This window comes from Diuraphis noxia, unplaced genomic scaffold, assembly GCF_037042655.1.
Source record: "Diuraphis noxia isolate RWA-SAM2 unplaced genomic scaffold, SU_Dnox_SAM2 contig0001, whole genome shotgun sequence".
Classification (NCBI taxonomy): Eukaryota; Metazoa; Arthropoda; class Insecta; order Hemiptera; family Aphididae; genus Diuraphis; species Diuraphis noxia.
The window spans coordinates 1,725,732-1,865,079 of record NW_028301711.1 but is presented as its reverse complement, the minus strand read 5'-3'; the positions used below and the strand labels follow the sequence as shown (position 1 = coordinate 1,865,079).

General features: G+C 30.4%; 9 protein-coding genes and 2 pseudogenes across 9 annotated transcripts; 4 read left to right on the top strand and 7 right to left on the bottom strand.

Annotated features, from left to right (window-relative positions):
• Positions 1 to 9,345: 9,345 nt before the first annotated feature.
• Positions 9,346 to 10,260, top strand: LOC149059242 (uncharacterized). The gene has a single exon (XM_089223205.1). It carries the CDS (start codon positions 9,346 to 9,348, stop codon positions 10,258 to 10,260), a length of 915 nt encoding a protein of 304 aa, XP_089079331.1.
• Positions 10,261 to 14,964: 4,704 nt separating this feature from the next.
• LOC149059241 (uncharacterized) lies at positions 14,965 to 16,797 on the bottom strand (annotated as a pseudogene).
• A 20,767-nt stretch (positions 16,798 to 37,564) lies between these two features.
• On the bottom strand, positions 37,565 to 40,408 carry LOC107170991 (zinc finger protein 862-like). The gene is made up of 3 exons (XM_089217599.1): positions 39,557 to 40,408; positions 38,293 to 39,483; positions 37,565 to 38,221 (listed from the first exon to the last, which is right to left on the bottom strand). Exons 1-3 carry the CDS (start codon positions 39,964 to 39,966, stop codon positions 37,870 to 37,872), a joined length of 1,953 nt encoding a protein of 650 aa, XP_089073725.1. The 5' UTR covers positions 39,967 to 40,408; the 3' UTR covers positions 37,565 to 37,869.
• Positions 40,409 to 44,301: 3,893 nt separating this feature from the next.
• Positions 44,302 to 46,551, bottom strand: LOC149059240 (uncharacterized). Its single transcript, XM_089223197.1, has one exon. It carries the CDS (start codon positions 46,549 to 46,551, stop codon positions 44,302 to 44,304), a length of 2,250 nt encoding a protein of 749 aa, XP_089079323.1.
• A 7-nt stretch (positions 46,552 to 46,558) lies between these two features.
• LOC149059239 (uncharacterized) lies at positions 46,559 to 49,542 on the bottom strand. Its single transcript, XM_089223192.1, has 2 exons — positions 49,206 to 49,542; positions 46,559 to 49,026 (listed from the first exon to the last, which is right to left on the bottom strand). The coding sequence occupies exons 1-2, from the start codon at positions 49,540 to 49,542 to the stop codon at positions 46,559 to 46,561; spliced, it is 2,805 nt and encodes a 934-aa protein (XP_089079318.1).
• A 3,510-nt stretch (positions 49,543 to 53,052) lies between these two features.
• LOC149059236 (uncharacterized) lies at positions 53,053 to 79,473 on the top strand (annotated as a pseudogene).
• On the top strand, positions 71,503 to 73,728 carry LOC149059238 (uncharacterized). The gene is made up of 8 exons (XM_089218065.1): positions 71,503 to 71,683; positions 71,804 to 71,983; positions 72,075 to 72,146; positions 72,250 to 72,396; positions 72,480 to 72,605; positions 72,719 to 72,954; positions 73,160 to 73,316; positions 73,586 to 73,728. The coding sequence occupies exons 1-8, from the start codon at positions 71,503 to 71,505 to the stop codon at positions 73,726 to 73,728; spliced, it is 1,242 nt and encodes a 413-aa protein (XP_089074191.1).
• Positions 76,045 to 77,141, bottom strand: LOC149059237 (uncharacterized). Its single transcript, XM_089218060.1, has 3 exons — positions 76,945 to 77,141; positions 76,706 to 76,883; positions 76,045 to 76,248 (listed from the first exon to the last, which is right to left on the bottom strand). Exons 2-3 carry the CDS (start codon positions 76,842 to 76,844, stop codon positions 76,139 to 76,141), a joined length of 249 nt encoding a protein of 82 aa, XP_089074186.1. The 5' UTR covers positions 76,845 to 76,883; positions 76,945 to 77,141; the 3' UTR covers positions 76,045 to 76,138.
• A 6,081-nt stretch (positions 79,474 to 85,554) lies between the features above and the next one.
• Positions 85,555 to 88,337, bottom strand: LOC107170844 (52 kDa repressor of the inhibitor of the protein kinase-like). The gene is made up of 4 exons (XM_089222337.1): positions 88,213 to 88,337; positions 85,995 to 88,042; positions 85,773 to 85,917; positions 85,555 to 85,699 (listed from the first exon to the last, which is right to left on the bottom strand). The coding sequence occupies exons 1-4, from the start codon at positions 88,335 to 88,337 to the stop codon at positions 85,555 to 85,557; spliced, it is 2,463 nt and encodes an 820-aa protein (XP_089078463.1).
• A 4,379-nt stretch (positions 88,338 to 92,716) lies between these two features.
• Positions 92,717 to 100,963, top strand: LOC149059235 (uncharacterized). The gene is made up of 4 exons (XM_089217381.1): positions 92,717 to 92,833; positions 97,410 to 97,482; positions 100,047 to 100,218; positions 100,375 to 100,963. The coding sequence occupies exons 1-4, from the start codon at positions 92,717 to 92,719 to the stop codon at positions 100,961 to 100,963; spliced, it is 951 nt and encodes a 316-aa protein (XP_089073507.1).
• A 7,848-nt stretch (positions 100,964 to 108,811) lies between these two features.
• LOC149059234 (uncharacterized) lies at positions 108,812 to 112,044 on the bottom strand. Its single transcript, XM_089217439.1, has 3 exons — positions 111,111 to 112,044; positions 109,346 to 111,012; positions 108,812 to 109,272 (listed from the first exon to the last, which is right to left on the bottom strand). Exons 1-3 carry the CDS (start codon positions 111,646 to 111,648, stop codon positions 109,201 to 109,203), a joined length of 2,277 nt encoding a protein of 758 aa, XP_089073565.1. The 5' UTR covers positions 111,649 to 112,044; the 3' UTR covers positions 108,812 to 109,200.
• Between the last annotated feature and the right edge of the window lie 27,304 nt (positions 112,045 to 139,348).

Here is a 139,348-nt window from a genome sequence, read left to right as displayed (position 1 = left end):
TTTCATCTATAAGTAAACAACTTTATGAATCACATGTTTTTCTTAATAATGTAACCATGACAGCTGTAAACTGTTTAAAATTTATTCTCTCAGAAAAAAATGTATATCTATACCAAACACATATTTATGTGAATATACAAAAATACTTATTAACACAATATATGGGTTCTTTCTTAGAGTTATAATAGTATTTACAATATATAATTTCAGTAAGAATCAAATCATTAAAGTTTAAATTACATAATACATTCAAATATAAAATTTATAAAATGTATAGCATTTTTTAATGTTATGATTTTTATTAATCTTATTTATTCTTGTATACATACTGATTTGTATTGTGGAATAATTATAAAAAAAATTACACAATATGTATAATGTAAATATTATTATAGCTAGTAAACTGTAAATGGTTAGAATATATATTTTTTTAAAGTTGACAAATTCCAAGTAATTGATCCAATTGTCAATCTATTTACATGTGAAATATAAACTATGATAAGCTATTTATTGAAAATATGGAATATTTATTAGGTATGTATTGTAAAAATATATATAATAGTTATCTAATAATACGGAAAATTATAAATACTTTCATTGTTTTAGTTATTTTATAACTAATAACATAAACCAATTATCAAATAGTATTAATCAGTCTATATCTAAAACATTTAGTACAGTTTTAATTATGAGATTATATTGATTGCATTACACAAACCACATTATAATTATTATATTGTGATTTATTACATATTAAATTCATAAAAAAAAAGTAAACTTACTATCGGTTTCTTTGAGATGTGTATAATTATCATTAACGACACTGTTTCCTGAGCCAAATTTTAGTTTCATCAAGTTGCTTGTAGAATCTAACAATTTAAAAGTTGTTTTAAATAGTGAAATAATTAAAAATTTATTTTTAAATCTATACCTGATTTCTCATTGTCATTGTCTTCATTATTTGCAAATAATACTCTTTTTATATGCATACTATTACCATCAATACTTTTTTGAAAGACCACTGTTGTCTCATCGTCTTTTTCTACACTCCATTTGCCACTTGGAGAATCGATGAATTGAATTTCATGATCACTTGTGTTTACTTTATTTACATCAGATACAATTTTACTATTGCCATTTGAAGGAGAATTTAATTTTGAATTACTACTATAATGTTTATAACTGATATTTTTCCCTGCAGACAAGTACTTTTTTCCAGCAGAATCATTGTCACTATCATCGCTATCAGAGACTAAAAATAACATAATATGTATTTAATAATTAATAATATTCTATGTATTTAAAATGTATCAATGTTTAAATTTAATAAATTATTCAAATTACTTTTATCAAATACAGAATTGATTTTAGGTTTCCAAATTGGATCTTTATCAGAATCATCTCCACAATTATTATCTTCATAATCTTTAACTTCAAGTTCAGATTTTTCTGGTGTATGTTGCTCTATAAAAAAATATATACACATAATTTTAACGCAATAATATTAAAGTTATGACCACCTGACTATACATAAAAGGTATGGAATATCAGAACAAAAAAGTTAATTAAAATTAATATAAAAAATGGCGTGAAGTACATGTAAAACCAATTAAATGATTATAAATAGGATTAATATTTAAATTTTAGTAGAAGGCACTTAATAGAAACACAGATAATTGATATAATCCAGTTATTCAAACAAAATGTATAGGGAAGGACTTATATATATGTGTAAAAAATAAAACCAATCGGTTGATTGACAAATTTTACCTTGGTCCATAAAGTGTTCCTAATAAGTTGGCTTCTACTCACTACTGTATATAATTAAATATAAAAATAGAATTATCAAGGTACCTTTCATCAGTCTATATCTTGGTGGAAAGGTATCTGTTATGCTGTGTGATGACTTTGAAATTTTTCTTTTCAAGTTTGGAGATACACTTAAACATTTTTGTCTTTTGAATCGTTTATGTTTGACTCTATCATCTTCTGTGGTAGATAAATCAGAGGTATGTACTGCTATAATTGACTTTGCTCTAGCTTCTGATAAACTGGCTAAAATGTTATAAGAATTAATGACAACAATCAAAATAAATTAAACATTAAAAATAATATAATAAAATTATACCATAACTTTTGTCTTTAAATTTTCTGGCTGGATAAAATACAAATTCATTCTGATTTGGTATTTTACGCTTTTCTATGAATTTTTTTTATCTGTTTTGGATCTTTAGGCCAAGCACATTTCTTGTTTTTAAACCATGTATGTGGTACTGCCTCAACACTGTTGTCGTTCAAAAAATTTACAACATCCCAGAAAGCCATCATGCAGCTGAAATAAATATAAAAACAAATATAGTATTATGTAGTCGTTACCTCTTGATTTAGTAGGTTGTGGTGAACACCTAATGTTAGATCTGAACAAAAACATTTATCTTTTCATATGAAGTATATTATATTAAAGTTTAATTAATGAATATCTAACCTGAATGGGCAATTGTTGAGACAAAATTATCTGATATATTTAATTGGACGTATGAATAATGGGCATAGCTACAAGCTGCCCATTATTATGGTTTAATATCATCATTTTTTTCTTTATACTTGTGATTGGCCAATAATTTATTTTATTTGCAATATTTTTTACTATAAATATATCAAGTATAGTTGAATCAATCGGATCATCAAAAAATGCTGATTTAAATTTAAAATGCTTTCCAACAATAAAAATATTGCCATTTTTTTGTTTTATAATATTCAAACATTTCACTATTTGTTGATCTTTGGTTAGAATATAACTATCTTTATCAGATTTAATTTTAATTTTAATATTATTAAAGCATACAACATAATATTGAAGTCCTGCAATCATTTCCATAGTAGGACCATTTGTGTGCTCTTGTTTCAATAATGGTTTATCATAATTTTGATTAAGATTAATAGATAAGTTTTTCATTTCTTCATCAAATCCAGTTGTATCATTATTATGTTTCTCTGTATTTCGATTTATTATTTGATGTAGAGGTTTTTCGTGTTTTCTTAGTAATGACTTTAACTCCTTCATGTAGTTTTCAAAATTAAATGTACTACAGTTATCCAGTGGCCCATATAATTCATAATCATCACTTATATGTAAAAGCCCATGAATGTTATGTGACACATAATGTTTACCATATAATACTTCAAATTGTTTAACAAAATAATCAAGAAGCTGTCTTGCATAATCTAACAAATGACCACGATCTGGACTTAGCAGTATTAACATTGAAATATTTAATGACATAAAATGTACATAACAATCAAGTCTTAAAATATTTTTCAGTACAATTGATCCTAAATAAATTAAAAATAATCGAAATTCTGTTGCCTTCCAGCGGCTTAAGTCTTGAATTCCTCTTACATTTCTAACAAAATCAGATGAAATAAATGGTTTCAAGCTTAATAAACTAATGGATAACTCACAAACTTTTTTATAACGAAGGCGAACATTTAATGGTCCTCTAACCCAAAGAAATAGTAATTTTTCATGACACCAAGACATACAAGGTGCATATAGTCAAGAGAAAACAATTTAACACTATCAAATCCTGGTAATTCAATAAGACGTGTAAGTGATTGATTAGAAGTATGGTAATCTTCATCTATTTTTGATAAATATGCTTGATGATTTCTTTCTGTTGGTTTTAAACGGGAATATGGAAAGCAAACTCTGTTATTTAAATGTTCCCCTTCAATAGTGCACCGAGTGCAAGAAGAAAATCCAGAATGTCCTTTTATTTTGAGAATGAATGATTTAGCTGGGGCATCACAACAGAAAACTTGAATTGAAACAGATATTTTTAATTGATTTACAACCATTCCATTCATAATAAGTTCATTTGTTTCATTTATAAAGTCAAAAAGAAAATCGTTACTATCCTTTGGTTTTTCAGACCCATAAAAAATTCCAACTGGAAAAACTTTTTTGGGCAAATAAGAATCAACAATCATAGACGCTAAAATTGGCCAAAACTGGCCATTACTGCTCTTCGATAATGGTAATCCATCAATGCCTATTGATACTTTAACATCTGTTACATTTTTTGGAATGAATCTACGAATACCTGCAGCCAAACCAAAATGATAATATATACCAGGTTCTACATTACGAATATTATTGCAAATATTTTTCGGAGTACCTAGTAAGGTTCTGCTATCAACAGGAAGATTATTAAAACAATCATGATTTTTCAAACCTTTTAATAATCCATTAAGAGCTACATGCGTGATATTATATTTAGTAGCCCAGTGAACTAAAAAGTTTTTGATTGGAAATCCTGCAGATGTAGAATTTACATATGTTTTAATTTCATTTGAAAATATTTCAGCATTATCCGAGGCATTTTTTGAAGAATTATTTTCATTATTCATAGGCGTGAAAGAAGTATTTAAAGTTGTTATTATTGTTGAAGTTTTTTCTGATAGCTCAATAACTGTATCTTTAGATGTAGTTGGATGAGACAGACTTCCATTGCCAATAGATACATTGCAAGGAACTGAATTTAAATTCTCTTTTGACTTAGATACATTATTTGAAAAAAGAGATTGACTTGTATAATTTAATTCATGTTTTATTTTTCTTCTTTTAGACCGTTGACTTTTAATCATTTTAAATTTATCTAAGAAAAAACAATATTAAACTATAGAGAACAAAAAAGTGTCAAGACATCTATAATACAATATTTGACACCAGTACTACTTATAAAGTAATGAGTGGTACCTAAATTCATGTGAAAAGATTTGTTTAGTTAGGTGTCTAAATGGGGATTGTATAATAAAATATAATAATTAAGAGGATGTCAGCGCACTATTTGTTTTCTCTCTCTGGCCCACGCGCAACATAGACAAAACGCATTTACGCAAAATCATTTTTTCTATGATTTTAAGTAATCTTAGAATAAAAACACCTATTACAAAAAAGATAGATAATATTTTTTTTGAGGGAATGACATATCGATTTTATATTTTATTGTTATTTGACTTTGTATTCGACTTTCAAAATAAACAAAATAATGTTGTAAATTTAAACAATGTTTAAATTGTTTTGAGACCAAATTTTGACAAATCGATATTTCCTCAAAAATATTATTTTCCATCTTTTTTGTAATAGGTGTTTTTACTCTAAGTTTACTTAAAATCATAGAAAAAATGATTTTGCGTAAATGCTTTTTGTCTATGTTGCGCGTGGACCAGAGAGAGAAAACAAATGGTGCGCTGACATCCTCTTAATATCAGGCACTTTATTATAATAAAGTAGGTATATAACAATATATTACGGATACTTACGTTGAAATTTCACTTCAGCCAGAAATCAAAAACTGCGCACAAGACGTCAAGACGGTGAAAACGAAAATGGTCAATTCAATTCAATACGTGACGCACTCACACAGTTACACAGTACACTTAAACAGGCGTTTGCGGCATAATATTATAATAATCGTTATACGTTTACCGTTACGTCATTAAAAGTTAACACATACGACAATAACGAATTAAACATGAAAACATTGAAAACGACGAAAACAGCGGCGGCGGTCGGCTACAATGATCGAAATCATTGGATTGGATGGTTTTGATATGGAAGGGGTGTAAGGGTCATGTCTTGTTTTTCTTATCTATGTCTATTTTAAGGACTGAAATACTGGAATAACCATAATATTGTACTCTATTGACAAGAGACAACTCAACACCCCCGTCCACCCTCCGCCCGACCGACACCACACCGATACCATAGAACCAATACAGGCTACGCCATACGCCAGTACGACCGTTGTAAAACCACACGCTGTTAACATAGTGAGTAGTATGATGTTAGTATTATCAGAACATTATTAAACAATTATTATGTTTCTGCAATCCTCTGTATACATGGGAACGGCCTTCGACAACTACGGTCAACGAGTAACGTTTTTGCCGGCTATCAGCGAAGAAGTTTGAACGTTCCGGCGACTCAGTCTGTACTCTGTATGACTGTATCGACTGTAATACTGTATGCAGTATGCCTGTATGCACTACATAGGTATTATATCATTATGTGTATCAGTGTCTGCTTGTTAATGCCCGAAAGCAGTCGGACTTAAATATAATATAGACTATAGATTTATTAATTTGGTACAAATGGTACAATAAGTACAAGTCTACAATAGATATAATTGCGTATTTGGTAATATTTGGACTTGGTAGGTATATTATTAAAGCGAAAAATAGCCAATAATATGTAGAATAACATAGTGGCAATAGTGGCATAGACGCATAGTGGAATACCTACGGTAATATAAATACTCTAAATATGCGTGCGTCGTGCGTGTGTGTAAACAGTAAATTAAAGATACACCATGGCATTTTTTTACAAAATATAATAATATTCTTATTATTAACATTAGCATCACATGCATTTTTATGCATTATACATTTTACATTATTTTAATTTTAATAGCTTCTATAGTATCTAGTATTGAACTATTGAATTGAATTATGATATAGCTCAACAATTACAATACAATGAAACCTTTAACATTAATTATTATAGTTTATACTTATTAATAATTATTACTATGAATACTACTATGTATTAAGTTATAATTACTATTTTCTTTTTTTATGATATAATAATATGTTCCTCAGACACGTATCTTATAAAGGCTTTGTTTTATTTTAATTAAAAATACTAAACATTTTAATTTTAATAGAATTCAAAAGTCAAAACAAAAATACGACGTAGTATGTTGTATGTTCAATCGTCAATCGTACGAATCTATAATAATACACATTACAATAAAGCAGCCAAATCTAAAATAACTTTATGCCTACATAGTCTACATAAAGTTATAATAATACTATGAAGAACCAACAATTAACTAACTAAAAAGTACAAAATACAAATAATACAATATTACTGCAGTGGTCAGCGACGGAACTACATGATTGTAGTGATTTTACCAAAATGGCAATATTGCTTACAAGACGTATATATATATATATATATATATATATATATATATATATATATATTAATTATATATAATAATTAAATCCATAACATATCATATTCATATCTAATTGAATTACCTATATTATTTATTTATTATTTATTATATTATGCCGACACACTCCGCTCTTGCACTGGCGCACTGCCATTCTCCATACAACCACACCCCTCCGTACCTATGAACGAAGCGGTTAGGTACATAGGTACATGCAGGCATTTTATTATATTGATGAATGAAGATAAAATTAACGACAATTAGGTATTGAGCGTTGGTCGGGAATCTAAGAGAAATATTTTAAAATAAAACCTACTCATTCTACGTATATAATATTATGTTTTCAGTGTTTTCACTGAGCACTGACCACTACTGTACATTTTATATATTATATAATATATATACTTGGGTAACCCACTCGGCCACTCCGCTCTTGTCTTCAACATATATAGTACGCAAGTCGTTACAGATCCTGCGATTATTATAATCGTAGGATCGGTGACGGCGCAAACAACAATCATAATTATTTTTAAATTGTCATTTTTTTACGGTCAATGATTAGTGCGCGGGATAAGCTAATATATTATTATATTATTATATAATAAAAAGTTATTACCCAAATAACATTTCAAAAATGTTCATACATAATTAATTCTTTAATGTTGGAAAATTATTGAAGAATAATATGAAAAAAATGTTATGCAAATAATATTATTTAAAGGTACTTTTTTAATAATGATACAATATTTTAAGATCATTATCAGCATAATGTTGTAAACTTAACAAAGCTGTAATATTAAGAAAATATTCTGTGTATAATATTCGTAATACAACTTTTTAATAATAATATAATAACATAATATTATAAATGTTGTAAATGTAATACAGTTATAATGTTATTATAATATCAATGTTACTTAATTGCTGTCTGGGACCCAATACTTCTTCTGAGGTTCTTTTAACCGCTTTTTCTATTCTTCCCCATAATTCTTCTATATTTGCTTCATGTTCAGCCTTTGAAAGGTATTTGTTCAATTTTCCCTGATATTCCTTTGCTTGGTTTCCATTTAGTAGTTCTCTGTTAATTTTTTTGATACTCTGTTTCTTCTGCCATCTCACTGAAATTTTTAGTTTGTACTTTGCTTTTACCAGGAAGTGATCCGATATCGCACTACAACCCCTCAAACTTCTTACATCTTCTACGCTTGATCTTATTCTCCTGTCAACAACTATGTGATCTATTTGGTTTCTTATCCTTCCACAGGGTGATATCCAGGTCTGTTTATGAATGTTTTTGTGCGGAAACACTGTACTGCTTATGACCATGTTTCTTGCTGCTGCAAATGAAATCAATTTGTTTCCATTTTCATTGGATTCACTATGCAAACTGTTCATTCCAATAGTTGGTCTGTATACCCTTTCTCTTCCGACTTTCGCATTGAAGTCACCAATAATAATTTTTGGCTTCCCCGAAGATAGCTCATCACATACTCTGTCTAGCTCATCATAGAAAGCATTCTTTACTTCCTCGCTTTTATCCTCTGTTGGCGCATAACAATTTACAATTACTATGTTATAAACCATTTGCATTTAAATTCCATATAGCATATTCTATCACTTATTGGTTCAAACTTGACAACATTCGGCAAAACTTTGTCCTTAATAATAAAGCTTACTCCTCTTTCATGTTTTTCTCCACCGCTATATAAAATTGTATTTCCTTGTGACTTTATACTACCAGATCCGTCCCACCTTATTTCTTGAACAGCTGTTATATCCAGTCTGTATCGCTCAAGACACGATACGACTGTCGTCAATGTTCCAGTCCTATACATTGATCGCACATTCCAAGTTCCAATACATAAATCCGTAATCTCCACGTTTCGAGGCAATATTAGTCGTTGATTCGTAATCATATTGTTTTGCGTGTAAGGTGATTGGCCTTACGACAACCCCCTATTGGAGGATCTGATTACTCCAACCAATTAAGGTCAGAGTAAGGACGGAATGAACCAACTAACTAAAGTAAGTTCAATCCACAGCTCGGGGCCCCGGGTTCGCCACACCCGTAGTGCTAATTGCTTAACACCCCCCTGAGGGTAAAAGTGAGTATAAAAAGTGAGTATATAAAAATTCCGAGTTTATAAAAAACATGTTTTTTCAAAACAAAAAAAATGTTTTTAATCGATTAAAACATGTTTTTTAATTGAAAGGTCTTTCAAGACATCATTTTTATTAAGACTTATTTTTTTAAATATTTTTATTTCAGGCTATAAGTGAAGATTCAAGAATCCGTGTTGTGAATATGTACAAGAGTATAATAATGGACGAACCTAACATTTCCATGCGGCAAATTCGCAAACAAATATCAGAATTATTGTCTATTGGTGAACGTTCAATCCACACAATCATTAAGGCTTACAATGAGACAAAGACGGTGCCAGTTGCAAAAACAACACGTAAGAAAAAATCTTTTCGCGATCTTTTTGACGAATTTTCAAAAAACGCAGTACGCAGACATGTGCATACCATTTGGTTTCGTCGTGAAATTCCGACAGTCGATAAAATCCACCAAGCCGTATCCGCCGACGACAGTTTGCCTTCAATATCGCGTACCAATTTATTTCATCTTTTGAAAGATTTAGATTTCCTGTACAGTAAACGCAGTAGGAACAGTGCTATGACTGAAAAAAATGAGATTGTTGTGTGGCGTAGAATGTATTTAGAGAACATTAAAAAATATCGGGAAGAAGGTCGACATATTTATTTCCTCGACGAAACGTGGGTAAATGCTGGCGATTGTACATCGAAAACGTGGGTTGACACAACAGTACGATCTCACCGGGACGCATTCCTAAAAGGTCTATCGACAGGTGCTGTTAATCCCTCGGGTAAGGGCAAACGGCTCATTGTACTCCATATAGGCTCAGAAGATGGCTTTCTACCCGGTGGTTTATTGTGTTTCGAGTCGAAAAAAAACACAAATGATTACCACGATGAAATGAATGGGGACACATTTCGTGAGTGGATGGAGGGCATTCTACCGTTACTACGACCGAACTCCGTAATTGTAATGGACAATGCGTCCTACCATTCCGTCAAAATTGACCGAGCCCCAACATCCAATACCCGAAAGGCGGATATTATCAAGTGGTTGGAAGATAAAGGAGAAGTAATTAATCACTCAATGGTCATCCCTCAACTTCTACATATTGTCAATGAAGCCAATACACAATAAGTATGTTATTGACGAACTTATGAAAGCGAAAAATCATACAGTTTTACGACTCCCGCCATACCACTGTGAGCTAAACCCCATCGAACTGGCTTGGTCATCAGTGAAAAACCACGTTCGGATGAATAACACCACTTATAAGCTTCCAGACGTAAAAAATTTATTGATAGAGGGCATAAAACGAGTCGACGCAGAAATGTGGAAAAATTTTATAAGCCACACCAAAAAGGAAGAAACAACATTTTATGAAGTTGACAATATTATTGACGAGGTCTTGTCCGCGGAGATATCAGATGATTTGATGATGACTATCACGGGAGACACTTCATCTGAAACGGATTCAGATAGTGAATAAATTGTTTGTAAATATTAATTTAATTTTTGTAAATATGACTAATTTTTTGTAAATAACTGTTTAAATTTGTGTAAATATGACTAATTTTTGTAAATAACTGTTTATGTGTGTGTAATTTTTGTAAATATGACTTAAATTACTGAAAATAACTGTTGAAATATGATTTTTTTTAGAAATATGAGGAATTTTCGTAAATATGAAATTGTATTTATTTTTAGTTTTAATTTCTTACTAAATTACATATATTGATTCCTTTTTGGTTTTAATAATAAGTGTATACAACGTAGGTATTGTGTTTAGTGCAGAACAATGAGGTAAAAGTAAAAAAAAACAGTAAAAAACGATAAAGAATAAATTGTTTATAAATCTAGTATAAAAACATTATTGGTAATAATTATTTCAATCGTGTTATTATGATTTCCTGTATGCACGGCGGCGGCTATCGATAACGACGCGTAACGATAGCAGTCGACAACTAACGACCAATCACAGTGCGCCTGACTCTTGCCGGGGGGGTCTGACGATTGCCGACGGCACAGTTGCGTGCGCAAAAGTGGGCAAGGTTATTCTGAATAGAGTATAGCGTCCCGCATTGCTTAGTTCACGGTCAACTAGGTAATAATTATGTAGACGCCACCTGAGAGGGTAACAATTCCAAGGGAGTGGCCATGGATTATTAAAATAATAAGAGACTACTAAGGGTAAAAGTTGGGCGTGGACACCAAATAACATTATATAACAATGGGGGATTAACTGAACATTTAGGGAAACAGATCGATAGGCGTTCTATGTCCTCAGGACGTTAGACACGACTATGGGATAAGAATTCCAAGAAACGATACCCAAATTAAGAATATACTGTCATAATAATAGATACAGTATTATCAAGCATGCAGCTGCACGGGATGTGTACTGATCTCATATGTGGGCGGGTGGCGTTTCCGTCAGTTTAGATGATTATACCACATCCGTGAGAACAGCGACAAGAGCAAGTAGACTATGGGGAGTAGAGGGTAGCACTATATAAGAGACCCCGAAACGGCCTGTATTCAGACGCGACTTGACCAGACTAGCCAGAGCACCTTCACGCCAGTCTGTTGTTTAATTTAATTCATTGGACTTAGAAAATTTCTTATAAACCGAATTTATTCTATCATTCAGAATACTTAACTTACATTCAGCTTTCATGTTATAAATAAATATATGTTTTACCACAATAAATAAACAATTAATCTAATTAAGAATAATTCTACGTTGTGTAATTAACTCAAGAGTCACCTTCCAAACATCATCCTTGACTACTGATACCTGTAGGCGACTTGATCACTACACTAGTATGCTCTTCGATCACAGTAGAATACACGGTATGTCCCATCCATGTATATATTATCTATGGTTTACACGCATTGTATTTGCTCGACCGAGTGTTTACTCCCACTACCAAGATTTTACTGTACTCGGCGTGTCTAAACCGCTAACCGAGTGCAACGTAGTAGTAGTTGTGTTATCAACACATTGTTGTCAACACTTGTTATCAATACAATTACCTATCCGCCTAATTTGTTAAATTGTTTTACTGTTTAATGTTTATTAGTTTATTACTTATTTTTTAACGCATTTAACAAAATGTCAACAAAGTGGGATTGTAAAACCACTATCAAATTTATTGAAGAGTACAAATCGTATGATTGTTTGTGGAATTTTAAATCTCCATCTTACAAAAATAAACATATGCATGAATCAGCTTATAGAAGTATCGTTACAGCAATGGCAATAGAAGGATTTGGTGTTCCAGAAGTAAAAACAAAAATAAAAAATATTCTTTCCACATATGCTCAGGAAATTAAAAAAATAAAGGAATCTAAGATATCCGGGAGTGGAGTTGATACTTGTAATGTGTCAAATATACAGTGGCTAAAAGAACTTGAACCAATCTACAAGGATTCAGATTCAAGAACAAGTTTTGACAATGTGAGTAGTATATTTATTTTTAAATCAATTTTTACAAAATTAAATTGAGATGTAGACAAAATTTTTATTAATTATTGTACTTAAAGTACACAATATCAAACAACTATACACCTTAGTAGATCATTCTATCTTGCCATGGAACTGCACCTTCATGAGTGAAGTAATGTTTGTATCTTTCTCGCAATTCTCTAGCTTGTCTAGCTGAATGATTCGATCCGGTATTAACGATACTTGGCATGGAAAAATCTCTTCTCCATGTACCTTCAAAAATTTCACCTGTGTTTTCATCTTCTACATCTACAGTGCCGCTACCCAAATATGTAATACCACTTGTCATTCTTAACCAGTTGTGCAAAGCGCACGCAGTACGAATAATTTTATCGGTTACTTCTAGACGGGTTGAAATAGGCTTATGGAATATTCGAAATCGACTAGCTAGTATACCAAAAGCATTTTCTACTATTCGGCGTGCTCTAGATAGTCTATAATTAAATATCTTTTCGTCATAAGCCAGAGATTTGTGTGAGTACGGTTTCAATAGGTAGGTTTTTAGTGGGAAAGCGTCATCTCCGACAAAAAATCCACCATCAGGTAATATATTATTATTTTCAAGTTTTTGATAAATTGAACAATTTCTAAATATTCCTCCATCCGAGTTCCTTCCGTTTGCCCCTACGTTTATGTATCGGAAACAATAATCATGATCGACAATTGCCATCAAAACTATACTGTTACTTCCCTTGTAGTTCCAAAACTCACTTCCACATTGGTTAGGAGCTTGAATTGAAATATGCTTGCCATCGATGGCACCGTAACATCCGGGAAAATTCCATCTTGTACGGAAGCCATTCTCTAATACTCCCCATTCTTCATAAGTTTCTGGAACCTTAAACAAAATATACTTTTGGAGTCGGCATAATTTAATCATTTACGAACATTAATATACATTTTTTATTGTCTTATTATATTCGATTTTATCTTGTTGTTATTGATTAATGAGTATAGTTTATATTCTGTGTGAGGGACAGCATTTATTTATTTATTTTATTTTTCAACGATATATAAAATTAGTGATAAATGTGTTCTTACAATTTTTATTTTATTAGATAGAATATAACACAGAGGTACAAAATGTGAACACTGAACAACTGAAGAAGCACTAACCAATGAATCACCGGAAAGCCAAAGTTTTACTACACAGTTACCTAGTCAAACTAAAAAAAAAAGAACTGCCTCTGTACTAAGTGCTGTGGCTGACTTGAAGTCAATACATGATGCGATCAATAAATCTGAGCCCGAAGAAGATTCATATGATATATTTGGGAAGAGTGTTGCAATGCAGCTGAAGAAATTTCTTTCGCTAGAAACATCTTTAAGAGCGCAAAGTAAAATTCAAAACATTTTGACTGAAATGGGAATTGAAGAACTGAATAGACAAAAACGTTCATCAACACCATTATCAACATTATCATACATCAATCCCTCATCAGTTTCGTCGGGATTTGAGACATATTCCAACATGTCTGAAAGATCAAGAAGTGCATTTCCTACTGTTGAAAATGATAGTCAAAATCAAAATCAAAATGATTTGTTAACCAAAGCTATTTTCCAAACTTTCAGCTCCCCATTAGAATATGACTAAAAAGTAAAATTGGATTTGTTTTATTTATTTTTAAGTTTTTATAAAATGATTTATATAATTTAATTGTTTTACTTACTTACTAATATTTTATAAAATGGTTTATATAATTTAATTGTTTTACTTACTTACTAATTTTTTATAAAATGTTTTAAATAATTTAATTGTTTTACTTACTTACTAATTTTTTATAAAATGGTTTATATAATTTAATTGTTTTACTTACTTACTAATTTTTATAAAATGATTTATATAATTTAATTTTGAGCTAAATAAATATCACAAGTTGCATTATTCTGACATTTAAATATAAATTATTATTTCCTTACCTTAATATAATCCTTTAAGAAGTCGTAAATAGCATCTAAAACTTCAGGAAGAAATGCGGATATCGATGGTTTAGGCACTCGAAAAATATGTTGGAGAGTTCTGAAACTATTTCCTGTTGCCAAAAAAGACAAAGTTACTTGTAACTTGTTATGATTTTACACAACAAAATAAAATAACGTACGCAAAATAATTAAATAAAAATTATATTTTATTAGTTACTACGGCTAATAACAATGTATCGGTTCAGACGTAATTATAAGACTGACTGGCCTCCCGTATAGTGTATTATGCGACGACGCTCCGTGTCACAATCAAAATCCTATGTCAGCGGATTCCACGGTCTCGCCGTCGTACAACACACTATTCCTGATGGTCTTAAAAATATCATGTAGAATAATATTATATTGTAATATTATTCATATTTATAATAATCTGATTCATTCTGATTAATTCTTAATTTATAAATTATTATGCTAATTGTTATGGTGAAAAATATAGAAAATACATAAATAATTATTACATAAAATTCAATTCTTAATATTAATAGTGGTTCTGAGGAAACGTGTGGAAGCTTACTAATATCAGATGCTATGTTTGCTAAATGGTTAAGATCTTTAATAGGGATGTTGCTCGTAATGTTCTGGGGCAAAACATTCTTAACAGATTCTTCCAATTTTTTCATTAAGTTATTTTTATTATTATCTGGTATAATATCATACTGGGTATTCTTAATGGGTCGATTAGTTGTGAAAAGTATAGAATTTCCTATGTGGATTTTACATAAGGGAGATAAAGTCAGCCTTCCTACCCCTGAAATCTCAATTTTAGATGTTTGTGGTGAATTTTGGCAAGTTATAGTTCCTATCTCGGTTTGACTATAATATATCCAGGAGTTAGTTTGAGATAATTTATGCCAAATTGGTGAATGTAGGGATAAAAACTTGACTTTGCAATTATTCGAGCTTGATTGATGATTTGTGAGTAGTGAGATAGCACATAACCCGGATGTTGCACTGTGGTGGATTTGTTGAATGTCCTTACAGATCTTGTAGGGTGTTGCTTGTATACATTTTTCCCATTGTTCTAATCTTAGCGTTAGGAAATGTTCATTTTCTCTGCTAAATCCTATATAGTCTAATTCTGGATCGATTAGTATTATTGTATTCCCATTGTATTGTATCGGTAATGTTGTCGGTTGATACATAGTATACTCATCGCTGGAAATTAAAGGAATTTCCATAACATATATTAAATAATTGTTTTTGTGAATTATGGTGATTTCGGATATTCTGTAAAATTCGATTAGAGTTTCAGTGTTAACTTCCAATGGAAGAGTATTTCCGACAGGTATTTCCATTTTTATTTCTAACAATCCTCTGTATAGCTTTTGTGGTGTGAACATACTAGTGTGTAATTTTCCGTCTACTGCTGCATTTAATACAGCTACGAGGTTCTGAGTCTCATATGCATACTCGTTCAATATTACTTCAAATGTAAAAACTTGTTCTAGTATTCTGGTTTTAAATTCTAGTTTATTAATGTTTTGAATACTATTATTTGTTTGTTGTTTTAAGAATTGAAGGTTTTCCTCCAGCTTTTGTTGTTGTTTTTCACTTTGCTGTGTAGTGTGATTTGCTTCTGTTTGTACTATTCTTATCTTCTCTGGTATCAAGTTTAGGCTGTTAGCTTTGGCTCTATATAACTCCATTATTTTGCTTATTATGAATTCAATATCGATTTTTGAGGATATTCCATGTAGAACGTTGGCCACACGCCTAAAGGCAGATCCCAATCCTCGGCGAATCCTAGTGTCTTCTGTCTGTTTATAACCAATGGCTAACATCAAACTACGATGATTTGCGTCAATTTAATTTAAGTAGGGTAATGTTGCTCGAGAAAACTGTTGTATGAATAGTTCACAAGTGTTAGATATTTCCACGCTTCCAAAATTTTCTGTCATTTTCTTACAAATATCTTTAGTTGCTTCGTAGTATTTCATTATCATGGCGTATTTCGAAATGCATGTATCGAGATCGAAGTAAGTTACCAAATTCCAACTGAGATGTGATAATCTAATATCTCCATATGACTCATAGTACAGTCCTAGATTGTTTCCAAAGGATGTTACATTAAACATTGGTGTGAATGGTCTGTTAAAATCACTCATTTCGAGATTCTTGATTGAAGATTGTATAGGTTGTAGAGTGATCATGCTAATTCTGAAACATAGTTTAATTCCTTTCATGAAACTTTTTAAATAAATTTTTATGCAGAGTGACTAGTTTATTCCTTTTTTGTATTGTTAGATTTGGAGAGTCTGGGTGAGATTCTATAACAATATAGGGTCCTAGCCATTTCGGCGCTAGTTTCCCTTTGCTTTGCTTTTCTTGCATCATTACTTTGTCACCAGGGTTTATGTTTAGAGATTTTAGCGTTTGGTCGTAACGATTCTTCGATTCAATCTTGCTAGTTTGTAGTTGTGCCTCAGCTAATTGATGAGCTTCTTGCATATTTTTCTTTAATTCATGACAATAATCATTATAATTATACTGGGGTGGAGGCTCCGAGTAAATGAGTTTGGAACTGTGAGTTTGTTTCCATAGACTAGTTCGTAGGGTTGGAATTTCGTAGCAGAGTGTTCTGTTGAATTGTGGCAGAACATAGCAAATGGAACATGTGCGTCCCAATTCTGAGGATCTTTATTTGCAAAACTACTCAAGTACTCGCCTAAGGTTCTGTGACTCCTTTCCAATGATCCATTGCTCTGTGGGTGATAAGGGCTTGTCGAAGTCTGTTTGATCTTTAGCTGATTACATACTTCTTTAAAGACTTTACTCAGAAATTCAGTTCCGCAATCTGTGACTAGAGTCTGTGGAAGTCCATGCAGACATACGAATTGAGTAACAAAATGATGTGCCACAGTATTGGCTTCGTGATTGTACATGGGGACTGCCCATGCAAATTTTGATAAGTCATCCTGTAATGTTAGGATAAATGTGTTTCCACTGGCTGACTTAGGTAATGGACCAACAATGTCCATGCATATTTTTTCAAAAGGACGACATGCAGTGGTCGTGACCACCATAGGCTCTTTGATTGTTCAGCTAGTTGTCTTGCTAAATTAACAAACTGTACATGATAAGACGTAGTCTTTGATCATCCGTCTCATACCTTTCCATTGATATTGTTGAGATATTCGTCGATAAGTACGAGTAATTCCTTGGTGTCCACCCATAGGATTTTCGTGGAACTCTTTCAGTATTTGTAGCTGTTCTTCTTGTGTCGGCTGCTCTTTTACCATCACTTTTATAGTAGTAGAAGAATTCCGGAATATATAGCATAACATGGAGCGAATGGTTTCCCATTTCAATCTTTGCGGACCGCACTCTAAACGCGGCATTGCCAGATGTAGAATTTGTCGTTCCGTGCATATTTTCTTGAGATTCATGAGACTTTGAAACACGTTTTGGTATGTAGACTTTGCCAATAGTGTTCTCTTGTGATTAGATAAAATATTGATGTATTTTCTGTGTCTAATGAGGCAATTTCCGTGACGGATTTGTTTAGATTACGTAGTTGAGTGATGTTCCCGAATTTTCTTCGCACAGCTAACGCTAATCCTAGTGTCATTTTAAAATCTGCCGATACACCTATTACTAGAGATTTATTCAGCTTTTCGTCAAAAATATTCCCTTGGATTTCGAGAACATTTGGCGTAGATTTTTTTTTACTTGAGTCAGCTGTTAAGAAACTATTGTACTCATCTGTTCCTTGTGACTGTGAAGACTCTGAATGTTCTGGATGTTCTGATTGAGTTTCTGAGAATGAATTAGAGATTTCTGAAGGTATTACTTGATTTTCGATGTTTTGAATAGAGTCAGTGGTGTTAGTGTTTTGTTTTGCTCTAGTGACAACTCTGTGAATTCTACTAAGAGCGTCGGCATTAGTATTACTTGCTCCCGGCTTGTATTGAATCGTATATTGATATTCTTCTAGTTTCAGTCGCCAACGAGCAAGCCTAGATCCAGGATCCTTTAGATTGAAGAGCCATACTAGTGCGCGATGATCCGTTATGACATTAAATTTTTGTCCAAAGAGATATGGTCGAAATACCTTTATACCCCATACTTTACTGGAAAGTTCCTTTTTAGTGGTGTTATAGTTAATTTCTGCCTTGTTTAGGGTTCTCGAAGCGTATGCTATTGGTAAATCCTTACCTATTGGTCCTTGAGAAAGAACACAGCCTATAGCATAGTTACTGGCGTCACACGTAAGATTAAAAGGCTTTGTGAAATCTGGGTACTGAAGTATCGGAAATTGGGTTAAACAATTTTTTAATGTTTCAAACGATTGTTGGCACAAGTCACTCCACCTAAACGGAACATCCTTCTTGAGTAATATTGTTAGAGGTTTTGCGATTTGGCCGTAGTTTTGGATGAATCGTCGGTAGTATCCGGATAACCCAAGAAATGATTTGATCTCTTTGACGTTCTTTGGTACTGGAAATTTCTGAACACATTCCACTTTTTGAGGGTCTGGTTTTACACCTTCGTTTGTGATTCGATGTCCTAGGTACGTTACTTCCTTTCTGAGGAATTCGCAGTTTATGGGTTGAAGTGTTAAATTGTATTGTCTAAGCCTATTAAAAATATCGATGAGTTTCTGTGTATGGTCGGAGAGATCTTTAGCATATACTATAATGTCTTCAAGGTACACAAAGGCTTTTAATCCATTTAATCCTAGGAGTACCTTGTTCATTAGTCGTTGAAAAGTTCCGGGGGCACCTTTCAGTTCAAACGGCATGCGTGAGAACTCGTAGTGACCCTTGTCTGTCGAAAAGGCTGTCTTTTCACGATCTGTAGGGTTCATAGGGACCTGATGGTAACCCTGAGCTAAATCGAGAGTTGTATAATACTTTGATTTCCCCAACTGATCCAAAATGTCCGTAATGTTTGGTAGTGGGAAGGCATCTCCCACTGTTACTTGATTTAATTTTCTGAAATCTACGCAGACTCGGTACTTGACTTTTCCATTGATGTCGGGTTAATTTGGTACCACTAGTAGAGGGGCATTCCAAGGTGAATCACTGTGAGTGATTACTCCGTCCCTTTCTAGTGCTTCCATCTGGTCAGTTATCTCCTGTAGATGTCGTTGTGGCAAACGATACGGTTTCTCATTTATTGGTTGCACTGCTTCTGAGGTTCTGATTTCGTGTGCAATCGCCGTAGTTGCCTTAATTTTGTCACCATCTAAAAAGAATATGTCTGAGTAGTCGTTGCAGATAGACAACAAAGAAGATTTCTCTTCTTCATTAAGATGATCTGTTCGAAGAGCTTCGTGTAAAAGGGCTATTCTGTTACGTTTTATCGGAGTTTCTGATTGTTCTTGAATTTGTGTTGTATGCACGTAAGCTTCGTTATATTCTTCATGAATTAATTGTTCTAGATTAGGGATTCGAATTTGAATAGGATTCTCTGTTGGATTTATTAGTGATATAAAGACGCCTTTATTTTTTACTGTGGTAATGCAATTTCCACATGTAATGGTCTCTGCTAATTTTTGATTATCGACCAGGATTTGAATATCGTCTGCTGTGTCTGGTGCCGGAACTGCTACAATAGTTTCTGTTCGTGGTTTTAGTGTAATGCTGGAATGATCCGTGAGTGTTAACTCGTTGGTCTGATAATTTACAATTGCTCCTTGTCCGAAGATGAAAGGTTTTCCTAATATTCCTTCGTGTGGCACTGGAAATGAAGGATGTACAACGTGGAATTCAACAGTTCGTTTGTCACCTCCAACTTGAATGTCAAGATTTGTAGATCCTAACGTATGAATACAATGTTCTGTGATCCCTTTTAGTTGGTAAATGGTATTATCGTACACCATTACGTCACCTTTAAGAGCTGAAAGTTTAATTAAGTTTAGATCACTGCCCGAATCGAGCAGAAATCGGATAGATTCTGTATTGGTCTGGAGACTTTGACAGGTAATGTGATTGTCGTTGTCGAGTTTCTGTTTAATGGAAGTCATTAAGACGAATTTTGGAAAGAGACTGCGGCTGTTTTTATACTGCTTGCCGGACGTCCGCCGTTGATGTCCGACTGCGATTGGTTTCCCTGATTTTTCGATACGTTTTCTGAGGTTTCTATTCCCTTTTTAGAGTTAACGTATTTTAATTTCCGACACACTTCCTTAGTGTGACCGGGTTTCTTGCAGTATCTGCAGGTGATAGTGTTAACTGTAACCTTTGGTGGGTGATTTGTTGAGTTTCCGCTGTTTGATGTACTTTGCTGTGATCGGCAATCCCGTGCCCAATGCCCCATTTTTCCACAATGGAAACATGGTGTACTTGGTTTTTTGTTCGTGGTTTTACCGTTGTGTTGCTTGTTAGGTACTTCATAAAATCGTTTGGATTCTTCGAGAGATTTTCTCACTCTCTCTTCTTCACGTGCTGCCTGTATGGCCTTATCCAAGGTAGGAGGGTTTCTTGCCGTTATGAAATCTTTAAGATTTCCAAGTCCCTCGATGAACACTTGGATGGTTTGTGCTTTTAAACTATTCTCCAAAGCTGTAGCTGCTTCTAAAGTTTTCCCACTGGTTTCCTGCTCCAGGATGAGTGTCTGTAATGATTCAATGCGTGAAGAGTACGAAGCTACATCTTCATTTGGCCTTTGTTTGCTTGAGTACAGCTCTAGGTATAAATGTGTAGTAGTGCGTTTAGGCTCTAGTGAGTTTTTTAACGTCTCCTTGAGCTCGTTCCAAGTATTAATGGTTCGAAATTTGATTGCTGCTCGAGCTTTATTTGTTAACCATATCATAATTCCTTGTAACAATCTTGGTTTTGCACGATCGTTTGCGCACATTATCGCAAACTCGCATTGTTCGAGAAAGACTTCAAGGTCTTCTTGATTGATTCCACTGAAAGTTGAGGGTAAAAGTTTTAGTGCTGCTTCTAGACCTATAGTGTCCACCGCTCTGTCTGATGTGGATAAAGATTCTGTTATCTGTGTCAATTTTTGGACGTTTTCACTCGACGAATTACCTGCGATTTTACTAGGTTCTAATAATGTTTGACTTCCCCCCTCGTTAGGCTCTATGGTTTGATTCAAAATATCGTTATTCATTATGCTATCAGTTAAACTTAATGTCCTATCTACTTCAATTAAGGTTTGGCTAATATTTGTTAAGAGAGATTCGTTGTTATCAACTAATTGTTTTGTTTGACCTATTAAAGTTTCTGACGAAAGAAGGGCTATAGGACGCTCTGACTTTGGATTTTCTGGGTTAGCAAATCTTACAGTTAAACTAACACGAGATGTGGGTACCGGGGAATGGATACTGGACTCAGTAGTATCCTCCTCGTTATCGCTCATTTACTACTTAATGTAATACAATAAAAAAGTAAATAAAAATAAATATTGATTTCGAATTTGAAATATACACGAGTATAGAGAGAAAGAGCGAAAAGAAAAAAAATATATAAATATTACATTAATTGTCAATTACTCACAATACCAAATAAACAGTTGAACTGGCCATAATGTTCTGCAGTGAATGTTTGAAATGATCTGGTTGGCTTGGACTGCTGTTGTTGGTATCGGTAGTCTGCAACGCTGTATCAACGACGTATATCCGCTTCGACTGCTCTTGTGGTAACGACGATCGCTTGCCTCGAAACTGCTGGCGCGAGGACCACTACGTATAGTGGGTTTCGTCCCGATGTCTTTGGTTAATCCGATGTAGTGTATGTATAATGTGTGTTGATAGATTGTTGATATTGATAAGATTGTTGATATGTTATCAACTGATATCGATGTCCACTATTGATTTTCACAATCGATTATTTTTCATCAGTCAACGATTCGGGCTGCGCTCTGAAGGCTTCCCCCGAACGTGTGTTGAATAAGAAAAATAATAATATACCTGATTTTTCAGGAATTTGAGATGAATGAGATTCTAGTAGATTGTCTATGATTTTCTTGAATGTTTGTGGATGGTCTGAAGTATCTGTTGAGTCTTGACGAGAACAAATTACGTCTGTTCACTACTTATACACGGTATATAAAATACGATTATTAATTTGCCGATTTAAGTAATTATTATTCTTGAGCGTAGAACTGGAATACTATCGGATCGCACCGCTGCGGCGCTGCCACCAAAAAATGTTATGATTTTACACAACAAAATAAAATAACGTACGCAAAATAATTAAATAAAAATTATATTTTATTAGTTACTACGGCTAATAACAATGTATCGGTTCAGACGTAATTATAAGACTGACTGGCCTCCCGTATAGTGTATTATGCGACGACGCTCCGTGTCACAATCAAAATCCTATGTCAGCGGATTCCACGGTCTCGCCGTCGTACAACACACTATTCCTGATGGTCTTAAAAATATCATGTAGAATAATATTATATTGTAATATTATTCATATTTATAATAATCTGATTCAGGGGTTCGTAACAAACTTATCTTTTGCTGATATGGATTCTCTCATTGCTGTGTCTGATCGTTGAATTTTATCCGAGATATTTTGTAAAATCAGTTGAAATTGTTCAACATTCATCCTCATAAATGATCTATATTCGTTAACATCTTCCCCTGCTAGCTCTCTAAGAAGTCCAACAGAAGCACCGTGTGTGCCTCAACGTAAGATCCATTTTAAGGTCCAAATCCGCTTCCTATTTTCTGTACTTTCCTGTAACTCATCTTCCAATAATTCTATCATCATCGGAGATATTTGATTTACGTAATCCTTGAAAAATCGTTTTATTTTACGATGACGATTCATACTAAATAAATATTTTTGATGAAAAAAATACAATTACAGGTTAAGACGCCACAACTATTATATATATATATATATATATATAATATTATGTATATTATGTATATTCACAACTACTAAGTACTGAACTACTCGTTAAGGTCCCCACACACTGCCGCGGTGGTGGTGGCGGTGTCGGTGGCGGTGGCGGTGACACACACTGCCGCGGTGGCGGTGACCTGATTTTTTTATAAGCTTTAAATGTTTAAATTTGTTTAAATGTTTAAAAGTTATTTCTGATAATCTTCACACAATATTGTAACCAAAATTATAAATAATATAATTAATTGTTATTTATTCATTACCATATAATTATACGAGTATACGACATATAATGACCGTATGGGCTATAGGAAAATAATAATATTGTATAGATTTTATAGATTGGGTAATAGATATTATCTAAGCTCATTAGGAAGTCATTAGTATAGTTAGTATAGCTAGTATAGTAAAATAATAATAACTGCATTGACTGACCCAAAATAAAAAGGGAAAGAGGAGAATGCCTAAGCATTCCTGTAAGCTATAGGTAATTTTATCTTATGATAAGAACAGTAATTGCTGAAATGCGAACCCATACCATAATTTCATACCACGTTCAACTGTCGAAGGCGCGTGTATACAATGGACGTATATTTATCATCAGAATCAGAAGATGACGAAATTTTACTTTTGGCAGCAATAGTGGCAGATGATGAAGAACGTAAAAGGTATTTTTACTTTATATAATAATTGTAATTTAAAACAATTAAAAAAATATACTTTGTTATAGAAAGAAAATAAGAAAATGTTGGGTTCATAGTATTAATAAGGAACGAGAGATATCTGGAGAGTATTGTACTCTAATGCCTGAATTAAGAAAGGACCCAGAAAGGTTTCACATATATTTTAGAATGACTCTCGAGTGTTTCGATCAAATTTTGGGATGGATTATCGATGACATTCAAAAAATGCCAACAAACTTTCGTAATCCAATACCACCATCGGAACGGCTAGCGATTTCACTAAGGTATGATTTTGTAATATTATAACTGTATTTTACGAAACCAAAATATTATATTTAATTTTACATATAATAATACAATTAAAAAGTAGCTAGGGGTATTACATTTGATAAGTTTAGTTTAATGAATTTGAATTTTACAATTTTAGTTTTTATGGCACTTTAATCATAAATTATAATTGATGTATATTATAATTGCTAGCATGGTCTGCAGTTGACAAATTAATTACATCACTTGTAGGCTGGTATGTCTGCACATCATCTATAGGCTGGTATGTTAGTGGAGATGATTGATAATATTGACGGTGTTCATTTTCTTCAATCTGTTCCAATTCCAAATTTGTAACAATTTCTGTAATATTTTTTTTTGCTATGGCTTGTCGTCTCGGAGAAAAAGTTTTAATTATTTTAGCATGGCTTAACATAAGCATTTCAACTGCATCAAGTGGGATCTTTTGTTTTTTATTCAAATGTTCTAACACTTTATCGACATTAGATTCGATTGGTACATCAACTTTTTCTCGTTTCAGTGATCTTTTTTTTCCTTTTTCTGGAATTTTTTCATTGCTTTTATCGTTTTCATAAATATTGTCCTGTATGTCTAGCCTTTCTTCGGGATCTACTACTGGAACATTAGACATTGTGCTAAAAACAAAATTATATTATCTAAATATTATTATTTAAATTATAAACTATTTTTAAAAATAATTTACATAATATATTAGATTTTTGTTTTATCATTATTACGTCTTATTAGTAATATTTTATTTACTATCTGCATGCGGAACAGAACATTTTAAAGTGCAGTTAGGTGGTCCGCAATATTGTAATCAAATTAATTAATAAAAAGTTTGTTTTTAAGTTTTAACACATTTTTATTAATTTTTTACATAATCTATAATAATTTTTAATTTTTAACACAATATTTTCATATTACATATTTTGGTCGTATAAATATATATTATATTAAATTTTTGTATTTTAAACTCATAAACACATATAAATCATAGTCCTATTTATCACAAACAACGTACTAATTAATTTAATACCAAATTAAAGTTTTTCTTTTTAAAAATATTCATTTATTTATAGAAATACATACTTAGCGAAACTCAAATGTGGTTTTAAAAACTCCAAATGATTTGCCCAGGCCCAATATTTGTATGTATCCAAGTGCTTTCCTTTTGTAGCACCTGCAGCTTGACCAGTAGTTGTCTTATTTGCTCTTAAATGTTTTTGGTAATTATCTCTTAAGCTTTTCCACTTTGTTTTTAAAGTTTCTCCTAACACAACCGTATAAATTAAAAAAAAATTAATATTCTTAAATAAAATAAATATTTTACTTTTATTATTTATCTACCTATCTAATATTTAACTTTAAAATATATCTTATACAATTTTTAATTTTTTTTTAGATATTTTGCCACTGGTGACTCATTTCGACAATAGGCCATAGTTTCCGTGTTGGGTTTTCTAATGTTAGTAACATTGTCACAGAGGTCAGTGAGTCTATTATTAAAGTTATGGGACCAATGTTTATGCCTGAACCTACCACGAACATTTGGGAAGAATCTGCACGAGGTTTTTACGAAAAATGGCAATTCCCCAATTGTATAGGTAGCATTGATGGGAAACATGTCACTATAAAATCTCCCAATAACAGTGGATCCCGAAATTTTTGCTATCTCAAAAAATTTTCAATTGTTTTGATGGCTATAGTCGATCCAAGCTATAAATTTATTTGTTTTGACGTTGGTGGATATGGTCGAAATTCAGATGGTGGTATTCTAGAGGAGTCAACTATGGGCAAACGACTAGAAGCTGGTACATTAAATGTACCACAAAATGCACCATTGCCTGTCCAAAGGGAAGATACGCCTATGGTTTTAATTGGAGATGAGGCATTTGCTCTAAAATCATATTTAATGAAGCCCTTTCCACGGAGACTATCAAGAAGTGATCCAAGGCTAGATAATTATAATTACAGACTATGCCGTGCAAGGCGTGTGGTTGAAAATGCTTTCGGCATTCTTACAAAAAAATGGAGGGTTTACAAAGGACCGATTGAGGTAAAGGAAGAAACTACTAAAAAAATTGTCTTAGCTACATGTATATTGCACAACTATCTTCGCGTGAACAATAGTGATGTAGATATAACCTCCGACGAAGATGAGTCAAGCGCAGGCTTTAGTCAGATTGAAGACAATAATCGAAGAGGAACCAATGAATCTTTACGCATACGGGAAAAATTTGTAAATTTTTTTAACTCTTAAAATATAAAATCTTCATTCTCAAGAAAAAAATTATTTAAAATTATTACTATTTTGAAAGGTATGATAAAAAAAAATATAAATTTAACTAAATGTTAAAATCATGTTTAATGTTTCAAAAAATTATACACGTACTGCACCTATAAAATGTATAACAATTTAAAAACTATATATATTTATATATATAGGTGAGTTTTATTATCATACTCTATTACATATTTACATATAGCTAAGTAGTGAGTAAATATTATAAAGTTAAATTAAAATAAAATGAAATTCAAAATAGTAAAATAATATTACCTTTTTCTCCATTCATTTCATGACTTATCACAGTGTCCCACACGTGATCTTTTTTTCTGGTGTCTCTAAATTCTGGCAATGTCATATCATACAGTATCGGATGTTTTTGGACAACCAATATTAACTTTTCTGTGTGGTGTTTTTTTGAATCAGACGTCATGATTGTGAAATACAATTATGTTTGACTTTTAACTACGCGTTTATGCAACTGTCGGCCAAAACCAAACAAGAGCAACTAAACTTTGTCCACTACTTGTTTGAAAATGATAATAATAATAAATATATTAAATACAATTATTTCACAGAAAAATGGTTTCAAGTTCCAGAAATTTCCAAGTTTGGAATTAATGGCAGGTAGGCATACGATAACTATAAATACTATATTCAATACTATACTTAATACTATCTAATACTAAGATAATATAGAACAACTAAATAGTATATTTTGAATTCAAAGAATAGATATCGCATTTTTAATGCTTATTTATTAATTTGAATTTAATGTCAATGATATTAATATTATATATTATATTATATGATGCAAATTGATATGCATCGTGATTGCTATATAATCGGTATAATTACTTCCAACAACGTACAAAATTTTCATAATAATTTTAAGTTCAAATAATAGACAATTATCATTACTCCCACCCCAGTATCCCAGCTCTGGTCTGGGCCACTAAAAAAACGGCTCGTGTGCCTTTGTTGCCCTGTACTTGTATTTTTTGTACAGCCACGACGTGCAACGCGGCGGTGAAATCGGTCATGCAGCAATTTACCGTCGCGTTATTTTACCGCCAGATCCACCGCAGGTTTCACCGCGGCGGTGTGTGGACCTAGTACTAAATATATGTGTACAATTTTACCGCCACCGCCACCACCACCGCGGCAGTGTGTGGGGACCTTTACACGACACTCGGCTAGACTGCTTATTTTACTCGTCCGATTACTAGGCCGAGTACTGGTTCCTTGAGTTCACACGGGACAGTGCTCGGCCGAGTACTCGTCACGTGTAAACAAGGCATAATATTCTAATAAGAAGCTTCAAATTCTGTGATGTTACAATATGTATACTGCGATTTTATATTGTATTTTAATATCAGAAAAATATTAAAATATTTTGCGATAATATATTGCATTTCAATATTAGAAAATATTGAAATATTTTTTTGGGAAATATTGCAATTAAAATTTTTAATTATTAATAATTTAAGTATTATGAAAAATATTTTAATTATAATTGCATTTTAATTGTCTGATCATTCACTGAAAATATTCTGAACTTATAGTAATTATTTCATTTCTGATGTTATTCTGAACTTATATTAGTTATTTCATTTCTGATGTTATTTCCCATTGTTAACAGATTATGTGAGATTGATCAGGCAATTTGGATCTATCAGGAGTTTTAGACAACTGTGCCAGGAATGGTACATTTTATTTATTTATTTATACTACTTATGTGTATAGGTACTTTTATTTTTAAACCGATTAACTGAATTTTACACAGGGGATATTGGCTTAAAACACTATATAAATATATATATTTATAAACAAATAACTGATCGTAACCTTACATATTAATATTATGTATTAAATGAAAATAACAATGTTAAGAATTAATTTAGGAAACATTTTGTTGAATTGCTATAAATATAAATATTAAGTAAGTTTTAAATTATCATACCAATTTTATTTTATACTATTAAATTAATTTGTATAAATGGTGAAAATCAATATCAAATCCAAAAATAATAAAACCAAGAAATCCAATAAAGTTATTAAAACTATTGACACAGTCATACCGGTTTCAACTCCCGTAGGTTCAGTTCATTTTGATGAATTTCTAAAAATATGCAAAGAGCCAAAATTAATTCTAAATACAATCGAAACCGCTTCAAAAACAAAAATAATAAATCAAACGATAAGTAAGAAAATAAAGAAAGATAAGAAAAATAAAAAAACTGAGAAATCTAAGAAAATAAGAATTTCTAAAGAGAAGGAAGTCGTTAAACCAGATAATATTCTTCTGACACCTCAACCAACATTATTTCCATTGATCAAGGCTTTGTTATTACCATCCGAAGACGATGCTTTTGATGAAAATACATTATTTTCAGTAAGTTATATTATAAAATGAATGAATTTGTCAAATAGAAGTGTTGCTTTATAGGAATTTGTTGTTGGTAAACCTGAAAAAATCATTTTAAAACAATCTTCAATTCGAGAATTAACAATGATTGAACAACAGGCCAATGACACTGTTGACGAAATAAATAAATTAGAAGAAAAAATCAAAAAACTGATGGAGGTGAAAACTTAACACTGGAAAATATACATTGATATATTGCTGATAATATATTTAGAGATAATTGTTTTTATTTCACAGAAACCTAAATTAAGTGAATCTGAAATTATTGAATTGGAAAAACAACAATTGCTTGTTATGAAGTTACTAAACGATTTTGAAAACAACTTGGCAAAAATTCGAGATATTTTTAAGAATGACAATTTAGACAACACTAATAAAATTGACGTAAATGGAGAACTTATTAAATGTCATATCGTCGATAAGACTGAACCACATAATATGGTACAAATTAACCAATTTAATTTGATTAAAAAAAAAAAAAAAATGTTTTATATTTTAGTATATTTCAATACTATTTCATTTATCACAGAATGTAGAGAAATGGTATGAGATCAATGATTTAGCATACCTCCTGTCACCAAATTCATCATTTGACAAAGGCATTACCGTATCAGAAGGCCTATTAGAAATGCTTGATGAATTAAAAGACCAAAAAATATCACCGAAAAACAACGCAAAACGCATTGATGTCTTTAAAAGACTTAAAAATAAATTCAGTATATTATTGCCTCCACCAAATGTGGACGTAAGATTCAATCTGTAGGTTATTTTAAGTTTTTACAAATCTTTTATTTTCTTGTAGGGAAACAAAGAATATTTGACGTGGGTAGATAAAAAACTTCACAGAGATCATCAGGATATGTTAAATGGTACCAAAAGTCTGAAGATATTCCAGTGTTGGAATCAGTTAGAACTTAAATATAATATAATCAATGCACTTATGATTTCATTGAAGGACGCTATTAAATCAACATCACCGGTTCGTTTTAACAATCAATTAAATGCTTATTATTTATTAATATATATGGTTCATAGTCATCGAGTCTTAGTGAATTATAAATTGTATTAATGTAATAGTGTAAGTACGTCATATTAATAAATTATCATTACTGAGCAGTTAAATTTTAATTTAAAATATCAAAAAGTCAGTATGTAGCATAGTTAATTTGAAATTAACTTTGTAATTTTCATAGGCTACTGCTATGGATGACATGTTAATTTGTGTTTAATGATAAACTATTGCATATGAAAACAATTTTAAGTGGATACGTGTGATGGTCCGCTAGTTTTTTTTTATAATTCTTTAATACTAGGTACTAGAAATTCAGTAGATTGAAATGATACTTCCAAAAATATTACATATTTCTGAGGACCAATCTGATCCTGTTATTTGTAAATCTATTGTTACACTATTCTCAAGTGCATTATCTTGTATTCTTTAATCAGTGGTAATACACTGTGAATATAAAATAACGGACACGTTTTGTAACGACAACACACTTTATTTGTTACTTAATTATACTTAATTTATTCAGACGTGTGCGGCGTTGACGACGGTCAGGCAAAAGCTGAAGCCGTCGTCCAACGTTGGTCGGACCGGCAGCTCGCGCCGTTGGCGGCGGCCAAACCGGTTGTCGGTTGTGATCTCGTGGGCGTCGATAAAGACACCGCGGACGTTGTGATAACGACCGTGACTAATCCCCCCCCCCCCCGAGTTCACGAGACGAGCCATAGCAACCGGGTTAATCTACTGGGAGACTGGCCGGGTCCACGGGTGTCACCTCCATGGCTTGGATTCACCACTCTACCACAGCCAGCTGTTGCTCCTGGGTGCCAACTGCCAACCACTGGATGCTGGGCCGGCTGCTACTCCGCTGGCTGCTGGGCTTGCGGATGCTCCGCTGGCTGTGTGGCTGGTGGCTGCAAGGCTAGCTAATGGAACCTCTGAAAGCTGTTGGTACAGTGAGCTTGCTGTAGCCATCGGAGGTCCGCATTATCCGTAAATAACATAAATTAACCGGACTCAAGATACGACCTGAACCTGTCTACCGCCCAAACTATGGCTAGACATTCACGTTCGACTTTTGAGTATCTTCCCTGAGCTGGATTGAGTTTTTTGCTGGCGTAGGATATGACTTTCCTGTCGCCACTTTCCTCCAGCTGAAAGAGCACAGCACCAACCCCGACTTCGCTTGCGTTGGTTTGCAGACTGAATGGCTTACCCGGAAGAGGCGGGCAGAGTCGTGGCGTGGACACCAGAGACTCCTTCAACTTCAAAAAAGCCTTTTGCTCAATTTCTGACTAACGTCATTTGGTCCCTTTGGCCAACAGACTCGTGAGTGGTACGATCTCGGGGCAGTGTGGCACGAATTGACTGTACCAACCACAAACGCTCAACACCCGTAACACGTCTTTTGTCTTTTTCGAAAGGTTAGGTTAGGCAAATCCTGAATCACCGTCAGTTTTTCCGGTTCTTGGTCTATTCTTTCACTGTCCACGTCGTGACCTAAGAATTTAATTTGTGCAACCACGAACGTACATTTTTTTCGGTCGGCATGTCAGACTGTAATACTGGAGTCGCTCCAAGACTCTCTGCAAGTGGTTTAGATGTTGATTGTACTCTCAGAGTATACCAAAATATCATCCAAATAAACCAACACAAATTTACCAACTAACCCACGTAAGACTTCGCTTACCAAGCAACAGAAAGTGGCGGGGGCGTTTTTAAGTCCGAAAGTAGTACTCTAAACTGGAATAACCCTCTTTGGGTTCTAAACGCCATCAGTTGACGTGTCTCTGCAAAGAGATCCACCTGCCAATATTCTAATTTCAAATCCATGGAGCTATAAATGTTCGCTCAACCCATTCCTCGGACCATGTCATGAAGGTCCGGCATCGGGTGAGCGTTCGACTCCGTCTGCACGTTCAGACGGCGATAGTCAATGCAAAATCTACGTGAGCCATCCTTTATTTTCACGAGTACCATCGGTGCAGCCCATAGAGATATGCTAGGTTCAACAAAACCCTGTTCCTCCATGTCTCACACCATTTCAGCAATCACCTCGTTTTTTTCTCTGGAGTAACCGTAACTTACGTTGAACTCCGTTGCATACCGCTTTTCTGACAACTCGTGATTTTCCCGCCGGTTCCGGCCGGCCGATCGTTTTGACGTTTCCCGACTCCGACTTTCTTTTTGGACACGCAGCTTGCCAGTGGTCATGACTACCACATACCCTACATCCTGCTCCCGATGACGGTCGTGTCTCGGATTCGGCACTTGGGATTTGCTAGCAAATTAACTGAAAATGGTGTACTTCAAGGTAGTGTTCTTAGATCCTTTCTATTTATAATATATATTAACGAAATTTGTAATATTCATTTTTATGGGTCGATAGTTACTTTTACTGATGACACTTGTTTTATATTCTCACACAAATAATGGGATGTGGTATATGAGAAAGTCTGCAGAGGTTTCAATCAGATAATAAACATTTTAAACACTAGAAATCTACTTCTAAATGTTGATAAAACTGTGTTTATGCCATTTTCAATTAATAAAACAGATTGCAACTTCTATACTATAGAAGTACATGGCTGCGTCAATAATAAATAAAACATGTTATCAGGAAAACTGCAAAATACTTAAGATAGTTAGAAAAATTCGATATTTGGGTATTATACTTGTTAACAACTTAAAATAGAATTTTTATATTAACAATTTATTAGTATACCTACGTTTAATTACATTTAAATTGATCAAACTCAAAAACATGGTACCTAAACAAACAATGAAAATAGTATATTTTGCAATATATCAATCAAATTTCCAATATGGTCTATTGGTTTGGGGTGGCCTTCGGGGTAATATTTCAAAAAATGCAATTGTGGTTAATCGAAATAATATAGTCAGAATTTGCCCAAATAAATTCACTCTAGAAGGATCTACGAAAGCCAACTATAAAGAACTTGGTGATTAGCCAATAAGGTTTTTGTATAAAAAAAAAAATTGCTATTATGTACTTGGTTAAGAAAACTTAGATAAATATCATAAGAGTTAAGTAATAAAAGAGAATTGAGGAGATTTGGTTTGACTGTTAATTTTACAAATAAATGTTTTGGTCAATGTTTTTTAGATTATCTTGGATCAACGTTTTTCAATTCTATGCCTTTGGAATTAAAAAAAAATACTTGGGGATAAAAGAATTAATAATAAAGGCTTGGTATATAAATATTTATTTCTTGAGTTAAATAATGAGTTGCTATAATTTTATTTTATATCTAAGCTTTATAAATAGTAATCTATGAGGTTTTATTTGTGTATCTTAGACTAATATGTTTATTTTATATTTCTTTCTTTATCATGTACATTTTCTTGATAATATTTCTAAACTATATTTGTATAATTAGCTTTATATGTACTTAGAACTTATATTCTATATCTTGTAAATTCTATAATTTTAATAATTGTATCAAATATTATATAATAATTATCTTTCTCCAAGACAAGCTTTGCTTAAAGGAGAAAGATAATCGATAATGTTACTCAATAATAATGTATGTATTTTTGTCTTTTTAGAAAAAGGCGAATAATCTCATTTTATTAACTATACATTATTATTTTGGTAACAGCTCATATTTTATCGTTTCTGAAGCTGTTAGATTATAGAAATATAAAATTATAAATACACGTATAAATTTACAACATCAACCAAATTTAATGAATCAACTAGGTACCTAATTATTATTCATTATTTTAATTTTTTTTATTTTAGAATACTAACGGGGGCCCATTCAAAAAATAACAAGGCATATACATGTTTATAAATATATATGTATATACATGTATATACATAAACAAATTTATATAAGCTAGTAATAAAGTTAAAAGATTATAGATCGAGAAATATATACAAAGAAAAAGAAGGGTCATTATCAGCTATTCACATTAGATGTACAATAAAATAGTTATCGAGGTAATTAGAGGATGATTGGGGAATATGGAAAGGGACAGAGCAGCGAGTAGTGCGGGACGAGACTCGGAAAATAATAAGGGATAAAAAAAAACCAGAATCAATTTTATATTAAATTAAATTGGAATCGAACAAAACCGAAAAATTACCTTCCAATAAATGTCAGTTTTAGTTTGGGTCCCTAATATAAAAATAAAAAAGGGTTTCGGTAAGGTTCCGATTCAAACGTTTTAAAATTGTTTCTGTTAAAATACCGGTATTTTTAATTTCGATTTCAAGCCCTTTTCTAAATGCTAACGAATTGGGAGTGTTCAGTGTTGCACTGAGCAAGTTTCACAGTTTCACTGAGTTAAAACTGAATATCGTCCATCCGTCTAGTGACAATGTTCCATTGCTCCAAAATGTAAATCTCCTAACTATGGCTGATCGCTATATTGCTAATAATTTAGCATTCCTTCATATTATCATATGTGGTAAAATTGATGACTTCTCTGTTCTTCAACACGTTAGATTTAGAATTCCTACGTGCCCTACCCGTAATTATTGCTCCATTAACTGTACTACCTATTATATGGTATTGATTACTTATGTTATTAATCGTTCACTCGCTGAATAATACAAGTCAATCTATATATTTCTTTCGTCTACAGTAATTGATTATGTTAACATCACTAAATTACTTTTTATTTTATTGCTAAATTTTAAAATCAATTACTGTATTATATATTAAATGTGCTTTAACCAGCTTAGATGAAATATATAAATATTTAAAATGTATTATATCAACAGTTTTACTATGCAAGTAACAACATAAAATCGCAGTTTGTGGTTGATCAAAGTATTCTTATGCAAGCATTAGACGAATTCAAACGAAAGACGAGGAATACATTTTTACATGCGGGTCTAGAGGATTATTGGAAAATAAATCCTGAATCAATAAGGCTTGGATCCAGACCATGTTTTGACGTTACGATCCGCCAAAGAAACACAATCATAGATAATATCGTTTCAATAGATAAATGTACATTTTCATTTGTACAACGTAATCTGATCGAAAAAAACGACAGAAACTGTAAAGGTAATTTAGTTAATTATGAATACACAAATAAATATCACTTATACATATTTATTTGACAAGATAATTCACTATGCATAATCATCTATATTTTTTTTCAAAAATAATGTAGTTATTATTAAAATCTGTTTTTGGAATTACTAATATATTTTTAAATTATTGAATTTTTTAAACTACTCAAGGAGTTTCCTGTATGTATAAGAGATTTTGAATTAAAAATAAGATAAACCCCTCTCCATCCTTCTATTATACAATATTTAGAGAACTATTTTTCTGAAAACAATAACGTACGTATGGTTAGATTAACCTAACTAATTAATGAGTACTTTTGAATTGTTTAAATTTGTGTACTGAGGATAGTATATCAAAATAGATAGAAAAATTAGGTTGTTAAAATATAATAAATACTAGATCTAATATTACATCTACTACATATTTTTGTGAAACTGTTTTCAAGGATTAATATACTAAGTATAAACATTTTATTAACTGAGAAATAACTTATTAACATTCTTAATTTTCTTAATTTGGTTCCTATATTAAAATGTAAAAAAAAAACATAATCACTAAATAATTTACGTTAAAAATAGGGGTTTTTTAATAATTATAAACAGAAGTTTTTACAACAACGAAAAATAAGAAATTAGTGTAATAGATAAATTTTAGTATAATACGAAACATTAATCAATTCGTTGGGTAAATATTACAACTAACCAGTAGATGTTGAATATATTTACGACAATCACCAATTTATTATGTAATAGTCATATTTTTGTTATTTACCATAACATAATATGGATATTGTGATGTAATTTATAGTGTATAGTGTATACCATATGATAAAAATATTCATAGCTCTCTACAATAATGTTATAGACTAGATATATGTATAGTGTTTGAATATAATTGAATGTTTGCAAGTAATGGACACATAAATTGATTTAATTTTAGCTATCTAATTGAAATGTATTAATGCGTTATTCTAATTAGTAAATACCTACAAATCCGGGATGTAGCTTCACTTTAGAATTTTTAGTATTTGTATATTATAATATATTGAAATATTTTTATTATTTATACAGATGCAATAAAGTTGTCAAGTTCAAAAAACAGTGAAATTGAAGTCGGTAATATAAATTATAATTAATCAACAAACATATTGATGTCTACTTATAGTATTGTAGTGTCTTTATTATTAAAAAAAATCAATTTATTTACACTCTTCTAATTTTTTCAAAGATAGACATTAACGCTTTAAAGTTAGAATAATTAGCTGACATTCTGAGTTATATTTTAAAGTGATATTATATATTTTATTCAATCCCTTTTATCCGTTTACCTAATGGAATACAATTGTTTAGCCACTATATGGTCATGTTTTGTTGGTGAATCGTGACGTTATTACGTCCAACACGGCCTTAGTCGGATTATTTATTTTTCAATAATCATCTGACCAGTATGTAATGTGTTAATATGATGATGTATTTCAGTGGCGGCTCGTGGTAGTTTCATATGGTAGTGCGATAAATTTTTTTTTGAAGTGGTAGTAGCCCCATCCACACCTATCTCAGATGAATACTAAATCTATGATTGACCCACATAGCCATTTACATTTTTGGAATAGTTCCGTATTAAAACGACGTTGATAATTTTTATTTCCTTTTTTTAATTCCTGGGTTAAATTAAATGAAGTAGGTAATGGTCTTCCCAGCGATTTTATTTCAATTTTTTTTTCGAACGACAAGGACGTAAATTTTAATTTAATCAATTCTTGAATGGAATTCATGATTGTAGACAAGTGGAACCAAAATTAGAAATAAATATAAATTACCTGTAACAGCTGTAATACGTCACGTACCAACAAGCAACAACAACACACTTTGAAAGCCAAATTGTAAATAAAATAAAGATCTCAATTAATAATAATCAATATTATGTGAATAATATCCCTAATATCACTGATATGGATAACAAGTACCTACTTCACAATCATTGCTATTGGTCGGTGTCTCTTTAGCTATAATTAGACGTAAATATCGAACTCTACGCGCTGTAAATACAAAATCGCAGGTCGCCGCCGTAAATGTACGACGAGAATTATCGCACAGTAATATAGTATAGTCTCTCCGCGCTCCGCGCTGTCGCGACCCGCGGACCGCAGTCCCCGTCGCTTATGCCCATAGATACAATAGCGTACGCCGTACAGGCCACCCAGTGTTGCCAGATACCTATTGCCAAAATCTCGTATCAAGCTTCCCAAAATTCTCGTATTTGAACTTTGATCCTCGTACAATAAAAAAAAAACACAATCACAAAAATCACAATTGACTTCATATTATCATAGTTATCTAAAATGGTTTTAAACACTTCAAATTGAAAAGGTTTATTAAAAGAACATGAACAAAATAAAAGTATCAACATCACTGCTTTATTTAATAAACATAATATTATAACATAGTCATTTAACAAATATACAATAAAATTAAAAAAATTAACTGGTTTTAAGTATTTTAACTAGGTAGTTGTAAAATAGTTGTATTATCTTATACATAAAAACAAATAAGGAACATAATATTTCTTCTTTAATCAATAACAATTCAAACAAATAATACTTATTTATTCTGTTTGGTAGGTATAGTTAACAAATTGCACATGCCTAATACTTTCAACTTAAAAATAAATATCTATAGTTGCCAGGAATTAAAACAATTTTATTCGTCAGCTGAATAAAATATATCAGTAGAAATATTATCTGATGAAATTTCTGTTTTAGGATATAATGTGTTACTGGTCATTCTATTAATCATTAACTTACTAGGAATAAAGTTTACACAATTTTTTGTTTGAGATCTTCCACCCTTTATACACTCTTTTGTCAGTATAGTACCATTTATAGTTTCGGTAATTAACTTGTTTCGATACTTTGTTTTTATAGCATTAACGCTGGAAAAAATTCTCTCACAGTCTGCATTGGAATGTGGTAGACAAAGAACTGATAATGCAAAATCTGGAAGTTCTGCTCCTATTGCTTCAGTTTTTAAATCATAATCCTTGATGCTAGACCTGAAATAACCATTTTAAAATTATTAAATATACCAACTTTACTTTTCAAAATTAAATAATTTATTTATTACCAAAATATATCAGGTGATCCATTGGCATATTGTAAATCAGTAATGGAGTCAGGCATGTGCATCATTTTTAATGGAAGACTACGCCACTGGTCATCTATTTTTTGAATTAATTCTACATTGTTTTCTGGCACTATTCTTGTCATCAATGATATTAATGGAACAAGAGTTGGGTGCAAATCATGGTACTCAATGGATAGGGCATTTTTTGCACTCAATGATGACAGCTTACTCAACACTGGATCGTCCATGTTATAACGTTTCTTTAGCTCTAAAGCAGCGGTTTGCAAAAAATGTCTACAACTCTTGAAAAAGTGTTTTTTCTCTTCATTCTTGTTTGCTAATTCAGGTACATTTATGCATTTGAGAACCTGAGCACCTAAATATAACTGATTATCAGGAAGATGGTGTTCACCATTGTCAGGTCTCACACTACTGAGATCATTTTGCACTACATAGTTTCTTTTTAAAAACGATAGTAAGATTTCTTGATATAAAATTCGAATTTTATCATGCAGATCATTAATGACAACTTTTTGAGATTGGAAATATTTATTAAACTCATTGAATTTGGGTAGTATCCATGATAAAAATAAGAAATACAATTTTATGAATCTATCATTTAAAGAATTATAAATCTGTTCTGTCGAAAGGAGTTTTTGGTCTAAATATGTATCATTGAAATACAGCCTCAAGGCTTCCCATTGTTCCAAAATTCTATTCACTACAGCTTCTAAGGAAAGCCATCTTGTCTGTGAAGGGTGTAGAATTTTTTTTGGTTTAAGATCCATGAACAATTGGAACTGTTTCAAACTACTTTGCCGTTTAGCACTGCTGTGTAAAAAGTTAAAGATATTCCGAGCCATATCCTCACATGATCTTGGTATTTTTTTACATGCTTCTAATGCACATAAATGTGCACTATGGCATATACATTTTAGTACAAAAATACCTGGACACATCTGACGAAATCTAGTTGCCACTGAATTCTTAGAGCCCATCATTACATTGCAACCATCGGAGCCGAAGCCGATTATATTGTGTAGTGGAATCCTATAACGATTCAATGTTTCTATCAGGCAATTAAATAAATGTTCAGCTGTCGCTGCTGGTTGTTTGTCAATTGGGATATCAAACACATCATGCAATTCCCAAAATTTTGACTCCACGTGTTTTGTTGCTTCGTCATAAAATCTGAAATTAGTACATTTAAAGTTATTTAAATACTAAATTATTTGTCTATTATTTTGAATTGTTTATATTTTACCTCACTACCACACAAGATGTTTTCACTGTACCGATGTCTGTGGATTCATCAGTTAGAATGCTAAATTTACTTTTCATCAATTGTTTAGCTAGATCATCTTTATGTGAAGCTCCAATTACGTTCTTTATAATTGCTGTGGTTTTTGTTCTTTTAAGATTTATTTCTTTTGCAATTTTAGAATCTGGAAATATATCTTTAAGAAGATCAGACAAATGATCCATTGCCATAAATGAAACATTATGTTCTGCTATGAAAGCGGACAGTTTAATTTCTGCTTTAGAAACATCAGAATTCAAATTGGTTGGTGCTGTTTTGAAGAACGTTGAAATAGGTCTCTTCGATTGTTTGCAATTTTGCAAATGCTTTATACCTTTACCGTGCATTTTTATGTTTGTCAATTCACCAACCATTATAATATTACATACTTTACATTTGGCTTTAAAAGGATCATTTTCAACTGGAAGCAACCATGTTTTTAATTCTGAGATATTTAACCACTCATCTCTAAATTTTTGAGCTCAATGGGTTTGCTTCTTTTTTTTTGTCTTTGAAGTACCTGCATAATGTGTATCGTCTTCACTTTCACTAGTCTCGTGCATATTTAAATATTAACAAAAACAATAACAAAATATATAACAATTAACGAATAATAAATATCTATAAGTTTATAATATAAACATAAACATATTACATACTACATTACTACGTACGTCGTACTACGAAAGTACGAAAACTACGAAACGAATTTCTGATTTTCATTTTATTATCACTGTAAATTATTATCATAGACCTTAGTTCATGCATTTGAATTTCTAACCGTGTAGTTTTTATTAAGGTTTATCAATTAGTGCATATCTCTAACCATGTTATCAACAAAATAACCTAGTATCAGTGTATCATAGATCATTCTACATATTATGTTTACACTGAGATAGATAAGAATATTTTTATTAAAATGTTTTTTTTTTTTTTTTTAATTTTAAATAAACCAAAATTAAAATAATATATTGATAATTGATTTGTAACAGTTATATTAATAGATTAATACATATTAATATTTTATTATTTAAATGATTGAATTCTCGTATTTTTGGCGTACGAGAGTGGAGTGTCCTCGTACCTCGTACGTCTGCCTTCAATTCTCGTACGAATACGAGAATTCTCGTACGTCTGGCAACACTGAGGCCACCGCCGGAAATGTGCTACGAGAATTACCGCACCAAAATAATATTATAGTCCCGCCGCTGCCGTGTGCCGCCGCCGTTGCGACACATCTCAATATATTCATAATTTGATAAGCCCGTATAACACACATATATTGTGTGCGCCTCGGGCCGCCGCACCATGCAGTATTTATACAGTATACACTAGAAAGTACTAGTCTCATATTACACTGTTACAGACGTTGGTCGCTCGGCTTTCGTTTAATTCTTATTGCAATGGAATAATTGCCGGGTTAAGATGATATTTTTCTTCAAATATTGTAACGAGCCCTTCTAGGATTGTCAAGAAGTTGAATGGAATAATCAACACTTGATGTTTTTTGAATAATATTTTATTTATTACAAGTCCAATAATTAATAATATTAAAAAAATGACTAAGTTCAATTAATTTATTTAATGGTAATAACGAGATGTGACTTCTAGTGTGTTCAGCTTCCAGTCGCTAGTTGTTGGTAAGTTCGTCTGACTATCGTACGGTCTACGAGCTCCTCTCGTAGAGAAATCCCTAGTCCCTACTCCAGTGGTCATATCTATGTTACGTAACTCTCATGGCCATATATGGTGCGTGTGACTTGTGGTTACAGTTAACCGGATGTTCCTTATATAAAACATTGTAACACGATCTCCATAAAACACACAATTCCTGCGTGGCCTATTTATATATAATATATTATAGAATATTTATATGAGTAGTGAGATATATAGTGTCAGATGTATTATGACTATTATTAGCACTACGCCGCTGCTCTCCAGCATTATTATTATGATATTACTACCAGGGACTCATAAGTAAATATAGATAAAGTCACAGCTCGTTACAATATTATTATTTTACAATACAATTTGGGATCATTTAAATTATTTCGTGAGAAATATAGACCATCATGATTCCTATTTAATTACTAAGAGAAGTATAATAATTGCGAATATAATTTTATTTTAAAATGTACATAGGGAGTGCGGTCGCACCATCGCACCTTAGCACGAGCCGCCACTGATGTATTTGTAGTAAATGTAGAATTACACACGTAGTATAATTTATAATGAGGTAATGACTAATGAGACATAAAGTCATAAAATATGCAAAATGCTTAAAAGCCTACATAGCAGGAAATAAGATCAAAGGTGAAAACAAGTAGTTTTTCCCTTTACACATAATAATGCAATCCAGCAATATTAGGGAGTAAAATTAGAACATTATAATATCACGTCATATACGCCACCCGGGTAGAAATATTTTATTGAAAATTGGTGTTGGGACCGTGTCCTATCCCGGTGCAGGACCAGTGGTGTCAAGTTGGTGTTTTTGGTGTCATGAGTGTTTAAATAGTGACATGTACTGAGTTCGACCAATTCTGGACCACCACAATAGAATCCTATTGAATGGTGTCCTTATGGTGTCTACGAGAATAGGATATATTTTTGGTTTAATCTGGCTAGACTGTTAACTAGCCAATATTTACGTATGTATTTATATAACACGGACAAACGGTTATGGATTCGGTGTTTGATAAATGTACGCTAGACTGATAAGTTTATGGGTAATATCTGTAATTTAGTAATGTCCGACATCCGCACGTCCTTACAGAAAAGAAAATTTTATTTAATTATCGTAAACTGTAGTAGTGTAGTCTAATAGTGTACAACAGGCAACGACCGTTCAACTATACACCAAATTCGAGACAAGTAAGTTTAGTATTTACTTTATATTACATAGGTAGGTACTATTGTAATCTGTATTGCATTATATTGTGGTCAACGTGTACGCGTACACAGTAAAGTTGTAGTTGTTTCATTATACTTAGTACCTATTAATTATTATGCTCTGAACTCTAAAGTATTCGCGTAGTTGGTAGACCCAGGTATATACAAACTGGTACCTTATATCTGCGTGTCAAAAAAAAAAAAATTGATTCATCTTAGTTTTCTAGTTAGTATTACATAAATAATTTAAAAATACACCCATTAAAGAATACAATAAGCTTCTTATTAATTACAAAAACATTTACACTATTACACTTATTGACGTTTATGACATTATAAGCTGTTATAACATTATTTAATATTATTAGTAATTACTTATAAATATAATATTTGTATTTAATTAGATTTGTTAATATAATTTGGATATAATTATGAATTGTAATGTTGGTTCTATATTCCTATACAACAAAATTGAGAAAATCAGTTGTTGTAGTTTACTATATTAATTTCAAGTATCATTAAAGTACCTATGAAGAATTTAAATCACTGATTTTTGAAATTGAGAAAATATTTAAATCCCCAGTGTGCAAATGCGCGCCGCTAACTTCGCTGACACGTAGATTTTAAGTTCAAAATTTAACTTCTCACTGTAACGGATATGTTACGTATTGGTGAAGTTATAGTAAAGCAATCTAAAAGTTAATTCTGTGGATACTTTACTAAATTCATGTGCATACAATGTTTAATGTTGACATGTGTTTCGGCTGGCACGCCCAACAAATAACTTATCAGGAGATTGCCAACAGCAGGAATTAAAATATGGAAAGTAAACAAGCGAATACCAATATGACAAATAATTGAATAATATTTGAAATACAGATAATAATACAAATGAAGTCTTAACCTATGTTAGTGATAATATGGTCACAAACGACCACCGTAAGTACAAAATACTATACTAATAATGTAATAGTATAATAATAATATAATAAATTTCGGATCACATGCGATCGTTATAATAATAATTTAAATAATAATATAATTCAACAATAATACGAATACAGAACGATAACAATTAATATCATATAAACATCCCGAAGTGATAATAAATATACACAATGATAGTACGACCTGATACCGTGGATTGCAATGTGTGAGTCGTGGTGGAACCGCTGGACCAGTTGCGTAATAACTTGTCGACGTAGCAATAATGACGGGCAGCCGGTGATAATACTAATGGCCAACACTCACGTACTATAATAGTATTTTCGAATATGTCGAGTCGCGTTGCGCACTTTGCGGACGAGCGATGATCATCGACTTAATACATAATAATAATGTAAACTTTCGCACTGCGACGAGGGACGGGCGAATAAGTACGTTTACATACGGCGATATATTTGCACGGCAATAATACCAAAAAACAAAGCGGCAACGGACGACACGCACACGTCGTCGCGGCTACGTCACCTGTACTGGTCGAGTCGAGAGAATACGCGGAGTCGCCGCCGCCGTGACCAGTCGGTCGACAGATAAGCTTATCGGGCTTTTGGTGGTGGACATGGTGTGCAGGTGCATGCATTGATTGTGGCGTCAACATACTCCCCCCTTGGAAGACTAAGGATCTTCCAAAATGTGAGCGAGGCGTAACGAAGATGAATATTTGAACAAAAACATAATACATAATAAAGTATACAAAATTATACAAAATACAAAAATTACACGAGGTATCAGTTTACAGGATAGGAAAGACCCTTGCTGCGTAGGAATAAACAAGGATTTTTATTATTTTTTTTTTATTTATTTTTTTTTTTTAATTAATTGATTGGAAGACGAGCTAATTTGACCACGGGCCGCTTGAGGGTGCCATCACTGGTGCGGACAGTTGCTACCCTCACAACTCCATCTTCGCCGGGATGAACTGATTCGACACGTCCCATTTTCCAGAATGTGGGTGGCAAATTTGGAGACTGAACTAGTACAAGATCACCAACTGTGACGTTAGGTTGCGGGTGTTGCCATTTTGATCGGACTTGCAATGATCGCAAGTATTCTAAAGACCAACGTTTCCATAACGATTGGTGAAATTGATCCAACAGCTGCCATCGGTTGAGACGGTTTATCGGAATCTGCGTCACGTCGGGGTCAGGCAGCGTGACGAGAGGTGCACCTATGAGGAAGTGACCTGGTGTTAACGCTCGTATATCATTCGGATCTGACGAAAGGGGTGTAATTGGTCGTGAGTTCAGTATGGCTTCTATTCGTTGAGTTATGGTGCACATCTCCTCAAATGTTAACAGTTGGGTGCCAATTACTCGTTTCAGGTGGATTTTCATGGACTTAACTGCTGCTTCCCACAATCCCCCGAAGTGGGGAGCAGCCGGTGGGTTGAAGTGCCACCTACACGGCACAGCATTTGAGACAATGTTTTGTGCTTCAGGATCTGACCACAACCGACGTAATTCAGATGCGGCACCTTGGAAATTGGTACCACAGTCTGAGTATATCTCTGAAGGTATTCCTCGACGAGCAATGAAACGGTGCAATGATGCAAGGAATGCCGAAGTTGTGAGGTCAGAGACCACCTCGATGTGCACCGCTTTCACAGCCATGCAAATGAAGATCGCCACATAACATTTTGTAGAACGGGCATTCCGACGTTTGCCTTCCTTGATCAAAAGTGGCCCCGCGTAGTCTACACCGACATTCGAGAAGGGTCTCGATGGACACACTCGTGAGGATGGAAGATCGCCCATAAACGTTTTGACAGTTGACGCTCGATGTCGTGTGCAGGTAACACATTTGAAGATAACGTGACGAATAACTGATCGACCTGACACAATCCAGAATTGAGAAGACAACAAGGATGCCACAAGCTGAGGTCCAGCGTGCATACCAATTATGTGATAATATCGGATCAATAGTAACGTTAAAGCGCTTGACTTTGGCATTAGCACTGGATATTTGAAATCTTCCGGTGCGGTTGAATGGCGCAATCGTCCACCTACGCGTATGATTCCAGATGCGTCAATGAACGGGGTAAGACAAGATATCGACCGAGGTTTGATGGACGATGACGAAGATGACATACGCTTGAGTAACTGTGGAAAGTGGATGCGTTGTGTTATTTGGACGAGCGTCTGTAGAGCATCACGAAGTTCTTCATATCTAAGGAATCCTGTAAACATAGGTGGATGGTCGTCACATTGATGTGCGGGCTTTCGCTGGAGTGACTTGTGACGAGTCTTGACGATGAAACGTCTCATGTAAGCAATGACTCTCTTTAACCGAGTCAATGATGAGAATTTATCAAGCCAGTCGTCATTCGTTGTTGATGTAACAGTAACGTGCAATGTCTCTGCCACGGTTTTCTGTTCAGGTAGTTCAGCTATGGGAATTTTTTCATACTGTAGTGAATTCCAAGTATCAGGTGACTGTTGCACGAAAGATGGACCATCCCAGTATAAACTGTGTTCTAATGCTTCAGTAGGAAGTAGGCCACGTGACACACAATCAGCTGGATTTTGCATTGATGGTACATATCGCCACTGACCCGAAGGCAAAAGTTCACCTATCTTGTTAAGCCTGTTCGTAACAAATACCTTGAATGTAACTTGCTGAGTTGTTAGCCAAGACAACACCACTGTAGAGTCGGTCCATGCATGAATCGAGGATATGTGAGTGATTGACGACAATGCCTTTTGTACCCGATGCAATGTTTGAGCTAAGAGCAATGCCCCGCATAATTCCAACCTCGGAATGGAAAGTGACTCGTCCAGACGACTGTTCTTTAACGGTGCCACCTTCGACCTTGCTGTAAGTAAATGTACTGTGCCAGGTTTTGAAGTATACGACAATCGCATGTAAACAACAGCTGAATATCCCTTTTGTGATGCATCGGAGAAACCTAGTAGCTGCACTTCAGTACACTGTTCAATTGGAATATGTCTCCTGATTTTAACTTGTGAGACCGAAGGTAATTGTGTGGAGAATGAATTCCAGGAAGAAGCTAATTCGTCGGGGATTGGTTGGTCCCACTGGTAAGCATTTTTCCATAAAATCTGCATGAAGCACTTAGCCCCAAAAAGTGATAGGTGATAAGGCTCCGAGTGGGTCATAGATCTTAGCTATCGCGGATAGAACTGAACGTTTCGTAGGTCGAGAGACGCATGGATCACTATGATAACTGAATAGATCATTTGCCGGGTCCCAATGTAACCCCAGAATCTTTATGGAACAATCATCCTTTGGGTCGAATGACAGTTCCACAACTTGATCGTCCTTTGGGATATTTTGCAGAACGTGTGGACAGTTGCTTGCCCACTTTTTTAACTCAAATTGACCTTGACCTAGCAAACCGATGAGCTGTTTCTGCAACGTCACGATCTGTTCGACTGAGGCAGCTCCTGTTATAATGTCATCGACGTAAGTTTGACTAGACAAGACTCCTTGTGCAGCTGGGTATTTAGAACCTTCGTCCAGTTCCAATTGATGCAATACACGGATAGCTTGAAAGGGAGAAGAAGACACTCCGTAAGTAACTGTTGACAATGCATACTCCTGTATTGATTCAGATGGATCGTTGCGCCATAAAATATGCTGATAGGAGCATTCCGCTGGTGACACTTGTATTTGTCTATACGTTTTGCATATATCTGCTGTGAGCATATATACATGAAAGCGACATCGTAATAATAGATCTGCTATGTCACACTGCAATTTGGGTCCGGTAAATAACAAGTTGTTTAATGATGTTCCAGAGGATGTAGTGGCAGACGCGTCAAATACGACTCTTAGTTTAATTTTTCCGTTCGCTCGTTTGACGACTGCGTGATGTGGAATGATGTAGTTTGCGGGAGTTTGCGCAAGTTTCATGTGGCCAAGTTGTAAATACTCCTTCATAAAGGAGTTATATTCCTCGTATATGATAGGATCGGCTTTTAATTTACGCTCCAAGTTATAAAATCTTGATAGTGCCATTGACCGGGAATCACCAAGAACAGACGGATCGGTTTTAAACGGAAACGACACTGAGTACCTCCCAGACGGATCTCTGGTGGTGGTACGACGGAAAATCTCTTCGCACTTTTGTTCTTCTGTAAACGGGTTAGGTAAAACCACAGGCTCCTCAACTTCCCAAAACCGGTTCAGCAATTGTTTGAGTGACGGTTCGGTTGTTAATGACAGTGATACTTGCGATGACGGAGCGCTTGAGACTGCCGCGGCTCCAACAATAATCCAGCCTAATGTTGTCTCGAATGCAGAAGGCCACCCTGGTGTATGACGTACATGATAACCGTCTTTGAAAATGTGGTTGTACACGTCAGCGCCTAGTAAAAATTCAATTTGCCCTGGACGATCGAAATTCGGATCTGCGAGCTCCAGATCCATATACTGGGTTCGTATAGATAAATCTAACACTTTCGAGGGCATCATCCCAGTGATCTTTGACAATAGAACGGGTTCACAAGTTAGCTTTCGATCTAACCGCATGTGTGGTACTATGCTGCACAAGACTACACCTTTTGCCTGGACTACGGGGCTCTGTGACAGTCCGACTACGTTGATTTTACGATTGCACCGAGTAAGACCAAGTCGCGTCGCGCATTTTGTTGTTATAGCAGATATTTGTGATCCACAATCTATTAATGCACGGACTGGTACCCACTGTCCTTGTTGGTTGCACATCCGAATAACAGCTGTGCCCAAAACACTCAAATTGCCGCTGCTAACGGTACCAACAAATGACGTGTCATCGGTGCTTGGTAGACTACCAACGGGGGGTGCCGACGACGATGGAACCGCGGGTGCATGGTTATTTGAGTTAGTGCCTGCCTGGCGCTTTCGTGATTCGAAGTGTAGTAACGAGTGATGTTTTCCGGAACAGGTTCGACACGAATACTTCGACGAACACGTGGAAGCCGTATGGGAACCACTGAGACAATTTGAACACATGTTGTTGGACTTTACCAGCTGAAATCGTGCTGATGTGGTTAGTCCCCTAAACTTCTCACATTTGTATACATAGTGTGTCCCTTGGCACGCATAGCAGTGAGGCTCGTGCTCCTTGGTTGCGGCCAATAACGAAGATCTTGAAATTACAGGCTTTCGGCGCGTGAAAGCTGTAGGTTTCCTTTCGACGTTTGTCATCGAACTATTTTGTAAGATTTTGCACCGAGATTGTATGAATATTAATAAATCATTTAGAGTGGGAAGATCATGTGTACCTTGATCAGCCTCGAAGAGGCGTTTCGTCAAACTATCCAGGACGCGCGACGCTATATAGAATAATAGAAAACCGGACAAATCATTCAAACCTAAAGCGTCGATCGCTGCTGTGTTCTCTTTAAATACATCTAAAAAATTATTTAAATCAGTCAGCGATTCATTTTGTATGGGAGAAAATCCGAATAACTTATCCAAGTGCGCGTGAAGTATAAGACGCGTACTGTCAAATCGATCATGCAATGCGTTCCAAGCGACCTCATAATTGGGACCAGTAAGAGGGACTGAACGTACCACAGTACTCGCAGCTCCAGAGACTGAAGCAATTAAATAATGAAACCGCTCAACACTGTTAAGATCTGAATTATCGTGGACAAGCGATGTAAATGTGTCACGATAAGACCGCCAATTAATTATGTCACCATTAAAATGCGGTAACTTAATTTTTGGTAAATTAATGTGAGAACCTGATCTGTGAGTACCGTATCCAATTTACAACAGGCCATAGCACCCGCCACGGCTTGTATTGAATAGTATTGTTCGGTGACAATAGTTTCAATGGTACTATGGTCTCGTACGAACTCCTCAATCCGCCCTAGCTCAACCAACTGATCCATAACGTCCTCCTGATCGTGGCGAAAATTCGACATGAGTGTTTCCAAATCCCGTGTATGCGCATTGAATATAGGTAATGATGACGGATCAGACTCAACTGTCTTCGCTAAGTCGAACAAAATCAACATCTGATTGACATACTTATCTCGTTTAACAATAGCACGCTGTAAAGATCGCTCAAAACGTTCCTGTTGTTGTTGTTGATCTGTTGGTGCCATCGTGAAACATTAATACTGTATGATAAAATAGAAAAACGACAACGATAATATGACGTATCTAGATGGCCATCACGATGCTACCATACAACAATATAATAAATAGACTTGAAACAGCTATGAACAGTAAGATTATGACCAAATTCACTTGTTTTATCGAATGGTTACGTAATTAATTAAAGTGGACTGTATTTTCGATATCCGGCCTCGAATGGACCAATGTTTCGGCTGGCACGCCCAACAAATAACTTATCAGGAGATTGCCAACAGCAGGAATTAAAATATGGAAAGTAAACAAGCGAATACCAATATGACAAATAATTGAATAATATTTGAAATACAGATAATAATACAAATGAGGTCTTAACCTATGTTAGTGATAATATGGTCACAAACGACCACCGTAAGTACAAAATACTATACTAATAATGTAATAGTATAATAATAATATAATAAATTTCGGATCACATGCGATCGTTATAATAATAATTTAAATAATAATATAATTCAACAATAATACGAATACAGAACGATAACAATTAATATCATGTAAACATCCCGAAGTGATAATAAATATACACAATGATAGTACGACCTGATACCGTGGATTGCAATGTGTGAGTCGTGGTGGAACCGCTGGACCAGTTGCGTAATAACTTGTCGACGTAGCAATAATGACGGGCAGCCGGTGATAATACTAATGGCCAACACTCACGTACTATAATAGTATTTTCGAATATGTCGAGTCGCGTTGCGCACTTTGCGGACGAGCGATGATCATCGACTTAATACATAATAATAATGTAAACTTTCGCACTGCGACGAGGGACGGGCGAATAAGTACGTTTACATACGGCGATATATTTGCACGGCAATAATACCAAAAAACAAAGCGGCAACGGACGACACGCACACGTCGTCGCGGCTACGTCACCTGTACTGGTCGAGTCGAGAGAATACGCGGAGTCGCCGCCGCCGTGACCAGTCGGTCGACAGATAAGCTTATCGGGCTTTTGGTGGTGGACATGGTGTGCAGGTGCATGCATTGATTGTGGCGTCAACAACATGTCATGGAACTTAATTTACATTAAAATGTTACTTCTAGTTAAATGATTTGTATTTAACATTACAATTGAGATGTTAATGGTATATCAATAATTTACTTCCATGTAAAGTTATAGGTAGGTGTAGCGTCTCTAATTCTCTATGTATAATATTTATTAATACTCCACTGATTCAAAATAATGACCACTTGTCCATATCAGTGTGTTAAGATAAGATATCGTCGATCGTAGCGATTGTAGTAATTTATATTTGTAAATTTGTTGTTTTGTATTAACAGTTAGTCGTCGTCTGCGACGGTCGAAAGTTGTTCACCGTCCGGGGATCGTAATGTCGTTACGAACCGATATTAATTAAGTGTTATTAATTATAAATAAAAAAGAATCAAATGTATTTAATAATAATAAATTATAATTGTTAAATTGAAATATACAGTCCACTATCCACGAATAAAATACGTATAGTCTTCATAGGTCTTTCATCTTCATTTTATCAGTAAAAGATCACAAAGAAAACAATGTGCAAAAAGATCAGACAATTGAAATGCAATATACAATCGCAAAATATTTTTCATAATACTACTTATTAATAATTAAAATATTTTTCATAGAACTTATGATATAAATAATTGAAAATTGAATTGCAATATTCCCCAAAAAAATTTAGTAATATGTTAATAACATCAGAAATATCATAACTAATATTCCTTCAATAAAATATCATAAATTAAATAATTGATATAAGTTCAGAATAACATCAGAAATGAAATCGAAAAATTTTGAAAATAAATAAATTGAAATACAAATGCAAAATAAAATTATCATTCAATTACATAAAAATATCATAAATGCCCATAACGCTCACCCGAATAAGGTGAGCGTCAAAAAATAGGAATGAACTAAAAAGAAAACAATGTGCAAAAAGATCAGACAATTGAAATGTAATAATTATTAAAATATTTTTCGCAAAACTTATGATATTAATAATTAAAATTGAAATGCAATAATTATTAAAATATTTTTTATTTTTTTTACAAAACTTATGATATTAATAATTAAAATTGAAATATAATAATTATTAAAAATAAATTGAATACCTTAGTTAAAGGAATTGAAATGTATAATAAAACAATGGATACAACTATCAAAGATTTTAATAAATTACAAGAAAATGAAATGCAAAATGAAATAGAAAAATCAATATTAAATAATAAAATATTTGTTAAGTTTTGTAAATATGAATACAATATTACTAATAATAAAAATATTAAAATCATGAAATATAATCTAAATGCAATTCCTATTAAAGGAAATATTATAATCGTCGATAATGGACACAATATTTCTGGAAATGGAAAGCCTTATGCTTCTAAAATACTAGAATCACCAACTTGGCTCGAAATTTGTAAGATAGCCAATGATATGATAATTACAACAGGTACTTTTTTATTCAAATATCTTCATGATATTTGTGTTTTTCAAGATTTAGGAAATATTAAAATTTGTTGTCTTGGCATGGGAGGTACAGATTCCGATCACAAATTGCTTAGAATATAACTAAATAATCATCATTTTTTAATAGAAATATTTCTATTAAAAATATCTTAATATATTATATTTAAATAAATTTTTTATAATTGTCAATAAATTCTAAACATAAATGTCCACATATAGGAGGATCATCATAGTTTTGAAACTTGTCATTGTTATACCACAGATTATCATCACCTAAATAATTTAAAATTTCAGGAGGAGGAGTACTCGAAAATGAATCAAAATATATTTTATAATTTTTTATTTTTTTCCATGCAACCCAATGAGAACCATTTTGAGTAGAATTATTTAAATTAAATATCCCACATTCATTTAACCAAGGTTTTTCAGGTAATTCATTTATCATGAAACAACCTCTAAAATTTTTTATATTATTTCCAAATTTTATTATATCATATAGGTACGAAAAAAGTCGAACCATACTTTCAACTACCTAGTTTCAACTACCCTAAACAATATTTTTTATACACAATTTTGTCTTAGGATTTTAAAAGTTAAACAATTTTTAAAATATTACTTATACACAATTTTGCCTTAGGATTTTAAAAGTTATACAGTTTTTAAAATATTCCATAGAGATTTTGTTTCTGTTGAGATGTCGATTCCTGTTGAGTTGTTGAACTAATGTCATAGATTTTAGAGGTTGACTTGTTGAGCTGTTGGAAAATGTTTGAGTTGTAGACAAAATGTCATAAATGTTGCCAGTTGACCTTAATATCTCCGAAATTAGAATTGTTGGAAAACTTGAAAGCTATAGTTTAGTAAACTTGTAAGAATATTAAGCAAATTATAACATTAATTAATTAGTTTATTTCTGAAAAATATTACATTAGATACCGTTATATTAAATAAAAATATAAAATTGAAATTTGTTTTAATAAAGTAGTTGAAAATTTAAATGTCAACTACCAATATACACTCTAAAACAGAAATACTTGGAAAAAATGCTAAGCCAACAATGGAGAACATATTACTTAAGATTTTAATAGAGAATAAAAACAATAATAATTTAGTTACCAATGTTGGGGATATTAATTACACAGAAGGAGAACAATTATTGCAAGATTTTAAAGAAATAACAGAGCCATTTTGCGATAATATTATGGTAGCAAAAATTCTAGATTTTAGATATTGCGAAGGGAAACCAGAAAATGGACATTTTTTAGTTAAGAAAATATCTTGTAGTAGTTGTAATAGTAATTTGAGAGCAGATTTTTCAGAATTTAAATTAGCAGGGCATGGTGTAAAAGCAAAAAAACCATATTTACTAAATAGTGAAACTAAAACCGCTTCAGGTATTAGACAAGTAATTGGTGCTAGTTTAGAAAAATATAAATCCTATGAAAATCCAGTTTTTATACCTTTTAAAGTTGAATTAGCTGATGTAAAATTAGTAAATTTTTTAAAAGCTATTTGTAGTTATTTGTAAAAGCTTATATTTTTTGTCAGTTTTAATATGTGAAATTAATTTAGATATTGCGTCTTCTGTGCTCTTTTTTTCTCGAAAACCAAATTGTGAGCTAGATAGTAAATTATTTTTATTTAAGAAATTTGTTATTCTTGTATAAATACACTTTTCAAAGATTTTAGCAATATTAGATATTAAGGATATTGGTCGATAATTATTAGGATCTAAATTGCTTAGGTTAGGTTAGGTTAGGTTATAAAATTTTTATATATAGATACAATATCAGCGTGTTTAAATTCACTCGGAAAACAATTTTTTTCTACAAATAAATTAAACATACACGATAAAAGAACAGATATAGATTTTTGTTTGGATTTTAATAATTCTACACTAATTTTATCGGAACCTGGAGCTATATTATTTTTGAGAGAATTAATTTTGAGTATTATTTCATCTGGAGTAATTGATTCGAAAAATATAGAATTAACAGAATAATTGCATTTAGTTTTAAATTTGGCTTCCACAGAAGGTATTTTAGAAGCAAGATTAGGACCTATATTTACATAATGATTATTTAATATATTACAATCAATGTCGATAACAGTTTTCTTTTTATTAATTTTTAAATAATTGTAGAGTAACTCCCATTGTATTTTAGGATTTTTTTTGTGAATAATATTAATTTGTTTTATAAAATAATTTTCACGTAAAATTTTGATATAGTGCCTAATTTTTGATTTGTAAAACAATCCTAAGGATTGTTTTTTTCTAATTAATTTATTACGTATTTTTATAGAAGCAATAATTCCTTTTGTAATCCAAGGATTACAAACTGTTTTCGACAAAGTTGTTTTAATAAAATTATAATTATTTTGGTTATTAAAATATTTCGATAAAAATATATTTACATACTTACTATAATCCTGCGATGGATTTCCATCCGTGGTTACAGCAAGTCCGTTGGTCGTTTGATGTAACACTCGAACCCCCCTACGTCTGTCATGATTTAGCGTCAATTCGCTATTGCATGACAAATTTCAGGGAGAGTGCCAGCTATGCGACCAACAACTTTTCAGTTCAGCCGGCGAGTGTGAATTCATTATGCTCGTCGATCATATTTATTAAATAATGAATTTGTTCTAGAATATTCGATAGACTTCCTACTATGTCACACGATATCTACGGATATCCTCATATAAGTAAAAATACCACATAGATAATTATAATAATAAAATGTTTGTTTGTTTGACCTACATATTATTTCTACATAAATTTATTTTAAATATTATTACTATAATAGTATAATGTATATTATTCGTAATATAACATATAATCTACGCAAAAATATATAAATATATTTGTCAAAAACATATATATTTGTATTAGTATATTGGGTCTTGAAAATAATATAAAATGATTTTTTGAACAATCGTATTCTATAACACGACATAGAAAGAGAACATATTACTTAAGATTTTAATAGAGAATAAAAACAATAATAATTTAGTTACCAATGTTGGGGATATTAATTACACAGAAGGAGAACAATTATTGCAAGATTTTAAAGAAATAACAGAGCCATTTTGCGATAATATTATGGTAGCAAAAATTCTAGATTTTAGATATTGCGAAGGGAAACCAGAAAATGGACATTTTTTAGTTAAGAAAATATCTTGTAGTAGTTGTAATAGTAATTTGAGAGCAGATTTTTCAGAATTTAAATTAGCAGGGCATGGTGTAAAAGCAAAAAAACCATATTTACTAAATAGTGAAACTAAAACCGCTTCAGGTATTAGACAAGTAATTGGTGCTAGTTTAGAAAAATATAAATCCTATGAAAATCCAGTTTTTATACCTTTTAAAGTTGAATTAGCTGATGTAAAATTAGAAACACTATTACAACAATTACCAGGAATATTAAAAAATTTAAAAGAATTAGATTTTTATTTATTAGATTTGGATATTACACAAGATTTTGCAGGAATTTTTAACAAAGAAGAAATGAAAAAATATTTGACTTCTAATTTTTCTTTTTCTCTCTCCGATTTTAAAGAAGAAAATATAATTGTGGAAAATGACAAAACAGTGGGTAAAGATTGTTTAACCTGGTTGAATGAGAATTCTAGAGCAAAAATTTATAATAAATTCATTTGTCAAATGACAAGTCCTGGTGTAATTAAAAAACTTGGAAATCATTTTATAGATTATTTAGATTGTCCAGACAAGAGATTGAAGGAAACTTTTGAAAGTAAATTAGCTCAAAAAAATGGAATTACGAGATTAGAAGTAACTATTTATAATTATATTAACGAGTGTCGAGTATTTTACTGCAAAAGAAAAGTATGATCCAATAGAACATTGTATGAAAATTTTGGAAAAAAATAAATCATATTTTCCTAAAGCTCCTTTTTATTCTGTTCCAATATCCAAAATGTGGGAAAAACTGACAAACACTTTGGAGAATAGCTGTTGTATTGTAGATAACACATCAAATAAATTAAATTATGTTTATTGGGCAAATAAGAACACCAACAAATTAACTGGAATTAATATTAAGCTCTCTAAAGAAGTTAGTAAACGAGAAAAAGTTATAAAATATGTTCTTTCCGCCTTTAGTTTTCCAATGCTGCCTATAAATTATATAGAAATAACTGAAGTTGATAATGAAAAAATATCTGTAATCCAAAAATGTTTTTTAAAAAGAGAAGGGAAAACTTATTTTACAAAAAACACAACCTTGTATTCTAGTATTAAAAAAATAGATTTTGAGAGATCTGGATTAATCGCAACTAAAAATGTAACACCAGAAGTCTTAAGGAAAAATACAAATATAACACATGCGTTGTCCGTATGTAATTGAAGAAGTCTATAATTTTAATCATGTATATTTAGAAGCTGATAAAAAACGAGAAATAAAACTCGACAATATTAAGGAGGAAGAAAGAAGATTGCATTTTTTAAATGAAACAAAAATGAAAAATATGAAAATGTTGGATGACAACCCAGATAGCATTTTAGTAATGATAATATGTAATTAATATCATATTTTCATTAAAAAAATAATATTATCAAATAAATATTAATACAATTTCAAATAATTATTTTGCAAGGTAATATTATAAAAATATTAATTATAGAATATCATAAGTGAAATGTTAAACTGATAATTTGAATTAATTATTAATACATTATTAAAAACGGATTATTAAAAATATATTTTGAATATTATAATAATATGACATTTTAACAAAAATAATAATATTATATTTTAAAAATCTGATTATTATATTATAAAAAACAAAATATCTCAATTATATTTTGAAAATATTAATATTATGACATTTTAATTGAAATAATAAAATATTATTCTGTATAACAATGATTATTATGTTATTAAAACTAACAGAATTTTAAAATAATATTTATAATTGCATATAAAATTATTAATAGGTATTTAGGTAGTAATATATATTTATATAAAATGGTCTGTTATACAGGAAGCCTGAAGTCTATAAATAATTATTGAAAAACTTAATATGTTGCTTCTCTAGTATGTTGCTTCTAAGTAGGTATAATATTAGATACATATTATACATTATAATATGATAGTTTCGAATATTTCAATAACACGTATAAGACACACTACAAACAGCCCACTCAATGGTCCATATTCCATAACATACTATAATAATACTACTAGTTACTACTTTATATATTAATATATTATTATACAACAGTAATTCCTCGTTTTATGTCGTGTTTAAGTTCCTAGAAAACAACACAGTAACCGGAAAAAAAAACAATTGAAATACTTTTATTATGTACCTATCCTGTCAATTAAAATTATTAAATTGTTATTATTTCTTATTATAATAATATATAATATGTTATATCTAATATTACATTTATTATTTCTTGTATTTAATCAGTGGTTGAGTGACGCGATTTTATAGAAAACATATGTAATGTTATTTTATTTTATATAAGAACAGTAAAATTTATAAATAATAAACGATGTCCGGATTTTATCACAGACTAGTGAGACTTGTCTAAATGTCTAATGTATGGAAATATATTATAAACAGCGTCTGAGCGAAACAATTGTAAGTATAATAATTGATACTAATATATTATATAGGTACTAATATTAATTTATAAATATCTGATTTCTTGACGTACGTGAAGTTGGCCCCCCCACATCAACCCAGAAACTTCAAACCTCTTTAGAAAAATTGCTACTTATTTGCTAGAATTTGCTATGTAGTTTTTAGAATTTGCATGGTTTTGGTTTTCCCAGCAAAAACATTTTTCACTCGGGGGGGCCAACTTCACTGTAGCCCCCCCACATTTACTCAGAAACTTCAAACCTCTTTAGAAAAATTGCTACTTATTTGCTAGAATTTGCTATGTAGTTTTTAGAATTTGCATGGTTTTGGTTTTCCCAGCAAAAACATTTTTCACTCGGGGGGGCCAACTTCACTGTAGCCCCCCCACATTTACTCAGAAACTTCAAACCTCTTTAGAAAAATTGCTACTTATTTGCTAGAATTTGCTATGTAGTTTTTAGAATTTGCATGGTTTTGGTTTTCCCAGCAAAAACATTTTTCACTCGGGGGGGCCAACTTCACTGTAGCCCCCCCACATTAACTCAGAAACTTTAAACCTCTTTAGGAAAATTGCTACTTATTTGCTAGAATTTGCTATGTAGTTTTTAGAATTTGCATGGTTTTGGTTTTTCCAGCAAAAACATTTTTTATAAAAAAATATTTTTTTTTTATTCCTAATATATTTATATCATTTTTAAATCTCTTTAGAAAAATTGCTACTAACTTTTTATTTTTTTTTTTATTGAATAAAAACATGATGAATACGTGTTTTTTTAATTTTATTTTTTCTTATGTTTAAAAAATTATATTTATTCTCATTATTAGAATGAAAACAAAAAATAAAATATAAAATATTTTTTTCGATTCATTCTTCCATCAACAAATATAATAGAGTATCATGTTGGCCATTGGGTGTATAATAACAAAATAGTTTATTATAAAAATTAAAGTCTAATGAACTACATTATAATAAACATTATTAATTATAATCATTTATCTGTTATATATTACTTTTTTACGTCCTGAAGTTGACACCTTGAGTATGGTTGACCAAATTCAAACTTGTGCCAATAAGGTTTTGCAGATTTCATGCAACAATTTGAAACATAAGTTTTAGAATTTGTAACATTGCTTTATGTCCACAACTTTCAACATAGTTTTGGATGCCAAATTTATTGCGTCATTTTTAAGCATGTCTGTTGATGTTGGTATTGTCATAGATGGTTATAACATCAATATTAATGACTCATCAAATATTATTTTAATAATTAATAAACAACACGTCAATGAACTTGGCCCACCCACTTTACGCAATCCACTGCAAATATATGTCAAAAAATAGCGAATACTTATTACTTAGCAATTAATAGCAAGTTGGTTTTCAAAATTAGTAAGTCAAAGTGCTTGCGGAAACTATGCAACAAAATAGTTCATATTTAACTTCTAATTGCATAATTTTTTTTTTTTTCGAAAATCAACGATTTATCAAATAATATTATAACACTACTATAGCCATCGACAAATCATAACGTGTAATAGCAACGGATTGTTCAGACTTCATATAATTATTTCTTATTTACTCTCTAGTAGTCACATGAAAAGTATTATATTATGTATTATTTGGTATAGGTAGATTTGTTTTATTATATAACAATAAAAATAAAATCCAAAGTAAATTTAGGTACTTTGATAAGTGCCTATTTTGTGACTAGTACCTGTCGGCTGTCACATTCTTAACTAAATTAATTTATCCCAGTAATGAACAAATACAATTTAACTATACATTATTAGTTATTAATTTATTATGTCCGTGAAGATACCCCGCCTGTGCCCCACACTAATGATTTCGGGTCGATTACTTCAAGAAAGTACATGAAAAATAATATGAGTTCTAATAATATTTCCCACTGTCTTTTAAAATATTGCTATTTTTAAATGTTTAATATAACCCGACCTTATTATGTATATCGACTATACGAACGATTAAAATGGTTTATATTTAGTATTGTTATCTTGTTATTTACATATGATTGTATCGTCGTTGATTTTACTATCGATAAAGTAAAAAACACTAGATTGTCTGTCATTCGTTTTCGTATTACGATTTCCAACGTGTGATGTTTGATGCGATTTCGTGTACCAACTTATAATATTGATTTATCACATTGTCATTTGCTTGCCGCGTTTGAAAAATGGACAACAAAATAGTAAGTTACCTTGATTGTTTATAAATTATGTACTTTTATGTTTTAATAAATCTAGAAGTAAGAAAATAATAAAGCAATAATAATTATCATAAGGTTATTACGCCGTGTCCTATGTGAATACGACAAATGTGACGAAATTACGAATAATAAAACAGTTTGTATTAGATTCTGAGCGGAGCGATGAATGTATTAATTTTACAATGATGTGTGTTTTTTTTTGTGTCTGTCATCACGTTTTGGGGCAGTAAAAGTGCTTCGATTTTTGACTTCAGTACCTCGTTCGATCAGAAAGTGAATCTAGTTGGTACTTTGGGGGGTCAAAAGTAAAAAATTCTTAATAATACTTTTCTAAATAATCGAGAAAAACAAACTAAAAATTAAGGGAAAAACGGGAAATTTTACGCACACTCATTTTTCGACAAAATCGATTTTGGTTTTTGATGTAACTTTAAAACGAATGACCATAGATACATGAAATTTTCACCGAATATTTATATAAGTATATTCTATCAAACATGCAATTTTCAAAAAATTTCGACTTAAGTTGAACTATTCATAGGCATTTGAAATTTTCGATCATTATTAGTTTTTTTAAAATTAATATCGATAAAAATTTATTTGTTAGGCAGAAAAGCTTGAACATTTAATTCAAGGCTCTAAATATATTGTTACAATAGCAGCTGAAAAATAAAAGAAATTCATTGTCACAATTTTATTTTATATGCCTTCAAAGTTTGAATTTTGACAAAATACGTAAAAATCTCGAAAATTCTCAAATTATTTTAAGGTAGAAATTCATAAAAAATTTTCTTTTTAAATCTAAGATTTAAAAATTTAATACAAGATTTCTTACAAGTTTTTCAATCTTTATCACAAATAAAAATTCCACCGGAAATTCAAATTAAATTTTTATGAGCATTTGAAATTTAAATTTTTACAACATTGGATTTTCACTGGATTTCACATTTAGTGATTTTCTTATTTTGGTGTAACTCTAAAAGACTAAAACAAATGACCGCAGATACTTGAAATTTTCACTGAATATTTATATAGGCATTTTATATATTTGATACAATTTTCAAAATATTTAGATTTGTTTTGAGCTGTTTACTGACATTTTAATTTTTCAACTTTTTTAGTTTTTTTTTCTATAAATATCGATAAAAATTTATTTGTTCGGTAGAAAAGCTTGAAAATTTAATACAAGGCTTCTAACACATTGTAACAATAGCAGTTAAAAAATATTAAAAATTCGTAGGCACGATTTTTTTTTATAAGCATTTAAAGTTAAAATTTTGACTAAATACGTAAAAATCACAAAAATTCGCAAATTATTTTAAGCTAGAAATGCATGACAAATTTTCTTTTTAAATCTAAGGTTCGATATTTAATAATCTATAATATATCCTAGACTGACAAATCATCTCCGTTTAGAATCGTTTTTTGTATACAATGATACCTATCATTTCATTCAAATTTAACCTACCCTAGTCAGAGGTCCACCCCACCCCCTAATGTACAGCAGAGCGACATCCACTTACCCGCTTTTTTATGTTTTAAATTAAGGTTCTCAGAATGATATTTTATCTCATGATAGGAAATACCTAATATACATAAACTGTTATTATATTAAGTTAATAGTAGTAAGATTACTTCAATAATTCATGTTATTTTAAAATTAAATTAATTTTTTGAAATTCCTCGTCTAATATGAATATTTATATAATAATAATACAAGCCAAACTTATTGAAAATCTTGTATTAAATTTTTAACTCGTAGCTACTTATACAACATTTTTATGAATTTTCAACTACAAAATTAATTGTTTATTTTCGCGATTTTGACATATTTTGTAAAAATTTGAACTTTTAACACTTATAAAAAAGATTGTGCTTAACAATTTTTGATTTTTTTTTAACTACAATAAGAGCGACTTATAAGTAACGTTGTATTAAATTTTCAAGTTTTTTTGAGTACCCAAAATTTTTTTATTGACACTTTAAAAAAAATAATTAGAAATATCGAAAATTGTTGTACAGTATACATACAAAAAAAAAACTCATAATTGTAAAATCAATACATTAATCACTTCGTTCAGAATCTAAAGAAGAATAAATATAATTAAGTAAATTATAAGATTATTAGGTAGTATAAATATATTTAATAAATAAAAACTATTTTAAAATATAAATTTATTTTCATATCTTATATTTTCACCTACGTGAAGCTGGCACCACAAAGTTAGCACAATCACCTAAAACCATTCCAACAAACTCTACTCGGACTTGTTGGACAATTGTTAGATTTTGTTGGAAGCTATAAAAAAAGTTATTCGATTTCAAAGTTTGTAGTGCCAACTACATGACAAGCACTACATTTATAAAAAAACACTTTAAAACTCTTACAAAAATACTCATATAACGTTGTTGGACATTGTTGGGCATTTGAACTTTGAAATTGAATACCTTTTTATATAGCTTCCAACAAATGCCCAACAATGTCCAACAACGTTATATGAGTATTTTTGTAAGAGTTTTGAAGTGTTTTTTTATAAATGTAGTGCTGGTCATGTAGTTGGCACTACAAACTTTGAAATCGAATAACTTTTTTTATAGCTTCAAACAAAATCCAACAATTGTCCAACAAGTCCGAGTAGAGTTTGTTGGAATGGTTTTAGTTGATTGTGCTAACTTTGTGGTGCCAGCTTCAAGTAGGTTATATTTTCTATATTTAATGATATTTTAAAGTAGAATAATGTTAAAAATATAAAATTGGTGCTGCTATAGTAATTTTATGTTCAAATTTGAATAACATTATATCGAATTAGTCAAAAAATTAACAAATTTTTAATTTTTTTAATTACGACTTATGTGTATTTTGGTACCTAATATGAATATAAAATACCTTTGACAGCCTTTGCTCAGAAACGTTTTTCTTTTACAATGATACAAAATTGAATCAATATTTAACAAAATTTACTATATTTATTAAGCTATTAAAGTGATAACTTATTGTCCTACTGTGCTATATGTAAAATGGATTGCGAGATTGATATTTTATTTTTAAAAACAACAATAAATACCTACATATTTTTTTTTCTGATAATATAAAATGCGGGTGTCTAAGTTTTTAAACAATTTTATTTTAGGAAAAATCGAAGAAAGGTAGAAAACCAGTAGTTGAGCTAGGTATTGTCTTCAGTCATCTTGAAAAAAGGAAAAATGACTTATTTAATGAAAATGGTATTTTGAAAAAAGCCTCTTCGAAAATTTGGAATGAGATTTCTACTGCTCTTGAAGGAAAAATTACATCAGTAACATTGCATTTGGCTGTGCATCATAATCGAAATAATTGGCAAACCAAATTAAAGAATCTACTAGGTATTAATGAAAAAATAACTGTTCTATCATCAAATGATAAAGAAAGTTCAACAGATGAATCATTTATATCGTCATCAGAATCATCATTATCATTAAATGACTCTAGTAGAGAGTTATTTAAATTTTATCTGTCATATGAAAAATTTAGACTAATATGTCCTACAACAACTTCGTATAAAAGAAAAAATAAAAGAAGAAATTATGAAATATTAACACCATATGTTTGGACAGATATAATAAATGATGAATTTTTAAAGGCTCATAAACTTCCTTGTAACTTCATTTATAAAAGAGGGAAAGCATACACGAATTCCGAAAGTAGGTATTACATTACATTTAAGGCAAAATGTAAGGATTGTGATGCTAATCTTTTTGGTTGGAGTGAATCTAAACCTGACGAAGGAAAACCGCTAGATGTTTCAATTTTAACGAATAACACAAAGGGGCTTGAACATCAACATAATACAAAAAGACCGTTGAAAGGAATAAAACGTCAAGAAATAGGGCAATCATTAAAAACCGATCTCGCTTGCAATTGGAGGCGTGCAAATGTTGATGATATGGAGTTTGGTAGTATTTCCCCACCAAATTTATATAAGACATCTGTCTTACGAAAAGCGAAACAGGAGTCGAAAGATAAAGAAATAGGTAAAAAATATAAATGCTCAGTTCAATCACTTGTAGAATTTAAGAATAATTCAAAGTATTCAGGGTCTATACATACTATTGGCATCGATCCTTTTTTAGTACATTATTGGACTCAACATCAAATTATAATTTACAAAGAAGCATGCAAAAATTATTGTAAGTTATCAATTGATGCTACTGGTTCTTTAGTTAAAAAGCTTAAACGTTCGTCGCTAAAATTACTATCAAGTCACATATTCTTATATGAGGCTGTAGTAAGTACCAGTTTTGGAAATAACATGACTGTTTCACAAATGTTGTCAGAAAAACAAAATACTTTGACAATTTTTTTATGGTTGAGTGAATGGATGCAGTTTGGTATTGGCAATCCTAATGAAGTTGTCTGTGATTATTCGAAAGCTCTACTTGGAGCCACGTCGAGAGCCTTTTGTAACGGTAGCAGCATAAGCAGCTATGTAGAAAATTGTTTCATGGCATTGATGGGTCATGAGGAACGTTTACCGTGTTGTTTCTTACGCATAGATGTTGCACATGTTATTAAAATATTTTGTCGATTGAAATGTTTAACTGGTGTAAGAAATAAAACACTGAAAGAATTTTATGTTAGATCACTGCGGCTTCTCTTATCATCAGAAAATCTTTTTGAATTTGGTTATTATTTAGAAGCGGTACTGACTGTAATTATGAGCGAAACTGATGGATGGATTGAAAATGATAACCATAATAAAACTCCGGCTGAGAAAAATAGAGAAAATATAATTAATAAAATAAAAGGGTTGCCTGAACAAAATGATTTTATAGATGGTTTTCAAAGTACTGATGATGATTATGTTATAGAAGATAATAATATTGAAGTATTAAGTTCAAATCATGTACAGCAATATTTAAACAGTATTTACGAGCAAAGTAAAACAAATTCTTTAGTAAAAGGAGATCGGTTATCGGCATATTATCTTCCTGAATTAGCCAACCATGTTCTACGTATTTGTAAAGATTTCCCTCTATGGACCAATGTTATGAGAACAATGTTTAAATCACCTTATACTAATGGAAGTTCTGCCGTAGTTGAAAATGATTTCAAAGAGCTTAAATCTCAAATTCTGAGGTTTGATGTTCGACCTATGAGTGTGGATAGGTTTATAATAACACATCTAAAAAGTATTGAATCTAATGCAAAACTGACCAGAAGTACTCAGATTCGAGACTCTTTAATATCACAAGATCACAGAAATAATCACATTTCAATCATTGATGACACAATGGTTCACGAGAAATCAAAAAATAAACTTGTATGTGCACCAATAGAATATTTAAAAAATATTGACTATTCTGATTCCGATTTAAATACAACAAGTCCAATACCAACCAACAATGATAATATTCAGAATTATTCTATCAGTAGTCCAAACTCCTCAGCTACGGACGATGAATTAAGTACTTCAATTAACTCGGAATGTTCTCTGAGTGCTGTTGAAAATTGGCGTGGTTTTGGGAATGATACAACTATTTCTCCAGTTCAAATAAATAAACATAAAAAACAAAGAGTTACTAAATATATGAGTTAAAATCCAGAAATAGAAAGAATTCTTAGTAATCCTTCAACGCGTTCATCATTGGATACTATATTGTTAAATGGTAATACATCTACTCCTATTCGATATAATAAAAATAAATATTTATTACACAACACCTGCCCGTTTGATTCGGTTTCGTCGATATTAGTAATGGCATACATTGATATAAGTTTCTACAAAGATTTTATAAACACAAGTAAAAATAGGATGTTACAATTTTGCAAAGAATTAGCTCATCACAAGACATCAAAAAAAACATACACCGATCGATTTGTTCTACTAAAAGGCATTTTTAACGAAGACATGAATGTATCCAACATAAAACTAATTAACACTGAATGTAACGTTTCTTTTATTGTTACACAATTGCTCAAAGATGCACCATCGGCTGAAGAATACATCACTTGTTCTAATAATCAATGTAAAAATGCTTCAAAAACTCACGGTTGCCCAACAATCATCATGCGTTTTAAAGGCAATGGATTTAATTTATTACAACAAAGTCTTATTCAGTATATAGAAAATAATAGATACGAATGCCAAGAAGAATTTTGTAGCGGGATCATGAATTCATCCAGAGTCTTGGGATATCATTTATTTATTGAGACTGATATTTTTGCTGAAAATCAACAATTTAAGCTGGATGATTTTCCAGTGAACATAAATATTGAAACAAAAAAGTTAGTATAGTAGTTAAAATTTTATTTATAATTTAAACAAAAAATATAATTATATTTATTTTTACTGAGTTAAAATTGAACAAATTTCATATAATTTCATACAACTTAGTAACAATCATACTCATATATTATTTTTCAGCTACATATTTTACGGAGCTGTAGCTTTTAGTTCTGGTCACTACGTGGCGTATATACGAAGATCCGAAAATAAATGGGAACTTCACAATGATATTTTGAAAAAAATTATGAAATTCTCAAGTACAAAAGAAAAATATTTAACTCCACATCTTCTTGTATATATAAGATTAAACTAAACATTTTAAAAAGAAACACGTGAAATGTTAATTTAAACTTTTAATATTATTATTATCATTTTTAGATAAAAGACTTATTTCATTTTTTTTTAAATTGCTTATAATTAATAATGTTCATTATAGTATAGTTCATTAGACTTTAATTTTTATAATAAACTATTTTGTTATTATACACCCAATGGCCAACATGATACTCTATTATATTTGTTGATGGAAGAATGAATCGAAAAAAATATTTTATATTTTATTTTTTGTTTTCATTCTAATAATGAGAATAAATATAATTTTTTAAACATAAGAAAAAATAAAATTAAAAAAACACGTATTCATCATGTTTTTATTCAATAAAAAAAAAAATAAAAAGTTAGTAGCAATTTTTCTAAAGAGATTTAAAAATGATATAAATATATTAGGAATAAAAAAAAAATATTTTTTTATAAAAAATGTTTTTGCTGGAAAAACCAAAACCATGCAAATTCTAAAAACTACATAGCAAATTCTAGCAAATAAGTAGCAATTTTCCTAAAGAGGTTTAAAGTTTCTGAGTTAATGTGGGGGGGCTACAGTGAAGTTGGCCCCCCCGAGTGAAAAATGTTTTTGCTGGGAAAACCAAAACCATGCAAATTCTAAAAACTACATAGCAAATTCTAGCAAATAAGTAGCAATTTTTCTAAAGAGGTTTGAAGTTTCTGAGTAAATGTGGGGGGGCTACAGTGAAGTTGGCCCCCCCGAGTGAAAAATGTTTTTGCTGGGAAAACCAAAACCATGCAAATTCTAAAAACTACATAGCAAATTCTAGCAAATAAGTAGCAATTTTTCTAAAGAGGTTTGAAGTTTCTGGGTTGATGTGGGGGGGCCAACTTCACGTACGTGATTTCTTGAATTTTACACGGTACTTTTGGGTTTTTCCTAATTGTGTATCAATATTATCTGTGTCCCCTGCCAATATGCCAACAATGTACACTGGGTAGTGGGTAGTAGGTACTGTCACTGATAATATAATACGCTGTACTACATGACCGGGAAACTTGCACAGTGCACATGATGTTATATTATATTATAGATTATGACATTATATTCCTAAAATATAATATAATATTATTATTTAATATTTCATTTTCATTCTTCATTCGAGCGCGTCATGTCTTATAGCATCGTTTACACTTGTGTTGGCTAACGGTTTCTATAATTCAGTCTTCAGTATACTTTCGTCCGAGTCTTTCAGATATAGAGTAGAGAATACTCTATTTACTATTAATAAGAATCTACATACAAAAGCAACGGAAAGCATTGCTATATAATATTGTCTACAACCTGTGCCGCTTAATAAGAGATACCTAGGTAAGTCATTTTTAGTAGGTATAACCTATATTAAATTTACTTCTATCTATTAAGCTTAAGGCGCTCGGTGCCAATGCGATTTTATACACAAAAACACACTCTACGGGAATAGGGATCCTATTCTGTAGAATCAACCAAATTTGATCATTTTTTTTTTTAACTTATAGAGGGTAATATTCTACAAACCGCATCGATCTCCGTTTTTCAATATTTTAATTTCAAACTTTAAATCTGGCACCGGGCCCCTTAAAGAAAGTATAGGTAACTTATGATTAGTCACCTAGCAATAGTAATTCATACTAGGTAGTGATTTAATATTTATTGTATTATCTACGTTATCTACTGAATAGATATAGTATAAATACATTTTGTTCAATATGCTTATTTACATATTTATTTTATTACATAGGTATAATAAGCAATAATATATCTATTTGAATAATTGTTATTTTCAACAAACATTTTATTAGATGTTTGCTTACATTTATAAAATATAAAAAATAACTTAAGTAGGTACTTAAGTACTTTCCCATATACACTGAATATATATTTTACAGTGAAATCTATATTAATGTGATCTAAGTAATCTATATCACATGCACAGCATGTTTTATAAATATTAACCAGTACCTATTATGAATTATTTTAATTTATTTTTAAATCATTGAATTGCTGTGTGAATATACTATTTGTACCTAGGTGGGTAATATTTAAGAATATTCTTAAGTAAAATTATATCTTTAACAATGTTATATTATGTACCTTGACACCTTGTTGTACATATTTAATATATTTAATTTATTTGCTCAATAATTAGTATGATCTAAGTTGTAACTATTTACAGAACCTAATATAGCAGGTAACTCTATTATAGGTTATAAAGTTATGAATTTTATAATTAATAATATACAAATTTAAAGAAGATAACATTACATTTCATAATCAATTACAACTATGAACTAATTGGGTTTACAAATCCTTAGAATTATACTTAATAATTAATGTATAATAAATATATATTTATATTTCTCAAGTATTACCTACCTGCATTTGGAATGTTTTTAAAATTTTTTTTTTTCATATACAATGTTTTAACAACTAGGTAGGTATTTCTGTAATTTATCCTAACAAAAATATATATTTTTCAAATTAGGATAAAATTTAATTAAAAATGATACCAAATAGAAAAAAAAATTCGATGAGCAGCCGCTCAAAAAGAAGACGTGTAGCAGAAGAGGTAGAATATAGTAATAATACATCATTCACAACATCTAATATTAATATATTGGTTGAAAATCCAATCACTGAGTTTCATTCTAATCATTATAATAATAATGCAGCGATTTCATCACCTAATAACACGCAAGCTGAAAAATCTATTCAAAATTTAATATGTTCAAATAATTGCCAATCAGATTCAATTCAAATTGTTAATAATTTATTAAATTCAGAAAATTCACATGAAATATGTTCACCTGCAATAAAAGAAAGTTTTCTTTCATTTAATGAAACCTCACAATTTGATGAAACTAGATTAAACTTAAGAAAATGGGCAGTAGATTATAATATACCTAATCATGCTCTAAATGGTTTACTATCTATATTAAAACAACATAAATGTTTTAAATCATTACCAAAAGACTCGAGGACTCTGATGCAAAATATTTCAAAAAACTCAACAAATTTTTATTCTATTGAACCAGGTTTATATTACCATTTTGGTGTGGAAAATGGAATTAAATTAAATATAAATAGATGTTTAGAAAGTGATATCATTGAACTTGTAATTGGTATAGATGGCCTTCCTTTATTCAAAAGTAGTTCTGACCAATTTTGGCCCATAATAGCATATATTCATCCGAACGGTTCTGTATTTCCAATAGGAATCTACTATGGAAAAGAAAAGCCATCTAATAGTAATAATTTTTTGTCTTATTTTATTGATGAACTTCAGTTGTTAATTCAAAATGGTATTGAAATCGACAAAAAAGTATATGGTGTATCGGTGTATGTATACGTGTATTTTGCTGTGACGCACCAGCAAAGTCATATATTTTAAAAACTAAAGGTCACTCTGGTTTTCATTCTTGTTCAAGATGTGAACAAGAAGGTGAGTATCTACTTAATCGTGTTTGCTTTCCATATTTAAAACCTGAAAGGCGTCCATCTATACGCACACACCAAAATTATTTAACAAAATTAAGTGAAGACCATCATGTAGGGGATTTATCAATAGTAGCTTCTGTGCCCAATTTTGATGTTGTAAATGGTTTTTCCTTAGATTACTTACATTTAGTATGTTTGGGTACAGTTCGAAAACTGATACACTTGTGGATTAAAGGCCCAGTCAGAGTTCGATATCCATCTTGGAAAATCAACAAAATATCTGAATTACTCAATGAAATTAAAATTAATTGTCCAAGTGAAATTGCTAGAAAACCTAGAGGATTAGATCAAGTAAATCGATGGAAAGGAACCGAGTTTCGCACTTTTTTGTTGTACGTTGGTACTGTTGTTTCTAAATCAGTTTTATCTAAAGTTCACTGGAATCATTTTTTTCATCTGAATATATCAATGATTATATTGTTAAGTCCTGAATATGCTCAATACTTGGATTTGGCTCGTAAATTATTGGATAGTTTTGTTGAGCATTTTGAAAGAATATATGGTCGTCACTTAATATCGCACAATATACATGGACTTTTGCATTTATGTGATGATTATGCCAAATTTGGTCCATTGGATCAGTGTTCTACTTTTCCCTTTGAAAATTATATGGGTGTTTTAAAGAATATGATACGAAAACCTCATAAACCATTAGAACAAATTGTAAATAGATATAACGAGAAAACAAGTGTTCCAAAACCCATAGATATAAATCAAGATAAATTTCATCTTTCTGGTCCCCATTGCAATGGACCAAAACTTGAAAGTACTATAAGATATTCTCAATTTAAGGTTCTTAAATCAAAAAATGCCATTATTAAACCACACATCGAAGCTGATTCTTATCTCTTAACATCAAATAAAAAAGTGGTCAAAGTTTTTAACATCATTCAAACTGAACATGAAGATATTTTATTAATATGCAAGCAATTCAAACATTACAAATTATTATTTAATAAACCAATTAAGTCGTCATTGTTAGATATTTATGCTGTCAATGAATTATCTGAAGATTTAATTGTGTTAAACATTAATTACATTAAAAAAAAAGTATTTCTTATTCCTTCAAATAACTACTTAATTGCTTTACCATTAATTCATTCATTGATTTCATAATTTTGTAATTGTATTTTTTTATTTTGTAAATATTTAATAATTATAAAAGGAATTTTATTTTGTAGAAATATTTTCTTACCTAGGTATTAATATATTAATTTCAACTATATACCTATTATATTATACGGTGTTTATTGAAGTAAATAGTATTCAAAAATGCATTTATTACATTAACTAATATTTAATTATAATTAACATACTTGTAACAGTTTTAACTATATTTTTAATTGTTTATATTATGATTTTATAATGTATTAATCATATTCATTTATATAAATAAATAATAAATATTATTATATGGTTTTTAACTTTATTGGACAATATTTTTATATTGAGTAAGCTTATATATATTATTTTTCTTAATACATGGCTAATATTAACATATTTTCTTTTTAATAGTTTCCAAAATGTGGTCAGTTGTTAACTTTAAAAGTGACAACTCTGTTGAAACAGTACCATCTTTTTGGTTCAAAAAAGATAAATGTGCCTGGCCCAAAAAAAACCCTACAATGTTTATTAAACGTAGAATATTACCTAATAAATTTGATTTTGAATATTTGGATGCCAGGAAAATAGGCAAGGACATAAGTAAGAATTTAAATATTTATTCTTTTGATGTTTATTGTATAATATTGTATAATCTTACTTAAATATGAAAATACTATTTAAATGGTAATAAACATATATAGTATAAACAATATTTTATAGGTAATATACTTGATGCTAAGAGAAAAACAATACAAGCTCAAGATAATTCTAATCTTTCATCTGCCAATGAAAGCAACGAAGAACTGCTTACAAGACAGCAAAAAATTAAACGAAAGTGTTTAGAAGTAGAAAAAAAAGATAAATCTAAAGCTTTGTGGGATGACATAAAATCAGATACTGGTTAGTAGTTAAACTGTATTTTGCATACTTCTTTTGTAGAATTATTAAAATATGTTTAGTTGCAAGGCTTGATATAAATATTTTATTTTAGAATCATCTGATGAGCATGAGTATGATGAAGATAAAGATCCTCCATATTCAATTTCCACATTAAATGTTCTGGGTAATATGCATCATAGTATGCTTGTAATATTTTTGAAATGGAGAAGAATATTAATATTTCACCTTTTCATACTTAATGATGAATAATATGTATTATTTTACAGAGACTCCACCTTCTAAGAATAAATGTATAACTATCGAAAATGATTCTAATATAACTCATTCATATCCTGGAACATACAAAAGAAAATTAGAATTTGGAAATAAATGCAAATCTGTAAGCCCAAAATTAAATTCTTCTACAGCAGTTGGTATGTCATTTCTATTAACAAATATATACACTGTTTAACAACAACAATAATAATAATATAATAATATATTTATGATTTTTAAGAGAAAAAAAGAGATTTATTATATGATCAAAATCATGAGATAGTTGTAACATCTGCATCCCCTTTTAAAGTAACTATGTTATTAAATGCTGGCATTAATACTAAAGATAAAATAACTGAAATGTCTGGTAAGTTGAATTCACTATCATTTAATATTTTTTTAGTATCATTTCATGTTTTTATTGATTATAACTAAAAGTATTACAACATTTTAAAATAATTCTTATTTCTTATTATCTAGAAGCCATAAATAAAATTAACAGAACCACACTCAACATCTGGTATGAGGTTAAAACTTTCAGTGATCGACTTGAGAAATTAGAAAGCACTATTTCTTCTTCAAAGGTCCCCGAGATTTATAATATGGCAGCTACTGATGAGTTTTTTGACATAATTTATAAACTACCACTGGTGTCTGAAGAGCAGTTGGAAAATTTTGAGAAAACTTTATTGGACAATAATATTAAAAATAAAATGGTAAAATAAGATGATATTAGCAAACATTTTATAGTAACTTTTAATCATATAATATATATTTAAATTATATTGGACATTTACATTACTACACTAATTAGTGAGAGATACAGTAAAAGGGTTCTTATAACCATTATATTTAACACAATATATTGGTTCTTGCTATTATAGTTAGTTAATTTACATTTTTTGAAAATGTTTCTAACAGATAACAGAATTATCACGGCTGGTACGTCCTACACTTCCAAGCACTGTAAGAGCAATGTTGAGATTCCTATTTGTTGATTCCTTATTAATGGATTATAGTTACAAAGGTCAAAAAAAAAAGATTTTTTCAACACTGGCTGTTTGTTCATTGATCTTTAGTAAGTTAATTTATTTGAATCAATTTTAAACATAATATAACGTACCTTAATGTTAACATTTTAACATTGTATAAAAATCAGATTAAATTTATTATTAACCATATTCTACTCAAAATGAGGAAGTATTGAGTCGTTGAATTGTCTGAGAAAGTCAGTTGATGTTATTCAACTGTTGTTGCCCTCTAAATATCTAATTTTTATTAGAGTATAATAATTTAAAAAATATCATCTAGTATATCTTAATATATTTAAAATTTAACTGTTTTCAGATTCAATAAAGAAGATTGAAAAATTTAAAGACAGCAATACCATTGACATTGAAGGACCAATTAAAGTCTTTATTGCTGGTGCTAAGTTTCGATCAAAAACACCAAACAATGGTAGTGAAGAAAATATTAATCACACAATTTGATTTCATCATAATATTCTATGTACTTTGTACAAAATTGGTCATTAAAAAAAATAATTTCAATATATTTTTTGATTTATTATATTTATTTTAATTTAATTTTTCTTTCCCTGTTAAAAATATACTTGTACACTAGTATATTACCCCCATACATACAATATATACAAAGTCTAAAAAAACATGACTTGAGAATCAGGCTAGGAAACTTTCGAATAGACTTGGTTGACATTTTAAATTGGTTCTAAAACATCCAAATAATATTGGGACTTAATTGAATACTGCATATTATACGTAGATGTGTTTAATTTTAATTCTAAATAGCATTAAACCTGATTTTAAATTAATTGATTTTTGGACTTTGTGTGTTTTGCATGAAGAGTGACGATAAATTGTTATGGTTTTATTTTTTAAGTAGTGTTTACACCACAAATTGAGATATACCTTAATACTTTATATATATTGTATATATTAATTCATGGTTTATACACTTTTTATTGATAACTCAAGATTCTAGGATTTTAAAGTCAAAATGTTGCATCATAATTAATTTAGTTGTATTAAAAAATTCAAGTAAAAAAACCTTTAAATGGACATCCTTTGGTTCTACTGAGTTAAAACATAATCCATAATATTATAATGGTTATTGTGATTATTGACATCAATATTATAAAATATAAAATTAGACTTCTGATTATGTACAAATAATGGTAGTATTAATCACTACTATTTAAAGTTTACCTATGAAAATGTGTGAAAATATTAATTAAAACTGCTTTGGTATTGAATTAACTATTTACCTAGTAAAAAATAATCAATTATTGATAATGTTAAAGTTATTATATAAATAATAATTATACAGCATTATAAACATATTATTTTAATGTTATTAGGAATATTTTTTTTTTTCTCTTTTTCTACTACTAATTTAATTATTATCTTTATTTTATTTTATTTATATCCATATACATTTTAAGCCCTATAAGCTAAGTACAATTGTATTGAACAGTAAACTGTGTCGTAAGGCAACTCACAGGGTGAGCAGTACGCTATATTTATATTAAAATAAAGTTGTTTATATATTATTTTATTGTTATACATAAAAATATTACATTAATGTTACTAAATATATTATTTGATTGATAATATGAAAAAAATATTTTAAAATATTATTTTTGTAATAATATATTAATGTAACTCTTGTGGCCAAAAAATATTTAAAAAACATTATTTAAACATTTTTCAAATCAAAAAATAGGTTTAAAAAAACATTTATCAAATCATATTATTACAAAAATAATATTTTTAAAACATAAAAAAAATAATTCTTTGCTATCTGGGAAAGCTAAGAGAGAAGCATTAGAAAGTAAGATCTTAGAATATTTTAGAATAAAATGGATACAGTTGGGTGATAAGAATAAATATAAATTATATGCGTTTATGGTAGATAATAGACATACATATCCTTATGTAGTTGTTTTAGTGGAAGAAAACAATTCATTTTCTGTAAGGTATATTAAGGGCCCTAACAACACATAGACCTTCCCAGGAAGGTCTTGGGACTGATTTTTGAGACTCTGAGTCTCTTAATAGGAAATACCTGTTTAAATCCCAGACCGGTCTGGGTAGGTCTTAGGCGGTCTGTAGGATTCCTAATGTCCGGGTTCAGACTTTCCACAAGACTGCCCGCCAGGAACCAACTGGCCGGTGATACAACATGGACCATTATGGTCTGTATATTTCCCATTATATTCCTGTTTGCAGTCTATTAAGGTCCTGGAAACTTCTTGAAAAGGTTATAAATATATCCCAATAAGGTCTCAATGGTTCCTGTATGATTCTTGTAAGGAATTCATTTTGGATCCAAAAAATCTACTGGAATAATATATCCCTTATTTATGTCCTATTGAGGAGTCAACCTTACTTAAGTGTTGTAATTTGTAAAAAATACATTTACATTTTTAATTATTTATAATTAGATAAGTAAAGCTTATTGTCAATAGGGATTTTAACATGACCCCATTCAATTATTTTAAGCTTTCATAAATTTTAAAAATTAACAACTATTTTTCTTTCCAAAGATTTTTAAACAAAATATAAAGGTACTTAATTTGTGGGAAAATCAATTCATTTTTAATATACAGATTTAAATTGTAAATAATATCTTTTATTTTATTGTAATAACAACATATCAGCTAAAAAAAAAACGGCATCATAATAATAAAATATATTGTATTTTATAATTGTAAAATTATATTTTTTATCAAGTAAGCAAATGAAATATGAATGAAATAAAAAAAAAACTTGTTTGAAGAAGTACTTATTTTTTAGTACAAAAAAAAACTAACTTTAAATAATGTTAGGTTATCAGTGATCACTAATGACCATTAAATAATTATTTCAAAGACTAATTGCACTACGATGATTCTCTTCGTCCATTTCTTTCCTTGGCATGTTTTAACCACCCAGTAACCGCTTTATTAATACTAGTAATTGTTGAACCGGATACATTTTTCAATATTACCCCTGCATTTAAAATACAAATTTATATAAGAAAATTTAATTAGTTAAATCATAATTATTATCAAAATATTAGCATACTGTTAATCCAATACTTTCTCTCAAAAATATATACTTATCCAATTTGTTTTGATTAAATTAAAATCTAAATAATATAGTGTTAATATAAAAAGTAAGTAGAAATGACAAAAAAAAATGAGATGAAAATGAAGTATCTGCAGTGTTATTATAAATTATAATATACACTTCAAATGGAATTCCATCATATTATATTTTCATACAATTTTCAATTAATAACACTCATAAACATCAAATTCATTACTAACAAGTTAAATAATATGACAAGAAATAAAAACCATTATTAATCATCTAATTAAAAATGGGTGGGTAATCAATTACCCAATATAAAGTATTAACAGTAATAATAATGTGTGCTTAACAATAAAATAAAAATTCAACTTACGTGTTATCAATTTAAACATTGTTAAAGAAATGAGTGACATTTTTTCATTTTTCTTATTATTCGTTCCACGTCCTGTCAAAGATATTTGCATCCCTAAATTATCAGTCATCAAGAAGTCCATAATGCATTTGGTCACCATATACACATTATTACCACCAAATTCTTTCAAACGTTTTACCTAGGGAAAAATATATGCTTTGTTTATAAATAATAGTAATTTAACATTTTATAAGCCTTACCAAACATTAATTGTAAAATAATGTATCTGACCTTAGTTTTCCATCTATTTCTTTTAAGGAATCTAAATTATGTAATGGGAATTCTTCTAAATCCGTGTTGTCATAAAAGCTCTCATCGTGCACTGTTTTATTTTGTAAAATTTTTTTTAGCAATTCTTCATGTTTGGACTGATGTTTTGGAAGGCTCGACCGGAGATTTTCAGAGGCAGAGTAAATTGTAGATACCTAATATATATCCGTAATTTATAAAAGTATGTTTGTGAAGATCATGGACATTCTATTTGTCCTAATAGCTAATAAAATTAAACCAACTCAACTAACAAAAGCATTGTGAACAATAACCATAGTTATTGTGTAACAATGTTTATTAGGTATAGATTGTTCTGACCTATACATTTATAATAAATATTATTGAAATAAATACCTTAATTCCATGATTCCAACATCTTCACTACTGCTTAAATCTGACATGGTTTTTATCTTAACTATATACCTAAATGTAAAATAAATAAAATAGGTATAAGTACTTAAGTTTGTAAATAATAAAAATGTTTCTAAACTCTAGTCAACTTTACCATAAATATTTAACAATATTATGTACCTATTCTTCAGTAATTTATTTTAAACAATAATAGTTATTAATTTAATGCATTTAATATACTTAGGTAATATAAAATGTAATTCTCAATCAATATTGTTATTTAGTTTACATTGTGAGAGCTAATATTTATTATTTATAAAGAATTAAATTAGGTAATTGATAACTCAAATACAATCATTATTCAAATTTTCAAAACCACTATGCATCTATGTCCTTTTAATAGTTTTAGCAAACTAGGAAAAGTTTTGGATGTAATTGAGCATATTATTAATTTCATGCCTAATTCAAGTTAGTTATCAATTAAAAAGTCGAATGTTTCAATTTCTTCAAAAAATCTTCTACACTTAGTAGATTTACTAATATTATGGTTATACTTACAAACTGAATGTTCTAAATAATTATAAATATAGATATAATTAACTTTGTACTTACTTATATCACGCAAAACGCAATGGCGGAACGTGGAAACCTCAATGGAAAGTACGATCAACGAAAATTGACACACGTTCGAGTTTTAGCGAAGTAAAATAAATCCGCAAACTAAACGGAAAACGTTATACGTAGATACAAAAAACAACACTATAGGTATATACTATATACGCAAATGCAAGACACAATGGTGGAACGCTGAAACAGTGAAACATTCAAACCAAACATCAACGACAACAATCAACAACAAATTCAGAACGCACGAAACGAACCACGAGGCAAAGAAAATGATTTTTCGTAACCGTCGAATATGGATACCTAGTGGAGCGTGGAGCGTCGCAGTGAAGCACTAAAATATAATATTATAATAATTTGACAATGCGCTGCCGCCGTTATGCTCGTTAACTATAAACAATATATTAATATTATATTAGATAGTACAATAGTAAATACTAAATACGCATTGGTCACTCGTCGGTCATATCGTACCGCGCGGTATCGACGTCGTTCATCATTTGGGTAGGGACTAGGGTGGGTATACTTAGATCTAGAATATTCACGAAAAATATAAAAATAGCTGATATTTCCAAACAAAAACAAAAACCTCAACCGGTCTGTAGGTACTCCGCGATAGCAACCCGTATTGCTTAATGAATAATGCACCATAATATATTCTATAGATTTTAGTATTGTTTACTTGTTATTAGTTCTTAGAACCATAATAGTTAATAATATAATATATTGTAAATTATAATTATTTTAATATAGGAAGTTGATTGCAATAAAATGATTGCTACTTTATTTAGATGTATAGAAATCGCAAAAAGTGCTAAGCAGCTCATACACTACACAAACATCGATAATAAACATAATATATTTATTGTTTATAATAAAATAACAAATTAAGAAGTACGAGTACCTATATAATATTATATAGGTACAAGGTTTATACAATACGTCAATATATAATAATAGTATTGATATATAGTATATTATTGATGTATTGATATTATATATATATATATATATATATATATATATATATATATAATTACAATTTAACTCAAATTACTAGGTAGGTCTTGAGACGATTAAAATACATCCCATCAGGAAGTTCCAAATAGGTATCAATTGAGTACTACACGGGTGGTACCAGGGAGGTCGAAATGCAGCCCATCAGGAAGTTCCAGTTAAGCATCAATTGGGCGCTTTATAGACGGTACCCGGGAAGGTCTGTGCTGTTAGGGGGGTACATAAAAACTTTTTTATTAATAAATATAAAAATAAACAATATTTAAAGGAAAAAGGATTTTGCTTCCTTTCTTTTAATAAACAAGAAATTGTTTATTTGCCTAAAAACGAACATTTTATGATTTTAGAGACTAATGGATATACTAGCTATAACGGAAATCGTTTTCCTTCTATTTGTGATTTACATGTTAATAAAGAAATTTGGGGAAATAAAGGTAAAGCTCTTGAATACAACCAAGATACAATAGAAAATTTAGATTCAAACAAGATGGAAGATTTTATTGGTAAAATACCTTTGGTAAAAGATTGCATACGTTTAGAGACAATTGGGGAAAATACACAATTAACAATAAGAGCCATTGCTGTGACAAAATATCGCGGAAAAAATAGGTATATATTTGGTATTGAAAATACGGAACATCTTTACATATCTAATTATTGGATGGAAAAAGCAATGGAAAATTCACAAATAGATTTTAACAGAAAAATAAAAATTAAATTAGATTTGTTTAAGATTACACCAAGTAAGAATAAGGAGTTAAGAGTTTTCTGTTCAAATTAATAGAAGATATATTATTTTATTTACTGTCTTATATATAACTTTACGATAATTCTAATAATGTTACATTATTAAAATTAAATTTTATAGAATTTTATTGCAGGTATTATCTCGTTCATTTCGTAGTTCTGTTCGTCGGATGCCGGATTCTGTTTAAATTGTTTTGCGGCTGAAAAATAACTTATTATACAATTAGTAAAATTTAAATATTTTAAAAATTGAAGACGAATATTCCCACCCATGTACCGCTAAATACTATTACATAAAGACAATTTGTTTTATATAATTAAATAAATAAATAAACAAATAAAAATGGAAAAACTTAAGACACTTTTAGATATTCCCGGGAGTAATTTAAAATTTGTAAAATTTAGCGAATTGGAAATCAGAAAAAAATACCACACATCTTCTTTCGAATTTATCAAAACTAAATATGGTGAAAAATTAACTGTTGTTTTAGATAATGAATTCAAACTAGTTCTACCCGATAGACTTTCTAAATTAACAAAAAAAGATGTTCAAGATCTTAATTTGGATAACAATTACTTTTTTATTTATAACGGGATGGAAATATTGACGAATGGTCATAAAAAACATTTGATTACATTTGAAAAATTATTGTAATTTAATTTAATAATGTTAACTTAATTTTAACGATCATAAAATTATTTTTAGAACAATCCTATAATTTCTTTTTTCTTCTAAGTGTTATTATCTGCAATATTAATTTCAAGATATGTTTTTCTTGAAAAATATAATCCTATAATTAATACATTTCATACATAATATTTTCGAATATTACATTGCGGAAGCATAATAATCTTAATAACGTTTACTCCTTAACATATACAGATACTCGTTTATAGAGCAGATATATTGAGTAACACTCCAGCACGCCTTTATCTTTTCCGTTTTATAGGAAAGTGGCAATAATTCGAAATCGTTATTAGTTGTATTATATACCAGCACGTCTTTAATTTTTTCGTTTATAGAATAAAGACAATAATTCGGGTTAATTACATTAACGAAATGCAAACATTCGAAAATTGAGTTTGTATTTAAAAAATTTGATAATATCATCCATGGGATCGTGTTATAGAATACGATTGTTCAAAAAATCATTTTATATTATTTTCAAGACCCAATATACTAATACAAATATATATGTTTTTGACAAATATATTTATATATTTTTGCGTAGATTATATGTTATATTACGAATAATATACATTATACTATTATAGTAATAATATTTAAAATAAATTTATGTAGAAATAATATGTAGGTCAAACAAACAAACATTTTATTATTATAATTATCTATGTGGTATTTTTACTTATATGAGGATATCCGTAGATATCGTGTGACATAGTAGGAAGTCTATCGAATATTCTAGAACAAATTCATTATTTAATAAATATGATCGACGAGCATAATGAATTCACACTCGCCGGCTGAACTGAAAAGTTGTTGGTCGCATAGCTGGCACTCTCCCTGAAATTTGTCATGCAATAGCGAATTGACGCTAAATCATGACAGACGTAGGGGGGTTCGAGTGTTACATCAAACGACCAACGGACTTGCTGTAACCACGGATGGAAATCCATCGCAGGATTATAGTAAGTATGTAAATATATTTTTATCGAAATATTTTAATAACCAAAATAATTATAATTTTATTAAAACAACTTTGTCGAAAACAGTTTGTAATCCTTGGATTACAAAAGGAATTATTGCTTCTATAAAAATACGTAATAAATTAATTAGAAAAAAACAATCCTTAGGATTGTTTTACAAATCAAAAATTAGGCACTATATCAAAATTTTACGTGAAAATTATTTTATAAAACAAATTAATATTATTCACAAAAAAAATCCTAAAATACAATGGGAGTTACTCTACAATTATTTAAAAATTAATAAAAAGAAAACTGTTATCGACATTGATTGTAATATATTAAATAATCATTATGTAAATATAGGTCCTAATCTTGCTTCTAAAATACCTTCTGTGGAAGCCAAATTTAAAACTAAATGCAATTATTCTGTTAATTCTATATTTTTCGAATCAATTACTCCAGATGAAATAATACTCAAAATTAATTCTCTCAAAAATAATATAGCTCCAGGTTCCGATAAAATTAGTGTAGAATTATTAAAATCCAAACAAAAATCTATATCTGTTCTTTTATCGTGTATGTTTAATTTATTTGTAGAAAAAAATTGTTTTCCGAGTGAATTTAAACACGCTGATATTGTATCTATATATAAAAATTTTATAACCTAACCTAACCTAACCTAAGCAATTTAGATCCTAATAATTATCGACCAATATCCTTAATATCTAATATTGCTAAAATCTTTGAAAAGTGTATTTATACAAGAATAACAAATTTCTTAAATAAAAATAATTTACTATCTAGCTCACAATTTGGTTTTCGAGAAAAAAAGAGCACAGAAGACGCAATATCTAAATTAATTTCACATATTAAAACTGACAAAAAATATAAGCTTTTACAAATAACTACAAATAGCTTTTAAAAAATTTACTAATTTTACATCAGCTAATTCAACTTTAAAAGGTATAAAAACTGGATTTTCATAGGATTTATATTTTTCTAAACTAGCACCAATTACTTGTCTAATACCTGAAGCGGTTTTAGTTTCACTATTTAGTAAATATGGTTTTTTTGCTTTTACACCATGCCCTGCTAATTTAAATTCTGAAAAATCTGCTCTCAAATTACTATTACAACTACTACAAGATATTTTCTTAACTAAAAAATGTCCATTTTCTGGTTTCCCTTCGCAATATCTAAAATCTAGAATTTTTGCTACCATAATATTATCGCAAAATGGCTCTGTTATTTCTTTAAAATCTTGCAATAATTGTTCTCCTTCTGTGTAATTAATATCCCCAACATTGGTAACTAAATTATTATTGTTTTTATTCTCTATTAAAATCTTAAGTAATATGTTCTCCATTGTTGGCTTAGCATTTTTTCCAAGTATTTCTGTTTTAGAGTGTATATTGGTAGTTGACATTTAAATTTTCAACTACTTTATTAAAACAAATTTCAATTTTATATTTTTATTTAATATAACGGTATCTAATGTAATATTTTTCAGAAATAAACTAATTAATTAATGTTATAATTTGCTTAATATTCTTACAAGTTTACTAAACTATAGCTTTCAAGTTTTCCAACAATTCTAATTTCGGAGATATTAAGGTCAACTGGCAACATTTATGACATTTTGTCTACAACTCAAACATTTTCCAACAGCTCAACAAGTCAACCTCTAAAATCTATGACATTAGTTCAACAACTCAACAGGAATCGACATCTCAACAGAAACAAAATCTCTATGGAATATTTTAAAAACTGTATAACTTTTAAAATCCTAAGGCAAAATTGTGTATAAGTAATATTTTAAAAATTGTTTAACTTTTAAAATCCTAAGACAAAATTGTGTATAAAAAATATTGTTTAGGGTAGTTGAAACTAGGTAGTTGAAAGTATGGTTCGACTTTTTTCGTACCTATATGATATAATAAAATTTGGAAATAATATAAAAAATTTTAGAGGTTGTTTCATGATAAATGAATTACCTGAAAAACCTTGGTTAAATGAATGTGGGATATTTAATTTAAATAATTCTACTCAAAATGGTTCTCATTGGGTTGCATGGAAAAAAATAAAAAATTATAAAATATATTTTGATTCATTTTCGAGTACTCCTCCTCCTGAAATTTTAAATTATTTAGGTGATGATAATCTGTGGTATAACAATGACAAGTTTCAAAACTATGATGATCCTCCTATATGTGGACATTTATGTTTAGAATTTATTGACAATTATAAAAAATTTATTTAAATATAATATATTAAGATATTTTTAATAGAAATATTTCTATTAAAAAATGATGATTATTTAGTTATATTCTAAGCAATTTGTGATCGGAATCTGTACCTCCCATGCCAAGACAACAAATTTTAATATTTCCTAAATCTTGAAAAACACAAATATCATGAAGATATTTGAATAAAAAAGTACCTGTTGTAATTATCATATCATTGGCTATCTTACAAATTTCGAGCCAAGTTGGTGATTCTAGTATTTTAGAAGCATAAGGCTTTCCATTTCCAGAAATATTGTGTCCATTATCGACGATTATAATATTTCCTTTAATAGGAATTGCATTTAGATTATATTTCATGATTTTAATATTTTTATTATTAGTAATATTGTATTCATATTTACAAAACTTAACAAATATTTTATTATTTAATATTGATTTTTCTATTTCATTTTGCATTTCATTTTCTTGTAATTTATTAAAATCTTTGATAGTTGTATCCATTGTTTTATTATACATTTCAATTCCTTTAACTAAGGTATTCAATTTATTTTTAATAATTATTATATTTCAATTTTAATTATTAATATCATAAGTTTTGTAAAAAAAATAAAAAATATTTTAATAATTATTGCATTTCAATTTTAATTATTAATATCATAAGTTTTGCGAAAAATATTTTAATAATTATTACATTTCAATTGTCTGATCTTTTTGCACATTGTTTTCTTTTTAGTTCATTCCTATTTTTTGACGCTCACCTTATTCGGGTGAGCGTTATGGGCATTTATGATATTTTTATGTAATTGAATGATAATTTTATTTTGCATTTGTATTTCAATTTATTTATTTTCAAAATTTTTCGATTTCATTTCTGATGTTATTCTGAACTTATATCAATTATTTAATTTATGATATTTTATTGAAGGAATATTAGTTATGATATTTCTGATGTTATTAACATATTACTAAATTTTTTTGGGGAATATTGCAATTCAATTTTCAATTATTTATATCATAAGTTCTATGAAAAATATTTTAATTATTAATAAGTAGTATTATGAAAAATATTTTGCGATTGTATATTGCATTTCAATTGTCTGATCTTTTTGCACATTGTTTTCTTTGTGATCTTTTACTGATAAAATAAAAGTGCGCCAGGAATGGTACATCTATACTACTTATATGCTTTATATTATTTATATCATTTATACACATATATATGTTACGCCGAATTTATGAAATTGCCGATTACATGAAATCTGCATCGCTGTTGCCGACAACGTGAAATCGGCAACTTTAAATGCATAATACTGCCGGTTGCGTGAAATCGGCAAGAACATTCTTAAAATAATGATAACACATAATACAATATAAATTAATGTGTTATATTTATGATAGTACATAAACACCAGTGGCGTGGCGTGGGTATTAAAAAGATGTAAGCAGTGAAATTTTTTTTTCAAAAGTGATTTGAATATAGGTACTATACCTAATTATAAATTATGTATAAAAAAATGTTAATCCTTTTAAAATTTTTAATGAATCCATGTTATAAATTCGAGTCTTCGAGAAAATAAAGAAATTGAAGTATAAATACTTCAAAAGTCTATTAGGCGAATGACAGTGACAGTGTACGTAAAAACGACTACAGTCTACAACGCGTCGGGCTACGTACTGGTAACTGGTTGCCAGTGGCGTAGCTGAAGCTCAGTCAAGGGGGGGGGGCGATTTCAAAACTCAAATATCATAAAAGACAAGAGTTACCTTTGTCACAAATAACTAGTCATATTTATTTTTATACTTACAATTTTTTTTTTTGATTACAGCAATATAATAAAAAAATACAAATAGATATTGTTTTAGTATATGTTTTTATACATTATATCTTAAAATATATTATAATTTTCAAAGCAATATATTTCTATTTTTTTCGCTGGCAAATCTATCTATAATTACTTGGACGTCCACTTCAATATCGCGATGTATATTTAATAAAGCCAAGCCTGTCAACCTTTCCTCGCCCATCTTGGATCTTAACCAAGTCTTTAATCTAACCAAACAAAGCAACATGCAATAAAGTAAAAACAAAAGCGAAAGCATTTACCTGTATTTTACATTTTTACCTGCGCAAAGTTGAAAAGCTACGTTCAGCAGTTGCTACACTAATTGGCAAAGAAGCAAGGATGTAAAGCAAAGAACTAATATTAGGATAAATCACATCAGAACACTCATCAATGGCTTCCAGAACATTTTTTGGTAGGTCATCACCTAAAAATAAAAATTATATAACGTATAAATATTAAAAATGACAGTTTATTAAAATCAACCCCTTTAAAAATTATCACCTTTTAATTTATGACGGTTCCATTTACTATACCAAATTTCTAATTCTGATTCAAACAGCACGTCATCTGTATTCTTAAAAGATGAAAATTTATTTTTTATTTCATTAAGTGCCTCTTTCCTTTCGTTTTTTGACAATTTTATAATATGCAAAGGTACCAATTTAGTTAATGCTCCAAGTGTCTGATTTTCATGTTTCCCAAATCGTCTACTCATATCATTAGTTATAAAATCTAATAATGGAATGAAAATAGTAATTTTGTAAAACTCTTCACAACTATTAACGTTTGGTGGATTTGATCTATTCTTTTGTTGACCAGCAATTCTCGGTATTCGTATATCAATATCTTGTTCATCCATCAAGCATTTGCAATCATTATAAATACCTTGAAAGATAGTATCACAATCTGAACGATTATTCTTAAGTGTAGAAATAATATCTTCAACAATTTCAGAAGCAGTAAGTATATCTTGATATTTGCCTTGTAGTGCCTTACTTGCATAATATGTGATAGATAGTACATATGATAGTGAGTAAAGAGACATTATAAACTCACAGTTACAAATTGAAAACAACAGGGTTTTGGCTTTGGAAGATGATACCATATCATCCCATTTTGATACAGAAGTAAGGGCGTTAATAATTTCAGGTAGTGAGGTTTTAAACAGCAATACACTATCGTGCCTTTCTACCCATCTCGTCTCACATAAACTAACAAATTGTTTTCTGAGGATACTTTTTAGTACAAAATTACGTTTAGCTGATATGTTAAAAAAAGTTATAACTTGTTCCATGATACCTATACAGTTACGAATCGATTGAACTGTTGATGATTTCGAAATCGATAGATTTAATGCATGATTGTGGCAAGGACAATGAATAGCATTTTTTGCTGACTGCTGAATACGCTGAACAGCCCCAACTATAGTAGAAACCATTACTGCACAGCCATCAGTAGCAATACCTACACAATTATTTAAGTCTAAACCCAGTTCGGTAATCATTTTAATGACAATATCACCAAGCAATTCTCCGGTCAATTTTGGTTCTACCTGGTTTGAATCTACTATATTTCCATCATCTTCTTCATCATTATTAAAATTATTTTTATTAAATACATATGAATGACAGTCAATAAAAGTAATAAATCTTTCAACTACATTTTTTGAGTCAATATATCGGACACTTAGACTCATTTGAGAGGTTGCAGAGATATCAGTAGTTTCATCAAATATAATACTGTAGTACTTGACCTTTTCAATACCTTTAATAATTTTAGATGTTATTTCTTTTCTAATACACTCTATCAATTCATTCTGAATAGTAGGACTTATATAAGTTGCTTTTGCATTATTATCTTTTAAATGATTTTCAAGAGTTACATCACCTGATGAGATCCTAAACTTCAAAATTTCTCGAAAGTTACCTTCGTTAATAACACTTGATGAATTAGGTTGACAAGAAAGTGGGCCAAAATCTTTGTGACCTCGTAAAGCAATATTTTGACGCCCTAAAAACTTGATACTCTCAATTATTGGTACTAAGCGCTCCCTATTTTCTTTAATTTGTTTCATACGTTCAGTATCAATCAAGTTAAGAACAACTTTATTTGGATTTGAAAAAGTTTTTTGAAAGTCAAAAGAAAATTGAACACAATTTTTATGATAATCATTATTATGGTGTGTTTCTAACAATCCGTCTTTTCCTAATAATTTGGCAAACTGAGTTAACGGCTCAGTAATAAGTCGTTTTAATTTTTCTGTACCTCTTCGTCCACCTTTGTCAGATATTAGGAAAAGTACACAATACTTGCAAAATAATCCTTTTTTGGATTTTGAGTATTCTAGCCAGCTATACTGTATAAAATGATTTTTCCTTAAATAACGCTTGTCTTGCTTACCGTTTTTGTTATGGATTGAAAATAGGTATATAAAATCTTCATCAGGTACATTTGAACGTTTTAATATATCTGCTTTGGTATGATCGTCTATTTTCAATCCAAATAGATTTCCAATATCTAACTCGTCTGAAACATAAACAATGCAACCACTAAAATAATAATAATAATAATAATATGAATGTTTAATAATAATTATAAAATGATTAATAGAAAAAAAACTGACGCACATTACCGTCATTACCAACAAATATTCATTACCACAAATATGTAAACTTAACATATTTATGATAATGTACACGTACGCCTACATTTTTAGTACTTACCATTAACGGTATGTTGATCGATGGTAACCTTTTCTTCATTTTCCGTTTTTTTTTTCTTTATTTGTGTATCTTCAGTTTTATTGGATGATTTGGATGTAAAATATTCATTTATTCTCTTCATTATAATATTAATATGTATATTTTCAATTCAATTAAATTTATCGTTATTTTATACGAATTATGAATTAAATATTAAACAGAGTTGATAATAAAAAATAAACACTTCAAGTGAAATTTGTTGATAACAGTTAAGATAGTATGACCACTATGACCATGTTAACAAAACTAGATTACTGAAAGCAAAGAACAAACTTTACTGCTTAAAGAATATTTCTTATCTATCTTGATGAGTGAACGCGGGTCTTAGATAACAATGCAATGCACAGTCGCACAGATGATTAGATTATTATTATTTTTAGGCCTCGATAAGACGTTGATAAAATAAAATCCAATAAATACTTTAGCGTATTACTCCGAGAGTCTAATAGCCGTAATGTAATAACCACCTTTGAAAAATCTAAGGGGGGGGCGATCCACCCATCGCCCCCCCTCAGATACGCCACTGCTGGTTGCTCCTTGTTTCTCGCCGCGTAAGCATAATCAAATGTGCTTACAAACGTTTGTGAATTTGGTTAGGCAATTTTTCTGCCGATTTCATGTATAAATATTTAGATTTTTTTCTGTTCTACTCTTTATATAGTCTATTTGCAATATTGATGTCAATGTATTTATTCAAATTGTTTGAACTTGAGCCGCGCTCGTGGCCAACAGTGTGACCGTTTGGACACTTATCGTGTCACCCCGTTGGCTGACCGATGTCGAAGTGCGCTTGCGCGGAGCTTTTGGCGACCGGCATCGCTGACCACCGGTTCTCCAGCGGCTCGCTCTATATTCACCACCGTCGTCCGGTACAGTTGCCGTGACCCGGTGTCGTGCGCCTTTTTTTTGGTACCACGTTGTCGTCGTGTGTCGACTGACAATTCTATGTTTCACTGTGTGCGTTTTGTCGATCGCAGCGTGTGCCGTATGTCGATGGCCTCATAATTCGTATTATATTACCTATTGGCTATTATAGTTGCATCGATCGGCGGTTTGTATTGTTTATTATTTTGTATGTGGGTTTGATTCCCCAACATCATCCGTCGCACGTAACTACATGTGCTCGCATTTTCGTGTGCATATATACTCCTACTAAGCCGCGAAGTGCTCGTGTGACTGGTGTATGACTGTATGAGACATGTAACTCAAGAGGTCAACGGACTCACCATCGCCGAGCTGTTTACAATATAATTTGGCAACTTCGTGGGATCGCGCAGACCATCCGTATTACCGACATCTATCATCGTCGTGGGATTCCGCCTTCAGTTGTGACCAGCGGTATCGTTGATATTACCTATTATTGTTTATTTTTGTATTTGTATTAATTTGCATATTGCACACTTGTTGTGCCCTTTATAGTTTATGCTATATCATTTTGTTGGTATTATAATTATCATTATTATTATTATTGTTACAATCGTCCGAAAGAGACGTCTTCGGCGTTGTTCCGTATTACATGTTTTGTGTTTACGAATCGATTGATCATTATATACTCTTTATACCACATTTCTTTTAATATTGTCATTTATCCCCACACACTCCGCGAGTCGTTCAGCAAACTGCTCAAGCAAGTGCTGGTGGCGTAAACACAAATATTAGGTTATAAATATGGTGTTTGGTTGTTTATATTTGAACTAATGTAAATTAATTGCAATAAATCATAAATCATAATAATAATATGTCTTATTCATATAATTTATTTTATTCGTCATAAATCATAACCAATCAAAAATGTTATAATTATAATTGAACAAGTTTTCTTGTATGAAAAATATAACAATATAACTGTTATGTAGAGATAGTTGGTGTTTTCAATTTTCAATTACAAATATAATAAAATAATACATTTATTAAACTGTTATAATATTAGTTAAAAATATGTAAATGTTAATATCGTTTTGAGTGTCAAAGGGTCAAGTCATATAATGATTATCCAACCCAGTTCACATCAAAACTAGGTATCAAGCTATTATAATATTATTACGGTACAGTCTGTAGGTAATGTATAATAAATAATAATGCTAGACAATTCCCATTATTTAGAATCGGTAATATATTATTACAACGTAATATTTTATTATCTTATCTTATCTTGTTTTCGCGGTCGTGCCGTCACGTCGTACAGTGGTCAGGGAACCATCTAAATTTACTTACTAACACTAATGTCCATTTACGAGTATACAATTACTAACACATCCGCAATACAATTATAGAAATTGCCTATAAAATGTCCCTTAATAAATGTTAGTGTCGAGGCCCCTTAAATACGAATCATGCATAAATCCAAATTTTGACTTACTCTAACTTGGTCAGTTTTGAAAATAGAAAAAAACTGTTGATACAAAAAATGCTCAAAAAAAAATAATCTATCCGAATATGTAGAAAAAAAATAGTGTTTCTATTTAAAAAAATGTAAGTTGTATTGCGCATGAGCACACCAAAAGTGTTAATAATTTGAAATTTATCCAAAAATATGTATTTAGGTACTCCCTAACACCTCCCGAAAACGCCAGTTCAATACAAGGTCATGCACCTGAGATATTTAGTGTTATCATAAATCGTGATCACACTGTATAATACAATTAAAAAATTTAAAAAAGGATGTAAAAATTACAGATAATACCAGAATGGAAAATAATAAAATATTTAGTTACATAATGTATGTAATTTCAGGTACGTTCCTGATAACAATAATGTTAATAATAATGATACTACATAATAGATATAAATGCGTAGATAGAAACAGGTATAGGTATGCGATGCAACAATTGATGGAAATACCAGAAATTGAAGTAACGGAAATTTAAAAAGAAGAATAATAATAATATTAGAATAAGTGAGTGGAATAAATTCCACATGGGATGTTTCTTTAGAATTAGAAATAGAAATGATAGTATTAAACGCAATAGGAATATAAATAACTAAAATATATATGTATAGGAAATTAAAATAGTAAAAATAATTATAAAGTATAATAATCTAAACGTGTAATAGTCATTAAATTAGAGGTAAATAATAGAATAATAAAAAGTGAAAAATGTGAATGTATGTAAGAGACGTGATTAACTGATTGCATATCTGTGTCAACAAAGAAAAGAAAAAGAAGCCGGTGGGTGTTGCGACTATATTCTATTGGAACGAGCAACCACCGACACTAAAAGGAGATGAGACGATAGAGCAATTAGTTATTTACGAAAAAATGGCGAATTCAGCACTTAAAAGTTTCAATGAGACTAGAGAGAGGGCATGGATTTGGCAAACGGTGATAAATGGATAAAATTTTCTTTTGAATGTAATAGTAAAATATCTTATTTAAGGCAACCAGAACCAAGAGGAGAATACATGGGGTATTTTATATAGATTTATATAATTAATATATGAATATATTATTTTAGGTTTCTTTTATTAACAACCATTCAAGGACAACTACCGTACACGGTGGAGGAATTTAAATATCAAACACTAATGTACTGCGAAAACAGTGGATCAATAAGGGTAACGGGCGCGTCATGGGAAATTATTACATATGTACCTTTAAAAAATTATGATGATAGACATGATAAGTTGTACAGTGAAATTTATATTATGAATAACCAGTAACCACTGTAAGGAAAAACTAACAGGATACGAAATATGCTCTAGGTTTGATAATATATTAAAAACAATGTTTCAAGAAATATCGGTTCAACGAGAACAAATGTATGAATCAATCGATAGATATATAACAACAAATAAAGGGGAAACAACAACGAGCCCATATAGGAAAAAACGAGGATTAATAAATATAGTAGGGGCTGGAATGAAAACACTATTTGGAGTATGTGATAATGATTGTGCGAATGAGGCAACACAAGAAATAGATAAAATAGAAAAGACAAATGAAAGAATGATACATATATTAAAAAACCAAACAACGGTAGTGAGATCAGCGATAACAGGTATAAGTGACGCTTCAATTGAAATTAATAAATTATACAAAGAGTTGGGTGAAAAACAAAGTACATTTCACGCAAAAATCGGAGAATTAGTAAATGTTACACACACGTTAGAAACACTAATATTATCTGATAGAATACATAGTATTTTTACAGCATTATTAAGTGCCGGATCACACTATGCGTTTTGTCGGTTGCCGATAAAACGCAACCGATCGGTAAACGACCGCGACATCCATAATTAACATTAAACCGCATTATCAGGACCAGACTGACCGATTCGGCGAACTGATTTAAAATCGTCAGGAACCGGCCCAACATGTTGTGGCTGACTTTGCCGATGCGTTTCGGAAAATACCCCAAAACACTTTAGTTAATATTGAGCCGACCACACATGCGGATCATCGGTTGCGGTTTTTTAATATAAATTATAATTTTTTTAAAGTTTAATTAATTTAAAAATAACATGTATTCAACGGAAAAATTAATTTCGGAAGTCCAGAACTATCCATGTTTATGGGATATGAGTTCTAAAGAATACAGCGATAAGGATTTAAAAAAATCATGTTGGATGTGTTTAATTGTCTATATTTTATGATTTAAAAGACAATTTGGTAAAAGTGAAATACATGTGTTTATTGTAATTCTCTGTAACACTACATTGCTGTTGTCGAGTATAACCTCACTTTCTTGTTGTTTCATTCATATATTATCTTATATCTAAACATCTTATCAATTGATCATATTATTATCATTACCCACACATGCCCCCCCTTTTTTTTAACAATATTTTTTTTTTAACAATAACTCTTGATTAATACATTTTTTTAAAGTAAAACACAAAATAAAATTTTTTTTAATCTACTGTTACACAGGTACACATAATAATATTAATAATAATAATACTGTACTGAACTGTATAAGTTTTTTTTTTTAAATGTTCTCCATATCTATCAGGAGCCCTTTTTTTCTTTGTGATTTTCTCACTACTAGTTCCTTATCTTGCACTTGTTCTTTTTCCTTGATTTCATCATCTTTCTCTAACCTTTGGTATGTTTTTATTTTCTTTAAAAATATGTCATTTCTCCTTATTACTCTATTGTTTTTGTCTATTCTTACCAGATAGGATCTAAATGGTAATACCTTCACAATACTACCTTCACTCCATAACTTATTTTTTATGTCCTGTACCCATACTCTATCTCCTGTCCTTAATTCTGAATTTTTGTTTACACTTGTCTTAGTGAACTGCTCTGTTAACTTAATTTTTTCTTTTATTATTAATTTATGTGCATCTTCATATATAAGTTTTGGTTTTAGATCTTCTAATTTATATGGAACTTTAGATCTCAATTTCCTACTCATTAATATTTGTGCTGGTGAATACTGTAATCCAGCCACTGGACTATTATTATAATTTAATTTATATAACTCAAAATCAACTACCTTATCATTTTGACATTTCTTTAACATACTCTTGACAATTCCTACTGCTTTTTCACTCTGTCCATTACTTTTAGGATAATTTGGAGAGGATGTAGTAAAAACAAAATTCCACTCATTAGCAAACTTTTTACATTCACTTGAATTAAAAGGTACATTATCTGCAACCACTACTTCCGGTATACCATGTGTACTAAATATTTTCTTCATTTTGCTTATACATTCTGCTGAAGTTTTATTAGTCAGCAATTCCACTTCTAACAATTTTGAAAAGTAGTCTACCATTATCAGAAAATTTTTTCCAGCATATTCGGCTATATCAATACCTATTTTATTGAAAGGTGTTTCAGGTATATTGTGGTTAATTAGTGTTTTTTTTATCTGTGTTCTTGCATATTTATTACACGTTTTACATTGTCCTACGAATGTTTTTATTTCAGATGTTATAGCTGGCCAATAAAATAATTCCCTCGCTATTTTGTAAATTTTATTAAAACCTAAGTGTGTTTCGTGTAACAGATTAAGTACATATTTTCTCAATTTCTTTGGTACTATTAATCTTGTTTTATAATAAATAAGACCCTCTGACACCTCTATGTCATTTTTTAAATTTATATAATGTTTAATCTCATTTTGTTCATTACCTCTTATGTTTGTCCAACCATTTAAATAATATTCATAAATTAATTTTAAATTTTATCATGTATGGTTTCTTTTTGGTATAGTTTCATTTTATCCTCACTAAAGTGTATACTTTTTATCCCTATAGAATGTATCACATCTCTCATTGTTAAGTCTTCCTCTTCATATGACTCTATGTTCAACTTCGATAAGAAATCGCCTATAACATTTTTTTTTCCTGATATATATTTTAGTGTAAAGTTGTAAATAATTAACTTTAATCTAAGTCTTTTTATTCTGTTATTTTGTATTTCATCTAGTGTTTTATTAATAATCGATGTCAATGGCATATGATATGTATAAATTGTTACATCCCCATGACCATAAATGTAATTATGAAATTTGTTGCACGAAAATGTAATAGCTAGTAACTCCTTCTCAATTTGTGCATACTCTATTTCTGTTTTATTTAATGATCTCGATGCAAAGTAAACAGGTCTACCATTTTGCATCAAACAACTACCTAATGCGCTCTTTGACGCATCACAGTATATTTGTACAGGTAATCTCACATCATATGGTACTAGTACTTTATTACTTAAAATAATATTTTTTAAGTTGTCTATTGCTTTAGCACATTCCTTAGACCATACCCACATACTATCTTTTTTTAATAATTGCCTTAGTGGTTCTGTTAAGTTTGACATATTTGGTATAAAGTTTCTCAAAAAACCTATCATACCTAAGAATCTTTGTAGTTCTAATTTATTAGTTGGGTATTGTAGCTCTTTAATAACTTTTATTTTATCTGGACTAGATCTCATTCCACTTTTATTAAAATCATTCCAAGATACTTAACTTCTTTTACACAATACTGTATTTTATCAAAATTAAACTTTATATTATAGTCTCTAGCTCTCTGTATCACTTTGTCAACTATATTATCATGCTCCTCTATTGTATTAGCACTTATCATTATATCATCTACATATATTGTAACACCTGGAATATCCCCAAAATATTTATATACTAATTTTTGAAAAAATTCTGGAATATTTTTTAATCCAAATGGTGCTCTCACAAATCTATATGTCCCATATACGGTGTTAAAAGGACAGTATTTGCTTGATTCCTCATCTAGTTGTATGTGATAAAAACCATCCTTTATGTCGAATATCGTATAATATGTTTTATGTGATAATTTGGGTGCAAGTTCTTCTAAAGTTGGTATGGTATACATTTCTTTAATTATAGCTTTATTTAAATATATTGGATCTATACACAATCTAAGGGACCCGTTTGTTTTCTCTACTATTTGTAACCTATTTACCCAATCAACTGGTTCATTAACTGGTATAATAATTCTCTTTTCCTCTAAAATATTCAATGTAGTTTTGAATTTATCTTTTATTTTAATTGGTATTCTTCTCGCTGTTAATGCTTTCGGTATGGACCCTTCTTTTAATTTGATCTTACAAATATCTGGAAAACATCCTAAGCCCGTGAATATATCCTTATTTTGTTCATACAACTTTTCTTTTGTATTAGATACTTCAATAGTGTTTATTTCTTTTTTTATCATGTCAACCCTTTTCACCAGACCTAATTCCACACTTGACTTTAGACCTAGTATTGGAGTCAATTTCTCTTTAATAACTACAAATGTAACCAATGTATTTATTTGTTCATTTTTGATTATCATATTGCACTTTAAATTTATTTTACCTATTGCATCTATACACGTCCCTCCAAACGCATACAATTTAATCTTAGAATATTTTATTTCTTGTTGTTTCTTTTTATCTATATAATGTAATGGCAATACATTAATATCAACACCTGTATCAATTTTAAATTTAACATTTACATTATCTACCCTCAGGTCTTTACACCATGTTTCATTGCTAACTGTTTTTCTATTGTCAATTACATTATTTTTTAAACTATCTATTGTAAACTGAACCTCTCCTATTTCTGTTTCTCTCTCACTTAATGTATGTGCTTTTAATGTCCTACAACATGCTTTAAAATGATCTACACGACTACATGCGTTACACTCCTTCCCATACGCAGGGCAACTTCTAGGACCATGTATCGTACCACCCCTTTGACAGCCATATTCTTTGCCATTTTTTTCCCATTTTTTTGTTTTACTCTCATTATGCTTAATGTTTTTATGTTGTTTATACTTATGTGTTTCAGTATTTTTTTTAACAGTATTATAATTATTATATGTACCTTTACATTTTGTTTTATCTTCCATCAGCCACACTCTGTCTGCTTCCATTGACTGCTCCAGTTCCTTTCTATTTTGTTCAGCTGCTTCCACTGCACGACAATATTGAAGTGTTTTTTCCAACGATAGGTCTTCGCGAAGCAATCGTTCTTGTACATCCTTGTTTTGTATTCCCAGTACTACTCTGATTTTCAGGATACGATCTTCATCACTTTTGAAATCACATTGTTTCACCAATTCTTTTAAATTTGTTATGAATGAGTCGAATGTTTCATCTGTTTGTTGATTTATGGTGAAGAATTTGTAGAATGTCATAGCCTCATTTTTTTTTGGACTACAATAATCTTCAAATTTTTTTAATATTGCTTCTACTATTTCCTCTTCTTTAATACCTAGTGTATTATATATTTTTAAAGCATCAGTTCCCATTAAATTTAAGAGTCTGGCAACCTGTACATAATTTTCCTCTTTATTTGTCTTCGTTGATTTGAAGTAAATGTTTATTTCTTGTTTAAACACTCTAAACTGTTCATTTATATTACCGTCCAATACCAATGGTCCTGGTTTATTGAACGAGTTCAATTTTAGTCAATTAATATCTTCTTTCTGTTGATACTAAATTACTTCACGTTCCGACTTTGACCGTAGTTCTTTTATATCGACTGCGCCATGTTTAATTGTCTATATTTTATGATTTAAAAGACAATTTGGTAAAAGTGAAATACATGTGTTTATTGTAATTCTCTGTAAAACTACATTGCTGTTGTCGAGTATAACCTCACTTTCTTGTTGTTTCATTCATATATTATCTTATATCTAAACATCTTATCAATTGATCATATTATTATCATTACCCAAGGGGATGAAGGTAGCTGAGGTAGTTTATTCTACAAATTGGAATAATTTTTCATCAGCAGAAAAAGAAGAAAAAGGTAAGACCTATGTATTAATATAATTTAAAATTATATAGCCATATAAGTATGTAGGTAATATTTTTTTTTAATAAGTATACTTAGCATACCTACATAGTACATCATACAAAATAATTAAATACGTAGGTACCTAATTTTCATACATTTTACTCTGTCACAATCGTTTTATCATATAATAATAATAATAATAATAATAATATCTTGATTACACATTTATAACGATACAATATATTATGGCTAATGCCTAATTTAAAATAGAATATTTAGCAAAAAATTTTACTTATGTAATATACTTCATGGTTTTTTTTGTACTTATACTAAAAATTATGATAATAATATAATAATAATATATACAAATATACAATAAACATACGTAAAAGTGCGATTTGATTTCAAAAATAATAATAAGTATAACATTTTAATTTCAACATAATGTTACATATTTCCATATTAGTAGGTAACTAAAGTGTTGTTCTATATTGAAATGGAACAGCCCCTTGATTAATAAAGTAATTCGCAAAATTGTCTCTAATTTCCATTCCATTTCGATTTATAAGTCTGCCATGTCCTTGAAAATCGTCTAGGTTATTTATATAAGCTGTATCTGTGACATCTTCATCATAATTACATCCGTCTCTCTTTCTAACAAAGTTATGCAAAACACAACATGCTTTTATGATGTGATCACAAAAATCGGGTTCGACTATAATAGTTGTACGTAATACATTCCACTTTTTAGCTAATACACCAAAAGCACACTCGACAGTACGTCTTGCTCTCAATAGCCTATAATTAAATATTCTACGAGTATTATTCATTCTCCGTCCTGGATATGGTCGTAATAAGTTGGTGTGTAGTCCAAATACGTCATCGGCAACAAACACAAATGGTTGTAAATTATTTTCCGTCAATGGTAACGATACCGGATCAGGAATTTGTAGTTGGTTTGTATACAACTTTTTCCCAAATATACTATTTCGAAAAACGTTAGAATCAGCTTCTCGCTCGTACGCTCCTACATCGATAAAAATAAAATTTAAATTCGCATCTACCACTGCCATAAGTACGATGGAAAAGTACTTTTTATAATTATAAAAAAGAGACCCAGAATTGTTTGGGTTTCTGCATCTTATGTGTTTTCCATCAATGGACCCGAGACAATTTGGAAAATTGTTTTTTTTATAAAATAGTTCAGAAATTTCTATCCATTTTTCTCGATTTGGTTCCGGCATTTCTGTGGGTTGTAACACTGACCATAAAATTTGGCAAGTTTCACGGACGATTTGGTTAATAGTACTCTTACCAATACGAAAATCAAAATGTAGTGCAGAAAAATGAATCCCCGTTGACAAATATCTGCTCAAACATACGTAATATTATAATACATATTATTATGTATTATCAATACCGAAAATAAAAATAAATTATTTAATTAATTTTTTCTTGGAAAAATAACCAATTTGTAAATCTAATTTTTAGACAAATTTTGATATTAAAAATGTTAATTTAAGTCTAGTAGTTTATTTTTTACAACTGTTTAAAGTATCAATATTTTTTTGGAGTAAACTAATTTGAAACTTAATAAATTTTTCAAAACATAATTTTAGGGAATTTCCCGTAATATATAGGAAGTAGTATATTTTTTAAGTATATCTTCTTTTATTATTTGTCATAATTTTACACGGAAAAAAAATGTAGTTATAGTAAATAGTTGGATAATTTCTAGTTGGTGTAACAAATATTTTAGTTATGTCAAACAATGTGTTAAGTTAAGAGTACTAAAATGAATTAGTTGAAAATGTACAGTCAAACCAACCTTCTTCATGGTTATTTCAACTGTAAATCATTTATAACCATATAAAATGGTTTATATACAAATATTGAATAGTTAAAGCAAACATAACCATGACTCAACCTTCCCGCCTAAATTTAAAAGTTAGTATTTTGTACTGCATAATTATAATTTTTAGAAAAAAAACTTTATGGTGGACCATATATAGACATATAGTTGCCCCAAAATATTGTAGTTATTTGCGTCTATGAACATAACTATAATGTCGAAATAATTTTAACGTAATGATTACTTAAATTTGATAGTAATACTTCTGAACTATACAGGTAGACAGGTAGTCTTAACTCTAGAGTCTAGATATATTCAGTTTATAGATTTTAATTGAACAGAGACATTTAATGACATGAATTATAACATGATTAAAATATTTTGAGAGTTATTCCAACTATATAGATTCAACTAATTCATTTATTGTGTCACTATATTAATCTGAGATTATTGTTAGGTTAATCTTTTATATCGTTGTAACAACCACTATTTTTTTCCGTGTAACTAGGATATTTTTTTTTTTTTGACAAGCTCTGTTAAAATCTGTTTATAAAAATTGTTGACTATGTATTTTATTAATTTTTTTGTGTGGTAACATACTAACATAACAACAATAAAAATCGTAAAAAAGGTATTTTATAGTCATATTATACTCCACACAGTTTAGTACTATTAGAAAATGTTAATGTAATTAATACAAATTATTGATATTACCTATATTTAGTTAATGAATTGAGGAATAAGAAATGGAGGCATATTCGTGATGCATACAATAAATACTTATCCAACGAAAAAAATATAAGAAGTGGATCAGAGGCAACAAAAAAAAACCCATATACATACGCTGAGAGTTTATCTTTTCTAAATAACACAAGTAAAAAAAAGAAAGTAAGTATGTCTATATCAAAAAAAAATTTTAATGTACTTTCGATATTAATTGTTGATAACAGAAAAACTTTTGAGACACCTAACCTGTATTTTTCTTAAATTAATAACACATTTTTTATACATTCTTATGCATCTAACAACATTTTTATACTTATAATTTATAGAACAACTGGTAATTGTGAAGCTGTTGAAGAAGATGATGCAACAGAGCATAGTGTGGATGACATTGTCGATATAGATGATAATAATTATGAAGTGTCTGAGGTAGAGCTTAATCAATCACATAAGAAAAAAAAATCTGGAAATGTAACTCCATTTCAAAAAACCTTGATTGAACATTTAAATAAAAACAATGAAAAAGAATCGGATCCAGATAGACATTTAGTTATGTCATTTCTTCCATACTTAAAAAAATTGAATAATGACCAAAAATTAGATTTTCAAATTCATGCTCTCAAATATTTAAAAAATTTAACTCAAACACAAACTACACCCGATCATCCAATTTATGGTTCATACCCCACATATTACCCTCTGGCTCAAAACATAACTTCTAATATGCAATATCCTTATAACTCTTCTGTATCCACACATCAATATTCATATCCATACGCATCTCAATCACAAACATCGGTACCCCCCATTGAAATTCCTATAAATCCCCTTAATTCAAAATACTCCAACACAGAACTTGCTATTCCAACCCAACAATATACTCTAACATCGCAATTTTCACCATCTGATAATTCATAAATATATTATTAATTATCACTTTGTATTCTATAACTTTAGGTAGGTATCTACTATTAATTGTCATTTTTTTAACTAGAAATATATTATTAATCAACCAAGTAGGTTATGTTATTCTATATTAATTTTCATTGTTAATTTAAATTATATATGTTACATAATAAATAAACAGTTTTACTCATGAGTTAATGAGGTTATTCAAGTATCATATTTATATTTTATATTTATTATTATTATTATTTTTAAAAACAAATTTTTCAAGTTATTATAATTTATTAATATTTATTTATTATACGACCTGTAACAATGTATACTAATTCCTAATTAAAATTGTATTTAAGAAAAAAATTATTTCATCAATAAAAAATAATATTATTAAAAAAATCAATATTATTTTTTTAGTTATAATATTGTATTTTATTACCTAATTCCTTGTAAAACTCATCGAAAAACTCGTATAAAAATTTTAAAATTAATTTTTATACTTTTAGTGTGTAACGTCACAGAATTTTAGCCTCTACAATATCATTATTCAATTGAACCCACCTTTCCCTTTAATCAATATATCACCATACCTATCGGTCTGCGACCATTACTTTAATTGTATTTATCTAATCACCATAGCGCGTTGCGATTAAGACGAACAATAGTCCTATTACATAATTATTATTGTCCCCCGCCCCCTCCTCAAGGCAGTGTCCGGCGGTCTGTCTCGGCAGCTGTTACCACCTGCCGCCGTCGGCGATACGATCGCGTCCGCCAGTACCTGCTGACAAGACGTTATGAAGCCCAATAATATTGTCTTTCCCCGCAAAAAGCGACACTGCTTCCCCACTCTTTCAAGATTTCGTCAACGGTCACCGACAAGCCAAGCTGTCCGTTGATGCCTCGACACTTTTTTCACGATCGCTGGTTCGAGTCCACGTACGTGTTGTTCTTTGTTCCTGTGTTCCTGTGTTCAATCTGCCGACGATCCGGTCCGGTCAACCCACGCGGTCAACATCGCCATTCTTTTTTTCAATTTTTCATCTGTTGCCGTCGACGACATGATGGGCTAAGTTCAGATCTGGGGCCGAGGATGGCTCGGCGACCAACATATTCAATCGTCATCATTGTAACCGGTGCAGATGGGCCATGTCGCTCACGAGTTGAGGTGTCGACGGCCCACGAGGCCAGCCTATCGCAGCCACCGGTTACCAACGTCTCAAGGCATCAGCTGCAGTCGTAAAATATCTTTTCCCCCCTACTTCCCCTGGTTTTTTTATTATATATCACTATAATGTTTTTTTTATATATTTTTTCTTTCATTTTGTCCGCAATGCCCCGGTAACCGTTTTGCGGAGCCGTGGGTCCTTTCTCTCTGATGTTTATATAATGGTATGTCGTCTGACATACCATTCCCTTGCCGGTAACCGCTTGTCGGAGCCGTAACATTGGTATTCCATCTTTTCATATTTTTTTCCCCTGTTTTCTTATGCATTGCCATGTGCTTAATTATTATATATTTTTTTTTTTTTTTTCCCTTGTTTCTTATGCATTGCCATGTGCCTAATTATATATTTTTCTGTGTTATGTTCACTCTGCCATGTGCCTAACTAGTATATATATATATATTGTTTCTAAATAGTAATTGCCATGCAAAATACACTATTATAATTACCTTCAACTTTGCCACGTTTTCTTATTTATTAATATTATTTTATTTACTTTTTCCCTTTTAAATAGATCTTTGGGATTCATTTCCCATTGCGTGTACAAAAGCCCATAGATTCTACCGACGTGTCCAAAGGACACCACGCGGTTCGGTCTATGGGTCATCACATAAGTGTTCCCCTTGTGTGATGGGTGATCAGTAAGCCCCTAAAAAAGGCCGAAAGTTCACAAGTGGTATATACCTTTTAGATAATTAAAGATTAAATATTTAAATACATATCGTTTCGATATTTAATTAATATGATTAGACTAATGATCATTGTTAATTTAAAATATCTTATTTAAAAAAAGCGGGTAAGTCGTGGATGTCGCTCTGCTGTACAGTAGGTTACTGTAATGGATGGGATTAAATTTGAATGCAATGATAAGTATCATTGTATACGAAAAACGATTCTGAACGAAGATGATTTGTTTGACTCGTTTGAAGATAAATCGTTATCGTTAGTAACGTTTTTAAAATCACAATAACCAACTGTCGACCAGACAGAATTTGATTGACCTAACAATATACACGGCCAACAAAATTATGCTTGTTTGTAATAGCTTCCACAAAGCCAAGAATGCAAATCATACCACGCAAGATTAAACAGTCGACTAAATACTTTGCCACCTTTTTTGTCAAGTGATTGGCATGACAAAAAATGAGTTGGCTTGCCTTTTCTAATCAAATCATTTTTATGAATATTATTCCAACGCCTAAAAGGCGTTTCAAGTAATATCACTACTGGATCATTTATAGGATCCATAGTTTCAGAATGTGATACAGTGACAATTATTCACGTGTACTATAAAGTAGTATACAACAACAATATAATTTCGCTAATCGCTATAGCTTTGCGTACAAGAATCAAGAACCAATAAGACTTATATTAAATTAACAACGCACACGAATAGGAAACACTGAGTACAGTAGTCTACAGTGGTCTACGATTACGAGATAAAACGATAAAAGTGATTAGTAGAATAGGTAGTAGAGATAGCAGATAGACGACAATACAAGCACAGACTATGATTAAACAATTCGATACGAATAGAAGATAACTGCAGTGTTGTAATTGTACGTCGTTTAGCTGATTTTTACGCAGTGTCACCAACACTGATGATAATTCAATAATTATTGTGTACTTTTTCGGCCGAGCCAATGTTTACATGCCGCCTCAATCGTCGCCTATGAAGTGCATGTGCTATGCGTACGGCTCGTGTGCGTGCGGGATCGTATTAGTCAGTAATATTAAATACAACTACACGTGAGAGGCACCGTCAGCGGTCGCTCTTACGGGTACGGTTGGAAGATTACGAGACCACAGTCGACACCGGGCAACAAAATCGCGTATAATTTTAGCCTGAAACAACCTGTGCCCCGTGCTCCACGTAGTCCTTACACCCGTATAAACTGATACCATATTATTAATTACTATTAACTACAGAATGATGTTTGTATTAAAATCTAATATTCTGTTTTGACATTTTTCTATGACAAAATTCAGAACATTAATAATATATTATACAAATGAAAAAAATATATACTATGTCTAATTTGTTTAAAAAACATATTCCTCTTACTAAATTTTTAAGTGAGGCACCGCCTCACTTGCCTCACCCCCAAAACCGCCTCTGATCGTTACGCGATTTTATAAAAATTTAAAACTAAAATGCTCAAAACATTTTTCCTATAATGACGCTTCAAATGTTCTCTATAAATATCTCAAAAAAAGTCAAAGTATTTTGAAAATTAAACTGTATATAGATAACACTAACATAAACATTTGGTGAAAACTTCAAGTAATTACGTGATTAGTTTTTGAATTACAACCATATAAATTAATCGATTTGGTCGAAAACTGGTTTTACGTAAAAATTCCCGTTTTTCTGTCAATTTTTTGTTTGTTTTACTCGATTTTTTTGAAAACTGTTGGAAAATGTTTACTTTTGACCTCTATAATGCACCAAGGATATTCACTTTCACATCAGAAACCACCCCTAAAGTTTGAATTTGAAGCATTATTTCGACTAGTTATGCTGTACACACACAAAAAAAAAAACACACATCATTGTAAAATCAATACATTCATCACTCCGTTCAGAATCTAAAATAAAAATACATCCCTTATAAACTATGAACATTGAACATTATTCAAAATAAACTAAGACACTCGATATGTATTTTAAAATATTTGTTTTTAACATTGTTGATAAGTATGCATAATGATAGTGATACCTTAATGTGACCGTTAATCTTTCTTCGGCACTTATCGGGTTACGTAAATGGGTAATCTCTTTAGTAATTTTTGGCCTCACTTTTTCTAACAGCTCTTCAAATGAAATAATCGACATACGGTAATAATCAAAAAATTATTCTGGATATTTTTTTATTTCATTGAAAAAGATTGTAAATCGCATATCACTTTCTCGACTACTATGAAGTGGATGGACCCAGTATCGCCCACGTTTAGATTGCAATGGTTCATCAAGTTCACCTGCAGCTTCGGCCAAACAAAGAATTTCCGCAAGAAAACTCATTTTTAAAGGAATTCTATATTCAATATTCATTTATATTAAATTATATTTTAAAAAGTATATTGTATTGTATTGTGACACAAAATTTAAAAACTTACCTGAATTTTATTTAAATATGTATTTAAAAACATTAGCGTTTTTTGAATAATTTAGAATCTATTGAAAATCAACACATCCAAACACTTTTACAGCAGATGGTGAACTACAGCATACTTAGTACCCATAAACAAATTACTTTCTAATATTTAACATAACAATAACATAAAAGTTTGCCATACAAATTTAACCATTTCGTCGAAATCAAATCCTTTATATTATATTCTAAATAAATAATTCTTATTAATCTTTAGCAGTACCTAGTAGTAATAATATAGTAATTTGTACAAGCTTAATTTCGATGAAATCAAACATAAACTAGTTTAATATTAATTGCAATAACATATTATTTTAAATTAAAATATTTCCCTCGCTTTTTAAATCGGCAACCGATAAAACGCGTAGTGTGGTCGGTCTTCTCGCTTGCGGTTAATCGGGATACATTTTATCGGCAACCGACAAAACGCATAGTGTGATCCGGCACTAACTCAATATTCTTACGAAACAACGACAATAAGCGCGATAATTACAGCAGCTAGGACAGGGATACTTCATCCAAGTTTAATAACACCACGAGAATTAGCAAAACATCTAACAGAAATCAAATTAAAACTACCTATAAATTTAAATTTGCCAATGGGCACGGACCCAAGTAAAATTTACGAACTAAGTAAAATAACAAAAATGGCAGTATCTTATAGCGGGGATAATATTGCGTTTGTAATAAAAATACCTTTAGTAACCGAATTGGAACATTTGGAACTAACACTATACAAAATATTACCAATACCTCACCCAATAGAAATAAAAACTAACGGAATAATCGATACAAAGCATAGTATAATTATTAAACCAGAATTTCAATATGTAGGCATTACCAAAAATCGTAAACAGTACACTACGTTCACGGAAACACAGTTACTGCAATTTACCGAAACAGAACTTTTTACTATTTGTCCCGAATTTCAACCTATTCAACACGAATCAGTTAAGCAACCATGCGAAATTTCATTATTTAAAAATCCAGATACATTACCGAGTAGTTGTGAAACAGGAATAGTAATATTATCAAAAAACGTTTTTCATAAATTAAAATATGTAAATGTATGGATATACACAACAAACGGGGACTTTAACAATTGCTTGTCAAGGGATAAACGAACCATATATAGTTAAAATTAAAAACCAAGGGTTAATTAAATTAAACCAAAATTGTAGAGCTTATGGTGAAAACATTATTTTAAATCCAACTAGAGACATAAGATCAAAATATTATGTTAATTTCATACCACAGATAGGTACGGGAAAGTTAACATTCGAGATACCTGATAAAATAAAAACCTACCAGACATGAAATTTACTTACGACACAAATAAATTACGTACGTGACCCCAGCCCCCCCACATCGGATATTTCAAATTATTTTTTGGCAAACAATTAGCATGTAATTAGCATGTATTTGCATGCTAACTTTTGTAATTTGCATGCGCCTTAATTAGGCGTGGGATCAAAAAATAGGTGGGGGGGGCTGTAGACACGTGTCTCCGACCCCCCCACCCATCGAAATCACTTATTTTCAAATTTTTTTCTAGTCCAATATTTAGCATGTAATTAGCATGTATTTGCAAGCTTGGTCCCGAAACTCTACCGTCATTCGTTGGTTTGCAAAATCCGGTTTTCTAATTTGCTCGTGTCCCCAGCCCCCCACTACTCGAAATAACTGGAACGGCATAATCGCTTCTACGCCAATATTTAGCATGTAATTAGCATGTATTTGCACGCTTGGTCCCGAAACTCTACCGTCATTCGTTGGTTCGCAAAATCCGTTTTTCTAATTTGCACGTGTTCCCAGCCCCCCCACTACTCGAAATAACTGGAACGGCATAATCGCTTCTACGCCAATATGTAGCAATGCAGCTATTTTCTCAAATATCGATTTGTTTATTATAACTATTTATCTAAAACTACGAATTTGATAATTTAGTTTTCTAAATTCAAATAGTTGTTTAAATTGGTTAATTTTCAATTATCATTGTAGAAACGATTTTTCATTTTTTTTTTTTTTTTTTTTTTTTAACATTTATTAGAATATATACAATCTGTAATAATGGTTACAATAAGCATATGGGCTGAATTTACAGTTGTTGTGAATGCGTGAGGTGAGTAGCAACCCAGTGGTAACACTCGACATGATTTTAAGGTTATTTTTACATTACATTATGTACATTTTACATACTTAAGTATTTTTTTTTTCTTATTTATTTAGTTTAAAGTAGTGATAAATTTAGGTATCTAAATCGCGACACCAGCGTCTCTTTAATCTTCTCGGTGGATTACCTGGAATGTTTGCGGAGTTGAGGGCGAGAATAAGTGGGTTGGGATGGTTTGTAAGGCGAGAGCGGTAGCGCTTGTAGGAGGATGTGGCCACTTCGGCTACAGTCGGTAGTCCAAGATCAGAGTGTAAAGTATGGTTGGTAACGTAAAAGGGAGCGTTGGTGATTATACGAAGTGTTATTGATTGGAATGTTTGCATTTTATATATGTTCGATTTTTTTGCCGTTCCCCATAATTGGATACCATAAGCCCAAATGGGTTTCAGAAGGGTTTTGTAAAGCAATAGTTTATTCTTAAGGTTTAGCTTGGATTGTTTGCCTAGCAGTGGGTAAAGACTTTTTCGTCTGGAGTTAAGTAAGAGGCGTTTTTGTTTAATATGCTCGGCCCAAGTTAAGCGTTTGTCAAGAAGTAGGCCTAGGTATTTAACTTTGGTAGCTGATGGTATTATTTTGTTTGCCAGAGAGACAGGAGGGACTACGCCTTGTCTGAGAGTAAAGGTTATATGTGAAGACTTTTCGTTGTTTATTTTTATTTTCCAGTTTGAATACCATACTTCCAACTCATTAAGATGATTTTGTAGATGTTGGCTAGCGACAAGAGGGTTTTCATAAGAGGTGAAGATGATTTTGTCGTCAGCAAATTCAGCAACTGCTGTATTAGGATAAATTGGTTGGTCAGCGGCGTATATGTTATAAAGAATTGGGGACGAAATGGCACCTTGGGGTACGCCCGCTAAGATGGGTGCTAGGTTTGAGAATTCTGAGCCTACTTTAGTCACAAAGTGGCGATTTTCTAGATATGATTTGAAGAATAGGAAGTAGGGAGGAGGGAGAAATTGTTTTAGTTTATACAGAAGTCCAGTGTGCCAGACTTTGTCAAATGCTTGAGCAACATCGAGTAGCACTGCGGAGCAGTAAAGCTTGTTTTCGAAGGAGTAAGCAATGGCGTCGGTTAAGCGATGAATCTGGTGTATGGTGGAGTGCTTGTTACGAAAACCAAATTGGGTATGAGGAATTATGTTTATCGTTAACGAGCTGTGATATGCGTTTGATAATTAATTTTTCACAGAGTTTTGAAAAGAATGGAAGGAGGCTTATTGGACGATATGATGATGGAATGTCAGGGGGTTTGCCAGGTTTCGGGAATAAGATAATTACTGAGACCTTCAATTGGAGGGTATTAATTTCACACTTTTGAATTTTCATTGCTGGACCCTCCCATTTTTTTTATTATCATATAAAAGTTATATGGAAGAAATTTGGTCATAACTACTCACCCCCTTCCCGTGCCCCAAGAGACTTAAATATAGGACAGAGGGTAGTTAAACGGTTTTTTACATTTTATTCGAAAACTATAAGGTTTATCATAAAAATGTATTGAACTTAAATTGTAGAAAAAATTAAGTTCTATAAAAAATGTATTTACAACATTTTTCGTAAATCTAATATTTCCCCCTAAAAATTAATTTCTTTTGGTTTTTTTGACAGAATTGAATTTTTTTTGCAATTGTTTCAATGTATAATATTAATAAAATGTATGTAATAATAAACCAATTAATTTAAGTTGTATTTCTAAGTAGTTTAATCTTCAAATGGTGTACTCAAAACTTGTCTTGTACATTTTTCATACGTTTTTCTATATTTTTGAATAACCTAAAATTAAATACATAATGCAATTAGTTGTATAAAATTACATTTATTATAGATAAAACTTTTTGTAACCCACTTGAAGTAAAAATTGTTTTTGGTTTTCATTTTTAGTGAATTTATCGTTGAAATCCTCCATAAGCTTTACTCCCCTTTCAGCTGTATCATTAACGATTTGTAACGAATCTATTGTTCTTTTTGCAGACTGGTATGCAAAATTATCATTCCACGTAGTTGGGTTCATTTTCAGGTACTCCGAAGAAATTCCGAATCTTTTAAATATTTTATATGACTTATAACTTAACAAATTCACAGGTAGTTCTTTATTTAAAAATTCGTCCACGTCTTCTAACTTCAAACATAATTTTTTTGGTCCTGATAAAAATTCGTCTTCCAATCCTGGTGTTAATTCTATTTGTTCTTGGTACTTCAACAATTTGTCAGCCATTTTTTTTCTGACATCAAATGAAATCCTTTCATCAAATATAGCAAATACGGCACATTCTTCATTTAGGTACCATAAATGATTTAAAAATTTTGACAAACACGCATCTGCAATTTTTTTATCATCACTTTTATATTCGTTTAAAGTTCGTATAAAATGTATATCGTTAAATGGTGCTTCGCTAACATTTGTAACTGTAAACCAATATTTAATATAATTTTTAACAATAAATGCACTAATTCGCACTATAGCATTTTCTTCATTTTTTTTAATTTGTAATTCAGTTCGTAGTAAAAATATTTTCAGACAGTAAATACATTTTGCCATCCACCTTGCCTGATGACATGCACCCGGTCGACGAATTTTCATGCCACCAGGTGGAGTTTCTCCAAGTATAATAATAACTAGTTCAATTAATTCTTTGTAATCGTCTCTAGGATGGTCTTCGGTAATTTTTTTTAAACAAAATGAAACAATTTCTTCACGTATTGGGGAAATTATTTTTTCAAAATTTTTATTTGTATTCCAAACTAATATTTTTGTTTTATCAATTTTATTCCATGAATTTTGAAAGCGTTTAAAGATTGGTATGATTGGTCCAGACGATACGTATAATTTCGCCTCGTTAAATGCAGCCTGGATAATCAACTCCGAAACGTGATGCCTACAAGCAAAATAAATAATGTCTCTGTTCAATTTCTGCTCCAAAAGTGTAGATGCCCCATTTAGTCTGCCGGTATTTGATGCAGTAGTGTCAAATACAAAACCTTGTACCTTATCAAGCAAAGACCATTTTTCTAAAGAATCATATACAGCTGATGATATTTCACTTCCTGTTCCTGATGGGATTTCTGGAACTCCAAGAAGTTGTTCTCCATTTGGCGTTGAGACAATTACTGGAAGACGATCAACTTTTTCTTGATTAGTTAAGCCAGGAAGTAATTTTGTATCCCAATGTACAATAACAAAATCTACATTTAAGCTAACAAAATCTGAACGAACTTTTTCTGCAATTTCTTTTCGAATACTTTCTCTGCTATTTCTAATAGATGTTCTATTAATAATATAATTAGCCGGATTTAAAGAAAGACTTTCTATACATGCTGTTAATAAATGTACTGCGTCTCTATCACTGACCTTACACTTGTCTAAAGCTGCGGAAAGCCTAGATGTCATGATTGATTTGGTTGCTCTTTGTACTCCAGATGAACCCGGTATATATTCAATTTCTTCATATTCTGAATGTAAACTACATTCTGGGTCTTCCTCTTCCTCGGAACTAGTGAATGCCGGTGTTTCAACTATAATATAATAATAAAATAATGTATAATATGATCAATAAATGAAAAGCTACAATAGGTAGTTGAATGTTTTTCAGTATTAAAATTTTAATAATTACCTAGTTCAATATTTGAAAGTTCAGCTTCATATTTTCGTCGTTTTGTTGCCTCTTTATTTTTTCTAATAATTTGTCTTTTTTCTTTTTTCATAAGTTGCATATCAACTCCTAGCAAACAACCTGGACGACCTGGCATTCTTTGTGAACGTAAAAATTCTTTATCAATTTCGATTTTCATAATGTCAAATGCATTTGCATGTGCTATGTCAAATAAGCTGTCTAATTGTTTTTCAAACTCTTTAATCTGAGATTTGTATGTTTCACTTTTCCGTTCTTTATGTTTATCGAGAGTTCGCCATAATTCATACGACTTTTTTAATTTCTTCATACAATCTGCTCGATCTTTAATTGGAATTCGTGCTTTTTTCCAGAATATGATACATTCGTCAATAGCTAAATATGCACTTTCTGACAAATTCATTTTCACTATTCGCATATTAAAAAATAAAACTTTCATACAGTCTCTTAGTGTAGGTAGTTTACTGCCGAGAATTTGATTATCCATTGATCCAATCAAATATATTGTCTTTCGTGGCATTTTTAACAAACGTCGAAAATTTTAATAAATACAAAAAAACAATTTAAAAACTTAACTTTAAATAGAAACAATAAATTAATATCATTAATATCATACACAATACACATTACATGACGTTACGACGATCACGGGTTGACTAACAGAAAATATTCACAAATTCTATGGAAACTATTTAAAGATAAATCGCAATATATAATAATTGATAAGATAACTGAGTTATTGGACTCAATAAAATAGGTATTAACTAAATGGTATATACAATATTCCCATGTTAATATAAATGTCGATAATAATTTTATCAGACCAAATTTCATCTGCAGTTACTATCTATGAAATGATGTATATATAAATTTAATAATAATAAATAATAATATATAATTAATTACAAAAGGTGGTGTATTTTCCCAAATAAATCAAATATTTTATATTTTATTATTTATTATATAGTATAATAGATTTACGAAAAATGTTGTAAATACATTTTTTATAGAACTTAATTTGTTCTACAATTTAAGTTCAATACATTTTTATGATAAATCTTATAGTTTTCGAATAAAATGTAAAAAACTGTTTAACTACCCTCTGTCCTATATTTAAGTCTCTTGGGGCACGGGAAGGGGGTGAGTAGTTATGCCCAAATTTCTTCCATATAAATTTTATATGATAATAAAAAAAATGGGAAGGTCCAGCAATAAAAACAATAATATTTTTTTTTATCTTCTATAACTAAGGACCACCCTAAGGGGCATGTAAGATAGTCTTAATATAGAATTAAGAATATGGGTTAGGTGAATAATTGCTTTTTTAGGGAGTTGTCTAGCTACCTCTGCGGTGTTTAGATCTATCCCGCGTGATTTTTTAAGAGGAAAAGATTTAATATAGTATTGAACCTCGTTTGGTGAGAACGGTTTGGGAGCATGAGAGAGAGGTAGTGGGGAGAAGAGGGAGTTTTCAATATTTGTGTCTTGAAGATTGCTGTTAATATCATTATGGGGTTGAAAGACTTTCGAGAGGTATGAACAAAAGGCATCTGCTTGTTCTTTATCTGTTTTGCACCAGTTGCCGTTACTATTTTTTAGTGGAGCTTGGGCGGTTTTCTGCTTCAGGCAGCTGCGGGTTGCCCTCCTGAGCGACCCACTTTCGGCGGTAAGTGAGGAGGTCCAGTTATTGAAAGATTCGTTTCTTATTTTATTTAACATTCGTTTTAAGGATGAGGCAAGATTATTGAGCAAGTTTTTGTCTGAGGGAAGTCTAGTGTGTTGCCATCTAGCTCGAGCACGGCGCTTTTGAGTAATTAGTTCTCTAACGTGGGTGGGAGTTGTATGGGAGTTGGCATGATAATTTTGGATGGTAGAAGAATTCCAAGCAGCTGATTGAATGGATTCGATGAAATTTTGAACTGCATCCTCCACCTCGTTTGGGGTCTTTAAACTAATATTGAGGTTTATTTTTGAATTTATTATTTCACGAAGTCCGTAGTTACAGTTTTTTTTTTCTAAGCATTTAAAGTTTACATTTTGACAAAATACGTAAAAATGACCAAAATTTGCAAATTATTTTGAGTTAGAAAATCATCAAAATTGTTCTATTTAAATCTAAGATTTCAAAACGTAATTCAAGATTTATCATAAGTTTGTCTACTTTTATAAAAAAAAAAAAATAATATCTAAAAGCAAGTCAAGATAAATTTTTAGGAGCGTTTGAAGTTCATATTTCTACAACATTGAATAACTGTAGATGCATGAAAATTTAACTGAATGTTTATATTCTCATTTTCTATACACCATACAATTTTGAAAATATTTTGACTCGTTTTGAGCTATTCACGGACATTATCAGTTTTTAATTTTTTTTCTATAATTGTTAATACAATTTTGTTTGTTGGGTAAAAACCGTGAAAATTTAATCCAAGGCTCCTTATATATTGTTACTATAGCAATTGATAAATAAAATAAATATATAATCTACAGAACAAAACGTTATGAATTATGATTATCGATTATTCCAATACATTTTAGAAATAATAAGTAATAATATAATTAATTATAAACTGTAACCGTGCTACTGTGTATAAATCAATGTTCGAACATACTAATTTTGTTATAGTAAATAGTAATGGGGGGACGATAAGGGTCGCAGGCATAATCGATATAAGATTTTAGGATTTCCGTAGTTTTTAAATAAATAGGAAAATATACGGAGCATATTACCATATTACTGAACATGTATAAATAGTATAATACATTTTATAGTGCTGAGTTTGTATTCTTAATTCTTATAATTGTTATTGGATGAGATAAAACAGAACTAAAATAACCACGACAACACACGCATGTCGATACAGTGACTTTGTACTTTCGTAGCATACCAGCATACTCCATATTATACTATAATTATTATATTTGTCATGATATTTATGTTGAGATCTTACAATTATACACCCACCCACCCACCCATTTCAGACATGAAGCAATTGCTTCTAATAATCGATAATTATTTGTCGAACGAAATGATATAAATTATACGTCATAAATAAATAACAAAATTAAACAAAATAAATTAAATAAAATAAATTAAAACTATATAATAATTTCAAACATCGGAATTTTTATAAAAAACCGTTGTCACCCATTAATTAAATACATCATCTACTTGGCGACAAAAAGTTTTATATGGGCGACACTAATGTCGCCCAGTATATTAGTTAAAATATCCACTGCGAGTCTATTGCTCTTAGGGCGTCCATAAATAAATACATTTTTTAATAAAAATAAATATAATTAATCATCGACCAACGACTGAACGACGTAGTACATATTTGGACAGAGGACAGATGTGAATATCAACAGGCAAAAATAATAAACACACTAAATAGATACACTTACTATTTTCAATGCGACTGGTACGAAACTACGAAGTGTGGCGGGATTTGATTGACGGTAAAGCTTAGATCATTTACTCACAAGTATTCACCATACCTTATAAGGTCTATGGTATTCACAATATTGAACGTCGATCATAGTCATCTTCTTCTTTAATATATAAAACGCTAAGGTCGCCGACAAATCCCACTTGGGGCGCTGCCTGTACTCCGCGTTTCTTCCATGACGACCAATCACAACGCTTCCCGTTCTTTTCCGTCGCCGCCCACTTTTGCGTCGCCGCCCGCTCGCTCACTCGCGCATCTATTCTCTCATTCTCTCTTTTCGTACTTCGTTGTCGACGGTTTTTTTAAATAATTTGTTCCGTATTATTATTATTATTATTATTATATATATATATATATATAAGTGCGTATCTAGCGTATGCCATTTATATTAAGATTATTATATTATTATTAATTATTATTATATATAATATAGAGCCATACGATATTTCGAGTGCTCGAGATTCAATAAATATTCAAAAAACGGTTTTTTTTTCAAAATTATTGTTTATATATATATATATATATCACTGTTTTAAACCTATCTTCTAAAATTTTATGTTATTTTACAGTTGTGGAATCAGCATTTTAATAATTAAAAATGCACAAATTGGATAGAAATACATTTTACTTATAGCTAAGAATTTTAGTAGGATTTATTATATAACAATGTAAGTAAGTAAACATACATGTAATCTACGATAATATTCATTCAAGTATGTTGATTTTCTTTATTTATTTATATATATTACTACTATCCTTTACATTGGCTTACACATATTAATAATTAATTTAATTTAAATTCCTCAAGTGGTGTAACTATTCTACTTTATAATATTTTATTATATTCAACTTTATTATTGTGTTTAATGTTATATATTAAAATAATATATATATATATATATATATATATATATGTGTATGAAAATAATAAAAAGAATTAGGTAGGCATAACCTATCTCCTAAAAATACAATATACATATATAAAAATAATAATGCTATATTATGCTTATTATATATACTTTAATTAATAAATTGTAATGATGTATTATGTAATGTAATTATTTAATTTAATAATTTAAAATTATATATTATTGCTATTATAAATTAACGCACCTAAGCAATAGGTACATTTACATTGTTATGACAATGCATACCATCTCATTTTTAAATACATGATCAGCATTTTATAATAATTAAAAATATAAGTAGTTTGAATGCACAGACTGCAATACATTTTACTCATACCTAAGACATAGTAGGAGCTTGATGTGTCAATTGTTTATGACATTGTAATGTAAGTAATGTGCAAGTAATATTAATAATAATAAGTTTATAAGTAATAGTTTTCTTTAAAGTGTAATGGGCCTATTGTGAGCCAATAAACAATATACATCAGATCATTCACTCTCTATTGATTTTTTAAATAAAAATAATTAAACAAAAACAAAAAAAAATCATTGTAACAACTACACTACCTATTGCCTTTAGATAACTAGCTTGTCATATTATAATAAATGCTATTAAACAAATAAAGTAGAATATAAAAATAAAACAAAATATAACTAAACAAAAAAAAGTATATTGCAACACTATAGTATACTATTGACTTTAAATAATTGTATGACTATCTTGTCATATTAATATATTATAACATAGGTATAAATTGTAATAACAATTAAAATATAATTAAACAAAAAAAGTTAATTGCAACATTATAGTATACTATTGACTTTAAATAATTATGATAATAATTATGTATAATAATAATAATAATAATAATAATAATAATAATAATCATAACAAATAAAAATATTATAGCAATTTATTTTTTGTACATAGTATTGTTGAAATTTGTCAGTAATTCTGGATTTATTTTGAAATCATAACAATGTTTATCTTCGTCTTTGAGCATATTTTTTGAGTGCAAAATTCCAATAAGCGACTCAGTAGATAGTCTATTTCTCGTTTTAGTTTTATTCAAATTTATAGTACTGAAAATGCGTTCAACCGCTGCTGTACTATGCGGCAATGTCAAAATAAATAGAACAACTTTTAACAATAATGGAAAACTATTTTCTTCATTTCCATTCTTAATTTGTGATATTTGTAACCAAAAATCTTCAACTGGTAAATTTATATTTATATTTGATAAATTTCTCAATTGACGCCATTCCAAATCTAAATCATTCAGATCAATTTCTTTTAATTGATCTTTAAAAAAAGGTACAATTGAAGAAATGCTAATAGTACTTGATAGATTTTTAGGATCTATAAAATTCATATATTTTAAACATTGTACGTGGTCACTTGCAAAGGGGAATCTTTTATAAATTTTTGTAGCCAATTCTACATAAAAATTGAGACATTTGGTAATGAACATATTTTTATCTGTATCCGTTAGTCCAGATTCACTGACCAAGGCAGCCATACATTTTCCTCCCAAGTACACTTCATTGTTCTTAACAAACTTATTTGGATTTCTATATTGAATTTTGGAAACATCTAGAGATTTCAAGTAATCATTCTGGATGTAGCATTCTAATATGGTTTTATAAGCAGATTCCATTTTAATATAAACCGAGTGAATTTTAGGCTTCTCGGATTGAAATTCTAAGGTTAAGTTGTTCATTATTGGTAGACAATACTCCAAAAAATATAAATACAATTTGTTGAAAGGGTTACATAGAATATAATTCTTTTGCTTTTTGATCAATTAAATGCTCTCCCTGAAAATATAATTTCAGTGCAGGATATTGTTCAATGACTCTTTTGACACATGCCAATAGGGACAACCATCTTGTTTGGCAAGGTTGGAGAAGCTTGTGGGGTTTCAATTCGATAAAACCACATGCATGTTCACATGCATAAGAACAACATAAAGCAAGCGAGTGACATAAACATTTCATAACAAATACCCCATTTATCTCTCTCTCAAACAAAGTTTTTACTGAGTTTTTACAACCAAACATAGCATTTGCGCCGTCAGACGCAAAGCCTATCATGTTATTTTTGTATAAAATGTTAGAAGTATTAAAAAAATTAATTAAAATATCAAAAATATTTTGAGATGTAGCATCAGCAACTGGTAACAATGTCACAAATTCATCTTTAACTTTAAATGTACAACTATCAGTCATACAAACAACTACAGCCAAGTGTTTTATTGATCCCTTATCTGTAGACTCATCAATTAACAAAGAAAACTTATTGGTAGCCATTCATTTTATTAATGATGTATAATAGTATTCACCTACAACATTATTAATAATGCTAGTAGCTTTTGTGCGATTGCATGTCATTGACTTCACGGCTTCTGATTCAGGGCAAATAGTTTTAAATAACTACTAAGTGATCCGATATTCTTATAGAAATATTATGTTCTGTTATGAACATGCTTAAACGGATTTCTGCTTCCTTAGTCAGTTTTTCTACATTTGTTGCATGCCGAGTTGAAACCATTTTATTTATTTGAACAACATTTTGTACTGAATTTATTGCGCGCAAGTGTTTTTGGGATTTGGCATGCTTACGGACCGCAGAAATACCCCCAGAATTATCATCGTTACATAGTTTACAATGATAAAATGTATTACCTTTTTTGCTTGCCACCAACCATGATTTTAACTCTGGATTTTTCAACCAACTCTGACAAAAAGTATGTTTGTATGATTTTTTTTTTAAGTTTTTTCGACGGTCGTCCTTCGTAAGAACTTTCACTGTCACTCATTGTGTTTACGATTTGACGAAAGCTAACGTTATAACCACTTGAAAATAAAATAAACTCGGAATTCACTATTCACGATTTCGTATACGAGCCACGAGGGTCGACTGTACTACTGTAGAGCATTTAATATTTATGTTGTATCTAATATCTATGTGGTATGTATACGAGTGATAGTAGTGAATTTTACCGAAATTTAAATTTTCTATAAATATTCTAATTATAACTCTAAAATATTTTATCATAATTTATTTATTTATAGTAATTGGTCTTTATCTCGTCTGATAATTCAAGACTAGCCAGAATAGAACTTATAATCTACCTTATACTCTTATACCTTAGTATAAGGTCTATGCTAGCCCGTCGATTGTTCTGTGATTCGAGCGATCAGCGAACTGATAACAAATTGGTGCCATCTGCTTACATTTTTTATGTATATCACGGTTATTATTATCAACTGATAAACTGATACTATCAGCAGCGTATTCTTGTTTGGACGGTCTGTTTAGCCTCAATCCAGGGCCGTATTTAAGGGGTGGTTCGAAGGGGCAATAGCCCTCCCTGGAATATGTCAAGGGGCGCCAAAACTTTTAAGGAGACTATAAAAAAGTTTTCGGAAAAATTATAAATTATATTAAAAATTAAAATATTATATTATAATACAAAATATTAAATATCAAGTAATTGACAATATTGTACAATATTGTTATTTGTTTTCCAATCTACAACCGCGGAATATTACTTCGGCCTCCGACTCCCGAGCGGCGAGCTCGGTCACGGCTGGTATTATTTATTTTTAGCCGTACGCCTGTATTTCCCATATCACTGCCACTGGTAAAACCATAGACATAGTATTTACGGTTTGCTAACCCTCCTAAAATACTATTAGACATGAGTAAATTTATAAAAGAAAAACAATTAGTTACAATTTTTCCATATGTTGATGTAGCTTTAAGAATGTTACTTTGTAATTTGGCCTCCAACTGTTCAACCGAAAGGTCTTTTTCCACACTCCGTAGAATAAAAAATGATTTAAGATCATCTATGTCTTCAGAAAGACTTAATAGTCTTGCAATTCTTAACATAGAAGCTACTCTTACAAAGAGCTTAAATTACTCAGACTTGATAAAATCATTTTCAGCAAAACAAGCAAGAAAAAAAAACTCAAGTAATGGTTTTATATATTAATATTAAAATGTATTTAATAGTATGTTATATATTTTATGTTTATTTTATATTTTATTAGTATATTACATATTATATTCTGTTATTTTTAACCTAGCAAGAAAAAAAAACTAAAGTAATGATTTTATATATTAAAATGTATTTAATAATATGTTTATTTTTTTAGTATATTACCTATATTCTGTTATTTTTTAATATATTAATAATATTTACCAGGCCATTGCAATTGCTTGTTTTTTTTTTCATTTTATTTATCTAAATACTAAATCCATATAACACAAATCCCTATAATTAGTATTAGTAGTATTACTCACCAACTAGTTTTAAATTTAATTATATGCAAAGTGGGAAGGCGCTAAAATTTTGTTGCCACGGGCGCCAAAATCTTAAATACGGCCCTGCCTCAATCTTATCACCTATCACCATTATGTTAGTAATTTGAACATGGAGGTCAAAATTCTAGAAATCCCCAGTTTTAACACTAATTTCCTCAGAATCTTTCAATTCCCCAGAATATTCTCCAAAAATTAAAATATACACCAAAAATCCCCAGAAAGAGGAAATTTCCCCAGACCTGGCAACCCTGTAATCGAATACTATCGCCGTGTGAACATAGCAATAGTAACTGTCGAACCATCGTGAGAGCAGCTCTCACACTATCATACATGCATGATAGTTGAGAGCTACTATCACGATAGCGACTCTTGCGAGAGTAACTATCATCGTGTGGACCCGGCTTTACTCTGTGTCTTATCTATATTATTAGGTAATAGTTAATATTATTATAGAACGTATAGAAACTCTCATAGACGTCGCATTTAAGTCACAGGCAAGTTGGTATCGGTATGATTTATTTTCATATCGTGATGTTATTCGTTTTGCCCGTTTTCAGTTTTGGTGATCTGTTTATAGCCAGACGCCCAAGAAGCAAGTTCGCATTACATACTGTCGATTTTATATTGCGCTTATTTTCTGTTATTAAGTTTTACTGAATCTATGTGGTTATACTTCGGAATTATTTTCTGAACTCGCCTCTCATTGTGTTGTCACGTGTTTTAATTACCTATCATTTGGTTTAGAATAATAAAAGTATTGTGTTATAAAGTGTTGTATGTCATATTACTATTTTTAAGTTGCCGTTTGTACCTGCATTCAATTTTCATTGACTACCTAGGTACTAGGTACATTTATTGCGTATTGTCTATACACAAGGGTTTGTATGCCTACACAGTAGGTAGTTATTAATGATGATTGTAATTTAAAATGTTCAGCATACTTTTGTTTAATAGGTTATTGTTATTTGCGTCAATAAGTGGTTGTATCTAATAAACCTGTATAATGTCTTCAATGCAATCTAATGCTCAATCAAATGCCATTGATTCGAATCAAGATTTGGTTATTTCGCCGACTCAACCAATTCAAGTAAATATTCATGTTTTAATTAAAAATATACTTTATGTAGTTACCTATGATATTAATTAAAATAAATTATAGTTTATTGACACTAAAACACATCATTGTAGCATAATAATATGTAGGTACGAGGTATATCTATACTATTATATAAAATTGTAAGGGTTTTTCTTAGACCGTGCTAACCGAGAAAACTACTGAACCGATTTGGTTGAAATTTTTTTTGGCTGAAACCCGACACTCCGCTGAAGGTTATAGTAACACTTTTGTCAATAAAAAAAAGTATAAAGTTCATACAAAATCAAAAACAGAATCAAAGTAGTGGCGCCCTCTTTCGGCCAAAAAATATACTAAATATTTTTAGTTGTTACGGTTCTATAGGTTTGTATATTATAATATTACTAGCCGACCCGGCCACGCGTTGCTGTGGCTAAAGTTTTTGTAATATTACATTATAGTAAACAATCTAAGAGAACATCAGTCACTGGCATCAGCACACTGGCATAATTTGTACTTAGTTTTTTTACCTTTTTTTCTTACCCAAATTTTGAGTAAGTGGCCAATTCATTATCATGCCGAGAGCGCAAAGAGCACGCATTAGCAGAAGAACTGCCAATGCATCTCGAATGTATAACAGAAGGCAACAAAATAACACACCAGAACGTTCTCAAACACGTGCTCAGGAGCAACGTAACGCTTTGAGTATGAAATCAGCGTTTAATTATCAATCCGAGATTGATTATTTAAATATTAAAGCGCTTCAAATTGGACGAATGACTATATTATGTCCTAAGTGCCATGCAAAAAAATGGAAAGATGAAACCCATGGACGTTGCTGCGCTGACGGTAAAGTTGTTTTACACCAATTTGAGGATCTTCCAGACCTAATTAAAAGTTTAATTGATAATTCTCACCCTCTATCAAAACATTTCTTTGATAATTCTAGACGGTATAACACTCTGTTTCAAATGACATCGTTTGGAGCAAACGAAATAAGTGAAGGGAACTTCATGCCCTCTTTTAAAATTCAGGGTCAAGTGCATCATTTAATAGGTAGTTTATTACCCGAAATTGGAAATAATGCTAAATTTTTACAAATATATTTTATGTCAGAGTCGGATCAAATATCTATTCGAACAAATATGATTCCAAATATGAAAAGAGGTCTCATTGAATCATTGCAAACAGTTTTGCGTGAAAATAATCACCTCATACAGAGCTTTAGATCTAATCTGGAGTCGAGGTCTTTTGATGAGTTGCAAAACTTTAAGTTAATTATTCATGCTGACAGAGTTCCTCAAGATGAACACAGAGGTCAATATAATGCACCTACCATCGATGAAGTAGCTGTATTATTAGTTAATGAAGATAAAGGTCCCAGAGATATAGTTCTGCACGGTCGGAGTGGACAATTGAGTCGAGTTTCCGAATTGAATAGATCTTATGATGCACTGCAATATCCTGCAATATTGATGTATACTAGAGGCGAAGACGGTTTTCACATTAATATATTACAGGAAAATAACTAAAATCGAACCAAAACTGTATCCTGCATGCAATTTTATTCTTATAGGTTTATGGTTAGAGAAACAAGTCTAAATCATCTACATTATTACAAAACATTATTCAGCCAATTCGCCGTAGATATGATGGCAAAATTGATTTCTGAAAGACTACACTTTATTCGTAACCATCAAAAACAACTACGTGCGGATGATTATGTTCACCTCCGAGATGCTGTTAACAATGATGCAAATATTAATGCTAATAACGTTGGGCAACAAGTAATTCTTCCTTCCTCTTTTACTGGCTCCCACGTTACATACATGAAAAAAATCAGGATGCCATGACTTATGTTCGTAAATTTGGCCGTCCAGATTTATTTATTACTTTTACATGCAACCCGGAATGGCCGGAAATAAAAAATGAATTATTTCAAGATCAAAAGTCGTTTGATAGACACGATATAATCTCTAGAGTTTTTCATCTCAAACTAAAAAAGTTTATGCATGTATTAAAAAATAAATATATTTTCGGAGATGTAAATTGTTATGTTTACAGTGTTGAATGGCAAAAACGAGGTTTGCCACACTGCCACATTCTTTTGTGGTTACAAACGAAAATTCAGCCAGATGAAATTGATAAAATTATTTCTGCCGAGATACCAAACAAAGACAGAGATCCTATACTTTATGAAATAGTTTGCAAGAATATGATTCATGGCCCATGCAGCGAGTTAAATATTAGATCGCCATGTATGAATATTGGAAAATATAGTAAGAAATACCCTCACAAATTGGTCAAGGATACTCAAACTGGAGATGATGGTTATCCGACTTACCGACGGAGATCACCAGATGATGGAGGTTATACTGCAATATTAAAAGTTCGTGGTAAAACAGAAATCGTGGTTGACAACCGTTGGGTTGTACCGTATTGTCCAGTGCTATCTAGGTGCTTTAATGCGCATATTAACGTAGAATACTGTCATACGGTTAAAGCGATAAAATACATATGTAAATATATTAATAAAGGATCAGATAGAGCTACTTTTTCTGTTAATCGTGAAAACGATGAGATTACAAATTTTTTGAATGGTCGATACATATGTACTTCTGAAGCGTTTTGGAGAATTTTCAATTTTGAAATCCATGATAGAGATCCGACAGTTCAGCACTTGGCTGTTCATCTAGAAAATGGACAGCGTGCTTTCTTTAATGATAATAATCTTCATCAAGTTATTGAAAATCCAAGAAAAACGACACTAACTGCATTTTTTGAACTGTGTTCACATGATGATTTTGCGAAAACACTGTTCTATCATGAAGTTCCTTCTTATTACACCTGGGATAATAGCAGAGGCTGGTTAAAGAGAAGACGGGGAAAAGATGTTCCAGGTTGGCCAGGAATAAAAATGGACACTGCCATTGGTAGAATTTACACGATTCACCCAAATCAAAGTGAGTGCTTCCATTTAAGATTGTTACTAAATTATGTACAAGGTCCTACTTCATTTGAAAGCTTGAAGGCCTTTGATGGAGTCATTCACGCGACTTTTAAAGCTTCCTGTTTTGCTCTTGGGCTTTTAGAAAATGACGAGCAATGGAAAAATACTCTAGCGGAGGCAACTCTTTCAGAAAGTCCTTCAAAATTAAGAGAATTATTCGCAATAATCATAGTTTTCTGCCAACCGTCTGAACCTCAATCTTTGTGGGAACAGTTCAGAAATGATTTTTGTGAAGATATTCTTCTTACAGAGCGCACTCGATTAAATGACTTGCAATTTACTTTTTCTGATGAAATATTTAATAAAGGTTTGATTGAAATAGAAGATAAAGTTGTTTTTCTGTCTGAAAAATATTTAACTGAATTTGGAATGAACTCACCTGTTCGAAATGAAAATGCATCTGATCCTTTTGAATTCTCAATTTTGCGTTCTTACGATAATAACCGATTACAAGAATTTGTAGAAATCAATTTACCAAAATTAGTAAATGATCAAAAATATGCTTTTAATGTTATTACAGAAAGCGTAATGAATCATCAAGGAAGAGTTTTTTTTTAGATGCTCCGGGTGGTACAGGAAAAACATTCCTAATTAATTTGTTGTTGGCTCAAATTAGATCCTCAGGTAAAGTTGCATTAGCAGTAGCTTCATCTGGTATAGCAGCAACTCTCCTTAGTGGCGGCAGAACTGCTCACTCGACTTTCAAGTTACCGTTAAATGTATTATTTGATACAGAATACGTTTGTCCGATTCGTAAAAATGGCCCTCATGGAAAAATTCTTCAAAAAACCTCATTCGTTGTGTGGGATGAGTGTACAATGAGTCACAGATCACATATCGAAGCAATTGATCGAACATTAAAAGATCTTAGGTGTAATAATAAGTTTATGGGTGGCATAACATTCGTTTTCGCTGGTGATTTCCGTCAAACCTTACCAGTAATCCCTAAAGGTACTCGAGCTGATGTCGTTAATGCTTGCTTAAAATCTTCCCATATATGGAACTATGTTGAAAAACTTTATTTGCGAACAAACATGAGAGTTTATTTATGCGGAGGGGACGATATTTTTCCAGCACAGTTGTTGAAAATTGGAAATGGAACTTTAGAAAATGAAAATGGTTACATTTCTGTCAATCACACGATTGGACGGGTGGTCAATAACGTGTTAGAGTTGATTTCTACAGTTTATCCAGACCTTTTTAATCTGTCCAATAAATCAGATCAGTGGTTATGTGAAAGAGCTATAATCTCTCCAAGAAATGTAACAGCAGAAGAAATTAATGATATCATCCTTCTAAAATTCGATGGACACTCACGTGAATATCTATCTATTGATACAGTTACATCAACAGATGATGCTATTCATTATCCACAAGAATTTCTAAATTCTCTTTCTCCTTCGGGATTTCCTCCTCATAAACTAAAATTAAAAATTGGTGCTCCAATTACATTATTACGTAATCTTCAACCACCGAACTTATGTAACGGTACAAGATTACAAATAAAATCGTTGCGAAATAATATTATAGAAGCCGTAATTCTTACAGGGCCAGCGAAAGGAGAAATTGCATTTATTCCAAGAATTCCCATGATTCCCTCTGACTTGCCGTTTTCTTTCAAACGGCTTCAATTCCCGGTTAAAGTTTCTTTTGCCATTACCATAAACAAAGCACAAGGTCAAACATTCAAGTACGTTGGCGTAGATCTTCGTACAGAGTGCTTTTCACATGGGCAATTATACGTGGCATTTTCTCGAACTGGAGACCCGAATCATCTTATGATTTTAATTTCAACAGGAAATATAACAAAAAACATCATATACTCAGAAGTCTTATAAAATTCATATTTTAATTCTTTTTTTTTCTTTAATAAATTTTAATAAATCTTTAATAAATTTTCTTTAATAAATCTTTATCAACCATAAATTATTTATTTTTTATCAGTATTTATTTTTATCATTTATAACGCTAGAAACCGTTTTTTATATTTACTAGCCGATCACAATAAACAATAATATTTGAATAAAAAATTCTACATATCATGGTCCGAAGGCAAAATAAACAACCAATCACGGGCGAAGCTGTGACGGGTCGGCTATTATGTATAAAAATATACTGATAGCATCATCAGATGAAATTAATTTAACACACAATATGAACTATGGACCATAAAAGAGAACTTTTAACGGGCTACGAAGTGCACGGGTTCAGCTATATAATAGTATTTTAATATGAATTAAAATTTTGAGGCACCGATGTGGTTACGAAATTTTTTTTTGCGGTTACAAAATGCTACATAATAAATAACAAAATAACCAATCATTTTTCAAGTCGAAATTTTGATCTTGGGTTGCCAGGGTAACACACCTTATTTTTATGAATGATATAATATGTATATATGTATATTATACATGCTTAGTTGTTTCTTATGTTTTTAGAATAAATGTTATTTCTAAAAATGTACAGAAAAAGAATTTGATTTGAATATCATATGTATGGTCTTTTTAATTAAAATGTGACCGTTATATGCGGTATGAATTTTTTAAGTGTGAGTCTTTCTAATGATCATGTTCATTCAGACCACTCCAATATCCTTACAAGTAACGGCATTTTAATTTTATGAGTTTTATGAGACCGCTAGACTTGCGTTCTATTTTCGTAAAACATTTTCTGTACTACAATAATTGCTTGACATATTGCTGTAAGATTATAATATATTTTAACCACTATCTATCATTATGTATAAAAATATACTTCTAGCATAATCACATGAAATGAATTTAACACACAATATGAACTATGAACCATATAAGAGGTAGGATTCTTAACGGGCTACGAAGTGCACGGGCTCAGCTAGTATTATATATATCGAAATATTCTAAAATTTTTATATCAATTAGGTGCGTCGCGTCGTGTGTAGTATCAACATTCACACGCGTTATAATTAATACCTACATAATTTATTAGCTTTAATATTATTAACAATACTTGTTAGTTGTTATTAAATATCAGTTATACAATGTTATATATAAGTATTTATCTTATGAGTATGTATGAGAAATTATAGGAGGTAAAATTAGAAAAATATGCACAAAAAAAACGAAAATATGCAAAAACATGCAAAAACATGCAAAATTAAAATTCCAAATTTCAATTAATTAGGTTCCAGAACATATATATATTTTTAGCTCACCTAGCTACCTATAAATAGAAGATCAGAAAAAATATACAACTCCTATAACTTCTCATCCCTACTTATGAGTTATGTACTTAAATTATGTAGGTACTAACTACTAAGTATCTCTTAACTAAATATGTTATTACTAAATCCATATTTTTTTTTATTTGTGTAAGTTCTATATCAGTACTGTTTCATGAATTTTAACATTTGTGCTATATATTAAAATTATTATATTTAACATATTTCAATGTTTGTATTATCTAACTACTAATAACCATATGTTATAGTAGCAATTATTATTTAGTAGTGGGTTGTTGGATACTTTGAAAACGAAAATAAATATTCAGTGATTCCAACCAATTGGTTAATCATGGTAAATAATACTTGGTTCTCAAAGTGGCCGAATAGTTTGAATATGGCTACACTGACATCAAATATACAAAATGGTACTGAACCTAGTGTAACAATTATAATATGTTACATGATACCTAAATATATATATATATGTACTACACGTCTACACACTTAACATTATGTACGATGAACTGCTGACCAATACAATAATATTAACACACACTCATAACTGTAAGACCTATGGTCAATACACACCATGTATGAAGTAAGGCAGTTCACTGTGCACCTTAGACCTCAACACTCAACAAACATCGAACTCCGTATAACTACGATACAGTCAGATAGTTGGATAGAATATAATTTATATAGCTTGTGAGTATTATTATTTGTAAGTGTTTAATCTATAATAAAACTTAATGATAACTGAAACGGAATCCTAGTTATTTAAATATATTTAAGATCCTGTTATATATATATATATATCTACCCCTGGCTACGGTAATTATATCTATAGAGTCCTACGACTCTCACTGGATATCTTATATTTAACTGGTCGTTCCCCCGACCACGTTACATATTGGTGGAGGCGCCGAAGCCTGTTATAATTACAGTTGTATTTAAATACAGGGAGTCTGTTTCAGTTTTAATTAATTTATAATTTTAAGTAATTTCTTTTTTACGAGTAAAAATATAATAATAAATGAGATACAGCTTTGAAAAGAGAATTTTCATGGAATGAATACTGAATATACGTTTTAAGAAAAAATTTTAGTTTTAAGAGAGATAAAAAAAAAGAGTGAAAGAAAAATTTTAATTAATAAGTGAGATTAAGTTTGAATAACGGATTTTGTAGTGATTAATATGGATTATAAGTTTTAAGAGAAATATTAAGTTTTAAGGGAGATAAACAAAGTGAAAAATAATTTTTTTTTTTAATAAGTGAGATAAAGTTTGAATAACGGATTTTTTAGTGATTAATACGGATTATAAGTTTTAAGGGAGATAAACAAAGTGAAGAAAATTTTTTTTTTTAAATAAGTGAGATTAAGTTTGAATAACGGATTTTTTGGTGATGAATACGGATTATAAGTTTTAAGAGAAATTTTAAGTTTTAAGAAAGATAAACGGATTTGAAAGGAAAATTTTAGTTATAAGTAGAATAAAGTTTTAAATAACGGACTTTTAAGTAATTATACTCAACATAAATGTTAAGCTTTAATATAAAAATTTAGATATAAGGGAGAATATACAGGGTGATTTTTTAAGCATGCTCGCCCCATTTTTATGCTTAAATTATGCATATATTCAAATTTTGATTTTTGGAATATTTAAGTGTAGTTAAAGGTGATATTTTTGAGTACTTAGATTTTTCACAACTTTTAAGGAGTATCCTGTAGCGATACCAACTTTGGTTTTTCAAATGACAACCTATATGTTTTAAAGCAAAATGTGATTCAGATAATTTTTCTGAAAATTTTGACATATTGCAATCAAAATTCGAACGAAAACTTCCAGAGTTATTCTACTTGAAATACTAAGGAATAAGGATAAAAGTCTAATACTTAAATGCCTACGTTGTAAATGGATACGATAATTATAATTCGGTATACAATATAAAAATAAAATATTTGTTAATAATCACTACTTATTACTAAATGGCCAAATATTGCATCTGACAATTTTCAAAAGAAAAGAAAATATGAATAAAATAATATCCTTTTTATTTTATCCATGTTACCTATACCTTATAGGCAACGTTAATATTTGTATAGCATAGGTATACCTACTTATAATAAAATACCGAACAATAGTGTACAATAGCACATTTTATATTGTATACCGAATTATAATTATCGTATCCATTTACAACGTAGGCATTTAAGTATTAGACTTTTATCCTTATTCCTTAGTATTTCAAGTAGAATAACTCTGGAAGTTTTCGTTCGAATTTTGATTGCAATATGTCAAAATTTTCAGAAAAATTATCTGAATCACATTTTGCTTTAAAACATATAGGTTGTCATTTGAAAAACCAAAGTTGGTATCGCTACAGGATACTCCTTAAAAGTTGTGAAAAATCTAAGTACTCAAAAATATCGCCTTTAACTACACTTAAATATTCCAAAAATCAAAATTTGAATATATGCATAATTTAAGCATAAAAATGGGGCGAGCATGCTTAAAAAATCACCCTGTATAGCAAACGGTGTAAAATATAAATAAATAAATAAATACAAAATTAAGAACTAGATAATCTATTAAGATATAGCATGTTTATAATTAGTAATGGTAGATAAATAAGGGAATGTGGTATTTAAAAAATAACGACAATAATCTAACTATAAATTTAAATACAGAAAATATTAAATTGGTTTCTCAGAGCTTTAATTTATTGAAAGCTGATAGGGAAGAATTAATAGAATTCCTCAATAATTTGACATTAGAACAAGTACAGATTTTATTTAATGCTAGTAACGCAATTCGAGTAGAACATTTTAGGGGTAACATAAAAAATTTAAACAACAAAAAATTAAATATTTTCGAATCTACCTTATCACAAGACGAATTTGACATATTTTTTAACGGTATATTAGGACCACTACCTTACATAAAGAAAGATAGACTGCAAACGATTTTACATGAACAATTTGGCATAGTAACAGACGTCCACACTCAGGAACAATTAAGAGATTTAGCACGTAATATCATACGGGAAAATATTAAAGTTAATAACGAATCGTTACAGATACTAACCAATAAACTAGTTGAAAACTTAGGAAATCTAGAGAACAAAGACGATCAAGATAATTTAATTCCCGATGATACAACATCTATTCTAGACAAAACAATAGATAGTAAAAACTTCAATATAAATCAAACAAATTGCATAGAACCGACTAAATTAAATAATAATTATAACAATAAAACCGAACCGGAATCAAAAATGGAATTTAAACCAATTATTCATCAACCACAAACTTTTTCAGGGAAAATGGGAGAAGACGTTGATTCTTTTATAGAAAATTTTGATTTGGCCGCAATAATAAATAACTGGGGTGAAACAGAAAAAATTACGTTATTACCATTATATTTGAAAGATTCGGCATCAAAATTTTTTAAATTAATAAAAATCAAAACACCAAATATAAACTGGGACCAGACAAAAAAACAAATCAAAGAAAAATTTACTAATATTGGGAATGATAAACTACTTAGAATACAATTAAACCAAAGAAAGTTAATGGGGAATGAAACTTTAAATGAATTTATAATAAATATGATGGAACTTTGCTATAGAATTAATCCAAATATGATAGAGGAAGAAATTTGCGAGAAAATATTGGCGGGCTTACCAGATGAAATATACAATAAAATAGAAATATTAGATAACACTAACATAACTAAAATATCAGAAAATTTAAAAAGATACGAATTAGCAAAAATGGTTAGAAAAACTGATGTAAAACAAAATTCAAGTATAAATAGATTAAATGAAGAGATAAACATTTAAAAAAAACACATTCAACAATTAACCACAGATAAAAGGGAAAAACCAGTACAAAATTATACACCAAATTATACAAATAGAACTAATTACAATGGCGAATTTTATAATCAACAATTTCCAAGTCAATATTTCCCACCGTATTTTAATCCGAACCATCAAAACCCTAGATTCACATACAATCAAACTAGCCAAAGTATACCAAATACATTTACACAACAACAAAATCGGTATCAAAACTATCAACACGGGAATACTCCAAGGCAGATACCGACGTGTTATGGATGTGGAAAAGTTGGAAATATTAAAAGAAACTGTCATGGCCAAAAAAACTAAAACTCCTGCAGGCACCTGGGTCTGTAAAGGATATACCTCAAAATACCAGGAATAACAATAGTATTATAACCAATAAAATAAACCAAGTATTATATAGTTGCTATAAAATAAATGAACAAATAAAATATAAAATTGAAATATTAGGAAAAATTAACGATAAACCGAAATTGCTACTGTTAGATACAGGAGCTAGCGTGACAGTTATAGATAAAAAAAACTACATTAATTTACGTTACAATTAACGATATATACTTGGAAGCAGCCAATAATTCAAAATTAAACATTTTAGGCTCTACGATAATTAAAATACAAATTGCATCAGTTAGTACATAGTACACCATCAGGCAGTGGTAGTAGATAATTTATGCGCCCCAATCTTATTAGGTTTAGATTTTATGGTAAAAACACAAATAGTCATAAATTTAAAAGACAATATAATACTACTCAGATATGAAAATCAAGAAGTTAAATTACCAATAAAAACTCAGGAAGTAAAAAAGGATATACAGGAAACCAAACCACAATACGTTTCCCACGAAATACGAAACGAGTATCAACAATTTTTATTGCTTAACAATAATGAACAAAACATTAACCATAAATATCAGGAAATAAATGGCGATTTGTTCAGTGATCAGTCAAGTGACGCCATCGCTCATTGCGTCAGCGAATGCCTAACAATGAATCGCGGTATCGCTTTACAGTTTCGTAAAAAATTTAATAACATCGACAATTTAATTTTACAAAAAAAAGGTGTAAGGGAAATCGCATTCATTAAAACAGAAAAACGATGGCTATTATACTTAATTACAAAAAAATACTATTACGAAAAACCAACGTACAATAACATATTTGCGACATTACAAAACCTGAGGACATTTTGCTTAGAACAACAAATTAAAAGAATAGCATTACCAAAAATATGCGCGGGACAAGACGGAAAAGAATGGCCCATTATTTCCGGTATGCTGAGGTTCATATTTCGCAATACATGCATAACAATATCTATTCATGACATCAAAAAGCCAATATTAAATTATAACTAAACCACCAACACAAATAAGTCAATATTAAATAACAATGAGTCTACCAAAAAAATTAATAATAATGGAATGGAACTTGTTTTTACCGACATTATTGACCACACACTGATGGAGAGTATTTTATTTGATGCGTCACACTTAAACAAAATCGAAGAAGTACCTTCCGACGGTGATTGTGGTGCACATGCAATACGTGTATGTTTGAGGGAAGAAGGGCTAGAGGTATCCACAATAGAAATACTAAGAAAAATTAATATACCAAATACGAAATCGGGATATTATATGACAGAAGACGACTTGGCATATTTAGCAGACCAATTTAATAAAAATTTAACAATAATCTCTAAACACAAAAACACAGATAATAACGTATTAAGCACCGCTATAATATACTGGAAAAAAAACCGACCGACGATAGGAGTAATTCATGAAAATAATCATTGGACTCCAGCATTAATAAATCAAGAGTCATCACCACTCACTTTACATAACACATGCATGTATACAGTTATACCCGATGTAAATATTATTACAAAACATACAAATCGGTACTTAGACGAATGCTACAATCGATTAAATTTATCTAATCTTAATGAAAAAAAATACTCATTAGACAATATTAACATAAACAATCCCGTAGAAATAAAAAATAACGATGTAAACAAAACACCTATTATGTGGTACACTCAGTTTTGCCAGGATTGTGAACATCTGTCAACATCTGAATCAGCATTAAAATCTCATGAATATACGAACCATCCTTACTGGACCGAGGGGGGAGAGGTAATGTTTTGCGAGGTGTGCAGAGGCTATATTAGAGAATATCGTAATATACCAATGAATGAAAAAGAAGAAAAATTACTAGATAGACACAAAAAACAAGATTTCATCATATAAACAACTTAAAACAAAGTAACCTGAACAACGATAATGAAATATTAAAATATAACAGTACAAAATATATAGATAAACAAAACACGGACGAATTAAAATTTGATATAAACCCGGAGCTAACCCAAACACAACAGACACAATTAAAAATAATTTTAAATAAATATACAGATTGCTTTGCCAAACATTCCATGGACTTAGGGGCAATAGACGTAGGAGACGTACCTATACCAACAATAACAACAGAACCTGTTAACTTACCACCATATAGATTAGCGTTGACAGAACAACAGGAACTACAGAGGCAAATTAATGAATTACTAAAATCTGGTTTTATAACTCCATCTATTTCCTCATACGCCAGTCCGGCATTTCTAGTGAACAAAGCAGACGAAGAGATCAGTGATAGATTATAGACGGTTGAATAAACAGGTACCACATCAAAATTTCCCAATACCTCACATGCAAACGGTTTTCGATTGTTTAGAAGGGGCAAAGTATTTTAATATAATGTACATGCAACAGGGATTTCTGAATATTCTATTAGGAACAACAGATAGGTACAAATTAGCATTTATAACACCATTTGGGCTGTACGAATGGACACGATTTCCGTTTGGTTATAAAAATTCACCATGACAGTTTTCAAAAGCAGTAACAAAAGCTCTCGCCGGATTATTATATGTTGGAACAATTAACTATGTTGACGATATAATTAATTACGCAAAAAACATTTGATGACCTATTAATAGTACTAGAGAAATTATTACAGCGAATAAGAGAATCAGGATTTAAATTAAAAGCTACAAAGTGTAAATTCGGATATTTTGAACTTAAGATACTCGGGCAAATAGTAAATCAGGACGGAGTTAAACCAAATCCTGATGGTCTAGCTGCAATAAAAAATTTTCCGACCCCCAAAACAATAAAACAAACAAGAAGTTTCTTGGGTTTGTGCAATTTTTTTAGAAAATTTATCCCTCGATTTGCAGAATTAATTTCACCGATAACTGATCTAACTCGGGGACATTATCCCACCAAAAAATCACCCATAAAATGGTCCATATTACATCAAAATGCATTTGAAAATCTAAAAAACAAACTAACTAGTCCACCCCTTCTAAAACACTTTAACCCGGGGTTACCTATAATAATATGGACAGATGCAAGCAAAATCGGTATACTTCTACTAAGTATCGGAACTTTATTGCAAAAAACAGAAGAAGATAAGCAACTACACCCTGTTTATTTCGTATCCCGGCGGTTAACCACAACAGAAGAAAAATATAGTGCAATAGAACTAGAATTGCTAGCAATAGTATTTACGTTAGAAACATTCCGCACATATGTATATGGTGCCGAAGTAGAAATTTGGACAGACCACGCCCCACTTAGATATCTAGACAGCATTAAAACTCTATCAGTGCGAATTCAACGATTAAAAAGTAAAATAATTGATTTTGACTTCATAATAAAATATCGAAAAGGACTTTTAAATCAAGTGTGTGACGCGAAGTCAAGAAATCCGGTATTCGATCCACCCACGTATGAAAAAGAACTGCAAAAGGATAATGACCTAACCATTTGTCACGTTACAGTTATTAATTTACCGATAGAACAACGTAATGACCCAATACTTAACAAAATAATACAAGCATTAGACAACCCGGATATATCGGACCAAGTATGTATAAGAAAATCGAAAAATTACTTTTTAAATCAAGAAAATATTCTTATGTACAATCATACGTCCAAAGGGAACACAGTACAGTTGTTAATAGCGTTACCCAATTGTCGTAAAAACGAAATTTTATGTAACTTTCACGAACATCCACTCGCGTCCCATCTTGGAGTAGACAAAACATACAAAAAAATCATAGAACGATATTTCTGGCCAACCATGTATAAAGATATCCGCATATTTGTAACTTCATGTTTAAGTTGCCAAAAACGAAAGGCTGATAAAAGAGCTACATACGGTCATATGTTAACATCACCAAAAATAACAGGAAGGCCCTTCGAGAGGTTCATTATTGACTATATAGGGCCAATCAATCCGCCGAGTAATGGATATTATTACATTCTAGTAGGCACCTGCGCAACTACGAAATATGCCATAGCGAAGGCATATAAACATGCCGACTTAAAATCAACGGTAGGTTTTCTCATAGATGTAATACTACAATTCGGGGCGATAGGGGAAGTGCATTCAGATAGAGGGCTTCACTTTACAAATAAATTGGTAAAAGACCTGTTAAAAGCACTAAATATACAAAATACTAATTCCATAGCTTACCGCCCCCAGAGTCAGGGACAAACCGAAAATTTAATGGTACTTTAATCGATATGATAAGTCATTTTGTACAGGAAAAAACAAATCACTGTAATCAATATTTAAAATATGTACTCTTCGGATACAACACATCGGTCAATGAAACAACAAATCAGTCTCCATTTTATCTATTGCACGGTTATCACCCAAAATCAATTTTCGATTATAATCTTATTAGCACAGATACAGCACCAGAAATTTTAAACGAATTAGAAAAATTAAATAACATAAGAGACGAGTTACCAAGATTACTGGAGGAAAAGTTTCTAAAAAATAAAAAACATTATGACTCACATAAAAAACAAATAAAATTTGTAATAGGGGAAAAAGTCTTAGTTAAGATAGAAAATAAAGGATAGAAATTTGCATATAGATACGGGGGGCCATTCAAAATTATACGACAAATATCAGAGGTTACATATATAGTGGAAATAACCAAGAATGGACAGTTAGTTCATGACTATAAACACGTTAGTCAACTAAAAAAATTTAAAAGTCGAGAAAATAAAGAAATAACATAGGTAAGAAAAACAGTTAAACGCATTATATATATTTTAAGTTTGATATATTGCATATTAGTATAAATATATATTTTGGGTATATAGTGATTAATATTAGATATATAATATACAGGGTGATTCGTTTATCAAACAACACTCATTATTTATAAAAGTATTGACTTTTTTCAAAATATTGTTTTACATAGTTTCAAGTTGTTAAAAAACCAACGCTTTTATTAAAAAATTATATTTTTAAATATTTTTTATCCTTATCATTTTTTAAGTTTTTTACTTTTTTGAATGGCAACATAGTTTTTTAATTTCATATTCCAAAGCAGAATATTTTTCTAAAAATTTTGATACATAAAAATCGAATTTAGGACTAGTAGTTTATGAGTTATAAGTATTTAAAGTTTAGACAAGCGGAGTAGTGGACAAACATTTTGCGGGGTAACCCCGTACCACTCCACTCTGCCAATCTAAACTTTAAATACCTATAACTCATAAACTACTAGCGCTAAATTCAAAATTTTAACGTATTAATCAATTAAAAAAATAGCGTTATTAAATTATGAAATTTTAAGTATAGGTTACCATTTGAAAATCAAAAGTTGATGGTGGTGTATATAATAAATATAAGGGTGAAAAATATAAAAATAATAAACAATTCAAGAAGAGTGTAAATCTACAATTTTGAAAAAAAAAAAAAATTGAAAAAAGTCAATACTTTTTTAAATAATGAGTGTTGTTTGATAAAAGAATCACCCTGTATAACCACAGAATTGTTTAAAATATAAGGAGATCGCACTTGATATATTAATATTTTTTTTTTTTGTTTACCAACTGAAATGTTATATCCAAGAATTCACAATACATCATAATGCTAAAGAGGTCACGATTTAGGACTATAAAATATCAAATTAATATTTAATAATATGACTAATATAGTAATATGAACTGTTATATGTAAATTAATGAGAAAAAAAACAGCAAAAAAACATACTACCGATTACTGAAGCATTTTAATAGTATAGACAAGAATCAGTCTTAATAATGAATAGTATAGAAACGGTCATACAACAAAGTCTTCAAACTACACACCCATACAAGCAACATAGAATAATCATACTTCGATAACTGGGTGAGTAAAATAGCTTATCATAAATACTAGTATATTTCTCTATTTATTCAGGGTTTTATTTAGTTACTTACCTATCTATTCTTTGTTACGGTTAAGCATGATTTACCGACCAGAAAAAGTTAAAGCAATTAACATGAAATTAATAATAATTACATTTATGGTATTTGAGTTAACTAAGGGAGATCAAAATTTTTTTGAGAATAAACAATTCACTACCAACCCAGGTATTTATTTCGAGAATATATCCCCACTACACATAGCTATTTCTCAATGGAATTTTTCGACGTTTTATAATATTTTGAATTACGAAAGTAGTTATGAGTTCATAAATATATATTTTAATAGATTTAAACTAATTTGCCAAAAATTTGAAAATAAATCAACAGACATTAATGATATATGTATAAATTTAAAAAAAAATTAACGCAGTACTATTAGACAAAAGTAGTATAAATTTGTATGTTCACAGCCAGCTTTTCCACGGTAAAATTTTTTTTTCAAGCGGAAAATTCTCCCTTGGAGCACACTTATTTACCGCGTAACACAATACGGTGATTACACAAGATTGTCCACCTATTTGCCCCTTACACAAAAATATTTACCGTATCAACTATTTTTTCCCTTTTTTTAAAATTTTTTCAATCAAATATCGCTAATTTTTATAAAAATTATATTTCAAGTAAAGAACACAAATTATTTAATAAACTTTTTTATTTTGTTCAATAAAATTACACAAGTTTTCTTACTTCTCTAGTAAAAGGTACATATTCTACAATACGATCATGAATTAATAAACAATAAGCAGTTACACCTGTAAGGGATTCCGATGCTTCAATTTCCAATTGAACATCCACTGCTGAGGCTGTTGCCGAATCATTCTGTTTTGAAGTATCAATAACTATGATGGGTGCGTTTAATAGAAAAGTAGATGGACTCAATATAGGGTTCCGTATACTTTTTTCATAGTACGATTCTTGAAATGATGTATACATATCATATAATAATGTAAAATTATTTTTTGAAAAATCTAAATTCAAATTATCATACGGATATGCAATCGAGTTTAGAAATACTTTAACGTTCGTTAGACTACAATGGTCGAATATACTACAATCTTTTGTTATTGTATTTTTACGACCTTTTTGTAATCCAATTATAATAAATCGTGGTTTTTCTAATTTTGAAGCGGTTTTCAAGTTCCATACTACTTTTTTAGTAGTTCCGAGTTCAGGATATTCAAAAGTTTCGAAAGATCTAAAAGGAATAAACAAACTTTTTTCTTTTTCTACAAGTTTCAATAACTTTAACCTTTCTTCATCATCAACAGTAATATGCGGAACCTTCCAGACTATTTTATTTAATACAACTTTACCTAAAGCAGCAACTACATCACTTTTAAGGCTTAACGCATTAACGCATTTAAATCAGTATGACTTCGAGTTAATATTAATTCCAATCTTGAATTTACTAATATTTTTTTATAATCTTCAAACAGACCTAACCAATATTTCAATGGAATGCAAGCACTGAATTCACCTTTATCGTTTGTTATTTGTGATCCATTTTTAAAATTCCAGCCAGAATTTTCGTAACAATTATAGTTATCTGGTGTACAAGATAAGAATCCTTTCAGCGAGCTTGTGATTCCAAGAACACGTCTGCTATCTACTTCTATTCCATTTATTTCTAATCGAATTTGTTCAAAGAGGTATGAATAACCATTATTACACAGTTTCACTTTATCAGGATCAGATATTATTCCTTCTAAATAAATAAAGCTCTCATGCAGATACGGATAAACATCTGTTTGCTGTACTGATATCCGTATTTCATCATTATTATTAAACGATGTTGTGTACGGCGTATATGAATGATATTCAATTTTCGTTATTTTAGAATCCGTCTCGTACCGTGAACTTATATCTAAAATATCACTTTCAGGCATTCTGTTTTAATTGATAACCTAGAGCTTGCAAAATTTTTTTATTTTTCAACGTCAATTTTTTTACTTTATTTGATGTTATCGATACCACTTTAGTCTTATGACTAGTTGAACTGATCCGAAGTAGCGGATTTATATTGAATTTTAATCCCATATCAAGATCCTTAACGTTTAATATGTAACACGATTGTCAATGCCTCACCAAAATTATCAATCGGAT

Excerpts from the sequence above, each read along its gene's own strand:
- LOC149059235 (XM_089217381.1), top strand. The coding sequence starts at position 92,717 with ATGTATTCAACGGAAAAATTAATTTCGGAAGTCCAGAACTATCCATGT. Across the intron at positions 97,483-100,046 it reads AGCAGAAAAAGAAGAAAAAG|TTAATGAATTGAGGAATAAG; the intron begins GTAAGACCTATG and ends ACCTATATTTAG. Across the intron at positions 100,219-100,374 it reads AAAAAAAAGAAAGTAAGTAT|AACAACTGGTAATTGTGAAG; the intron begins GTCTATATCAAA and ends TATAATTTATAG.
- LOC149059234 (XM_089217439.1), bottom strand. The coding sequence starts at position 111,648 with ATGCCACGAAAGACAATATATTTGATTGGATCAATGGATAATCAAATT. Across the intron at positions 111,013-111,110 it reads ACTTTCAAATATTGAACTAG|TTGAAACACCGGCATTCACT; the intron begins GTAATTATTAAA and ends ATTATATTATAG. Across the intron at positions 109,273-109,345 it reads AAAAACAATTTTTACTTCAA|GTTATTCAAAAATATAGAAA; the intron begins GTGGGTTACAAA and ends ATTTAATTTTAG.
- LOC107170991 (XM_089217599.1), bottom strand. The coding sequence starts at position 39,966 with ATGGTTGGTGAATTGACAAACATAAAAATGCACGGTAAAGGTATAAAG. Across the intron at positions 39,484-39,556 it reads ACATCTTGTGTGGTAGTGAG|ATTTTATGACGAAGCAACAA; the intron begins GTAAAATATAAA and ends TACTAATTTCAG. Across the intron at positions 38,222-38,292 it reads GGATCACCTGATATATTTTG|GTCTAGCATCAAGGATTATG; the intron begins GTAATAAATAAA and ends TGGTTATTTCAG.
- LOC149059238 (XM_089218065.1), top strand. The coding sequence starts at position 71,503 with ATGTGGTCAGTTGTTAACTTTAAAAGTGACAACTCTGTTGAAACAGTA. Across the intron at positions 71,684-71,803 it reads GAAAATAGGCAAGGACATAA|GTAATATACTTGATGCTAAG; the intron begins GTAAGAATTTAA and ends AATATTTTATAG. Across the intron at positions 72,955-73,159 it reads ATAATATTAAAAATAAAATG|ATAACAGAATTATCACGGCT; the intron begins GTAAAATAAGAT and ends TGTTTCTAACAG.
- LOC149059239 (XM_089223192.1), bottom strand. The coding sequence starts at position 49,542 with ATGGCACCAACAGATCAACAACAACAACAGGAACGTTTTGAGCGATCT. Across the intron at positions 49,027-49,205 it reads GGCGGGTGCTATGGCCTGTT|TCTCTGGAGCTGCGAGTACT; the intron begins GTAAATTGGATA and ends TAATTGCTTCAG.
- LOC149059237 (XM_089218060.1), bottom strand. The coding sequence starts at position 76,844 with ATGGTGACCAAATGCATTATGGACTTCTTGATGACTGATAATTTAGGG. Across the intron at positions 76,249-76,705 it reads AATGTTTAAATTGATAACAC|GGGTAATATTGAAAAATGTA; the intron begins GTAAGTTGAATT and ends TTTTAAATGCAG.
- LOC107170844 (XM_089222337.1), bottom strand. The coding sequence starts at position 88,337 with ATGAAGAGAATAAATGAATATTTTACATCCAAATCATCCAATAAAACT. Across the intron at positions 88,043-88,212 it reads CAACATACCGTTAATGGTAA|TGGTTGCATTGTTTATGTTT; the intron begins GTACTAAAAATG and ends TTATTATTTTAG. Across the intron at positions 85,700-85,772 it reads AGCTTTTCAACTTTGCGCAG|ATTAAAGACTTGGTTAAGAT; the intron begins GTAAAAATGTAA and ends TTGTTTGGTTAG.
- LOC149059240 (XM_089223197.1), bottom strand. The coding sequence starts at position 46,551 with ATGCAGATTTTATGGAAAAATGCTTACCAGTGGGACCAACCAATCCCC.
- LOC149059242 (XM_089223205.1), top strand. The coding sequence starts at position 9,346 with ATGGACGAACCTAACATTTCCATGCGGCAAATTCGCAAACAAATATCA.